General features: G+C 37.5%; 9 protein-coding genes and 1 long non-coding RNA gene across 12 annotated transcripts in view; 4 read left to right on the top strand and 6 right to left on the bottom strand.

The window, feature by feature from the left end:
- Positions 1-13,152, top strand: part of LOC136258168 (tripartite motif-containing protein 2-like) — a 14,218-nt gene extending 1,066 nt beyond the window's left edge. Inside the window, exon 2 of the mRNA XM_066051486.1 lies at positions 11,220-13,152. Within this exon, the coding sequence (XP_065907558.1) occupies positions 11,235-12,998 (1,764 nt within the window). The 5' untranslated portion in view covers positions 11,220-11,234 and the 3' untranslated portion in view covers positions 12,999-13,152. The remainder of the gene's footprint in view (positions 1-11,219) is intronic.
- Positions 13,153-19,309: 6,157 nt separating this feature from the next.
- On the bottom strand, positions 19,310-28,870 carry LOC136259169 (multidrug and toxin extrusion protein 1-like). Its single transcript, XM_066052612.1, has 16 exons — positions 28,688-28,870; positions 25,969-26,068; positions 25,901-25,914; positions 25,781-25,849; positions 24,966-25,114; positions 24,459-24,501; positions 24,047-24,091; positions 23,900-23,997; positions 23,714-23,811; positions 23,109-23,290; positions 22,629-22,737; positions 21,999-22,071; positions 21,388-21,457; positions 20,944-21,114; positions 20,832-20,888; positions 19,310-19,763 (listed from the first exon to the last, which is right to left on the bottom strand). Exons 1-16 carry the CDS (start codon positions 28,766-28,768, stop codon positions 19,374-19,376), a joined length of 1,749 nt encoding a protein of 582 aa, XP_065908684.1. The 5' UTR covers positions 28,769-28,870; the 3' UTR covers positions 19,310-19,373.
- Positions 28,871-33,575: 4,705 nt separating this feature from the next.
- Positions 33,576-41,838, bottom strand: LOC136259171 (long-chain-fatty-acid--CoA ligase ACSBG2-like). 3 transcript variants are annotated; one of them, XM_066052614.1, is made up of 16 exons: positions 41,426-41,838; positions 40,531-40,619; positions 40,354-40,477; positions 40,002-40,082; positions 39,843-39,944; positions 39,742-39,789; positions 39,596-39,688; positions 39,476-39,544; positions 38,134-38,192; positions 37,411-37,702; positions 36,467-36,583; positions 36,361-36,394; positions 36,165-36,304; positions 35,915-36,109; positions 35,808-35,862; positions 33,576-33,714 (listed from the first exon to the last, which is right to left on the bottom strand). In XM_066052614.1, the coding sequence occupies exons 1-16, from the start codon at positions 41,714-41,716 to the stop codon at positions 33,617-33,619; spliced, it is 1,887 nt and encodes a 628-aa protein (XP_065908686.1). In that variant the 5' UTR covers positions 41,717-41,838; the 3' UTR covers positions 33,576-33,616. The 3 variants fall into 3 exon arrangements, with proteins under 3 accessions (XP_065908686.1, XP_065908688.1, XP_065908687.1); XM_066052616.1 differs by having other exon boundaries at positions 41,386-41,524; XM_066052615.1 differs by lacking the exons at positions 33,576-33,714; positions 35,808-35,862 and having other exon boundaries at positions 35,921-36,099.
- A 13,632-nt stretch (positions 41,839-55,470) lies between these two features.
- Positions 55,471-69,416, bottom strand: LOC136257479 (uncharacterized). Its single transcript, XM_066050700.1, has 7 exons — positions 69,259-69,416; positions 65,848-65,966; positions 64,803-64,872; positions 58,891-58,990; positions 55,779-55,823; positions 55,665-55,724; positions 55,471-55,611 (listed from the first exon to the last, which is right to left on the bottom strand). Exons 1-7 carry the CDS (start codon positions 69,301-69,303, stop codon positions 55,559-55,561), a joined length of 492 nt encoding a protein of 163 aa, XP_065906772.1. The 5' UTR covers positions 69,304-69,416; the 3' UTR covers positions 55,471-55,558.
- LOC136257478 (E3 SUMO-protein ligase ZBED1-like) lies at positions 61,189-63,441 on the bottom strand. The gene is made up of 2 exons (XM_066050699.1): positions 63,231-63,441; positions 61,189-63,178 (listed from the first exon to the last, which is right to left on the bottom strand). Exon 2 carries the CDS (start codon positions 63,017-63,019, stop codon positions 61,370-61,372), a length of 1,650 nt encoding a protein of 549 aa, XP_065906771.1. The 5' UTR covers positions 63,020-63,178; positions 63,231-63,441; the 3' UTR covers positions 61,189-61,369.
- Positions 69,415-78,089, top strand: LOC136257477 (NACHT, LRR and PYD domains-containing protein 3-like). The gene is made up of 7 exons (XM_066050698.1): positions 69,415-69,794; positions 74,520-74,855; positions 74,905-76,380; positions 76,433-76,570; positions 76,669-76,836; positions 77,516-77,896; positions 77,955-78,089. Exons 1-6 carry the CDS (start codon positions 69,491-69,493, stop codon positions 77,878-77,880), a joined length of 2,787 nt encoding a protein of 928 aa, XP_065906770.1. The 5' UTR covers positions 69,415-69,490; the 3' UTR covers positions 77,881-77,896; positions 77,955-78,089.
- A 3,317-nt stretch (positions 78,090-81,406) lies between these two features.
- LOC136257573 (cysteine and histidine-rich domain-containing protein 1-like) lies at positions 81,407-97,012 on the top strand. The gene is made up of 12 exons (XM_066050804.1): positions 81,407-81,569; positions 85,002-85,051; positions 86,044-86,100; positions 86,995-87,075; positions 88,128-88,195; positions 89,200-89,321; positions 90,464-90,525; positions 90,892-90,956; positions 93,246-93,380; positions 93,758-93,854; positions 94,506-94,571; positions 96,667-97,012. The coding sequence occupies exons 1-12, from the start codon at positions 81,491-81,493 to the stop codon at positions 96,886-96,888; spliced, it is 1,104 nt and encodes a 367-aa protein (XP_065906876.1). The 5' UTR covers positions 81,407-81,490; the 3' UTR covers positions 96,889-97,012.
- Positions 97,013-99,435: 2,423 nt separating this feature from the next.
- Positions 99,436-101,954, bottom strand: LOC136257862 (macrophage-expressed gene 1 protein-like). The gene has a single exon (XM_066051180.1). The coding sequence runs from the start codon at positions 101,869-101,871 to the stop codon at positions 99,601-99,603; it is 2,271 nt and encodes a 756-aa protein (XP_065907252.1). The 5' UTR covers positions 101,872-101,954; the 3' UTR covers positions 99,436-99,600.
- Positions 101,955-105,039: 3,085 nt separating this feature from the next.
- Positions 105,040-106,456, top strand: LOC136257468 (uncharacterized). Its single transcript, XR_010702021.1, has 3 exons — positions 105,040-105,229; positions 105,659-105,770; positions 105,956-106,456. It is a non-coding gene; the product is annotated as an uncharacterized lncRNA (long non-coding RNA).
- A 1,870-nt stretch (positions 106,457-108,326) lies between these two features.
- LOC136258448 (putative defense protein) lies at positions 108,327-115,452 on the bottom strand. Its single transcript, XM_066051758.1, has 8 exons — positions 115,339-115,452; positions 110,660-110,870; positions 110,476-110,609; positions 110,328-110,419; positions 109,920-109,984; positions 108,980-109,192; positions 108,657-108,680; positions 108,327-108,592 (listed from the first exon to the last, which is right to left on the bottom strand). Exons 1-8 carry the CDS (start codon positions 115,342-115,344, stop codon positions 108,528-108,530), a joined length of 810 nt encoding a protein of 269 aa, XP_065907830.1. The 5' UTR covers positions 115,345-115,452; the 3' UTR covers positions 108,327-108,527.
- Between the last annotated feature and the right edge of the window lie 3,331 nt (positions 115,453-118,783).

Below are 118,783 nucleotides of genomic sequence, written 5' to 3' on the forward strand. Positions count from 1 at the left end.
GACGATGACCAGCCTGATTGAAGATAAAAGGAAAGACAAGGCACAGAGAGTACACACGCATTGAAACCCCAAAAGGCAGATGCCACTGGTAGGTTTGTTATTGTAGCATAAAATGGTAGCCGTATGCTGCTTCGTTTTGGCCTCCAGCCTTGCAACTATATATGCACAGGTTGGCTGGCAGACCAAGTTTTGGCGATTTTAAAAAATATATATCCAGCTGCTTGTGTTTTGATCTTAAATGGACTAATATTATTCCATAAAGGTGACTTTCTTTGCGTAAGATGTCTCTAGGATGATTTTCAAAGTCATTATTCTAGGTGGCACTCGTCACTTTAGGGGAATCCCCTACTTTTGATTTACCACAGTTTTATGTTCTCTTTGCAGGAACATTTAGTACACCAAGATGAACATTTTTGTCCATGTGTATAGTTTTCAATGTTAGTGTAAGTCAGTCGATTTGCAACATAGTAGCTTATTCATCTGGGCCCTGTGGGCTTGTTTCATCCCATTTTTAGAAGGTAACCAGGTAACCAGATGTGTGACAATGTTTGTAGGCAGGTGCTGATGTAGTCAGCTAACCAAACTATGTAAACAAGATTGTTTGTGGTAATTTGTACCTGAGGTTTGCTGAGCTACCATGGGTATTTGGTGCTTTTGTTGAGGTAAATGGCAGTTACTTAATACTAATGGCTTTTACATTAATACCATGATATTTAGTAATTCCATGATACTTATTTTTATGGAAGGTATACCGTTTGCTATTTTTCAATACCGCCCAGCACTAGTAGCAATCAAGGAGCTGTACATAAAGAGTAAAAATTTAAATCACCAGTACAGCTCCTTGTTTTGCATGCATGTTATATTGTGGAGATGACTGGTACAGAGTGTTTGCACTCAACCTTGTGTATTCTGTTTTGCCATCTGTAAGATGCTTAATGGATGCAACTATTAATTTTTAGTGGCCTTCTACAGAGGTGACCTTTATTCAGATGGTCTTCCAAGTATGGTTGCACTGTGGTCCATGTACTAAGCTTTTGCGAAGGTGGGTTATAAGCATTTGTTCAATTGTGCTGCTTTTCGAATTTTTACCTTTTTAATAGAACTTTGTGTGGGCGAGATCAAAGGAAAAAGTGTACTTTAAATTTCATAAAGTACAGTCTCAACTGGCCAACAGTGTTTTATCAACCACAAAGAGTGCTTTATTCATTCAATAAAGCACTCTTTGTGGTACAATAAAGCACTCTTTGTGGGCAATAAAGCACAGTTGCTCACATGCCTTAATGCAGGCTAATAGCTTGTGGGGCTCACGCCAGTACGACTAATCACCCATGCTGGTGAAGGCTGATAGCCTCGCCGTGCTGAGTGATCATTCACCCCAGCCAATACAAGTTATACCACTGGATTGCTTTTATAGACATACCTAAATGCTTCGATGATAGATTTTAGAAGGTAGCATTGCTGTTACGTTTGTTAATGTAAATGGACAAGTCCTGGAGATATCACGGAAATACCTCACCATGTGACTCACAATAGAATCGATTGTGGGTTGCGAGCAAAACCTGCCAAAATACGTGATGAACGTCTACCATACCAAACTATGGTGAACTACGTGTGAGTTACTTTGTTAAACTTGTTTGTGTGCGTTCAGGCTGCTAATAATTTGTGCAACACATGTTAATTACGAGTCCTAGTGTATGGTGAAGCTAGACAACTAGAAAGTTCCATAAATCATTTAAAGCATAGCCTTGCTCGTGCTATATGAAAAATAAAACACGAGGCGTGCGGCTGAGAAGCTAATAAAGCATGCGGCAGAACCGAGTGCTTTATTAGCATTGAGGCAAAGTGCCTCATGCTTTATTTTTCATATAGCACTCGCGGCTATGCTTTAACATATATGTAAAGAGCAAAATTGCTTATAACGCCAACACCCTTTAACAGATTTTTTTTAAAACTAAGTGTTTATGAGATATCCTCAGAGAGTACTACACAAATTTATGTGCTAAATAAAAATCATTTCCATTAATTTTATAATTCTCCGGGGATTGCTACTTCTGAACTTAATTAATATATTATATCCATCCAAAAATTGGATGGTTCTGGTCATGCAATTTTGGAAGGCTAGTTTGATTTTTAAACCAGGCATGCGCCCAAAGCTGGCTGGATGCGTGCCTGGTTTACTGAACTGAAATTGTTTTTGTAATTGTGTGTGTGCGTACGTGCATGTGTGTGTGTGTGTACCTACTTACCTACCTAAGTTTGTTTGTCTGTATGCACCCACATGAGCAGAAACGTTAAAAATGGTAAAAAGCAGCCAGGACATAAGAATTGAAAGCTAATTTATAAACGTCCACACACATAAACTTTGCTCTGAGGTGCTTTCTTTTTGGTAGTCTGAAGTACGGGTGTGGCAACTCTTTTCAGACTTTGTGAATTGCCTTTCCTTTGGGTTTTACAAGCATTTAGCAACTGAAAAACAACGGTGCAGGCCTCGTAGTCTACCAGGAATAGCCTATCCCTTCCAAGTTGTTGAAAGGAGGTGTATTCCTTATTTACGCAAACAAAAATGAAGAGCATCTTTGAGGTTTTGTCGAGTGGGAAAAAACACGATAGTCAAACAAACAGTTTAGAAGATACTTCTGTGCATTAATTATGTTGTTAAAAGTGGTTTGTTGAACAAGCACTTCCTTGGCAGTGCATAGCAATGTAATTGAAGAATTATGAATGATTCATGAATTATGAAATCAGCAATTACAGTAAATTGTAAAACCAAAAAACCTATTGGCTAAAATAGTAATACCTAGTTGATTAATCCCAGATTAGTTGCATGGGTACCTGGTTTTTAGAAGTAGCACAACATCAACTGAATTGTTTCAACCCAGTCTCGACACCTACACGGTAGGGCTACTATGCCATAGTGGAGAAAGAAATGAGTCACAACAGTAAGTGCATGATGTATGCATTGTAGCACATCTCAGGCTGAACCCACGTCAAACAGCAAGGGAATAAGACTGGTAACCTTAACCATAGTCAAGTTAATGCTTGGCTGGAAATTAAAATAGATGACTACTGTATTAGAGTATCTTATTGTATTTTTATGCTCTAAATCTGTTTCACAATGCTGGAATAATTCTCTGCCCATTATTATTCCCAAATTATAATTTCTACATCCCTACCCAAAACACATATGGCACGGATAAATTAGATGTAGTGCTTAAATGAATGCTACTGTATAATTGAGAATTCAAATATTTCAATGATTAATCAGTACATTTATGGCAATTGAAATTAGGGCTGAGCGATACTGCCATTTTAGTATCACGATCGATACTAAAGCCACTCTTCACAAACTGAATAGTTCACGATACTTACAAATAAGTCAATCATAGCTGGTACCACATAATGTATTGCTTAGCATTCCTGCAGGAAGTCCTTATAGGTGATAGCAAACTAGCCACTATCATCCTTGTTTACAGTAACAGTTATTGTAACACATGCTTTGAGGTTGGGGAGTTTGTAAAAGACGGAATAAGGAATAGCGGAATAACTCGCATCACAACGAACGGGCATTTATATGGCTTATGCAATGTTAGGGTGATTGTACTTGTGGTATTACGTAATGAACAGACTTCTTATAGTGATGTAACGTAGAGTATAAATAGTCGCGTGATTGTAATTATCATGAGTTGTTGTAATCTTGAGTGTGCTGGTGATTGTTGTATTGATTAACAGAATTATTAACAATTGTTTGACTTGTTAGTGAACGCACCGCAACAACCGCCACATGGTGACAGGAGTGGGATGGCTGGCATTCAGTTGAAAACGCCGGAACCTTTCGACTTCAATAATCCAGACAGCTGGTCCAAATGGAAAAGAAGATTCGAACAGTTTAGAGAAACGTCTGGTTTATCGGGAGAATCTGAAACTCGACAAGTGAGCACACTGTTGTATACGATGGGAGAAAATGCGGACAACGTTCTAACTTCCATGCGAATTACTAGTGAAGAACGAAAGAAATATGACACTGTCCTGGCCAAACTTGACGGGTTCTTCAAAGTTAGAAGGAACGTAATTTTTGAAAGAGCCAAATTTAATCGTCGCAACCAATTACCTGGTGAAACAGTGGAGCAGTACATCTCCGAGCTTTATGCCTTAGTAGAGACTTGTGAGTACGGAAACTTAACAGAAGAGATGCCCCGTGACAGAATTGTTGTTGGAATAAGAGATGAAGCCATTTCCAAACGCCTTCAGCTCGACCCGGAACTAACGCTCGACAAAGCTAAGAAGGCAGTACGTTTGAACGAAGCTGTACAAGATCAGCAACGTCAGTTAAAAGGTGAAGGGACTATGCAAGATCCTGTAGTAGTGGATGCTGTATCCAAGTATTCCAACAAGAGAGCCATTGGTGGAAAAACCACACCCCACCCACAACAACTCAGAGGAGGCATGTTGCCAGACAGACAACAATCTGCACAAGCATGCAGTAGGTGTGGTCACAGTAGACATCCAGAAGGTGTTAAGTGTCCAGCTATCAGTGCCACATGCCACAGATGTAACAGAAGAGGGCATTACAGCTCACTTTGTTTTTCCAAGATTAAGAAACAAGCATTTTCAGTCGACACTTCACCCACTGATGAATTATCTGTAGATACCACACCCAGTGAGAAACTACCTCCTGTTGAAGAACTGTCCCTTGATACTGCATTCCTAGATGCCATGGCAACCAGTTCAGAATCGTCTTGGTATGTTACAGTGACTCTGGATACCAAAGTTGTTCAGTTCAAACTAGACACTGGTGCTGCAGTAACAGCCATATCAAAGGAAACATACCGTGCACTTCCAAAAACAGAGTTGAAGAAGCCCTCTAAGATATTGTCAGGACCTGCCAACCAAAAGTTGACTGTACTGGGACAATTTACAGGTGCTCTGTCTAACAAAGAGATTTCATCTAGACAGGAAATCTTCGTAGTACAGGGCTTGAGATACAACCCCTTAGGTTTACCAGCCATCACAGCACTGCAGCTCATTTGCAGAATTCATACTATGGTTGCTGAGGACATTTACAGCCAGTTTCCCACAGTTTTCCGAGGTTTAGGCACTTTAAGGGATGAATATTTGATTAAACTCAAGGATGATACACAGCCACATTCTCTTCATACCCCTCGTAACATACCACTACCGCTTCGTAAGAAAGTCCAAGAAGAATTAACTCGAATGGAGTCTGGTGGTATTATTTCTAAGGTTGACGAGCCCACACCATGGTGTGCTGGGATGGTGGTGGTTCCAAAAAAATCTGGGGCCATCAGAATTTGTGTCGATTTGAAGAAATTGAATGAAGGTGTTCTCAGAGAAGTACACCCGATGCCCAAAGTAGATGAAACTTTAGCCTTGTTAGCTGGTGCCACTATATTTTCCAAACTCGATGCCAATAGTGGGTTTTGGCAAATTCCTCTTGCCAAAGATTCTCGCCACCTTACAACATTCATAACCCCATTTGGGCGGTATTGTTTTAACAAATTGCCTTTTGGCATCACAAGTGCCCCAGAACTATTTCAGAAACGAATGAAGAGAATTCTTGAGGGTCTGCAAGGGGTAGTATGCCGGATGGATGATATCCTTGTGTTTGGTTCCACCCCACAAGAACACAACTCTAGATTGTTGGCAGTACTTCAGCAACTACAGTCAGCTAATGTCACCCTGAACCGTACTAAGTGTGAATTCAACCAAAAATCTGTGAAATTCCTGGGACACCTTGTTGATAGCCAAGGAATCAGAGCAGACCCAGAGAAGATTGCAGCAGTATCTAATATGAAACCCCCTACTAGTGTTACTGAGCTACGCAGGTTCCTGGGAATGGCTAACCAGTTAGGGAAATTTTCTCCCCGGCTATCCCAAATTAGTCAGCCATTACGTGAGTTACTGAGTCCGTCACATGCTTGGGTGTGGGGCCCAACACAGGAAGATTCATTCATAGCAATTAAAGCTGAATTGACACAACCAACAGTCCTGGCACTTTATGACCCTGAAGCCAGCAGCAAAGTATCTGCTGATGCATCCTCCTACGGGTTGGGTGCAGTTCTCCTCCAACAGTCAGGCCAAGTCTGGAAGCCAGTGGCGTACGCATCCCGCTCCATGACGGAGACTGAACGACGCTACGCCCAGATAGAAAAAGAGGCCCTGGCAGTTACATGGGCATGTGACAAATTTGCAAACTACATACTGGGTACTCACTTTCTAATAGAATCAGATCACAAGCCACTCATCCCATTGTTGAATGCCAAAAACCTTGACCATTTACCTCCTAGAATTCTTCGCTTTAGACTCAGAATGGCCAGGTTTAATTACACTGTGTCACATGTACCTGGAAAGCTACTGACTACAGCTGATGCCTTATCAAGAGCACCATCCCCACTTTGTGACAATCAACTTCAAGAAGAAGTAGAATGGTTTGTTGATACTGTAGTAGCAGCTCTACCAGCTGGGGAGCATCGCTTGAAACAGTACAAAGATGCTCAGGATGATGACTCGACGTGCATGACAGTGAAAAGATGGTGCCTAGAGGGTTGGCCTGCCAAATCTCCTACAGATGTTGACCTGAGTGCATTTTGGAAGGTGAGAAGTTTCTTTTCGCTTCATAATAATTTGCTATTATATAACCAGCGTATTGTTATTCCTTCTTCTTTAAGAAAGGAGACCTTGGCAAAGATTCACGAGGGGCACCAAGGGATCGAACGCTGTAGAGCCAGAGTGAGGTGCTCCGTTTGGTGGCCTGAGATTACCAAGGATACTGCTGAGATAGTTCGTCAGTGTCCCACATGTGCTAGAGAAGCCCAACAAAGGAGAGAACCCCTGATCAAGTCGACACTCCCAGATTATCCATGGCAAATTATAGGGACAGATTTGTTTGAACTGGAAGGTACCAAGTACTTGTTAACAGTAGACTATTTTTCAAGGTACCCTGAAGTAACCAAGTTGACTACAACTACCTCAGCAGCTGTCATTAGCCACCTCAAAAATGTGTTCTCACATCATGGAATCCCGGAAGTAGTTCGCAGCGATAATGGTCCACAATTCTCAGCTCTAGAGTTTACTCAGTTTGCAAATGAATATGGATTCTGTCACATCACAAGCAGCCCCAAGTATCCCCAAAGTAATGGGCAAGCTGAACGCATGGTTCAAACTGTTAAACATTTACTGAAAAACAGTAAAGATCCATACATGGCGATGCTTACTTATAGGTCAACACCTCTTCCCTGGTGTGGAAGGAGCCCAGCTGAATTGAGTATGGGGAGACAGATCCGAACTTGTGTTCCTACTGCAGACTGTAAGCTGATTCCTCAATGGACCTATTTGGAAGAATTTCAGAAGTCTGATGCCACATACAAGCTGAAACAGAAGGACAATTTTGACAAACGTCATAGAACCAAGGATTTACCTATGATCCCCGATGACACTCCCGTTTGGATAGACTCTGATAATGGTCCAGTTTCGGGCAGAGTAGTTACTTCAGCAGAAACCCCCAGATCCTATCTTGTAGAGACTCCTTCAGGTCAACTTCAGAGGAACAGAATCCAATTAAGAGTTGTTCCTCAAGAATCTAATGCTGGGTTTCATGAAGAACTGTCAGAACCAGAAGAGCCTCACCGAATGATGACTAGAAGTCAAACTGGGACTGAGATTCGTCCCCCCCGCCGTTTCTCTTAAGGGGGAGATGTGGTATTACGTAATGAACAGACTTCTTATAGTGATGTAACGTAGAGTATAAATAGTCACGTGATTGTAATTATCATGAGTTGTTGTAATCTTGAGTGTGCTGGTGATTGTTGTATTGATTAACAGAATTATTAACAATTGTTTGACTTGTTAGTGAACACACCGCAACAACCGCCACAGTACTGTTACAGCTGTGAACTCATCCCTCGTAGATATCCTTACAATGTAGGGTGATTGCGTGTACTGTTACAGCTGTGAACTACACTGCTTCGTCACTCATAGATGTCCTAGCGAAATGATTACTATATGCTCTTACTATACTACTGTATGTAGCTAAGCTAGAATATACAGTAGTTAGCTATTAGTTTCGTTTTCGAGTCTTCATCCTTCCATTAGAGGGATGAAACAAAACGACTGCCACGCCCCCTTTGCTCATGACGTTGGTACCATACTTAACATACAGTACCCGCTTACGAAGTGCAAAATTACATTTGATTATAGCTCTTACTAGCTACTATTGTATGTAAAGTATGGTACCAATGTCGCAAGCAAAAGGGGGTGTGACGGCCGTTTCGTTTCATCCCTCCACTGGAAGGATGAAGACTTAAAACGAAACTAATAGCTAACTATACTGTATATTCTAGCTGTGCTAGCGCAATGATACTTAGCTACATACAGTAGTAGTAGTAAGAGCATATAGTAATCACTTCGCTAGGACGGCTATGAACGACGAAGCAGTGTAGTTCACAACTGTAACAGTACACGCAATCGCCCTAACATTGCAAGGATATCTACGACGGATGAGTTCACAGCTGTAACAGTACAATCACCCTAACATTGCATAAGCCATATAAATGCCCGTTCGTTGTGATGCGAGTTATTCCGTTATTCCGCTATTCCTTATTCCGTCTTTTACAAACTCCCTTGAGGTTGTTATGGTGTTCACACCTCTCTGCAGGGGAAACCAGATGGGTGGTCTTTATCATTTACAAGGATTCTTAGCCTAGTACTGCATAACAAATGGATTTTTAATGACAATAATGTACAGGCATGGTATCATGATAGTTAATAACAAAATATCGCAATATCGATACTTTCAAAATATCGCGATATATCGCTAAAACGGTAGTATCGCTCAGCCCTAATTGAAATGTACAATTGAATTCTAATATGTGACTGGGTCTGCGAAAATAGGGCATGTGGGCACATAAAAATTTTCTACTTTTTCACACTTTGTTGTATCACAATTTTGTATTCCATGACTCTGTAGCCATGACATTTTCAGTACGTATTAAACATTTAGTTGGCTTTATAATACAAGTTACAGACTGGAGATGTTCTATTCCAGTGCTGAGATATGACATGTTACAGTGTATGTGATGAGGTATCTTTTGTGCCCACATTCCCAATTTTCGCAGGCTCGGTCACATATATGGAATAGTTAGAGAATGAAAGACCATCATTTTATTGATGAAAATTGAGTGTTACAACAACAATAATGTGAGGTAAGACACACACTGCTACTTGTAATAGGTGGCTTCGAGGATTTAAAAACCATTCGGTGACATCAGTAATTACTTCGGCTGCACCTTGGTAATTACTGACATCACCTAAAGCTCAAGGACACCTATTACAACTGTCTATAAGTGTTTTAGACAACGGCGCTGAAGCAGTATAGAAAGTTCCTATTGTAAACACAAGGACTTTTCAGCTAGCGAAAGATTTGGCAATTGATGGAGGTTTGTAAAGTTGATAAAATAGTTGTATTTGAGACTTTAGAGGTGTATGAGAATGGCAGTGAACATGAATAGCCAGTGCCAATATAGCTGTCTAGGTGTACAGGCCATAGTGTATGTAATATGGCATAGGCCGCAACTACGGTACTGCCCAAGCGCAATGTCACACTCATTCGCACACGCAAGTTTGCTCGAGATTTAAATAATCGCTAATTAAGGGGCATGGAAACTGTTATGCTCACGAGACAATGTGGCAGCTGTTTCGTTCTCGAGAATCATTAGTGAAACAGTGGCCACGCCCTTTAATTAGCAATTTTTAAAATCTCGAGTAAAGTTGCGAGTGCGACGTTGCATTTGGGCAGTACCGTAGGTTAGTGCTTTTTCAAGTATTAACCAGCTACCACGATGGTTTAATCCCTTGCTAGCTACAGAAATGGGATTGCCTGAATGCCATTCTTTACAATCAACATCTTTTTTTCCCTTAGTGTTTATTGATGTGTAATTATCCACAAGAGGCTAATTGCATTACTGTGGTTGCACACAGTAAAGTATAATAGTGTATCTGTACATGTGCATGGAGCATGTTGTGTATGTAGGGTAGGTATAAATAATGGACCCAGGGACCCACGAAGATCCAACTATTTTTGGAATTTTATACACTTTACAATATTCTATACTTATGCTAGATACCTTAGCATGTAATAGCATGCCCAATCCACTTTTCCTCGTCACGGTGTTTCACACGATGTTTATACCAATTAGAAATAAATTATAAGCACCTCTGAAAAAGTATCTAAAGCTGACAGCATTTATTGGCCCCTCGCCAGGTGCTCAATGAGCATACTAGTCTATTATGTCACCCAGCGTTGTGCAAACAATTATGCCAGGGAATAACATTTACTAGCTAACCCTCGTATTCAGCAGGTTTCAGCCCGGAGCAAACTCTACAACCGGACCTCATACAAAATAGTGAATTTTCACAATGTTTCTGAACACTAGTAGTTAGGCGACATAATAGACTAGCATGCTTATTGTGCAGCAGGCAAGTGTCCTACTGGCCTTGCAAGTGGCCTATAAATGCAGTCAGCTTCAGACACTTCTTCAGAGGCACCTATATTTTCTAATTGGTATAAACATTGTGTGAGAGACCATGATGGGGAATTCACATAAAAGACTACTTGCAGAGGTACCTAGTACAAGTATAGAATATTGTGAACTGTATAAATTCCAAAAAGAGGATCTTTGTGGGTCCCCGGGTACATTGTTTATACCTACCATTTATGTAGTGCCACTGCATAGCTTCATCTACTACATGTAGCACTGCCAGCTGCATGTGTACCTGATTATAGACCTAGTATGCTACTATCAGCATTTGAATGTTTTGAGTATACATTCAAATTCTTTTGAAGAGTGAGCCTTTTGATTTCATCATATTTGTTTATGCATTAATTTGTTGTATAATTTTGGCTCTGTGTGTGTGCTGTGTAGTCTGGGCTTGTGACCGTGTTTGAGCAGGCAGGTATACTAACTGAATGGGTTGTACAGGTTGTAAAATTTCCCTTTTTCACTGTGTCACTTAATTACACCTGTATGTAAAAGTTGCTTTTGAATAGCCAATAGATTAGCTGTAAGTGAAATTCTTCTTGTCTTATTGAAAGTATATGTACCTTGAATATATTTTTTATGTACCTTCACTGTTACCACTTAGTTGGGTATTCAAAGATACATCTCCATAAAGCTTCAGTGTAAGTGATTTATTGTACAATATTGCAGGTATTTATTGGAAATATGTCTACCAATGATGTCTATATTTGCAAGGAACATGACAACTGTGAGTGCAAACACTACTGCAAGAATTGTGAAAAGAACATCTGCCTTGTTTGTACACTGATTGGGGAACACTCTAAACATGATCACTGCACAATTCCACAAGCCGTCACCCAGTGCCAAGAAGGAGTGGAGAAGACCAGTAATGCAATAGATGAAATGATCAAGAGTCTTGATGATCGGTATGAAAGGATTAAAGCAATGAAGACTAAAGTACAAGAGCAAGGTGAAGGTGTGAGAAACAAGATTTATGAACATTATAATGAGCTAGATCTAATGCTAAGAGAACAAAGAGAACAAGTGAAACAGCAAGCAAGTGATGTAGTGGTAAGGAAGGAGAAAGTATTAGCAGTTCAGCTGACAGTGGTTGAACAAGCAAAAAGTGAAGTTTTGAGCTTAAAAGAAGTGAAAGGCACTTACAAAAAGAATTCTGATCAAGACATTTTGTCCATCAATGCAGCAAAACAGAAACAAATAATCGATCACTGCCTACAGAAATTAAAATCTAGGCATGACAAAATCAGCTTTGAACCTGAAGAAAAGGATGATATTGAGTTGCTATGTCCTTTGAAGTCCTTTTTCCCTCTGTTTTGCCATCTTTCTGTAGGCTCAGAGGGTTTGTGTGTTCCTACCAACTCAGAGCTGTTGTTGCCAGCTAAAATTTATGTAAAGAAGCAAGTTACAGTTACTCTCCTTACAAGGGATGTTAAGAGTCAGTATTGTTCTCAAGGAGGTAATCATGTGTCTATGCAGCTGGAAACTTGCACAGGGAAAATTACTACCTTAGAAGTGAAAGATAATTGCGATGGTAGCTATTTGGCTTCTTTTGTAGCTGATCAAGCTGGAGTATTAAAGCTTTTAGTGTCGGTAAATGGTTTGCAAGTTAGGGAAACTCCCTATAGCATTGTTGTGTATAGAAATTACAAAGCACTTAACCAACCCGATAAGGTATTGAATGATGATGGTAGCCTGGGCTATCCCTGTGGCATTGCAGTTGGTAGATATGGAGTATGGGCAGTAACTGACAATTCCTGTGGTTGTGTGTATATAATTGATGGTGAAAATCAGGTAGTTAGCAAGGTTGGTGGCCGTGGTCTACTCAGTAGTCCCCAAGGTGTTGCATTTGACAATGAAAATCACTTGTATGTGGTTAATAGTAGTAACCACAGGGTACAGAAGTTTGGATTTAATGGTAACTACTTGCTGCAATTTGGGAGCCATGGTTCAGGTGATGGTCAACTAAACCAACCACGTGGTATCACAACACATGATAGTAGAGTGTATGTCACTGATAAAGGTAACCATCGTATATCAGTGTTCCAGTCTGATGGTCAGTTTTGCATCTCTTTTGGTTCTGGTCAGTTGGGTGATCCCTACGATGTAGCAGCTAATGGGATTAATCAGCTGCTTGTTGCTGACCCTAGTCAGAAATGTATCATCACCTTTACACTTGACGGTAATTATGTAGCAGGCAAGTTGCACACTGAAGGATCTAGTAAAGATTATCTAAACAAACCATGTAGTCTTGCTACAGATGCAAATGGTTTCATCTTAGTAGCTGATGACAATCGTCTGTTTGTCTTTGATCAGGCTGGTAGCTTCATTCATTGTTTTGGAACTGGGAAGTTCAGCGCTCTTAGTAGTGTAGCCCTTAATAGTAGCAATGGTAACATCTATGTCTGTGACTCCAGCAACAAAAAGATTCAGATATTTACCAATTACTGACCTCTATTTACACTCTGATAATCACCGTCATGTAACTATTTTGTATGTTATCACTGTTACTATTTTGTATGTTAGGTGTATTTTCTAGTTTTGCACCACTACTGATATTGTAGTACAGTATATAGTCTATTAGTGCTGCCATGATATCATCAAGGTTTATGTCATGAACAAATGTAATAATATTACCACGGGCACGAGTGCTTTGCCTGGCATATATGCACTTGCCTGAGGCCTGCAGGCCCGAGGGCAACTACATTTATTCCAGGCAAAGCATGAGTGCCTGTGGCATGACTAATGTATGCCACATAGGTTAATCACCTACCCATGTTGGAAACTGTGCTGGCTTGCTTCATGAGTGTACTTACATTGGGCCATGTGAATTCAATAATGGACACCGGAAACACAAGTAAGACGACAACAAGACATCGCTGTATAAAGAGTTCAAACATACACATAATGACACAAGCATACAAAAATTGACAGTGACCCAAGGGACACAGTACATTGAAATGCGATTTCATAGTAGTAACTATAAATTAAAGTCATGAATAAAATTACAGTCATTAATGAATGCCACTTAACTTCTAATGGCTCAGTCACGTTACATCACATCAAGACATTTGTCTAGCTAGATCAAAACAATATTGTAGTAGTCTTGATCACCTGTATTAAAAACAGCTTCATTTCAGTCAAAAGGACTCCTCAAAATGCTTTCACAATAGCACCAAGAAATTACAGCCTATACCTTATACTATTCTGTTTTCTAGCTCAGTAGCTCAGTAGTTTCAATAAACATTTTGGACTTTCAGTGAAAACTACCACCAAATTTGACCTCGGTAGTTTAATGTTTTTAAAATTTGTTTTGAAGAGTATGGCTTAAATACCTAAATATTATATGTAGTGCAAATTCCATTTCAGCATAGTAGCATTCATTGTCTGGTGTTGAATTTTAATAATTATTTACAAATTTTAATGTGATAAGTTAATTTCTTCAATTTTTTTCACATGTAGTTACATCAGTTGCCATATATTAATTTTCAAAAAATGTTGAACTGCAAAATTTGTATACATACATCCTAATGTCATGGGGTGCATCATCATACACTTGGTCCTCTTTTATTTCTTGTTTTGTAAAAGACATCCCAGTTATTATATTATTAAACACTCAGCGTTGTTTCTCTTTGCAGATACAAGAAGATTTAAACAATGTTAATTTCTGAAGTACTGTCTGGAATCCTCTATTTGGCATTTCAAAAAATTTTATGAAAACTTTATGACACCTTACTGTATTGGAACATCTCCGTTTTCCAGATACAGACTACAGGGGCAGATTTGGGGGGGAGGGGGGGGGGGCTGGATCTGCCCTTGTAGTCTGTATCTGGAAAATCCCCCCCCCCCCTCCCAGTGATACTTTTAGGCGTATCACTAATAATACAAATACTCATAGACCCATCTTATGAACATCTTTCCAAGTGGGTTTATTCTAAAGGTTATGCAACAAGGACCCAGGTCAGCATTGGAGGTGTACAACATTGAGATACTCTAATAGAGCAGTCATCTAACTACTCTAATAGAACACTCAGTGTAAGCATAAAAGTTGGTTCTGTTATGGAATTTTTCCAAATCTGTCTGCGCCTATACATACAATGAAGTGCATTGGTTTGTTTAAAAGGTTTGATTCATCTACTTGTGTATATAGTTATTATCGGTACCGGTATACTTAATTTAGGTACAGAATTTCCATTGAAAATGCTCTCAGATTCAATATTAAATTTCACAATTTTCCAGTTTCAACATTATTATTCTATCATGCACGCAATTAGAGGGTGCATCTTGTGCTTGGTTGTCTGAACCTACCCAAACATTTCCATTAACAAATGCTGCAGAGAGCCATACCAAAATCTAAAGGTAGTATATAAAAATAATATCCACAGGCAGAAATATGCATTTTATGTGGAAATGTCTCCAAATTGTGATCTATTTCCAAAATTTTCCTTGCATCCCCAGACCCCCCTAGTTCCAGCATGCATGCTGGGAAAACCTCCACCCAAGAGATTAGTACCTTGAGCCAGCCCCCCTTATGAATCCTAGATTCGCCCCTGGACCACAGCAGATCCCCAACTCACACTAGTCCAGGATTTCTACCATTAAACTACCACTGCCAGCTACCCACTCTCCTACCTTGTTAAATGTGAGTTGAAATGTATGCTGTATTGATCGAGAAGAAGGAATCATGCCCGGTGAAGAAGAAATCAAAGCTGAATCCCAATCCTAACACTAACTGAGGTTTGCCTGTAAGAATAACATCTTTCACTAACTGTCAGTGTATGAAGGTAAGTTCTAATGAGTTTGAGGCAGGCCCAGCTTTGCCAGGATGATCACTTTGCACCCTAGAACTCATTAAAAACTTACTGTACCTTCATAGTGGAGGCTAATATTATATCCACGATGTGGTGTGCTGACTTTCTTGGCCACACAAGACACTGCTGTGAGTCTTGATATAGTCTCACATGGCCAGACAGCTTGTTGAACAAGGTATCTACTGAGACTCCACTAGACTCTTTCCCCTAAACAAATAAGAAAACAATGTGAAGCTATGTACATTATGTAGCTAGGAATTAGCTAGCTAACATCATGAAGTAAAATGGTCCCAAAAAGCTATTATGGTGTACCTCATGATCAATACATGTAAATTGGTATCATACATGTATGGTATGTTCGTCTACAATGTACTATACTGTTCATCAATTCATTAAATTAAGGGACTTAATCACAGGTCATGAATAATGAGGGCTAATTATTGAGATATTTATTATGAGATCATCCATAATTTTCAGATGCCTACAAGACTACTCTTTACTTACCCCACTCCCTATCACCTATTAGATATGTTGATGCTATATACTGCATATGAAATAATCTTCAGTGTTGGTTTTCCTGTTTGCTTCATCATCCAATCTGGCAATAATTTTAATATTCTAACTGATAGCTACTGATATTCCCCGCACTCTTGTGAAAGAGCTGAAAAATGAATGATCCTAAGGATGCTCATTTTTTATTTCATGTTTCAGATCCCCCACCGGCACTGTTATGTCTCACCACCAAAATGTGACATGCAAGTTTTTACATCATCTCTGTTTAATGGTTGTATGGGAGTAATAAACTAACTTTCTTACATAGCTAGGCATAGAGCTGAAAGATAGGCTAGAAGACCCATACACCTCAATGTCAGGAAGGGGGCTTAACCTTTCTCAACATAGCAGAATAGTGATCAATATTGAAATACTCTAATAGAGCATTCAGTTAACTAATAAAACAACAACCAAATACCTGTGCAATTGTAATGAGTAATGAGCCTCCCGCCTGCCTTTATATCCTAATCTGAAGCATAAATTAAAATTAATAAGGTCATTAAGTATAGATATACTTGGCATACTTGACTTGCCCCAAGAATGGTCTTGGTCAAGCAAGTCATGCCGCAAAAGTTTGAAACTGAAGGCATCAAACAAAAACAGATGGTACCATAGGGAGAGGTATCACAATGTAAAATTGGAAGTATGAATGTCATACAAAATTGCCACAGGAGTCATACAAAATGGCTCATACTTCTGAATTTACAGTGCAGTAGTGATATTTATAACTATTAATTTGGGACCATGCATGTGTGCATCATTGCACATGATGTTAATTATTGTTGTAGTAAAAATGTAAAAAAAATAGCTGGTAATTGAAATAAATACAATGGTTGCAGTGATTAAAATGCTGTACTCACAATAAGACAAACATACATATCTGCACTACAGTGGAACCTCAGTTTTGGGACCAGGGGTGGTCCATAAGTCTGAAAAGTCCGTATCTCTGAAACTATATAAATAACCTTAAAATAGCATGAAGAAAATTTTTTTAAATATCAGTATTTTCAACTACTCTAATAGAACAATCACTACTCTAATAGAGCAGTCATTTCCGTGGTTCGGTTAACTGAGTATCCGGGGTCCGGATAACTGAGGTTCCACTGTACTCGCAAGATATACAGTTGCAGGCTAGTGTAGCTGATATTATGCTACCATGGAACCTCTCTTATCTGGCAGTCTGGCACATAATTATACTACTGTCCGTATCCCAGAAATACTGATATGCTGAAGTAACTGGCATTAATACATATTGTCTTGTTATTTATTGTATGTAGTTCAGTGGAGGGACAAGTCACTACCAAGCATTCATGGTCAGTGTTGGTCACTCTCCCGGGTTTTAAAAATGCATAATCACTTTGATATTAAAATAGAATACACAACAGATAAACAGCAACCTCTAGGTTCCCTCCTCATGCCTTTATCTAACCCAACCTTCAATAGACTAATTTGGCTAATTCTGGCTGTCCAGACAATTTCAATAACCCAACCTGACTTGACGTTTTATCTCAATAACTCAACCTTTTGTCTAACCCAACCTTCAATTGTCTCACCCAGCCTTCAATAACTCAACCTTTTATCTAACCTAACCTTTCATAGACTAATTTGACTAGTTTGGGCAGTCCATGTGACCAAATTGGGCTGTCCAGACAATGGAGGCTCCCAGATAATAAAAATGAGGTAACTGAAGTTCCGTTGTATTTTGAAACATACATATGTTGTAGATACTAGGCCTAAGTCAAATTTGCTCAAAAATGCTTTCAGGAATTTCCCACAATTTTCACCCATTATTCTCATCAGTGTTACCATTATGCTTGAAGTATGACATTTTTTAAAAATTATCTTAATCTGTGAATGCTCTATTAGAGTATTTCACTACACAATGAACTGTTCTATGAGAGAGTATTGATCTAACGGCTACTAACTGCTATCAGGGCTATAAGGGACTACTGACAATTTACTTTCTCTGTTTCCATTGATTGCTATGTTAGGGAGTACGGATCTATTTTCATGGAATTAATCTCCATAGTTTGAAATGTTCACCTAATATGCTAGCATTATGCTGGCATAACACTCCAGCTTATTGTTGCTGGTATATCACAGGCCTAGATACCTTAGAAAATCAAAATAATATTTAAAATTCAAGTATTATTTATATATTCATCCCTTTCTCTAGCACATACGTGCTCCCTACCATGCAGACTGCTTGCCAGTAAATGCAGAAACGGCCATGATAGTAATTTCTAACATTCTTCCAGTTGTACGTAGCTACTATCCACCGGTATATAGCAGGTTCTGCACAACCATATCAGTGTCAACAGTGTCAAGTGATTCAGTGGACATTGTCATTCACTCATTCCTGCCTTCAGACAAGTGTAATTCATTAAAATACTTAATACTATCTTTCTTGACACATTGGTCAATTTTCTCTTTTAATGCTAAAATGAGGTGCTGGGTGCTAATCTGTCTTGTGTTAAAATTTCAGCTTGATATATATCTTGCCAGAGATAATACATTACAAACTAACTTATAGTAATGCATTGAGCATGTGAGAAAATTAATGTCCCACTCATTGTGAAACCACTACATGGTCTGATATAATCATCCATATGATATCTCCAATGCAAGCAGAAAGAAACTTTAGGTGTGAAACTTCAATTCATAGCAAGAAGGTTAAATGGTTGCTTTACCCAATATGCAAAAAAAAAAGATGCTGAAATTTTTAATAAGAGTTTTCCTGCAACTTTATGATGGTTTTCCAAAATTGAGTCACTATTTACAGCTAAGGTATACATAATAAGCTATATAGATTTTACTGTTCTATAACATTGCTTCAGCTCAACAGGTGCCTTTTGACATACCACAATACACACAATGCAAACATCATTGACTTGCTCACCGGTACAGTGACAGCTCAAAGTGTAGGTCGGCTTTAACTATTGATGGATGATGGCAACAGTGTTATTTTTTGTGAAGCTAACAGGTAAAATTGCAAAACTATTCTCCATGTTGGGCTTTTCCTTGCATGGACCATCCTTTATACAAAGTCAGTTTTTATTGTTTATAATATTAGGCCTGTGTCAAACAATTATGCCAGCATAATTAAAAACATAACAGGCTAGAGTGCTATTACAGCACAAATTATATAGAAAGTTTCAAACTATGGAACTTAATTCAATCCTTAATAGATCAAAACTCCCTAATAAAGCAGTCAGTGGAAATTGCAAGAGCCCTCAAATATTGATTGGCCTGATGCAAGGATGTAACACTAAGACAGGTTATTCAAAGCATACAATATAATTATTCATAAAGACATTCCATAGATATAGGAGAGTGTACAACATCACAGCATATGTAATCTGAAAATGTTATATACAATAAAATAGATCATTCTGGAAATTACATAAAATATTAAATCTGAATAAATAATAACATATAATTATAATCATAAAATATCGAGTGATTATAATTGATAAGACAGATAATCCATAGTTAAATTAGTATTATTAGTCAAATTGTTACTATGTACATCATCACATTGAGCCTGGTATGGTACATGTATAGTATATTGACTGAGGACTACTCCTGTTATTAGTATTACTAGTCCAATAATATACCATGGAGTTCTGATCAGTAATAGTTTAATAGGAGATGTTGTCTCATCTTCTTCTTCATCACTTGTGTTGTTCTCTTCTTCAGTAACAAGAGCTCTCATTTCAATATCTTCATCGTCATCATTTAATTCAGTATTACTTGTGTTGACTCCTTCATCTTCCATGTCATCATGTTGGAGAGAGTCTGATTCAGTAGTAATTGGTGTTTTGATGTGCTCAGCTTCAGCATTAATTTGCGCCTAAAATCAAACACAAAATGAATGGTACACTCTATAACGTCTAATGATAGCTTAGGTTTACCCTATGACATAAGTATGGGGCCAAAAGTCGTCATCAAACAGTAATTCAACCACTCATACCATTACATATGTACCTTCAGAAAATGATACACAATTCCTTCCCAGTTTACTGCATGTATCAAGCTAAAATCAACACTAGTAGCATCCATTAATTTGTGAACCACACAACCAGGCCAAATACATTTATAATGGTTGCTACACCATACACTATTAGGTGTCCTAAATTTTATAAGAGCTACAATACAGTACATACTTTGGGACCTTAGCTACAAGTGTGTGTATGTGTGTGTATGTGTGTGTACGTGTGTGTGTGTTAGTGCTGTGAACCAGTATGCAAAAAACCAGTTATTAACTGGGGTCAGCCAATTACTGGTTAAGAAGCCTTTAAACTGGTTTTGCCCACCCACTTGGTAAACCATAAATTACCCCTGCAGACAAGTGTTAACATCATAACATAACCTCAAAGCATGTGTAAATATGTGATTGTAATAACTGTTATTGTAAGAAAGGATGTTGATGGTCACTTTGGTACCACCCTAAAGCTTCCAGCAGACTTGTTGAGTATCATTATGTCTGCCAATACCACTGTATTACACAGAAACCAGTTATTCAGTTAACCGACAGTTATTCAGTTAACCGACAGTTATTCAGTTAACCGACAGTTATTCAGTTAACCGACAGTTATTGGTTACCAGTTGACTGGTTTTGAATTTGTTATCAGGTTCTAGTGTGTGTGTGCGTGTGTGTGTACATGTGTGTGTGTGTGTGTGTGTGTGTGTGTGTGTGTGTGTGTGTGTGTGTGTGTGTGTGTGTGTGTGTGTGTGTACGTGTGTGTGTGTTGTGTGTGTGTGTGTGTGTGTGTGTGTGTGTGTGTGTGTGTGTGTGTGTGTGTGTGTGTGTGTGTGTGTGTGTGTGTGTGTGTGTGTGTGTGTGTGTGTGTATGCATGCATATGTGTATTACACAGGTGTCCTAAATCTTCACAGCATATTAAAGATTAAAGATCATACCTTGTGGGATTCCAGCTTGAAGTCTATGCGTAGCGTCAAAATAGACACCAGTATCAACTACAGTCAAAATAACAACAGTTTCAGTATATGATCGCTTCACACATTTCTTTACCTGAGCAACACTTCCTACAGCACATCCCACCCAGAAGCCTAGAGCTCCCATATCAGCAGCATACACCAGTGTTAGTGATACTGGTAGTCCCAACAGGTAGAAGCTACCAATGTTACTGACAGCAACTAAAAGCTGTTTACCACATCCTCTCAGTACACCACCCAGCACAGCCTGTATTGATGTAAAAGCAATTACAGTATAGATACAAGTGTAAATAACACAAGTTGATAATTCTGTATAGAGCACAAAACATCGTAATATGTAAAACAACCAGGGGTACATGATAAATACTTCTATTCAAAAAGTGACTATGTAATTGGCATAACTTTAGTATGGGCCAATCAAAAGCACTACTAGTAAAATCACACTTGTGAGAGATGCTTAGAAATAAAGTTCTATTATAGATATTTATGATGTTAGTAAACAATAACATCAAATGCTCACCTGAGTATTATCAGTGAACACAAATACTGCAAGAAGATATGTCACTTTGCCAATAGTTTCTATCACATCTCTAGATGGCAATAAAAATAAGAAAGTTTTTTTTTATAGTCAGTGAAAATCACGCAAACACATGTCATGAAATACAGTGGTGACTCCAACATCCAAACACCTACTGTATGTGCTAAAGTGTTTACATAAGTGATTTTAGTCAGATAAGTGTAGCCCACTCGATTGCACACAGAACTATACTCATTCACTCTAATAGAGCACACATTTGATAGCAAAATACTCCAAATTAACAGCCACTATTATCATTAGGAGACTTGGTAATAGCGTATAGTGGGTTTGCACTTTTCGTGGATTGGCTCCAAGAAATAAAATTTTCCCTCTCAAAATATGTAGCTTGGCATTGTGTAATGCACAAAATACCTTGTAGAAGCAAAAACTTTCCTCTCTCAAAATTTTGAACAATTGCCATCCTTTGCAAATATATCCCCCCCACCCCCCCTCCCCCTCGAAAGTATCCTGTTATACGGTATAATAGAGGACCTAACTTTGATGGAACCTGTAGCTACAGTGTGTTCTAACTTTAAGGTGCAATACATACTTACCTATCACTAGTGAACAGCTCCCCAATGTTACGGAAGCTAAACAACAAGACCATCTCCATGATGCCAAACAATACTATAGAACAAAGTGACAAATCACATGACCTGGTATACTATATATATACATGCAATATATGATGGAACCTATTATACATGTATCTGTAATTTCATTGGTCAAAACAATTGTTTTATTAGAGTATAGTAAGAACTCAAATAGAGTACTGGTGTCCCAATAGAATACCATTGGTCATAAAACTTATACAAGTGTTACAGAATTTTCATCCCCATGGAATCTGAGTACCTATAAGGCTACACTATAGTAATAGGTTCCTAAATATTCTGTACTGTACTTTATACCCGTACTTCCTTTACTGAGACATATAAGGTACGGCTAATGTATGTATACATACTACCATTTGTTTAGTGTCTACTTCAAGGAGGTACAATGTACTTGTAGCTAATGCGGGTGTGTACTCATAGCAAGGACAACATTATACACCTGTAATTGTAATGCTTGGTGATCAATCCTACCACCCTGAAAGTTATACACTAATACAACACAGTCTGAAACACTCTTACCCTAACTATGGAATTATACTGTATACTGTATACTGGCATATGCAAACCACTCACTTGCAAACAACACAGCCACGGCAGCTGATTTCTTTGCCTTTCCAGGCTCTCCAGCCCCAAGCAAGTTACCCACTCTTATTCCAGCAGCTGTCCCTATGCCATATGGTATCTGTGGAGAGGACAGGATAGAGTATGTACCACAAGGATTCATTGCATAGTCAGCACATTATTATACAATAGAGCTGGGGGACCACTAAAACGAACTAAATTTTAAGTCAGAATCTATGTATGTAATCATTGCACACTACAGTACGCACAGTATGTCAGTATATCACTATACAGCTATGTTATATGAACAAGTACCTGAGCTTCATCTCATTTTCCCAAAACAAATATATAGAACATGCTGATCTCACTTCTTGTATCCACTTCATTATTAAAGACCATTTATTTAATTTTTAGATCTCATACGTAGGTATGTAAGTGGTTCTATAAATAAGGTCACTACTAACTACTGTATAACTAACATGGATCCCTTACCACAAATCCTGATGATGCTAAGTTGAGGGTGATAGTGTAAGCTGCCAGTTGTACCCCATCCACACTGCCAGTAACAAATCCTCCAATTTCAAATGTCCACCATTCACCACACACCATAAACACCCCGGGTATAGCCAACCACAGATATGGTTTCCATTCTTTCAGACAGTTCCAGTTCAAACCTACAATGTGTAACATAATCGGTAAGTACAGCAGTGATAGGGACAGGAGCTCAATGAAGACTGCAACAACAATTTTAAAAAGAAGTTGTGCATCTGTGAGACTTGCGTCTTGACATGGTAGAGCCTCCTACAGCAAACTCCAGGAGGATTTGACCTATAGTACTAATCCAGGTGATCCAGTGTACATGTGTAAACATGACCATGCACATACATCCCCTGTAATAGCTAAGAGTTTTGCCTTTTTATTTTTGCTGTCCATGTGCGTGCGTGCGTGTGTACATACGTATGTATGTGTACATGTGTGTGATGTAGTATGCGGAGGTGTGTACGTGCATGCATGGCTGTGTGTTGTAGAATTTGTGCAGCTACAGATGTCTAGACTAGAATACCAGCACACTACAAACTGTAGTACTGCCAACACACCTTGCCATGTCTTGTTGGTTGGCTTTCTGAAGAACATGTAGATCACAATTGATATAAACAGAGAGAATGATCCAAGAGCAGTTGCAATTGCAGCCCCTCTAGAGATAAGCAATATAAAAGAAACAATGGGCATGCACAAAAATGTTCACACACCGCAAATGCACACGTACGCACACGCACACTTACTCTATTTCCAGTCCAGCTACAAATAATAGTAATGTTAGACTAATAATATTCACGACATTGCTGATGATGCCTGTTACTATGGCTGGTTTAACTATTCCCTAATATGGTTGAAAGATCATGTGATGCCATGACACACCCACCACCCACCTGAGACTGTAAATACTTCACAAATATCACTTCTAAATATAGCACCTGTGAGAAAATATTACTAGGTATTCATTACATCATTAAATAGTCAAATGACAGGAAATGGCTTCTTAATTACATTTCTAACTGGAAATGACACAGCATTTGTGGGATTACTTTCAGCTGATGGTGTAACATGAAGCAGGTGAAATACAGTACACATACCCACAGTCATCAATTTTTTACTGTCACATGCTACACTGCGCAACACACCACCAAACTGTACCACAGGGGCTACTACAATTCAAAAGTTTTAGACTTACACAACATACTGCAAAACTACTGGGAGCTCACAGTGCCACAAGGGATACAAGTACAATATATATGACTTCGTTTGTGTGTATACAGTTCACAGAATACACAGCACACTTACCGGTAAGGCAATCACTAAAATTTTACAGAACTTTCCAGTTAACCTGCAGTAATAGAAGAGAAAAAAAAGTGTATTACACATTATACCACAAGTATTACACACTACACAGATGAACACACGACATGCCATTTCATGTTGCACAATATCACCACCACCAAACAACACACCACCCACTCCCAAGCACATACCCTTGGGGGATGTAATTTATTATACCAGACTACACTCAAAAGGTTAGTCAGATTTACACCTGTTTCAACTGGAGCAATACTGTAGTGTGCTGCTCAAGCAAATGACAATAGTCACGTATGGCAGTAACAAACATGAGCACACCACATTTACACTGCACACACAAACTGTGAGTACTGCATATACAAGTACATAGTACAAAGTTTACAAAATACAGTCACACGTACATACGTATGTTACACATGGTGACACCATATCACCACCGCACCATACAAAGTACATTTGTACACACATACAACACATTACTTTTATTGTACACACCTTGCCACACAAGGAGACTGGTGAAGGATTAACAATATCGACTCGGCATTAAGAAAAACAACAGCAATAGGAAACAATGACAAAGAACACACTAGAACACTTCTCTGCAGAATGACACCAACTCTTTTATAGTTACCAGCTCCATAAGCCTGTAATGGTGGATTATTACATACATTACATGCACAATACCTCAATGAAGCCATGTTAAAGGTTCTGTAGATACATGTGTGTTTGGGACATGACATGGTCACTATAATGAGGTGGTCTTATTAATGAGGTTATGAAGAACACCTTAGCTATGTTTGGGACCTACATGACATGGTCACTATATCATGAAGAACACCTTGCAACCAACTTGCTATACGATGTGGTCATAATAAAGACGTGGAAGTTTCACACCATGCAACAAACTATACCACAGTTTTAAGGACATGAAGGAGATCGAACTCTAACGTGCAGGTATGGTTATAAGATAACTGAATGAATAACAGTCTAGCGTTAGTTTGAAAACCATTCATAAACCGCTTCTACATATTTATTGTAATGAGTCATGGTTTATCACATTACTAAAATTCCACATACAATACACCCTTGAGCAGCTATCCAACCATCTTGTATCTGTGCCCTTGTTTATCCAAAATTTAAAATTACTGTTTGTTTGAATAAAGTCTGTTTTATTAGAGCTAGTATTTCAACAGATAAGGGCTCTGTATATGAATGCACGGGCTAAGCAATTCATTTATCTGAACACTTATACCATTGCCTGAGACCACTGGGGTTCAGATATTCAAGTGAGCGTCCACAACAAATCTTACCTGTGAACTGAGTGTATCGATGGCAGTAGACAAGCCAAAAATGATGGCATATCCAGTAACATTGATGAACTAGACATACCACATGATACACATGTTACACAACAAGGAGTGGTGACTTACTGAAATCCCAAGAGCTGAAATTAGAAACACAAAGTGAACACATCTACAAATATGAGGCTATTACTCACATGTGGCATCAATGAGTAGTTTAGACTTGTGTTTGCTGACATGTCCAACAAATATCAAAGCTGTCAGTGGTAACAGAGTGTGCAAGAAGAACGTCAAACTCTGTAACAAAAAATATACACATGAAATGAATCAGTATGGTATGCTACAGAATAAGAACAGCAGGAAGGGTAAAAAGAAATTGGTACCCATGGACTTTAAATCACTTGTTAATAATTTCCAATGAACTACAATATATGTACATGGCTCACACTGTGAGCTAACAAAATACATATACAATGCTGTACAAAGATGCACAGTGCTCACAGCAGTACAATATACACCTGTATAGTGTGTCCAGCCCTATGAAATAGTGTACAACAAGGAAAAACATTTTGGAGGCAAGCTTGTTGCAATATATTTCCAAGTATGTACTGGGAGCGCTGACTGCTATTTTCAAGGATCAAAATTTGTGAGGATTTTGTATGTCAAAAAAGCATCATTGCTTGAAAATTTGTACCCAATATGTGGTAGCTAAGAGAACAGCTAGTAATATTACATGTTTAGCATGTAGACTGAGGCATTGCTATACAATGAGCTCCGTTATCTTTGCATGGTACTTACAAGTTCCTGATAACACTGAATCATTTTATAATTGTAAGTTGCTAAACACATTAGGGCTCATAGCGATACTTTATCGGTATTGGTACCAATATCACGAGTATCAGTATCAATCAATTACAAAGTGCATATCACTGATATTCCACTTCTGTAGTATAAGTGGTGTTATAAGCCACAGAACTGCAGAAGTGACCTGCTGGTGTAATAACAACGTAGATTGTGCGGGTGGGAAATTCAGCGTGGCTGGTAAGCACACGGGTTTGGATCTGAAAGTAGTGAACTGTTTTCTTTCACTGTACATTTTTGGCATCGCCTTTTGTGGTTTGACTGATGTATGCTAACAAATCATTTCAGTTTCTTATTAAAACACTTTGCAAACAGTCATTAGTAACTAGCTACAGCATTGGATTATTGGAAAGCATAGTAAATCACATGTTAACTACAAAACATAAAGTATCACTGTTTCTGAAAATATCAGTATTGTTTAGCCCTTATTTGGTTTAGAAAGCTTCATATATACTGTCACTGTTCAAATAACTACATTATTGTAACATATGTCAGCTATGTACATCACAGCCTAAGAGATTTTCAAATGGTAACAACTGGTTCAACGTGGTAGGTATACAGTATGAAGGCTTTGGCAAATATTACTAACATCTGTACACATTCATACAACTTCATGTTTAAACATAATTCAGGGAAAGTTCGCTTGATTATAGTCTGTTCAAGCCCTAGTTTCTAGTTAATAACTGTTACATGGGCCAGCTACCCAAACAATTAGTAGTGTTGTGTAGCCTGAGGTGTAGCCCTTTAAATTGGGTGTAACTAATCACTGGACTGGACTACTGGACTGGAACACTGGATTAGACTACTGGACTGACATATTTTTAGTTTTTACACATTCTGAGGTCGGTTTTATTGAGTCTTGCTAGCTAAGGGCCTTCAAAGAACTTGCAGTCTGCTACTAAAATGGTGAGTGTGAGGAGTGGAGTAAGCAAAAACTGACCTCTAGTGATTTCACTACTTGTTAGGTTCTTCTACAGTACTTATACCTGTACTCCTTATCAGTATGCTGCAGGGAATGTGCTAGTTATGGTTAACCAACGATAAAGTCTTGGAGATATTAGCAAGCTTGTAAAGTACTAATAAATTTGGTCACATAAAATAGTACACCAACCAGCACATGTAAGAACTAATCATGATAGCAGAAAAATCCTACAGTTGTGTAATGAGTTTGTATGCATGTAGGAATGAATTTAGCTACAACAGATTGTCCTAGGAAGGGTAGGTTGTGTCCCAGTGATCTGAGCTATAGTATTTAGTTCAAGGATACAAATAGGTAACACAAATATAGTAAAATGATTTTCAGTTAGCTGTTGCCATGTATTACATCAAAATACAATACACTAAAAAGTGTATTATAAGTGTTGTAGAGCATAACAAGTAGTGAAATCACTAGAGGTCAGTTTTTGCTTACTCCACTCCTCACACTCATCAATTTAGAAGCAGACGGCAAGTTTTTTGAAGGCCCTTCACTAGAAAGACTCAATAAACCAACCTCAGAATGCATAAAAACCAAAAATATGTCAGTACAGTGCAGATTAGTACAAAACTATTGGGAGTGAACACATGTTCACCTCTTTGATATTAATTATTTGGTGGGGGCTCAGGTGAACGCATACTGACAATAGTTTTTGAGCTGATATTAAGCTACAGGTGGTTTTTCTCATTTCCCCTATTAAAGCAGTCGCCATGTGAATAAATAAATGTGCCATGAAAACAGCAGCCAGTGTGTTGGATGTTGAGCTGTACAATAACATACATGGAGGATCACCTTGCTTGCTAGGCTGCAGATAATACATGCAGGTACACAAGGTGCATGCACTCATGTACCCTATTATAGATGCGGTTCTTTCTACATGACTGACTCAAACAGTACAAATTACAATCAAGCTAACCAGTGAAACAGTAAAAATATCACTCATACTTGTAAATTGCCACCGCCTACGGTGCATGGTAGTGTGTGACGTTTGGTATGTAAAACATTTAGGTCCCTGTCGTAAATTTAAATGCACTAGTAGAACACAATAGACATGCACAGCACAATCTGCTTCAGCTTACCACCGGCCACGACAAACTGAACAGCACGTAACCTTCTTCTTTGAGCCAATACGTCCAGAAATATCTTAGCTTTGTCAACATGACGAATTTTCAGTCTGGAAAATACGGGAGCAGTGGCGTCTTTTCATCATATTTAAATGGAGTGCCATAGCGATTACGAAATGTGGCGCGTTAATTAGAGAAATGGTGCAATATCCGGTAATTATTATTTATGATCAAAGCTTTACAGTGGCCAGCACTGAAGGTCTGACAGCAACATGTGCTGCAGCCTTTGGATTAACCTAACCTAACTAACTGGAACTGAAGACTTAAGAAGAATACTTGACCTAGCTAACAATAATGCACTTGTCAATTTCATGCCCAACCCCCGGGGGGTGCAGGGGATTTGACAAATCGTGGTGTCAAATTCCCCACTACTGGGGCAAAATCGGCTGTCAAATCCCACCCCCATAGTAGGGGATTTGACAACACCTCAAGGATGACTAAGCGCATATTTCATGCATGCGACTGGTGCCCTGTACTGAGCTAGTAAAATTATAGCATGCAAGTGCGATTTTATTGTTTAGAAATGCAACTACCGAAAATCAGTCAGTGAATTGTGCAACTGTCAATTGCCCCAGGGGTGGGGACAAGAAGCAATTTCAAATCCCTACCTGGGGTGTGAGGACGCCCGGGGGTGTGAGGACGCCCGGGGGTGGGAGGGTGGGGCATGAAATTGACAAGTGCATAAGGTGAAACAGAAAAGGGCCAAAGAAAGGAAAAAAATTCCTCCTACCCCAGGATTCGAACTACAGACCACCCAATGTCTAGTAAGATCTAGTACCCAGCTGGATCCAGAATCAGCACAGAGCTTGAGTACATAGATGGAGCTAGCAACCTGGGTGCATATTGACTTTCTGATTTCAGCCGTTGGGCACTGAAAAATCTAGCTGGCAGCCAGCTATCATCAGCAGAGATGCCAACCTCTCCACAATTTTAGGAGTGAGACTACTAGCAATGTGGACTAGACTCAAGTGCACCTCCAGGATGTTTGGTAGTGAAGACAGGGCTCAGTAGAACAGTCTGAGGACAGTCCACAGTTGTTCTCAGTAGCTAGCTGCATACCAGTATTACCCATCTGAAGGAGTCAGCTATATAATATTGTCATGTAATTTTTAAGCCGTAGAACGGTCATTTGATCCACTGATTGTGAGAGCCGACTATGTCCACCATTCTGTTGTAGCCGGCGGCCAACAGTCCTGGAGATATCTCACACCGTCTTTGATTTTCTATGTGCTGTGGCTAAGGCTTCAGTTGCCAACATTCGCTCTGCAACTTTTAAGAACCAGTGCTGGTTGTGATACTCTTCCAACTCTTTAAACCTGTCCGGGTGGAATATAATTACTAATACCAGGTGTGTTCTTTGTCAAACTCCCCAAACTACCATGAATCATATCCTAACCGGATATTCTGTTGCTCTCGTTCAGGGTAGGTGGTATACCTGGAGGCATGATCCAGTCTTGCAGGTTTTTGTCGACGGGCTTCAAAATCATTTTAACAGAATTTTTAAAACTTTCTGCTGACCTTCCAGGTTATCTTGCCAGTGTCAGCCCTCCTAGCACTATCCCCACCAAACTTCCTACCTCCCTTAGTAGACCTGACTTGGTCTTGGTTTCTAAGGATTCCATCTACCTGTTTAAGCTGATCGTTCCCACCAATTCCAATACCCAGCAACACTTATTGGCTGCAAGAGCTCGGTAGGAAGATACTGTAGATATGGCTCTTTATTGTATGACCTTCAATGTACTGGTTTAAACTAGTTGTTGATGTATATCATTTCTACTGAGATGGGATGTCTGGATCACTTTATGCTTACCCAAGTGGCTGCTGCTTGTTGTGTGTCAAAGAAAACTGCACAGCCACTGCTTGAGCAGGCTGCTCGTATTGCCATCTCCTGCTCTTACTGAATTTCCAAGTCTAGAACTTTCGGTACCCTGAGTGAGATCTATTGGACCTCTTGACATGAACTTTGTTACTGTGTAGTTAATTTTGTACTGTAAGTTCAGTAATGCAAGTCTTGTCAGGGCTCCTGCACTGATCACTCTTTGGCTATCAGTGTATGGTAACCCTGAGTCTAGGCCCCTGTTTGTATATTATCATGTCTTAATAATCAATAAGACGTTTATCATCATCACGCTAGCTATTTCATGCTCTAAATAATAATTGGACCAGTGAACTTTATTTTACTGTAATTGTGTTTTTTTTGTATTTTAATTTTCCTGCTTTGGCTTGTTCAGCCTTAGCGGTGTAGCTAGCATGTGCCAGACTGAGCTGGACTTGTCGTTCTCACATCATTACGTTGATAGGGCGGTTTCAAAAAAAGAAATTGCCACCATAATCTCAAGACTAAAATTTCCGAGCAGGCCCCCAGAGAGATCATACTTCACATACCAAGTGTGCTTTACACACTGCTGTACCTATATATAACTTGAGAACAAAGTTCCCTATCTAACTTGCATCCACCTTGCTATACCAATGCATGGAATAGGTAGAAAGTCATGCAGTATATAGCTAGCACAAAATTATTGCTTTCATGTTGGCACATGCAGTGAAAATATGCCTAGCAGGTATATTGCTAGCTATACACTATTATGCATGCAGTTTTAAATAATGTAGGTCACAACCTATTATGCAGTGCCATGCAGCTCAAAATAATATTCATATAATGCTCAAAACTAGCTATAAGCTACATAAGCTATTGCAATATTAATGCCTTTTACTTGCGTATTGCTTTAAAAATAAAATAAATGGTTAAGGCTAGGCATCAGCCTACAATTTTGAGCATATATAAATAGTGCACTAAAGCATCAAGCATAATCATAAAATGCTAGTATATATAGGCAGAATAAAGTAGTATTATATTGCTTGTGAAAATCCCTGTAAAATTAAAATCTTTTAATTATTATAACATGTACAGTTGCATGATGACATATTATTATGATGGCAGAGTATTTTCTAGATTGATTTGTGAAACAATGTTGATATACTCTCAGTATTGCTGACAGTGATAAATATACACAAAGTAAGGATTTTGTCAAGCAGCTGAGGTTTTTTGGATAAGCTAGTATGTGATCCGGTCTGCAGAAAAGGGGTCTTATAGCCTTTTCAATTGCATTTACTTGGCAACCTGTAATTGACTTGTGAATGTGGTATCACCCTGAAATGTGGTCCCCTTATACCCCTAACGTAGCACTATGGCTTGGTGTAATATCAAGGTGATAGGTTAAAAGCAAAAGGAGTTATGATTAGTCAAACTTGGTAATTTGGAAAGGCTATAAGATCCCTTTTTTGCAGACCGGGTCACATATATAGCTATATTATACGGGCTGCTCTTAACTCATTTGTGCCTGTTAGCAACACGATAGAAATAACACCATAGTGTAGCATCATTGCCATGCACGAACATAGAAAGTATTCATGCAATTACACTACATGTACTGTGCATGCATGCCCCCTCCCTCCTATAATTAGCTAAAGTTGGCCCCACTCTTTGCCTTACTCCACTGTTCCAGACTCCATCCTATAGTTAACAATTAATTATTGCAAGTTGACTTTTGGGATTCAACAATCATGCAATGTACATGCATGCAGGTATAAATCATACAAGTAACAATTTGTTGGCTTTACACAACCACATATCATGCAGCAATTATACTATGTATAGTTGTGCTTGAAGTATAGTAGGTGGGTCACTCTGTGAAAGGAATTCAGAGGACCATGCCAGCATTGTTAGCTGTTGTGGTATACCACATGATATCAAACTTACTAAACTAGCTAGTTTACAATAATAATATTCAATAATGACCGACGGTATGCAGTTTAATTGGCAGTTTTGGGAAGTTACTTTGTCAATGTAATATATTACATATTACTCTTTACTTTTGGGCAGTGTAATAAGTTACAGTTACATATTACTCCAAATGAAAAGTAACTTAATATATTACATTAAGTTACTTTCGCTCTGACCATACACCTTTCTATACCCGGCCGCTTGTATGTTAGTTACTGAACTAGCATATAGTAAACACTCCTGTAAATATAACTACTGGATTCTTGCACCTGTGTAGAGATGTTCATTATTTTTACCACTTCAGCGAGGTGCGAACTAGTATGAATAATTTTATTATAGGGATCGAGACAGTAGATTATTACAGCCACTAAGCTGTTGAGTAACACTAATTGGTTAGTAATGGACCTGGTGATGTGTTATGAATATCGTTACACATCGCTAACGAACTGTAATAGTAACGCGTTACGTAATAACACGTTACTGAACGAACAATGGGTTCCTTGAAAGTAACTTAAGTTATATTACTAGACTATGAATAGTAGCACGTTATATTACTTGAAATCACAAAATGTAATAACCATTACATAACGCGCTACTTTTGCAATACGTTATTCCCAACACTGTTAATTGGACTGACATCAGGATCACATGTATACTTAGTTCATTTACAGCATGTGTAGCTGTAGTTTTGTGTTGTATCCAAAACAGTCAAGCTGTGATAAAGGGGTGCAGCCTTTCAAAAACAGAAAAAGATTTGATATAAAAGGTGATATATAAAAGTGGTGACAGTGGAAATTCTAGACCTGACCTACATGGGAGGGGGCAAGTAGGGCACAGCATGACTATATAGGGGGTCTGAAGGATTTTTGTAATTTGAAGGCCTGACACCAGCCTAAAAATTATGCTAAAAACATGAAAAAAAAAGCTAAAACTAACAATGCCAAACTACATATATTGCAACTTTTTCCCAAAAAATTTCAAAGCTTTTTTCAGCACCCCTGGGAGGCCATGGCTCCCCCCCCCCCCCCCCCCCCCTTAGAATCGTCTATGAGTGGTGACACACCAAGTACTGTATGTTCACTTAATTGTGACATTGTAAATCACATCACAGGTAAGTTTATTGATTGTGCATAAAGTTCTTCTATCTCATCAGAATATTTCTCCATCACAACTGATCTCTTTACCTTCATTGTTGGACCTGAAAGACATGTAACACTGTACCATAGAATATTGTAGTACTGTATAGTAGAAGTCATAAAGGTTTTCACTTTCTGCCTAAAAACCAATCTTACTCTTCAGCTTAGCAATATTGGTTAGGCTGAAAAATGTACTCAGAGCAACCCTAAACACTTCTTTCAACAAGTTTTCATTTTTTATATTTAACAGAATTTTTTTGCTAAATTAACTGATGTCTTCAGCCAACTATTATGACTGGATTTCACCAGACAGACCACAGACTTGCCCTATCACCTACCACATCAGGTATAATACATGCATCATGGACTTACCTTTGCCTCCTTTGTGTTCCCTACAACCACATAGGTGTTGATTTGGAGGTAGGATATCTCTGGCTTTAGGCATGTGCTCAGCATAACACAAGAAGGTATTATGAACTGTTCTATTACTTTATTGTCGCATATTCTGCAGTGGCTGGATTGATTGTAGAGGTGCCAACGCTGAAACTGGACAAGTACTGCTGACCTGTGTAACCCACAGACCCAGAGAACAGACCCAGATGTGACGTGAATTAATTAAATCCGAACTGTGTGCCAAGAGCTACATTTCAGGTGCACCACAAGGATATTATTATAAGTTAAGTAAATGGGTAGCTCTAAACAGGTAAGTTTTATAAGTGACTATGTATCACTCAGTAGGTTAAATAGAAGAAAACAAAAGTGGTTTCATGGAAACTACATAATTCAACACACCATACTAACAAACTAGCATGAATTTATATATCCCTTACAAACAGTAATACATTCTCGATATGTAGACGTAGCTCATGAAAGAGCTGGCCTGCCGAAAGATCAGACTATGACTCATACAATAATTATCAATTTGTGGGGATGGCTCATGGTTGCAGACTGGACTTTGAACATCGTCAAACTAATAAGGTTATTATACATGTGATTCAATACGGGTTGAACCAGGGTATTGGTCAGACCCAAATGAGCTAGATAGAATGTGACCAACACAGTTTCAATGTTGAGAGGTGCTTCTCGTACCATTGTAGGTTCATATATAACACTGTGAAACAGGTAAATCATAGCTGAAAAGAAGTCAAATGACTACATTAATATTCAACAGTTGACAATCAGGCGTGAAATTAAACAATAAAATGAAAAGTCCAGCACTATTCTTTCTTCTGGTAACAACATGTGTCTGTTAATTCATACACAAAAGGAAAGACTAGAAATTTTAAATTCGAGTGGGGATTATACTTAAGCAATGAACCAAAGGACTGAATGTGCGCTAGTATAGCTGCAGGTGTTGGCATTACTCCTTGTTTCATTACTTTTATCATCGCTATGATCCCTACTCTAGGCCCGGCCTATTAAGCTCAAAGTTTTAACAATAAATTATGTCTTTGAGCAACACTCCAAAATCAAGCCTACTATGCTCACAATTATGCTTTCAAGATTAAGCTCTAGAGCACTGACTGTTTTATTAAAGTATATCAGTATTCCTGACTGTTGTATCAGAGTAAGTGACCGCTCTATTAGAGTATTTGAGTGTATTATAACCAGCCAAGAAGAAACAACATAATGTGTTATGAAATGCAGTAATAATGTTCATTATTTGCTTTCTTTCTGGCACACACACTGCACATTTTAAATAAAATTTTCATAACTTGTATCTAATATAATAATATTAGCTTGATGCTTTTGGTTAGGTTAACGTACCTATATAATGCTTTAAATTATGCAAGCATAGTTGGCTAGGGCCTACCCTACTCCAATTTCCTTGTATTTGTTATATTTGTTTAATTTACGTAGATGTGAAATAGTTTGAAATTTTAAGTTGCTCTGCAAAAATCAGTTGAATATATATGATCTCCAACAGACCAATAGTCGATTAAACATTTAGATACTATGGTTGAAGAAAAATTGAAGGAGGACAGACGACAGTAGTTGATAATTTTTGTAGTAACAACTATGTATTGCTAGTCTACATAAATGTGGAGAAATCAGTGAAATATGGCTCTCCTATCATTAGCATAAAATGGTAAGTTTTAAAATTTTTGGCCTATAGTGTGCGTACATAGATATGTATGAATGCATAAAAACAAACCAATTTCTCCACTAGCAATGGTGAAATCAGTACTGAGCAATCTCCATGCTCTTATCTATAAAAATGACTACTATACCATCCAATGAAGTTGTATATCTATTGGGTACCTTGTACCAGTCAGAGATGCTGTGTTGTGTGTTGTAGTGATTAATACCATCCTGGATGGCCTTGAATACTATCTTGTCCTTACTATTGATCACTTGTGACGCTGTTGTACAGTTGGTACCTAACTCCTCAAACATCTTGATCACTTGTGGGAGAAGATTATCCGTGGCCATTCCACTATGAGGATCTGTAACACACTATACAGTGTGGTATAAATGAACTAGTATATATCATTGTGGTAAATTAGTTCACCTTTTGTGTTAATAAACAAGTCAGGTATTTTCTCCCTTCGCCTATCAACACCACATTACTTAAGAAGGGGATTTCATTCTTGATATGACCCTCAACATAATCCGGAGAAATCTTCTCCGTATTGTTCAACAGAACTAGTTCTATTTTCATACACATGTTGCTACTTTACTGATGAATTTTTTATACAGTAGTATACCTTTGATACGCCCAACAACATAGAGAGATCCTTCCTACAGTATATGGATTTACATATGAGATAAACAGCTGTAAAATTTATAAATTGCCTATATAGTTTAACGCACCTCATCCATACGACCAAGATCTCCAGTGTGTAACCACCCTTCATCATCAATTGTTTCCTTTGTCTTTTGTTCCATGCCAAGGTAGCCCATGAAAACCTTTCTGCCTCGAGTGCATATCTGTTCACCATTAAAAAAAATAAGCCTTAACACACAGGCTGTTGCTGTATCATTAGGCGATACCACCCTTGTTTCAAATCCTTTTATTTCTATGATCCCTAATTCCTACACTTGTAATAATTGCCCTCAGTATTACACAGGCTTGCATCGAATCATATGGACGAGAGATTGTGCAACTTTATACAGTACTGAGTTTGCAAGTAAAATTCAAACATGGTGTCTGATTGTTTCAGTAATATGTACAGTACTGCAATCACATAACTCTTACGTGGCAATCACTACAGAATTTTGGGTGATTGTTGTGATAGCCAGCTCCACTAAAGCCACCATGCATTACCATTAATAATGAACGCCATGTAGTGATGAAGAAATTGAACATGCACAAAAGACTAAGGTAAGTCCATGATGCACACACACAGTTTGGAGGGAAACATCGGCCAGCTAGTCAGTTAATCACCGGAAATTCAGTTAATATTTTTTCAAAAACTTGTTGGAAGGGTTTGGGATCCCTCTGAGATATTTTAGACTCGGTTATACCAAACCAATGTTGTCAAGCTATGAGGAAGGGAATGAGGCTGGTTTTATATTTTTTGGCCAGAAAAACCCAAACCTTCATAATCCTTACTATACTGTACCGTATGATTGCCAATTAATCTACATGGTTGATCATGTGAATATCAAATTTCCTTAATTTTTTATCCTTATAGGTACAAAAAGTGAGCTGTTTACTTCATATACATGATAAAACTTGTATCCCTTTTTTTGTTGTCAAATATTCAATAAAAATTTTATCTATGACCATGAAGGTTTCTTAATTATGTGCTAACCTCTCCAATGCCATGTTGGTCAGGATTAGAAATTTTAATCTCCATGCCACTATTAGTGGTACCACAAGATCCATGTCTAGCCTTTGGAGATCTGGTCCTTGTTACTGCACCAGTTGATTCACTCATTCCATATAAATTTATAATTGGCATGCCCAAAGTCATAAAATACTCCACAGTATCACGGTGCATTGGAGCACCACCTGTTAACATGATATCACAGCTTCCAAATCCATGTGCTTCTTTGTTCTTATTGTCACTAGCTTGTATTTTCTTCTTTATTTCCTCCCATAAACTAAGCAATTCAACAAATACAATAATATTGTGACTGACTGAGCAAAAACCAGCTGTTGTCGTAAATTCAATTTTACTATTATGTTTTAACTGATTCGATAGAAACAAAGCTCAAACCAATAAAAGCTATAAACCATCGGGTTTGTATGTTCGTGTAGTAAGAAAATCTTAGTTTAGCATTCGTACAACATAAGACAAGTGAGTTTTGGGTATTTATTGAATTACTTGCCATATTGTTGCTGTACAACAAAATTCTTGCTGTTTCAAATGTCTAAAGCTATAACTCCAAGACTATAATTGATCATAAAAGACTGAAATTTGGCAGAACACTTATTTGGTACTACTATGCATAACAAAAAATGAATTTTGAGGAATTTATGAAAACGACCAGTTTTTGCTCAGCCAGTAATAACACTTCAAATTTCAGTGTACCGTGGTGCTGATTGAAAAAATGTCGGCTGGACTTCAACCAGAGTTTGAAATAGAGAACCCTATAAAGAGATGTATATATGGTTCATATGTATGCAGCATATCAAACAGTACAGTAGTACTGTGTAAGTAGGAATCCTCCCAAAAGTGATGCATGATCCTCCCAAAAGTGATGCATGCCACCTAAAATGCTGCCTTTAAACACTATCCTAGAAAGACACCTTATGCAACAAAAGTCATCTTTACAGAATAATATTAGTCCATCTGACATCAAATACAGTATTAAAAACGAGAAAACACTTACAGGTGGCCAGATACAAAATTGTAAAAAAAAAACACACACACCAAAACTTGAATTTTGCCTGCCTGCCTGCTTGACCACAGTTGCAAGGCTGGAAGCCAAACAAGGCATCACACAGCTACCATTTTACGCCACAATAACAAACTCACCAGTGGCATGTGCCTTTAGGGGTCCTGACGAGTGTGTGCCTCATCTTTCCTTTTATCTTCAATCAGGCTGGTCATCTTCTCCTTGATGCAATGAAACCATTAATTTTCCATATCAACACCTTCCTTGAGCAGCATATTAGATGCCACAAAGTATTTAAAGCGCATAAGCTCAGTAGCTTCATCAAGACAACACCCATTAATGACTTTGGTTGAATAATAACAAATCATACCACTTAATAATCTATTCACTCAATCACGATGATCACACTCCCTTATTATTGGTCTAGCTGGTGAAAAAAGAGATCAATGATGGTAATACAGCATAGCTTGGTGGGAAAATCCCAACAACGGCATGTTATAACAAATCATTTTATTCAATGCCAAAGTAGGGATTTTCCCACCAAACTATGTTTAATACTATCATGCTTCACTACTTTTATCGCTTGGACCCCTACTTCAATTTTAAAACTAGTTTGTTTGTTTTTTTGTTTTTTTTTTGCTATAGCTTAGTTATACAATATGACTGTTCTATTAGGGTGACTGCTGTATTAGAGAGTATCTCAGCAGTTAGCTTTCACCTACCAGGAGGGCATGTCACTATTTCATATTTTTATTGTGCTAGCATTATGAATGCATACTTTTTATCGCTTGGATCCCTACTTCACTTTCAAATTAAATATAGTCTACTGTACATAATTGTGCTAAACTTGAACTGCGTTATTCTGAAAATTTTGTTGAACCAACCATGCTCTATTGCACGAGAGTAAGGAAAACTTTGGAATTATATAAGTTAGTAGCAAGAGTATAGTCTCGTTAGTAGGCTGAATTGTAAATTGTAATAACTGAACAGTGATTGATACATTAGCATATTCAAGGTAGAATATAAGATTGATACCTTTAAAGCATCTGGTTGAGCAAGGTACACAGTGCCACCAACAGATATTGGAAGAATCATGTCTAATACCTGTGGACTATAACAATAAACTACATAATAATTAAACTAACACTTAATTACCTTTACTCCAATGTAACACAGTGGTAAATAACTAACACCGCAGTGCCATACTTCTTCTGGAAATTCACTCGCATATTCTACAGTCCAAGTCAGCTAATCATTAAAATATATCTAACAATTTTTAGATATATACAAAAGTCACTAACATTATCATGACTCAACATAACACCTTTAGGGACACCAGTAGTTCCAGACTGAAAATATGACACATTATTATACTGCACTAAATTATTAGAATATCACACACAGTATACACCAACATGGCACACTGGTTTGGTTGTTGTTTACTGATGATGTCATCAATGACTGAATTTTCCGTGTCCTTACCAAGTGCCAAAAACTGTGTCCACTATGAAACCACATGAGAATCGGGATATGACATGATTTTTAACGAGTACCAACGTACATTGTAAATATCAGGATAATCTTCGATGACTTCTCCTTTATACTGAACTATTGCTTTCAAATGAGGAAGCTTATCACGAATCTGCACGTGTTTGAAAATAAGCAACACAAAAAAATCTTTGTTATACAAAACTCATTACTGTGTTATTATACTAAACTATATATTACTGCAGAACACCTGAGCAAGCAAAGACAAATGTCACAAGATATCTATTAATTGTGTTCAGTCATGTACACAATTCTGTATGCCAAATATAGCATTATTTACATTGATCCTTCCACCGTAAGTAAGTTCTTCATGCATTATACATACACAAAAGGAAGAATCAAATCTAATCAATCCACCACGATACCTTAGCTATCTTGTGTATGTTCTCTCCTTGGTCATCCACCATTATTACATCAGCTTTACTGTTGTCCAGAATATATTGACAGATGTCAACACTCCCTGTGGTATATACACCAGTTGATATACCACTATAACAAAGGTCAACAGTAGATACACTGAGTGAAGACACATGCATTCATACCCAGCATATACTGTACCAATACTACATGCAAATGATTCCACAGAGTTACATCCCATAGTAGCTACGGTATGGAAAGGCTCCAGTCCAAGCTGTGCGTGAAAACAACAACTATACATGATACAGTATATGTAAACAGTGTAATTGCAATCTGTACATACACAGAAATATAGCACAAGAAGGTGTGTTAAGAGAAAAATACAGTATGAAGTGGAGCTGCAGCTGAGTAGTCTTGAGTATGTTATTTTCATTCACAAAAGCATATAGGGGCACTTTCTATTCATCTTCTTTATCCAAGTACTCATTTCAGCCATCAGACTATCATTAAGTGTTCATAAGATCTATTTCTGGTCATAGGACAAACAACTAGTCAGGTTAAATGAGTGATTGACAATGTCACACCATGCTGTCAGAGGGATTATTCACGCATAAAAAATAGATTTAATTATTGTACTATATATATTCCACAAAAATACACTGTATCTGCCTATGCAGGCACAGTATGGAAAACATAGCACAACACACTTTGATCTTCCCATACAAAGCACAACAATAGACAGGATAAGGGTTTTAACAAGCTTCTTAGCTCCAGTACTCAGGAATTTGACACTAGAATTTGAGTATCTTCCTACGCTACCCGGGGGTGGGGAAAAAGATACTTTTTTTTTACTGTCATCATGGTGCTCCAGGTCACCATGAACTGTATTTCTTCATGAATGCAACTCCAGATTCATACAATAAACGAGTAAAAGCAGCTCATCCATGTACCACCTCGCCTTGTGCTATATTTAATTGCCCCTTGACCACACCCTCATGCTATACATGTACAATACATATTATTTTCCCTAGTGCCCTCACCTTGGTGCTTTAGCTAATACAATATAGTGTATGCACAAACCTTCAACAAGGACTTGGCAACACTGAAGATCAGCTTCTTGTATTCTCCATATGTCAAGCTCTCCCATGGACCATCCTTGTTGTCTTTCCAACACAAAGCTTTTTTGTGTGGCATCTTATCAAAAGTTGACTGATAATATTCTGGGATAGTAACAGGCTTTATAGCTGCAACACCAGATTCTCCCATTGTGATGTCTACTGTATCAGAAGGATCGAAACAACGCAGCTTTCTAGGCAGCTGATCATGAGAATGAGATTCCGTTGTCGAGTCAACGTTATCACCCAAATCCATGACAATACAGTTACTACACTGAGACTTTCCCTAATCACTAAACAAAAGCTACAGTATAAGACTAATCCTGGAATAATTTTAAAGTCACTGCAACGGACCGCGGCTGACTCATTACGGTAAAGCCCAGGCGCCACGAAAATTAATTCATGGAGGCGTACGCGAGTGCCATTGCGTATGCCATTGTGCACTATTCACCTAAACTTGCTGCTTGATTCCTTCTTCATGGAGTTCCTACAGGCTGCAGCTGCTACTAGTACTGCTGGGCATGAAATATATAACTGTATGCATGCAGTTGGCTTTGCACCATTTACCTAGCTAATTTTTGTGCTGTAAGTGAGAATCTTCAAAACTGAGGCTTTTATGCTGCAAGAGATCTATAGCTACATAAAAGTTGGCTTACTTCACTCATAGTAAGCTTTGGTTTGCTTCACTTGTGGTTTGCTTATGTATAGCTATTATTATGCTGTATTCTAAAGGCAAATGGGAGCAAAAGCTACAGCTATAGCAGGGAGTTGATATCAGTCTCCTTGACTGACATCTTATATTTTATATATTTAATTCAGCTATATAGTTATCAAGGTCAGTTATTTTAAAACATGTACAATTTCAAGCTATGATACTTTGCAATTGAAGTTTGGTGCAACAGCTTCATTTCCATGCATGTTACTTGATGACAGAAGTAGTAGAGCAGCTTAGCTAGCAAAAATGAGCAAATTGTGCACTTTGTGCAGAAAGTATGAACTTTGCACATAGTACCTGCCTACCATGAAGTGTACTTTGAGATGTGGAGCTATCGCAGATTTGACCTTTGGTATTCTCTACAATTCATTTAATGCTCAAAAATTGTGACCTTTGTCTATATATCACCCATACAACGCTCAATTTGTTCAAACTAGGTGCCAAATTGAAGATCTTTATCCAAGAAACAAGTTGATACTAGTTGCAAGTTCATAGCACATTCCACTTCAAAGTTATGGTAGCAGCAAATTCATACAAATCCAACCGCCCACACAATTACACTCTTTATCTACATTCTTGTTTGCCACTCAATTTTTGTATATTTTTTAGCTGATCATCAGCACTGCAGGTTGCATATACAACCAAAAAGGGGAGAGATATCCAGGGGTGGGGCATGTACCCTCCTCTCTTGTGGTAGTTAAATAAAAGCTCATAATTATATGTATGTTGCTCTATCAACAGTTTTAACTACAATGTGGGTTTCTGTCTGTAATAGATCATTTTTGGGGGAGGGGGGTGCTTTTTCACCCCCTTTGACAAATGAACTCCTTAGTCTATAAATCAAAATCTCAGTGAATACGTCAACAACAACTGTAATATTGAATGAAATGCATGACATGTGTATTTTGCCTGGTACAACAGCCCAGAACTGTTCCTGAGAATGCAAGCATGAGATTACTTTTTGTCATTCTCAGGTACTGTAGGTCATTCTCAGGTATTTTAGAGGTTGTAGCTGAGAATGCACCTGAGGGATTCTAAAATATCCTGGGTGCATGGCATGCCCCTTTAGACGCCATGTGTGTAAACTAGCTATGAACACAAACATCTTTATACCATCGTCCCCCATTACTCTCATTGTGACTCCCCTTTAATCATTTCCTAGATGAAGGTCTGACTGACAGTACTGTTTCTAAAACCTGTATGCTAAATTTTTACAGCTGTAAAGCTTTGGAAAATACTTTTTTTGAAGTTGTTAGCTTTTTAGCTATACTTACAAACATGGTACATATTTTGTTATATAGAACCAAATTGTGAAACACAAATTGTCTAGTTGGTTATGCCCTCAGACTCCACCACATCTTGGATGTGTGTCTCTCTAAAGGCAAATATATATATTTAAGGAGATACAAGATGTAGGTATACTGGTATAGTTCAGGACCATGATCTACCTATAGTCAGTTCACAAAGTTAGTTATCAATTAATACGGTATGTTAGATACTTATAAGGCTTTTAAGGGTTTTCAGAACACGTGACTGATAGTAGCATGTATAGCCTTAAGAGTTTGTTATATATACAGAAGCAAATTATAGCCATAAACAACCTCAAATTTGAGCTTAATCTGATGACAAAACTACATGCATTATGATATTTGTTGATTTATCTCACATGCAGGAGTATTGTACATAACCCTTATGTCTCACTCCTGGATATCTCCCCATGTTTTGGTTGTATGTGTAACCTGCAGTGCTCATGGTTAGATTGAAAATGAATAATTGAATGGCAAACAAAGAATGTAGATTAAGGGTGTAATTGCGTGGGCGGTTGACTTTATATAAATTTGCTGCTGGTAAAAATTACCATAACTGTGAAATGGAATATGCTATGAAATTGCAATAAGTATCAACTTGTTTTTTGGATACAGATCTTCAATTTGGCACCTAGTTTGAACAAATTGAGTGTTGTATGGGTGATATATAGACAAAGGTCACTATTTTTGAGCATAAAATGAACTATAGAGCCATAATAGAGGACACCAAAGGTTAAATCTGCGATGGCTCCATATCTCAAAATACACTTCATAGTAGGTAGGTACTATATGCAAAGTTTCATACTTTCTGGACAAAGTGCACATTTCGCTAAGCCGCTCTACTAAAGTATTAACAAAATTTAATATCATTCATTATAATTGTACACATGGACTGTCCATGCCCCATTGTGTGGTGTAATACGTTTAACGTGTAGCTATAGCTAAGGCATTATGTGGGGACCAAGCCCTGGCTGTATATGCAGAGTTAAATAAAAGGTGTGAATTAATTTTGATATATTAGCAGTGATAAACTAGCTGCTACTTGATTTACAGTACCTGCAACAACATTTTGAAAAGTAGTTTAAAATACTGTATAGCCACATGCATTTCAGCTCAGTTATCTGAAAACTTTTACTTTGCATCCATTAATTTTGTCTTCACATCATGCCATGTATTATAATATAAATGTTATAAAGGTTGCCCCCACTCTTTGACCTGCTACAGATTCCATGCACCTATTATGCTCATTGTGCTGATGTATGTTATAATACGAAAAGTAGTCTTAATTGCTTTGAGTCATAGAGCTAGAGAGCTCCAGCTTAACATTTGAATACAAATTGCTTTAAAGGGCAGCAATGTCAGTTAAAGTTGCTAGCTACTATCTAATATAAGTTTAAAACTGTGTCTGATTGCTCTATTAGAATAATTGACTATTCTATTAGAGTGTACTAGGAAATCCAGTCAAAATCACATAAGTGTACACAGACCAAGTTTCTTGCAAAGCTGAGATTATTCTGCATGCATTATGCTAACATTATATATGCTCTGGTACCTATTAATAATGCTAGTATAATATGCTGGTCCCTACATGCATGGTTACCCATTACGGTGCACTACATGATCTAAAAAATAATTGTTTAACTAGCTTGTTTACAACATTGTTTTATGCTATGATTCATCTGACATCCAGATCACTGTACTTATATGGTATACGTACTGTAGCTATAGCTACATGTTATAGAAACACAACAAGTATGTTCAGTGACACTTTATTCTGACATGATAAATTACATTAAAGGTAAGTTTATTGATTGTGCATAAAGTTCTGCAATCTCATCGGAATGTTTCTCCGTCACAGCCGATCTCTTTACCTTCATAGTTGGACCTAAAAGATCATATTCCTGTATTATAATCAAGTTGAGTAGATGTGAAAATTTACATTGCTCTGCAAGATTGTAGATACGTTCATGCAAATCAGTTGCACATTCATAGTGAAAACTTAAAATATTTACAAATAAATAATTGTTCAGAAGTCTGTATTGCAATGGATGTAGATGAAAGAACAAAGATGGACACTCAGTCAGGTGTCAATTGAGTAACAATATGAATTGCTATAGCCTATTATAGAAGTGTAAGCAAATATGTGGCTCTGCTATCCATGCTATATACTAAATGTACATGTACAAGAGCGTAACAGTGCATACTACATTATGAACAAACCTAATTCTCCACTAGCAATGGTGAAATCAGAATTGAGCAACGTCCATGCTCTTATCTATAAAAACAACCACTATACCATCCAATGAAGTTGTATATCTATTGGGTACCTTGTACCAGTCAGAGATGCTGTGTTGTGTGTTGTAGTGATCAATACCATCCTGGATGGTCTTGAATACTATCTTGTCCTTACTATTGATCACTTGTGACACTGTTGTACAGTTGGTACCTAACTTCTCAAACATCTTGATCACTAGTGGGAGAAGATTATCTGTGGCCATTCCACTATAAGAATCTATAGCACACTATAGTATATATAATTTACTGTATTGCTGTTGTGTTATTAAACAAGATAGTTCACCTTTAGTGTTAATAAACAAGTCAAGTACTTTCTCCCTTCACCTACCAACACCACATTACTTAAGAAGGGGATTTCATTCTTGATATGACCCTCAACATAATCCGGAGGAATCTTCTCCGTATTGTTCAACAGAACTAGTTCTAAACATGCAGTTATATTATGATGAATTGACTGATCTTATTATGTGCATTTCCCATACATTATCCATGTGATTACCCAGAAGGGGAAATCCTCCCATAGATGATGTATGGGAAATCTGCAAACTTTAAAATGTCATATCTCATGACCTATATGTATGTAATAGGACGGATGGCTGTGGTATTCGGGATTAATAGTGCGAGCATTGTAAACAGGAAGGAGTAAAATAGTGCGAGGCGAAGCCGAGCACTATTTCCTTCCTGTTTACAATGCAAGAACTATTAATCCCGAATACCACAGCCATCTGTCCTATTGCAAATTAATCCGACAACCATAGCAACTGTTACTAGGCAGCAGAAATTCAAAAATGACCACTGCAAAAGACCAATCACACTTAGCAACCGTTGCCTGGCAACCGTTGCTATGGTCTCAAAATGAGTTTTGCCTTAGCAACCGTTGCTAAGCAACCATATTGTGTTATACCTTGGGGCATCTATCACTATGGTAACAATAGTTGTCAAGTCAGACATTTACTTCTAATAGAAACACACCACACTATTCTAGCCAATCAAATTAGTATTATAGATTTTTGTCAAGGGACCTTGACAAACAAGTGTAATATTAGTTCTATTGGCTAATCGCTTGACGTATATCAATATAATACATCAAGCTGCTATTGAGAGTATTATACAGTAACACATTCAGTTGTTGGATTAATATATATATACTATCCTTTTAAAAATTGGAGACATTACTTTTGACATTAACACCTACAAAGTAATGTAAAATTCAGGTTGCTAGGGGAAATGGTTCAAAATTCCTTATTATGAAATTCATCTATTCTGAGGTGCTGCAGTAGGCATGGTTGCTGTATACTTTAGTGAATAGCTATCATTCATCATTATTGATCATGAATCTAACACAAACCAGCTGCACAACTATCATAAGCAATCAATTATCGACATGCTTATTACCACAGGATGTACCTTTGTGTTCAGTCGTCCTTTACGCATCCTTTTCGGCTGGATTATTTGACCTGTCATCGTCTTCAAGTATCCCAAATCTGCTGTCCATAATCACCTTCCTTGAGCAGTAATGGCTGAATAGAGTCTCAGCCAAAATAATCAGTTACCAACACCACATCTCGATTAACGGAAACTCATAAGGCTTGCGTGTTTCATTTACTGGAACCTGGTATTGCAACGGCTATTATGCTTTATCCGAACCCACAAAAAATCCCACATAATTTTAAAGGCATAACCGACATTCAAACAAAAATTTGAGTCTGGACATTACATAACACACGAGTTATGATTTATTAAAAATACGCACGCAAAAAAATGATTATTAAATGACTTAGTAAATCAATATAATCTGTGTTAAACAAGTCAGTTGGATGATCTACAGTGAGCAATGTGGACAGAAGAGCTCTCTGCCATATTTATCATACAGAATATCATTCATACAAACTTCATGTAGCCACCTGTTACAAGCACATTGTACCCAATCTTCTACTTCATCATCACCTTGAAATGGTTCAAAACACACAGAGCATGTGTTATGACTTTCATTTGTCGCAACATCATAGGAGCTCTCAGACACTGAAAGGGTAGAGGAGGCTGCTTCATCAGCAGCACTTACTCTTGGAAACTTCGCTGCAAGTGGAGGTGGTTCATTCTCACTGTTCTTTTTTTGCCTCGCTGTTGACTGATTCGTCCTGTAGCATTCCTCTCTGCCTTCTTAGCAGCTGCTAGGGCCTTCTTTTCTGCAACCAGAATCTTCTTTTTTCTCTGTTCTTCTTCTTTAGCCTTTTTCCTTTATTCTCTTTCTATTTTCTTCTTTTCTTTTTCCTCCTCTTGCTGCTTTCGTTTCTCTTCATGCTCTTTAAGGATAGAAACGCACTTTTCACTTGTCAAGACCCTAGCTCCTGAAATTCTTACAGAAGTCTCTGTTTTCTGTGGTTTAGCATCTGGAACAAACTGCACTAAATACTTTGATATATACCTCAAGTTGTGAGATTGGTCTCCAGTGGCGTTTTTGTCATCTCTCTCTACTACAGTGTTCTCTATTCTGTCTGCTGCTGTTAACGTAGCTCTCAGCTCACTTTCTACTTCGGTGTTCTCTGCCTCATGTGCTGTTAACATGGCTCTTAAATCACCTTCTCCTCCATTGTTCTCTGTTACATCTGCTGATACTGTGGCTCTTATTTCACCTTCTCCTCTATTGTTCTCTGTTACATCTACACTCCCTGCAATGTACCGTACTTCTTTTCTGGTCTTTCCATACCCAGCCTGTGCTACCTCCACCAAAAAGTTTGCAAACTCGCCCTCTTCAACTGCTGACAGCAATGGCTTGGGTCCTGGTTTGTCACCATGGCTTACTTTCCCTGAAATTCTGTCATGCAAAGTGGATTTTGGGACACCATGCTTCTTACTGAGCAGCTCGTAAAATAGGGGTGTTCTCATCAGTCACTGCCTTCATTGCAGCCTCCATATCCTTATCTGTCCATTGTTTACGCTTTTTACCACAAATCTCAGTGTTAACAGCTGGGGGTGCTGATTTCGTTCGTGGTCTGCCTCGTCTTCTCTTATTATTCTTTGGCAGCAAAGGTTGGAACGGCGTTCGAGATCTAAATGATACTGTTTCTGGTGATGCTCCGACAACAGTTGCCACGGCCCGACAACAGCTTTTTCAAACACTACAATAAGGCAGTTACACTTACTGACTCGCTTACTGACTAGTCTGTTGTTTTCTCTAGTAAAACACCCATCCGACTCCTATTTGAAATACCCGTTTCCGTTTATTGAGTCAATCCGATAATTGATTGCTTACGATATAACTAAACACAGAGTCAACATACTTTGTTAATAAAACATTGAAGAAGATGCACTTTATTATGGTATTGTGTGTAACCTACAAGTTCATAAATACAACATGTAATTGTGCAAATCAGTCTTCATGTGTTAAGATACATTGCTTAGTAAATAGTGCATGAAGTATAACTAGCTATAGCTGTTTTAGCAAGAGTATGGTTCATCACAAGAAAACCCAATTGGTAAAATGCATCTGTGGTGGAGATAACCTTTCATTCCACAGCACACATCATGACCATAGCAACCAAGATGGTAGCAGCAATCTCGACCCTGTCAAAGCCACGAGTGCATGGAGGTTTGGCACCATGGAGAGAGCAAACTTGACTTCTGGATTCCATTCGTCTTCTTACTCCATTTTGTACTCCTATAATGTACACATAGCAGTCAAGCAATATAGTAAACAAACCATATTACCACACCATATATACATGCATGCAATGATGTTTACTAGGTTAAAGCCAATGGAATGTAGGGAAACAACCTTGCTGTATTATATGGATATGCCATTTAAGTCTTCGGGTGGAAGACCCATAATATAGCATTGTGCAATGTGGTGGTACAATCCTAGACAATAAGTTTGCCATTTACATACACAACAACTTAGCTGTACATGTGCAGCAAGTGGCAAACATGACTTGTACTACTTTGGCATGTGTGCACCCTTCTCAAATATGACTGCATTGAAATAAAGCAGAACTTACGGCTTAAGGTGGCACTACAGACTGTTACATACACTGTGTATATCACACTGTAGTGAGACTATATCACTCTGTGTATTGCACTATTCTAACTGTATTACAGAGCAATATAGCCACTACAGAGTGATATATGTCATGCATACAGTCTGCACAATAATTATAATATGTGACCGGATTTTAGGTCAGTAACCCAGTTTCCACGCACACAAAATCACTTGCTGCACATGTACAGTTAAGTTGTTGTGTATGCAAATGTTGAACTTATTGTCTAGACCAACTTGCATGGATTGTACCACCACATTGTAGCTACAATGCAATATTATAGGTCTTCCACCCGAAGACTTAAAATTAATGACATATCCATACAATACAGCAAGGTTGTTTCCCTACATTCCATTGGCTTTAACCTAGTAAGGCTTTAATCTAGTAAACATCATTGCATGCATGTAGTGTGGTCAGTGGTGGATTTAGGGGGGACCTTAACCCCCATGTCAATTGTGCTCTTTATGTCATGAAAATCTCATTCAGTGATATATTTTCTTCCTATTTGTGACTCTTACGTAGCTGCCACCAGTCTCTGTCATATAAATGCTGTACTCCCAATGGCCAGCCTGCATGCTAATTAAAACACACAATTAAATATATTTGAGTGTTGCATGAAAGTACGAGTGGCACTATGTATAATCAAACAAAATTTCTTTAACACAAAGGTATCATGATCGAGATACCCTAATAGAGCTGTCGCCTCCAATACAACAGTCGAATAAAACTTGTGATGAACCCATGCTGAAATTGCTCTCAGATTCCATTCAGAGGGTATAATTTTCAAACATTTCCTGGGTAGCATGCCTGCATGCAGACTCCCCTAGGTTGGCATGCTTCACATGCTAGAGTGCTTACACACTAAGGTGTGTCTTCCCTGTAGTGTCATTTCATTTTGACCCCCTTCCAAAAGTCTAGATCTACCCCTGAGTGTGGTAATATGGTTTATTTGCTATTATTGCTTGATTGCTATGTGTGTATATATATATATTATAGGAGTATAAAGTGGAGTAAGAAGACAGATGGAATCCAGAAGTCAAGGGGGGAAGACAGGATCAATGCAAAGACAACAGTGGAGGTCACTCTACCTCCTAGTATATGATTACATATGTAACTAATACTTCCTTCACCATCTATACGACCTATGATATGGTGTTGTTGGGGTGGAAAGGGTTACTCTCGCAATAGATTATATCAATACATGAATCTCCCAAGTAGCCCAGTTCACATACACAAGATACTTGGCTGGGATGGTCAATCAAGCAAATTGCATTTTCATGGCATGAATAGTTGTGTTGCCACAGATCGACTGGTAGATATAACAAAATGTTGCATTGTTGTTAGACCACCCATTTCAGTAGCAATTATACCTAACAACAAGTCATACAATTGTTATTATTATTAGAACTTTACAGTGATCAGCACTGAAGGTCTGACAGCAACATGTACTGCAGCCTTGGATTACCTAACCTAACAGAAATTGGAGACTTTAAATGATTATTTAACCTAGAGTAGTGACAATAGGGTGAGACAGAAAATGGGCTAAAGAAAGGAAAAAATCCCTCCTACCCCAGGATTCAAACTGATGTCTAGACGAGCGCCACCCTCAGTCTCCTCCAGGAGGGATGGATTTCCTTCCTTTAAACCTATGTTAGCTGTTTAGACGTGTAAGGTTGTGATCAGATATTTCAAAGTAGCAATCAGCAGGACCACCAATCATTTCAAATGTATGATAGTCATTTACATCTTCATCAGATACAGTGAAGCCTTCTACCTGGTGTGTTCTGGTAGCTAAAGCAATATAAGTATAGCCTCCAAGGAATGTCAGATTTGCTGGTGGTTCATTGATATCTTGCAAGAATCCTTCAACATTACGTGTATATGAATAATGTCCTTCTTGGTGAATTTCCTGTACCAGAATACTAAGATTAATTGAGGGAAACACTGTATCTCATAATTTCGCGTACTTACAGATAGATACAACTGAATAGGGTTATGGGATATCACAAATATAATATGAACTTTTGAAATTAATGTCAAGATACACACTGACTGCAATGTAGCGCTAATAGTATCATCAGGGTCTAAACCACCAACAGGTGATCCTAGTGGAGCATTTTCAGGAGCAATATTAGGAACCAAATTGATACTGCTACAGGCTCATTTACATTGAGTATGCCAACCTCTTATGATTTTGTGATTGTTTCTAAGCCATCTGAGCAACTGAACTCTAGGTACGTATACTCCCTCATATATACAGTGCTTGTTAGAATGCTGTGACTGAAATAGGATAAACTGAATGCAATAATTTATTAGAGTGACTGCACTATAAGAGTATTTCGAATGCACATATTTTTGGTTTGTGGATTATAACTCTAGTACTGTAACAGTTCTTCTAATTTATCTCAAAGCTCTTCTAAAGTTATTGATCCTTGGCCATGTCATATACACACCAATTTTAAGCTGCTCCCTTTTGTGGTTTACCTATTAAATACTTGTAATTGCTCTACAGTGTACAGTGTATCTGGCTATGCATACAAGCAAGAAAGCTAAGAAGCAACAATGGAAAGTTATGTACACTAAAGTATACAGCAACATAAACAAATACATGAAATTGATGTCACCTCAATGGTACATAGTCTTACTCTCCATGAAATAGCACGTATGATGGTATAAGGTTTATTAATTTGAGTCTTTTTTCGTAGTGATAAATATGTACAATTCTGTGTACGGATATGGAGGTCCCACTTTGTTCATGGCTCTTACCTCTGAGAATTGGTGCTACTTATAAGTGCTACACTACAGTGCTACAGTACCTACATCAGAATCCATTTACCTGACCCAGTTTTAAAGCCTCATATTATACATACATAGATATTACTGTTACAGTAGCAATTCAAATGCACAAAGCTTGTCATTTGCTATCAACTTCTGTAGTTTAGTAGACGGAGTTATCAGTATAACTATGTTACATGAATATTGCACTCTTTGGTATGAATGTCCTTAACTGGTTCAAAGTGCTATAGATTTCTTTAGATTTGTGAAAGAAGTTTTACTACAACACTGTATGCTAGAAAATGTCTTATAAAAATTGGCTGATTTAAATAGGCAGGAGTCTATTATGCTTTTTGAACTTCCAATTGTTTTCTCTGGCTATCCTTTTTAAATTTACCCATTATTATTCCTGCAAAAACAAGCATATTAGTGAGAGTTTTTCCAAAACATGACTGCTATATTAGAATTATGCACTGGAAATTGACTGCTCGGTCTATTAGAGTAAGTGACTGCTCTATTAGAGCATATCAATCTTTTCAACCATTTTTATGCTTGCACTGTTTCAGTGTTGTATCCAAAAGATTTTGCATTATGTTACAAAGAAAACTTCTAATTTTGCACTAATTATTCTTAGAACTCATCCGATTATTCCCCATTCTTTGACTACCTATTATTCCTGAAATTGTTCCGGCATAATAGACACATCCCTAGATATAAATCATCATTATTTTAAATATATAGACAATGTTTTGTTTCATTTCAATCCTATGTAGATTCGTGACAAACTTCCTCATTTAAAAGCAATAGTTCAATACAAAGGAGAAGTTAGCAAGGATTATCCTGATGTTTACAATGTGAGTTGGTGGCTAACATATAATATAACCTACATTACATATTCCATTTGTAGTGGACACAGTTTTTGTCACTTGGTAAGGACATAGAAGATTCTATCATTGATGACATCATCAGTAAACAGCAACCAAACCAGTGTGCCATGTTGGTGTATACTGTGAGTAATATTCTAATAATTTAGTGCAGTATAATAATGTATCATATTTTTCAGTCTGGAACTACTGGTGTCCCTAAAGGTGTTATGTTAAGTCATGATAATGTGAGTGATTTTTTGTTTGTAATATTATTATTACACATAAAACAATATAATATTATGATATTTTGTATTTAGCTGGTATGGACTGTGGAAACTGGGCATGATTTTTCTGATGTAGTAACCCATAACAGCAATAATACTGAAGTGCGCATTGTCAGTTATTTACCACTCTGTTACATTGGTGTAAAAGTGAGCATATATGTACATACATTAGGTCAGTAGTTTACTGTTATAATCCACAGATATTTGACATGATGTATCCAATGTCTGTTGGTGGCACTGTGTACTTTGCTCAACCGGATGCTTTAAAGGTATTAGTATGTCAGTTCTTTAGGTTTAAGTTATCACTTTCAAGAAATATGTGGCTCAACCTGCAAAGCTGGGCATGTGGCACAAAAACAGTTTTGGACTTTATAACTATTGGCATTGTATCTCATTATACTATGTCCATTCAATTTTGGCCTTAATAATTATACATTTAACTGTTTCAATGAATTAAATCTACTGCAGACATGCTAGCATGGTGCATCAGATATATGTAAGATTTCTACAAGAGCAATCACAAATGCAGTAAAATACCTACAGTAAAGCAAACAGGCATAACACGGAATGTGATCAAAGGAATCAAATGAAACTTGATGTATGACTTCGACTCATGTGCCAATTTTGAAGAAATTTGAAGAGTGGGTTAACATTTTAATTTCTTTGGTAATTTAACATGGGATGACTAAAATACTAGAATTTCCTGAGTTATATCCCAATTTTCCCAATGCTGACAGAGGTCCAGCAGGTGGTTTGGAGTAGCCCATAGTATGGAGAAATATTTTGTGACATAAAATAAACTATAGATCGACCATATATTGCAAGTAAAAAAAGCCACTTACCGGTATTCTGCTCACAGCGAAAGCGAATCAAAAACACAGACGGTTTTGTCGACAGTGTATCAACCGCTCACCTCGCTGATCCTGAGTCTGACTGCCATCAGTTTCGTCAGCAAAACTATCACCGTTTATCTCCAGTAGTGGGACAGAGTAGATAACCATCATTAACAATTGTGATGAAAAGATGTACAACAAAACAAAAGGCATGTGAAACCTCGGACAACATGCGAACACAAAACGTAGAGGACTACACTGTGGGCATGGCAAGGCAAAAACAACAACAACAAAAAAGACTAATTACTGTAATTACAAAAATAAAACTGTCTAATTTGTGCACCACTCTGTACAGTTTCGTGCTAGAAAAATTCTCTGAGAGGCAGAGATACTGGCAGAGGCAGCAGCATCTAACCATTCCTTAATAATGTGCTTCGAAATCCTTATATCAACTTGAACAAAGTTTAACAAACTAGATAAATTCTTGATGGAAGACACTTGAAAATGACCAAGTACCGTGATTTCAATGGTGTCATAATAGTTAGCAATATTTAGGCGATCAAATTCAGCCAACAGCTGCAGATACTCAGTTTTGCTCTGCTTCCTATTGCGAGCAGACTGGATGTGATGGATGGAGTCCAGAGGGCATGTTAGTTCCAACAGAGTGATGGAAGAACTCTGGGAATTATATATTACAATGTCTGGACGGTAAGATGTAATAAGGAGACAGTTACACTGACCAGCAGTTTTGCCGGCAGTCTTTTCCCGCCTTCTTGAAGTTCATCCTCAGTTTCACCGGACACAGTACTCAGTTTTCTCGTCGATTGATCGATAGTATCCGGCTCCTCTAAGCCTCCGTATCTAGCAATGTGCTCTTCCGTATTTTGAAATAGCGATCGTAATTCAGTTAAATTTTAAAATACTGATCATAATTCATTTAAATTGTATTTAATGAAAATCACACTATTAGCAGTAGCTGATATGGTCGATTAATAAGTCATCATTATCAATCCATTGCAAAAGCTGAGATGAGCTGATCTGACTAAAAAATAAGAGTACATAATGTGTAAATACTACAGTAGAACAGCGAAATACCTGTGATTCCTATTAGTAGCTGGGTCTCTCCTGCTGCGGGACTCATGCAACAACAATTCACTACAATGTGAAAAAGCTTGAACAGCAGTTTATTACAACAAACACAATACTTACCGTTGTAGTGTCTCCCTGTCGTCATTTGATCTTGCAGGCAAATCACTAAAGAACAAAAAAAACAAAAGGTAACAGTCTAATGAACTACTTAAGGCGTAACTAGCACACAATAATTTAACTATCATATAGAGAGTGAGAAACTTTAGCAGAGTTAAACTTAGTTGGCAAATTTCTATTTAGTGAAATATGAATTTCTGTTATACAGTTACTCTGCTGCATACAATTTTGCGTACAATGATTGCATGCTCTAGCTGTTCAGTCAGTTTGCAGTTTGACTGAGTACATCCGTCCTTCTTTCTCTAGATTTTTAATTGATTCCAGGTCATAAAGTAAGGAGTGTTATATTTGATGTCTACTTCTAAAAACCAGGTGCCGCGCAGCTCTACTTGGACTTAATCGCCAATACATAAATATTACATACATTGTACTTTGGTTTTATTGAGTCCAGGGGTTTAGGGGCTTGTGGTTAAAGTCCTGCTAGCTTAGGGTCACTACAGGGGGTTTAGGGGCAAGAGGTTTATGGGGCTGCAATGATGATTTTGGTGGTTTAGGGGCACCCCTCACTACAGCCAGATGTTTTGTCATTAATTTTGATCTATCTGGGCATATCTTACATGTGCACAAGGACCACTTGAAATATACAAAAAGTTGATTTCCAAACCACAATGCATGCATGTAACTATAACTACTGTAGCTGGCTGCAAAAGCAATTCACAACTTAAAGGGAGATTCCAAAAAAACAAAAGGATTCCAGTTTGTGTGCTTTCATTAGCTCAGACCATATTGTCCACTACAACAGGGTTTCTTGCTGCAGCAAAGGCATAACTGTGACTTAGCTACCCTATAATAAAGCCATTATAATAGCTACGTAACTAATTAAAATGCCTTCACTATTTGTTAGACATAGCCATGCACTTGATAATTGCTATGCCGTACCAAATATTTCAAACATATGTATACTTCATATATATATATATAGCATCTTTAAACAGACTGTATAGGACCAGGTGTCTTACAGACTTGTGTACTGTAAAGTCTTTATAAATAACTTATTAAATACTCAACATTTTATCCATGTCTCAAACCCATCAACAATTTTTGTACAGCCTATGAAATGTTAAATGTTAGTAGAGCAGCATAGTGTAAAAGTTGCATCGTATCATCTGTGAGAAAAGCATGAAACTTCCGTATCAATAGTACTCATAATGACATTCATTTTTAGTAATGCCTCAGGGAGATAAAGCCAAAAATGACAAATTCACAGTACAATATGGTTGCAAAGGTCACCAAAATTCAAGTCTGCAAAGTGTTTATTTTAATCTAAGAAGCAACTTGACTTGTTTTTGAAGTCAATAGCTAGCTCATCCATTTCATCATTATGATCATTTTAATTAGTCATAACTATGAATTTATCTGCCCCTTGTCACCAACAAGCAGGTAATTAGAATTTCATGACTAATACAAGCAATTACACCAGTAATTCTGGAATGAAATTATCTATGGGTCATGACTTCAAATAAAAACCGAATTGTTTCCTTCAACAAGACCTTTAATTTGAAACCATATTTTAATGGTGAAAAATAACACCACAGGGAGATTAAGCCATAAATGATGAAGTTTCAGTGGTAAAAATGGGCATAAAGGTCACCAAAGGTTAATATGCAATGACACTATATCAAAAAATAAATATCACTGGGAGCACAGTTGGTATGTGCATTTCTCACAAAGTGCACAAAATGACCATATTTACGTGTTATTCCACTCTACTAGTGGCCCCAATGATTTATTTTCATATAATACCTGTATAACATTTTCATACAATGACAACCTATTAGAAAATCTGAATTTCCTTTTCATTGCAATTGGTAACTATTTGTTGGACCTTAAAGACATACATGTTAAGTGTACACTTTCTTACTTGTTTTTGGACGAGCCTTCCACTCACTCACCCAAAAACTTATTGCTCGCCACAACTTCACACCAATAGTTAAGCATACTTAATCCCAAAAATGCTTTCAGAGTGTCTCTGAACACTTTCAGCAAGTACAGAATTTCTCTGCTAACTAGCTTGACCAATAAGATCTAGGCTATAAACACTTGAAGAATATTAAAATTTCCTGATCAGGAAATCTGCAGTACAGAGCAGAATTTCTTATAGACTTTCCTAAAAAGTTACTTGTTTATCAGGAACTCCTCAGGAAATTCTGTTCTGTATTGCAACATTTTCTGTTCAGGATATGCTCTCCAAGGAAATTTGAAAAATCAACTTTCTGAGATTGAATTTGGTGGCAATTTTGACTAAACTTTGTAAATGTTTACAAAATTCAATGCTGGAAGCATGATGCTACTGAGCTGGTAAATAAGGAAATTTTGAAACATAAATTGACCTTTTGAGAATGATTTTGGTGACTATTTTGGCTGAGATAATTTTATTGAATGCTCAAAATTAATATTACCAAGCTACAAAACAGAATTAGCATAGGGTCTAGGCTATATGCAAGCATTACAAAATATTGATATTGCTGGCATGTGGCGACGATGGCATGCAGGTACAGATTTTTCTTCTCCAGAAAGTTTCTAGTTACAACTACTAGGGTGTGGATAGTAATTTGTTAGTGACAGATTTAGTATATTATACACAGTCACAAATATGTTTGAATTATGTCTAAGATTCTTATAACTACGTTAAATGAGAAAAATTTCTGAAGGCGAGGCACTGGGTCTCTGCCCCCTCAATCCACCATTGAGGTTTGATGTCTTAATCTGTTGTAGTATGGCAAAATGGCTGATTATATAGATGAAATATTCTGGTTGCTTATTCTTTCAAGTTTTTGATAGTTCAAATAAAATCAAAATGATTGTGTTCAAGATATGACCATTTTGGTATTACAGTATGACTGCTGTATTCGAGTGACTGTGCATGCTCTTTTATAATCTCTCAATGATTATAATTTGGGGGTATTACACTTATAAATAAGAATGTTATATTATAATCATAAACAGAGAACTTAAATGTAAGGCCAACAGCTCATTTTCACATATTGATTTTAATTTTAATTTATATTGGTAATTCTGTATAGTTTGTTTCGTCTTAATGTGAAATGGAATCCACCCTTGTTGGTTTTCTCTCCAATTTCTAAAATTTCCACACGTCCTCGGACAATCTGATCATTCCTATGATCATCAACTTCAACAACATCACCGGTTGTAACCTGTGGAGAAAAAGGAGAAAAATCATAAAATAATTAACTATAATAATTATGACAGTTGATTGCCCTTAACATTTAAACCACCCAAGGTTTAACAACTTAATATTGCTACTGAATACAAGAAGAACACAAGCAAAGTTTGCATAGCAATCTGTACTGGCTACAAGCTAATTGCTATATCAACTAACTAAATACATCATCTACATATTGTAATCTCATATCATGTCCTCTGAGCACAGGACATACAATGACATAATGTGCAACTTTATTGTTAAAAGGTTAGTTAGATTGTATGGCTAATTCTCTAACTGCTCTATTAGAACATATGAGTACTCTGTGACAGCTCAGGTAAAATGTTTTAACTGTAGTAGTGAAATGTATCAGCAAAACTGTCAGAAGCACTCTGATATGAAACCTAACCTATCTCAATTCTACTACTACTTTTCATTAAAAGAATTACATGTACACACAATTGTACAGAGAAAGAACAGAATCATGTACAAGTACATAAGATAATGTTCATTAAATCACATTTGTACACCGTAAGACATGAACAGTTCCAATTACGGCTGCCTTTTGAATGGTACAAAATAAACTGTTAGAAAAGTCTGGGATATGACGAAGGTGAGTAATACAGTTAGAAGATACAACACCTGTACATCCAACCACCACAGGGATAATTATCACCGGCATTCTGTACATCATGTGATAATCATGTGCCAATGATTGATACTTCTGTAACTTTTCTTGCTCCTTAGAGGGCACATTTACATCAGCTGGACAAGAAACTTCAATGAAGTAGATCTTCTTAAGGTTATAGTCAAATAAAACAATATCTGGACGATTACTCAGGTGGTGACTGGCAGACTGTAAGCTAAAATCCCACAGGATCTTCACTGCCGATGATTCAACCACAGCAGGGGGTCTATGAGTGAACCAACACGAGGAACCAGGTAAAAATCCATGCAGCCTACTACTACTACTACTACTACTACTACTACTACTACTACTACTACTACTACTACTACTACTACTACTACTACTACTACTACTACTACTACTACTACTACTACTACTACTACTACTACTACTACTACTACTACTACTACTACTACTACTACTACTACTACTACTACTACTACTACTACTACTACTACTACTACTACTACTACTACTACTACTACTACTACTACTACTACTACTACTACTACTACTACTACTACTACTACTACTACTACTACTACTACTACTACTACTACTACTACTACTACTACTACTACTACTACTACTACTACTACTACTACTACTACTACTACTACTACTACTACTACTACTACTACTACTACTACTACTACTACTACTACTACTACTACTACTACTACTACTACTACTACTACTACTACTACTACTACTACTACTACTACTACTACTACTACTACTACTACTACTACTACTACTACTACTACTACTACTACTACTACTACTACTACTACTACTACTACTACTACTACTACTACTACTACTACTACTACTACTACTACTACTACTACTACTACTACTACTACTACTACTACTACTACTACTACTACTACTACTACTACTACTACTACTACTACTACTACTACTACTACTACTACTACTACTACTACTACTACTACTACTACTACTACTACTACTACTACTACTACTACTACTACTACTACTACTACTACTACTACTACTACTACTACTACTACTACTACTACTACTACTACTACTACTACTACTACTACTACTACTACTACTACTACTACTACTACTACTACTACTACTACTACTACTACTACTACTACTACTACTACTACTACTACTACTACTACTACTACTACTACTACTACTACTACTACTAGGACTGCATCACATGAAACCAAGTGCATGTACCAATGGGACGGTTCACCTAACAATAAGGCAAGGCATAGCCAGCACACTGGGTTCAAGAGAACAATACTACTCTCAAAGGTCCAACATATTAAACAGTGTTAAAAAGCACTATGCAACTACATTGCTTCTTGTTCAGTAAGATAACCGCAGATGTGACGGTTACAACAGAACCAAGAATTTGACACTGATCACTACATGTATATCAGGGTAAGTATTACTGCTCTATTAGGGCATAATATTGATCTGGCCACTTCTGCAGGATGGATGCACAGGATTTATATAGCTTCATATGCCTAACAGGCTTGTTGTAATTACACACCAAAAGTAATCAGTACAATTACAATTACTTTTTGAAGACAATCTAATGATTACAATTACAATTACTTCAGAATGCAAAATAATGATTAGTAATTACAATTATTTTTCAATTACTGTACAAAGTACATTGGGGACAACAATAACTTACAATTCACCAGCATTCATTTTTAGGTATATCAACTGTTCAAAATTTTTTGGTAATAGTCTACATCTATTTGGTCTGAGAATATTGCCGCTATGGCTAAATACGCGTTCAATTGGTGCAGATGTTGCTGGGACTCCCAGCATATTCTTTGCTATTGTACTTAAAATGGGATATTTCTTTGCTTTCATCTTCCAAAATTTTAAAGGGTTTTCATCTTGTGTAAAATCTGTGTCATCTAGATACATTTTAAATTCTTTCTCTACTATTGAACCTTCTAAACTATCCTCTGTGTTTGAGGTATCAGTATCCATAAAGCTAAACAATTTTCTTTTCTTAGATGGTGGCTCTGCTGATTCTACTTCTTTTCCACTTGTTTCTACTGTAGGCATATGATGAGCATTGTCACTATCTAAATTTTTTCTCATTTCTCTTAAAACCATTTCTTCAGTGAGTACCTTTTCACCTGATCCTGTACACCATTTCAATTTAAAAGAAGGGTCCAGCGTGGCTGCAATGCAATAAAAGGAATTTCTTTCCATATGTCCTAGGCGCTTCTCTAGACTCTGGAGCAAAGTGGTTATTATTTGTTGATTGTATCGACTGGTATCTTGAACTTTCTTTACATTTTGAATTATGCCATAGTAAGATGGAAGGGCCATGCTAACTGATGAATATTTCTCTCCCTGTAATAGATCTGTGGCTATTTCAAATGGCTCAAAGATTGCTACAAAGCTTTTTAGAATTGCTTTTTCATGTGAAGATAACTGTAATTCTTTCTTGTCTGTGACACCTTCAAGGTTTAATTCCAATATTCTTCTTACCATTTTAAGTTGAGAATTCCATCGGGTGTCATTTTTAGGAATAACTCCCTTTTTATTCTGCATCTCTACTCTTTCCATGGCAATGGTGGACTTCTTAATATGATTAACTAACTTGCTTAGTTTGTTAAGAAGTGAACTCATTTGTTTTGAATTGTTAAGGCCGTCTTTAACTACTAACTGTAGTGTATGTGCAAAGCAACTAAGTCGGTCACCACGATGAACTGGGATTGAATCAAATGCATTGGTCACAAAAGTGCTGTCCTCATCTTCATCTCCACTGTTATCATTTTCATCAGTGTCATCATCCTCACTGCTACTTGAATACTCATTTGTCTCTTCAGATTTATCCTCATCATCATCATCATTAACAATTGTCAGCTCATGAATCATTGGACCAAATGCCTTAATCATGTTAGAGGCATTGTCAGTTATAACTTTGAAAACTTTTGTTGTGATGCCATATTCTTCAGTAACGCTTTCATACTCCAAAGATATACTGTCACCAGTATGCCTACCTTTTATTTGCTTACAACACAATAAAAAAGATTTTATTTGCCAATTACTGGATACGAAATGACAAGTAATTCCCAAGTACCCATGCATTCTTCTGCTACTCCAAATGTCCAATGTTACAGAGCAAGATTTAACATCTTCAAGCTGGTCTTTTATAGATTGTTGCACAATTTGTACCTTTTCTGGAACAGGAGTATACTGTAGACATTGTCGGCTGACCATGGTATACTTGGGCTCAAGAAGTAGAATCAAATTCCTAAATCCTGGCTTTTCAACAATATGCGTGGGAATTATATCTCTTATAATTATTTCCATAATTTTATTAGTTATATTTTTCTGCCTTGGGTGGTTTCTATTGTATTTGTCATCATCTGATGAAGTCTGATAATCCGTAATAAGGGTTTGGGGCTGTTTATCATCTGCCTGTACTTTTTTTTTCTTTTCTTGAAAACATTCATATACCTTTGGATGTTTCTAAACAATTTTTATCTAATAACATACTAGCTTTCACTATATTGCTACCTACCTTTAAATGCTTTATGAAGTTAGAGGTTACACTGACTTGTCCTTTGATTTCTTTCTTACACTCTTTACAAAATGCACTGACATTTCTAGTTCTTGAATCTTCAGAGTAGTTTTCGTAAAACTAAAATACGCTTGATTTATTTTTACTCATAATTCTATTCTGTTTACAGTTTAAACTGAAGATCTGTGTAAGAACTCACAGTTATGTACCCCATGGGCATCCCATATTGTACATGTTGACATGTTCATTACAAGTGACCATGGTCAACAACTATATACATGCCAATAATTTCAATAATGTACTGTAGCTACATGGGCAACATGACATAAACATGGGATTGTATACATAGTCACTAGTCAAGTTATGGGGTAGTACTTTTGTTTAGCATAACTTTGATTCCTTACATTTAATTACATAATGATTACTGACTAAACAGCTAATTACAATTACAATTACCATTACTTTTATGCTCAGTGAGCAATTACAATTACAATTACAATTACTTGAAAATCACTAATGATTAGTAATTAATTACAATTACAATTACAACAAGCCTGATGCCTAAGTCATTTTACTTATACTTATAATAACTTCATGAACTATAGGATGGCTAACCAAAGATGGCACTGTGGGTAATTAAAAGTTTGTGTTTAAATGACTGCTCTATTAGAGTATCTCTATAGAACAGTAGTGGGGCACTTACTGCGCACTCTCTGAAGGTTATACAGTTCGTCATGGTGGCACAAAATACGTAGCATTACAAAGCAAAAATGTGTGGAATAAAATAAACACAAAATTAATTACCACGGCTAGCCACTGTTTGTGAAAATAAAGTCTTCGCAATAAAATCCAGCCATACGGTATGTGTACTGTGCACACGTGCATGTACACACTACACAGACAGACACACACTTTATATACACACGCACACACACACACACACACACATTACACACACACATTACACACACACATTACACACACACACACACACACACACACACACACACACACACACACACACACACACACACACACACACACACACACACACACACACACACACACACACACACACACACACACACACACAAAGCTTTCAGCTGCCATGCTAGCATGGTCACGTACCAGCCTGGGAAACCTGTGCATTACTAAGGTGTTAGGAGTCAGCGCAAGCAAATTCTCCTGGCAGAACTAGTGACCTGCAGGGGGCTGTACCATGTTCCATAGGTGCCGAAGTCCCACCTGGGCTCTGGACTTTCATTCACTGTGTGAAACATATACAGTTGGCATTTGCTTCCCCAGCCAATACCAGGTCCCATTTAAACAACCAGGTAGACTGGAGCAATGTGAGTAAGTTTCTTGCTCAAGGAAACAACAACAATATTACAACACCAATTTGGCATAACCAAGCATCAAACCTGGAACCTTTTGATTACCAGGTCAATGCTCTAGCCACTTGGCTATGCTGCTTCAAACATACGCACACACTCACGCACGCACGCACATACGCACACACATGCACAAACAAACCAATTACACAGTACATAGTTAAGTTCAATGAAAACGTACCAGTTTACTCTTTTTAACAGCAACTCCATTCAGATATAGACGATTATCCAAACTGATTTCCCATATATCACTACACAATACATCATCACAGTACATGTTATATGAGCAAAAACCAACCATGTTTGTGTCAGAATACAAACCTAGGATGTAACAGTAAAACCTGCAGGATGCACTGTACCATACTTACATGTATTTCTACAGTTTGCTATAGCTACAGGTTGTTTAAGGATTTTAGGATCTGTAGTGCTAATTTACTTGGGCCATTTTTCCCCAGGCCCCAGCCTGAAAGGGGCCCCAGGAGGCCCCATGAAGAGCCCGTTGAATACCTGTTTAAAAGATCGATATACTCTAATAGAGCAGTCAGATCTAGATACTCTAATAGAGCAGTCACAGTATTCTTTAGAGGAGCAGTGTAGCAAGCTTATAAGCAAGGAGATAAATTAGCATGTAATGACCATTTTTTTGGTCTTCAACTTACAACTTGGGTGAAGTTGTGATTCAGAATGGAAACCTCCTTGCCCCTGGGGCCCCACTTTAACTCTTTTGCCCTGGGCCCCTTAATCTCTCTGGGCGGCTCTGCTAATTTAGACTCTTGTAATTGCTATGAATGGATCTAATGAGGTGGTTAGGAAGGAAACTCTGTGACCATTAAGTAGCATAGCACTTTTAATTCATAATTTCATAAGGTGAATATTAGGCTTCCTTTTTCATATTGTTGTGCTATTAGTTGCCCACCAAATCACTCTTTCCACCTTTGAACTAAGAGAAAGTTTGTGGTACCACAATGGTACAATTTTCATGCATGTCCACAATACCAGGAGACTATGCAGAAGCTCCACATTTCTTATAATACATTTTCCATACAAGCAAGAAGCAATACATAGCACTGTACTAAAAATATACTTTTCTGCAAACTACAAAATCAAATATTTTGAGTTTCTTTCTGTGGGTTACATAAGCATGTTTATATAAACATATATAAAACTGTGCATTGGTAGCTGCGTATTGATCTACACATGTCATTGTATTAACAACTGCAACATACTTTCTTGACATGCTCAGTCCTTTGGCAGCAATGGCATCTAACCTCAACGACGAAATAACTAACTCCATTTGCTTCCACTTTCCTGGAGACTGGCTTGAACAATACCATCTGAGACAGTTCTAAATGGGCACAACAATGACAAAATGTTTATTCCAACCACAGAAAAACTTAAATTTAAAAAAACTATACACACGGCTAAACTTGCTACTGTATACAGCATATCACATACTGTTGTACACACTATGTACATGTTAATATCACGTATAATGATAAGTCAAAACTATTAAGTACTGCCTCTACAATTGCAACAAACACATATAAATACCTACACTTTTTGATGTCGTAAAATGTACTCTGTATTATAGGGAGCAACAATTGAATTGAAAAACTTGATTCTCTGTATTGAGTTATGGGCAGTTTCTTATATATGGTATTGTCATAATAACATGCATGCTAGCAGTGGAACCTTGGTCTATTAATCAACACCACTACTGGATTGTTCTATAAGAGAAGACAGAATGAGCCGTAATACATGTTAATCATATTCATAAAACAGTCCATGACCACCCAATATGATAAGTATGTTGATCTGATAACCACCTCTAGTTGTTCATTACATACAGTACATACAGGATATTTTATCACTTAATGGCTGTGTTTAGCTGCCATTGGTACAAATAAAATGTTCACTGCAGTACAGCAGAAAATGGTAATAAAGGCAGGCAGTAATAAGAAATTAATTTATGTGGCTTTATAGGGTTCTCAGTAACTGATTAGAAAAAATGGGGAAACCAGTGTGTGTGATGGCAAGGAAATATAAAGTACAAGAAAAAATATACCAATTATTAGAACACTATCTAGTTTGTGGAGCACTTTAGTCTCCTGTCAGACAAATTGTTTTAGAAGCAGAAACACTGGCAGAGGCAGCACATCATCTTGATACAAAAGACTTTGATATATTCTCAACACAAAGTGATCAAAATTAACTAATTTCCACATGATAGTGCTGATTAGAACAAGTATTTAATTTGTCTTGTTTATTTTTGTGTGTTGTACTGTATAGTAGCTTTATTATAGCTTCCTTCCCATGCCTGTACTGTGCTTTAGCAGTCACATGAGTCCAAGGTATATGTAATTGTATTTGAGCATCTTAATGATGGTTTGCTCTCTCTGCACATGTTGAGCTGAGATATCAGACCTAGAATTTAACGCTTAAAGATCTATTGAAATAAAAAAAAATCATTTGCCATTTCATTGAATAAATAGGTTGTATCATGCAATGCACAAAACACCTTTTAAATAATTCAATTATGTTACTATACTGAGAATATCAAGTCACAAAGTGTAGTTACGTCACGTTGCGATGTCAGAAAAACGACTGGAAGTACTTTTATTAAACACTTTACAATGGGAAAGGAGTAGATAAACAGTGAAAGTCTAATGTGCAGGTGGCAATACCAAGCTCTCCTTTTCAACTTTGTAGTGTTCCAAGATTACTTGAATGTTCTGATGGAAAGCAATAGTGGAGTTGTTCCCAGAATTGTCCTGTAGTTGCCTGTGGCTCAGCTTGTAGTGCTTCGCACTATCGAACCTCACACTCCACTGAAGTAAGATTAGTTTGGTTTGTTTACAAAGCTGGGTTATTAGTACCATGAAACAAATCTTCTATGTTACACTTTCCTGAGTCGCTTCTCCGCCTGGTTGGGATAGTATATCATGCATCATCTTGCCAGTGGCGCCATCACAATCGTTTTTCCTCGTGTTTCTCTACTTCCATCTGCTCTACTGGACCCTTAAACATATTCAAAACACCCAAGAAATAAACTTAGACATGCTTCCTTAACAGGCGTTTTGAGCATTCTTCACCACAAGACTAGCATAAATTCACTAACTATCTCCCGTAGGCTTTTAGCTGGCTGCAGTACAAGTTATTACCATGTTTGAAGTTGTTATGGTAGATATGACATAAAACTAAATCGTACATGGACACTTCTGTCGCTTTAATGGCACCTCACGCGTACTAAAGTTTCTTTGTCTGATGCATTATGACATACTATAATTGAATAACCACAATACATACTTAAATGCATTATATCTACTAAACAAAACTAAATCACATGTGTCAACCTATCCCTCTAGTAGCAAGGACTGATAATAGCCAAAGTGTGTTTTAGGCCACTATTTGGTGATTTTCTGTTTTTCATCAGAAAATTCCAAATGCAGAGTGCGGGTGGGCGGATGGGTCATTACCATTATCCATAGTACTTGCCAGCTGGACTTATTTTCATACCTCTATACCTTCCAGGGCCTGATACTCTCTGTATACCATATACCAGACAATTTGCTAACTTGAGTTAATTCATACTAGCTAGTTTGGCAACTCTCCTCTTAGATGTAGTTGTCCTTCATCACGTGATCACATTCACTCAAGGATCAACTTATTACATGTAACTTCATTGCACCCATCTTTCATATTCTCTTGGCTACAGTGCATAAGATAGCAGCTACTGTACGAGTGCAGCAATTTGAAAACTGAACTGCACACCCTCAATATTTGGAGTCAGATGAAATAATGGTTAAATCTTTAATAATGGGGAAATACGTGCGGCAGTAAAAATACCTGCAGGCACTGATGCATATAGTGGCCTTACCATTTCAGTGGACCTTTATTAATAATATTTGTTTGTTATTGTTTTTTTGCGTTATGTAAATATTTTGTAGTTTGTGTTATGTTGTTATATTTGTTTGGGGGTGTTCTTATAGGCTCTTTAACCTTTTACTCTCCCCTGTGAATTTTCACAAATTAATAAAAATCAATCAATCAATCAAATCAATAACTCATGACATACACAAGTTACTGAAAGTGACTCATTTGCAGTACTGCTTGACCTACTAAAAATATTTCAGTTTGTTTCCATTTAAATGTCTGACGGTATTTTCACCATGCATTTCTCGTGCCGGGAAAGCCACAAAAGTGTACGTCTGTTAGGCCACTCCAACTAAATTCTCTGTTTCCCGTCCACCGCCCGCATCTGGTTACTAAATATTCCATTATTCCGTATTCTTCCATTATTTTCTGGTTATTCTTGCATACTGATAGGCTCAGTAAAAGCTATCTTGAAACATTGTCAGCTCACGTGTCAGGCAGTGCTATGAAGTCAGCACAAACTTCACGTTTGAGTTATTTTTGCAACTTACAAAGGAAGGAACAAGCTTAAGCATGCTTTTATGCAGCCTTTCTGGCTGTGCTAGGCAAATAATGGCTTGAAGAGCTAGCTAATCTTATAATGAAAATGGACCGCCCGCCCGCATGCAAATATGCCTGAAACCAGGACGGGAAACAGAGAATTTATTTGGAGTGGCCTTACACATACACCACACACCCCATATTCCCAACCTCCTGAAACATACCTTCGCATATCTCGCAGATCTCAATGAACAATATAATGCGCTCATCTATAACTCGCTGTTTGCAGTGATTTATAGGTGCTCCTAAGGCAGGAACGATCGAGAATCTTTTCTAATAAATGCTCCACGTAAACAAATATTGATCACGTGCGCCATTTGTTATAAAAAGGCCCGCACTAATTGATCCCGAGCGCAATGTTGTGATGCGGCTGAATGCGAGGCTGAATGTACGTACATGGAGGAAGCAGTGAAGAGACAAAGCCGAATTTTAAATGACAATCGTTCCTTTCTAGTCCAGTTCTTAGATCCCGATGACGTGATTGACGAGTTGATCCAGTCACACCTGATAGGGCAAGCAGCCCAACAGCGACTGCAACTACGTTACACAAGTACACAAGAAAAAAACCAAATAATAGTTGATCAGCTGTCCAATTGTGGACCAGGCGCACTGAAGCAGTTTTGCAGAATCTTGAAGAGCAGGACAAGACAAGAATACATCGCAGTTAAATTGGAACGAGCGGCGGAATGTGAGGCCCGAGGTAAGGCAGGACTGGAGTGCACATGCATGATGTAGCTACATAGGGAATGCTTGGGTCACAAAAGCTGGCAAGTATATATATATATATATATACGAGATGTCAGCAGGCAATTATGGCTGGGTTAAACCGGCGATCTGTAAAGCAGCCGCATCAAGTTCAGCTGGCCGGCCAGTTCAGCTCGACTTTTAAAGTCAGTGCTGACCGAGTCAGTGTTGACTGCCGCTGAGTCTCGTGTATATTGCCAGCCAGACTATTTTCTTCGGTTTTTACTCTTTTCACCACCTTTCATAACCCTTACGTAATATTAAGCTCAAAAGAATCCAGACTTCCTACTGTAGTTGTTGCTCTCTCTCTTCGACTTTAGGGCACGCATCTAGTAGTTGCCGCGAGTAGTCGACTTTAGGGGATACGTCCAGTAGTTGCCGCGAGTAGTAGACTTTAGGGGAAGCGTCCAGTAGTTGCCACGAGTAGTAGACTTTAGGGGAAGCGTCTAGTAGTGTTAGCGTTAGGGTTAGGGTTAGAGTTCAGCTTTGGTTTCTTCTTCACCTTTAGGGTTAGGTTCTTCTTACTATATACAGCTTATTTCGTTAGTCACATTTATAAGATACAAAAGAAGGGAATCAAGGGAGCTAGCAGCGGTAGCATAATCGGTAGCATAATCGGTAGAACACTGGACCATCACACTGGGATCCTGGGTTCGATTCCCCTTCAATATTGCACTTTTTTTTTCGCTTTTTTGGTTCACCGTTTTTTGTCTAAGTTCTGTAGGGTTATGAAATAGGGTGAAAAGAGTGATACCCATTTTCTTCAGGCCGGCCCCTTCCCGACCCAAAAGAAAGAAAGGCGAAAGGATCCGGATAGCTACGGTGCTGAGTTTTTTGTGAACATACAACCTGTATAATGACGTAGCTATAATACTGAGTACAGCTTGCATAGCCCTCCGCAAGAAATCATAGCTACGTAAACAAAAGTTAAAATCCAATTTCCACTCATTGTACCACTTCACAAGTTCAAAAGGCAAAAGCGCAAAATGGCACAATTGTTATCTGATCATAACTTAATTGCCTGTACTTACGTATTGTTTCACTGAAATTTGGAGATCATGTTCCTGAAATCTCTCCAGCAACCTATAGCTACTATAAAGCAAAGCTCTTTCATTGTTCTTTCTAATGTCACCCAAATTATTTTGGTAGTGTTATCATGGTGACAGTAATTAGCCGTTTATTACACACCAGTTGTGTATGGTACAATGGTCTATTAATAAATTTGCTTAGCTATACCACTACTGGAAAAGCATAATTTTGTAGACATAATAACTACTCTGTGCTTAGTATCAATTGAATGTATCCACTAATGTGTCAGGTATAATGATCCACCCGAAAGTCGAAATTTCAATTTCTAATAAAGTATTAAAAATTTTTATGCTTTTTTTGTAGGCAGCTATATGTAATAATATACATAAAGTAATACAATGTATTAAAATTGATGTATGGTGGTTAACTTGGAATTTTTTTTTGCATGCTATTGTACATCAAATGCTTGTGTTTAGCAGTGTGCTAGAAATAATTATGCATAGTATATTAATTTTGCTACTGAGACTAAAATAGCAATGTCAGTTATTGGGTCACTTCAACTTCTTTAGTTATTTCATGGTGAAAATCTAGGGTACATAGCTAGCTATATGTTCAGTGGCACATAAATTAAAAAATAACACAAACAGTACAGTGAACAAAATCCAAGTAAAAGAGTGTGTGGTCTCAATGAAACAGAATATAGCTTGTTTGTATACATATACAGTGAGTTTTGAAAAGATTTTTAGAGATGAACAATTAGTTAGCAGCCAGTTGCTACATGCATTGTTCAAATGAAGCAATTGATTTTTAGAGTTGTGCCAGTATGAAACTTGTTTTTCAGTCCACATGTACTAAAAGAGCATAGACAGTATGTATGGATATAAGTGTTTTATTTTCATGGAACAACAAGTGGTTTTGTGATATCAGTTACACCTTTAAAATTATATAGTAACAGATGGTGTTATTGCTAAATAACAATATCCAAGTAAACCACAACAATCTTAGGTACTTTTTTGGGATTTTCATAATAGTAATCATAACATCATCTAATTCCTGGTGAAGTTTATATAGACAGGTGTCCTTAATGGTCCATAACTAAGTTAGAAACCCTACTGTAATAATGCTTATTGTGAATTTTGAAATACCAGAGCTACAGGTGAGCCATGACCTAAGGGTCAAGCATAGCCCAACACACTAAGATTTCATTGGCATATCAAGTAACGTGTGATCTCCCTTGTTTCACCTTTTATTGTACAGTGAAATCCCAATATAGGGTTGTCTATCAGATTCAAAATGAATGGTGCAAATAGTGCAGTGGGCCTATCACTGAAAACTTCAGCTGTAAAAGGTTTGATATGCTGAGGCACAATAGGCCGGATTAAAGCACTACGTTATTAAAAATGGACACTGATTAGCAGCAACTTTGCTGGTTTTGTATGACAAAATAGAGATGGTCTAATAAAACAGCCACTGATGGTACAACCAAATGTACGTAGCTACTCAGCTCGTCACTTTATTGAGGGAATATTGTCTGAGGTACTGTAGTTTGGTTATATGTTGTATGTGGTCACTGGTCTTATTAATAAGGTGGCCTAAATATTTAGCAGTAATTAAATCCATCTAATAGTAATGAGAATACACATGGACTTGCTGCTTCTGGTTGCTATATTGAGTTGGCTCTAATAATAATAATAATAAGAATGAGATTGTTAAATTCCACATTTTCCCTTACATTATGATAGGCAGATTATTGTTTTGTGGTCCACCATTCAGGGCTTCCATTTACATGCTTTCAAAATTTAACACTAATAATACAACTGGCTTATACAGTGTTTCAAGACAGATAGTAGAGCTAAGAAAAACACCATGCCATGTATGGGTATTTTGACGGATTTTCATGCATTCGTAACTTTGTACTCCATTAATTCTCCAAATGGACATTTTTAACACTGCAAATGCCTACCACCATCAGTAAGCACTTCACGTAGCTACCTAATTTGTGCAAGATCACCTTATGTGTTCGTAAAATACGAGCCCTCATAGTTCGGCTTAATTTCTTAGGTTTTTTTTGGGAGGAGGGGGCTTAGATTTATCTTCTGTTTGGCACACTTTCTCAAAAACCATTGCAAAGTGGATGTTTAGTTGATCACCAGCTACTGGTCTGAAAGTTATTTTGCCATTCACTGTAATGGTTGTAAAGACATTAATTATGCTTAAATAGGGTTGTGTTCATGCAGCTTGCATGGGTTACTTCTTCACCAGATCTTTCAAAACTAGTTATACCAAAAAAAACTTAAGGTTTAAATAGTACAAAGACAATAGAAGTTGGTAGCTGTCAGCATGTGGCAGTACAGCCTAGTACTCAAGAACTGGCCACCCATGACAATGTTTTTCTAATACTTTATGTATTTTGTTTGCAAAAATATCAACAGTCCTTGAAGCAGAGTATTACAAAATGATAATTTTCACTGATATAAGGTGAATTCACATATGCCTTTATGAAGTTTCGTAAATTACAAGCTCTACATACAGCATTAGCAAGCTTAAATAGTTCTATAGCTAGCTATATAGCTGATTGCAGATCACTACAGGTGACAGTAAAAGAGATAATATACGCGGTGTCTAATTCCCTGGGTACGCTGTCCACAATCAAGGTGCGTTATTCCTGTGTAAAGGATGTGATAGGAAAGGTGAACTTTGAAGGTGACCAAATTGGTCTATTGGATAATGTGGATTTCTCTGTTGGACAGGAAGTAAACTGATTGACACAGTTAATTTGATTGACAGAACAAATTGATTGAACTAGGTTTGGATCTGATAACCATTCACAGAGTTATACGGGCGAATGTTTGCAATTATTTTTTCAAATGTCATGCTTACAGTGTAAACCACATAAGAGAATAACTTCAAAAATTGATCTGCATATAGGTTAACCATCATAGCTATGTATAATAATCTTTCACAATAACAATGACAGCTATAGAGTTACAAGCACCTTTGAACAGGCTGGCTTTTTGGTGCATTTGAATGATGAGTAAAAACCAACCTGGTGTATAATCACAACCAACCTGGTGTATAATCACAACCAACCTGGTGTATAATCACTGGTTAGAAATACTCTAATAGTACATGCAGTCACTGAGAATTTTTGTGTAAAAGCTCACATTAAAAAAATGTCCAGGATTCAAACCTGAGACTTCCCAAATGAACCACTGCTGTCTCAGCTCATGAATTACCAATGGAAAACCTTGAACATTGAAAAATATGCACTCTATTAATTTTAATAACTATATATATATAATAATATAAAGTCTGATATACATTGTAACTTGTGTCTTCCTATTATTGTATTTGTATAGAAGAATAAATTGAGTGATAACAAACCCAAAAGTTAGATTTAAATTATACACAATCCAAGCAAAATAGGAAAGCTGTAAAAGAGAGTGCGGCCTTTAAAAGCCTTAGTGAAAAGTTGTGAAGCCAAAAATGCTGCAGTGATGTTGTTAATGGTATGTGCATTGTGATATTTATTAACATCATTGCAGCCATTGCTTAGCTGCCATCTTTATTTTGCAAGTTTTTTACCCATGCATGCAGGCCTCGTTTACAGCTTGACTGTTTTGAATGCAAAGTTAGTTGTCATTTTGTCTAGATAATGCAGATGAAGAAGGTGGTGGACCTCCTTTAAAATTGCGAAAGATAAATTCTTCATTAAGTACTACAATCACAATGCTGCAAAGGAGATATCTAAATGACTTAGAAAATGATGAAGAGTGTTGGTCAGAAAATTACACTGAGTTAGCTCTAGTAAAAGATGAGAAGGTGAAAAAGGAAGATATTAAAAATTTGGAGGAGTTTACAAAGCTTACATTGCAAGGTCAAGTTGATAAATTACTGCGAAGTAAAGAGCAACTTAATGATTTGAGGGACATATTTCATTACAAGGGAAAGCCTTGCCCTCAACTGATACTAATCATGGGATGCCCAGGTTAGATAGTTTTGTGTATGTATGCAGTTTTATGTATTGAATATGACAGGAATAGGCAAGACCACCCTAGCCAATCACATATGTGTCAAGTGGGCCAGAGATGGTTTTTTGTCTGAAGATTTTAATATTGTGGTTTTGATACCATTACGGACAGTTCAACAACAGTCCTTGGAACAAACTATCATAGAACATATTGGAAAAGAAGGATATCAACAATTGAAAGATAATTTGGGTGAAAAATGTTTAATAATTTTGGAAGGGCTTGATGAAATGACAGCTGAACAGCGTCATCATGACCCACTGCTACTTGGCTTGATCAATAAGCAAACTTTGGTTGAGGCTAAGTTGTTGATAACATCCAGACCTCATGCATGTCAACATTTGATTCAGAAGACCAGTACAAGAATAGAAGTTGTTGGATTTAGTGAAGAACACCTTAAAAATTACATTAAAAATATGTTTTTTAAATACAACAATGACATGCAATCTGCTCAAAAATTTCTACAACAGCTAAAAGAAAATCCTAGCATTAAAAGTCTTTGTTATACCCCATTGTCAGTTGATCTGATCATGCAAATTTTCTTGGAACAAGAGGGAACACTTCCATCAACATCAACAGAACTGTATCAGACCTTCATTGTGATGTGCCTTCAGAGACACCAAGAAAGATTTATGCACCAACCAACATCAGTTGCAGTTATGAATGGTACTGAAAGTTCACTGTGTCAAATGTTACCAAATGTTCCTGACGAAGCACTAGGGGTAGTACGATCATTGAGCAAGTTGTCTTACCATGCTTTTTTTGAGTGGTCCACTGATAAAGAGAAAGAAGGTCAATACCACCGAAAAGTTCTGTGCAAAGACCCAAAGATAATTTTTAAAGAAGATGATCTCTTGACGGCTGGCATTACATTACCAAAAGATTCTGATGGGTTTAGCCTTCTAAAGTGTGCAACCGTACACCAGTTATTTAAAAAGTATAAAGTATTTGGTTTTACACATTTATCGGTCCAAGAATTTCTTTGTGCACTACACATTGCTGTGACTCTGTCAAAAGAAGAACAGTCCAGGATACTACAAACACATTTTGTTAAACTTCCTAACATCATGATTCTGCTCTGTGGTATAACAAAATTGAGGATACCAGGTTCTCTTAAATTCCTGCTTGAGCAGATAAAAAGTACCAACAACGAGAGTGTTGTAACTGCAGCTAAGTGCTTATACGAGAGTAAGAAAAAGTGTCCTCAAGAAATTTCACCTCTCACATTGAACATATCTGGTGTTGTTCTTTGCCCTTATGACTTAATGTCCATATCCTACTTGGTTTACCACTACCCTATTACAACACTAAAGATGAGGGAGTGCAATTTAGAAAATAAAGAACTAAAGCTACTAGCTCACTGGAGTGAGCAGAAGCTACTAGCTCACAAGAGTGAGGCTAGGAATGCCCAACTAGAAGAGCTGGACATTAGTGTAAACAACATCACTACAGCTGGGTTGGTACATGTGATAGGGATCATGAAAAGTGAATCAAATGTGGTTATGATGTTTATGTATAGTATGCTGTTGTCCAACAGGTAGTGATGTATTAAAAATATTGGATATCGGTGGAAGCAAAATAGGAGATATTGGAATGGAAATCCTGTTAGAAGCGCTCCAGTATAAAAACAGTCTCACTGATCTGAGGATGTGGAACTGTGGCCTATCAGTAAAAGGTAATAATTTTCGAATGTCATCACACTATTGCATGTGTCTCAATTATTGATTACATCTACAGTACTGACGCTATAACATAATTGCAATTTTACTACAGGTACTGCATATATAAAACAGCTCTTGACAGAGAGTGTGACACTAAAAGGTCTTATTCTCAGTGATAATCCTATTGGGGACAAAGGATTGGAAAAATTAGCTGAAGGACTACAAGATAATGCTACCCTTACTGATCTCAAAGTGTGGCGTTGCAGTTTATCAAATGAAGGTGTAATGTCAGGCAATTATGTATATTCATAGTTTCTGGTTAAGCCTGCATCAAATATACCAGCACAATAAAGAACATTATAGGCTGAAATGCTATACCAGCATAATGCTAGCATATAGGTGTATATTTCAAACTATGGAACTTAATTCCTTTTTAAAAATGAAAACAGATACTCTCTAATAGAACAGTCACTTGTAGTGAAATACTCTAATAGAGCATTCACAGGTAAAAATGTTACAAGATATTTGTAAGAAGTGTTGGTAACCCAGGAGCATAATGCAAGCATAATGGGAACACTGAAGAGCATAATAGGTGAAAATTTTGGGAAATTCCTGAAAGCATTCTGGGCAAAGTTTTTGAGCATATTTGACTCGGGCCTAACTACTTCTAGTTCAAATCAATACCTTGAAATTCAATAAACATCACAAAGTGTATTTTGCACTTAATGCCCTCTACTTATATTATTGATCATGTGCAAGCAAATATGGTACCAAGTGGGTCTCCCTGAAATGTGGGAATCGACATTCGTTATAGTTACATGAGTTGCACATGCAATTAAAAAGTATAGTATATGAGGGCCAAGCTACTTTGTTTTAGGTCTTCAATGAGTAGAATTATATAATTACTTACATGGTAGTGTTCATAAACACATGCTGCTATACTTGCACATTTATCATAGGTGCTAAAATTATTGGGAAAATCTTACAAACAAACAGCGCACTGAAAGTCCTCAGCATCGGTGGAAATGCCATTGGTGATGACGGTATCAAAAATATCATAAAATTTATAAACAACAGTCAAATAAGAGAACTGCGTGCTTGGAAATGTGGCATCACTGATGATGGTGCTAAGTCACTTGCAGAATCATTGCAGTACAACTGCACTGTGCAAAAAATTGATTTGACACAAAACAAGATCACAGAGAATGTAGTCCATGCAATCTTGAAGGCAGCTGTGGACAATGGAGTATGCAAAGAAGTAAATATAGATAATATTAATAGGAGCAATAATGCTGATGTGAAGAGTTTAATAAGCATCTTGTAGGGAAGGAGGACTACAGGTATGGTAGCTTCAAGTGCAAGATAGCTGAAATGTGTGGCATTTTCTTTGTTATATAGATTAAAGGATTGATTAGAAGCACAAAGAATTTATTAAAGTTCAACAATAACAGAAACACACACACACACACACACATGAATATTTGTGTTCATGATCAGTTTTGTTGGATTCATTGCTTCATGATGGGATAATAATGTACATGCATGTACTGTAGGTGTATACAATTATATACACATATTTTCGATGGGCTATATGGATTTCATGAACCCCTTTGGTGATCAGTTATTGAAAAGTGCATGCATAACTCAGAAGTTGTGTGTTAAATCGCCCTAAACCAATGTACTATATTTGAAACATTTTGATTGTGAAAATAGTATTGACTATAATAGAACAATCATTACAGCAAAACATGAGTACCATTTGTTTAGTATTATACTAGCTCCTTACATGGGTATACAATTAAAAGTTAAGTAAAGTTCGTACACATTCATTGATCGTAGTCCATACAAAATTAAAGCTACATACTTTATAAGAAAGCCATCATGTACAAAACACTTCAGTTTAAAAAAAAAGGAAGAAAAAAAACGGATTCATGTAATACCATAATGTTGTTTCAAGCTGCTGTCTCTTCAGCTAATGCTAATCAGTGTTGTCTGTAGCTAAACTACTAACTATAATATAAAGCGTTACTTACACTTTGCTGGCATTCAATGATTGCCAGCTGGCAAGAATTTTGTCCAACTGTGATCCTAAAGTAAATTCTGTACTCATAAACTCAGCTACTTCCTTTTTTACAGTTTCATATTCAGCTAGATGTCTGCTAGGGTACAACTGGAGTGTTGCTATACACCACTTCTCATTAGGAATGGGAAGGAGAAGTGCCAATAGCACAGTACTGAATGGCTCTTGCTTTTCTGTGTATGCCATTAGCAGGATAAACTTATCACCTTCTTTACACAATTGTAGTGCACAACTGACCTCATCCGAGCCAAGCAAAGTAACTTCATTGCACACAGAAAATGGTGGATAAACAGTAAACTGTTGCTCCAAGAAGTTGAACTGAACAATGCATGGTGCAAGGATCCAAAACGGTGGCCTGTTGACCCATTTCTTGACAGCTTCATGCACAGAAGATGATGACTTGGGCTTAACTGTAAGATTTGTCCCAGCATAAGATGCTACCACTTCTCTATCATATGTCTCCTTTAAGAAATATTTAATTTCATTGGGAAGCTCAGCATAAGAAATGGAATGCATTGTACCACTAGTACCAAGACGAAATGGTTCCCACACTGCCGGGGCTGCTGGCTCTTCAGTTACAGGAAACAAGAAAAGAATTTCCATAAGATGTACAAAAAGAAAATCTGTTTTACCAACATGTTCTAAAGTGGGACCACCACAAGCCAAGTGGACAGTGTGGTTGATCAATGGCCCTCCAAGGTGTACCGGTATATCCTCGAATTTTACCATGAACATCCACGGCAATTCCAATGTGTCAACTGGGTATTTATATCCTTCTAGTGGGTGCTCCAGAAAACTTGCTAGAACTACTTTAACATTATTGTACCAATCAGGATGTTGGTAGTCCTCAGATTTAACATTTGCATTAGCAAGTAGGAGAAGCCTCCAGGCTACGGAATATGCAAACAAAGGAAGCCACTCTTTGTATTCAAATGCATATGGGTCACTCCCTTTGGACTGTAAATCAGCATATACTTTAGAAAACTTCATCTCCCATTCTCCAAACAATGCCTCGCAGTTCAGTTGCTTTTTACTTTTAAGACCACACAAAGCATATTTCTTAACATCATCCTGCAAGGCACAGAGATTTCTATGATGGAAGCACATCGGCTTTGGCACTTTACGAAGAAAAAAGTGTGGTACGATGTGACTAGCAGCAAGTGCAGTATATTCATCACATAATTGACAATGTCCGTTACGCTGGGAAACTAACATCAAAGAAAGAGCTCGACAATATCCATGAATATACATGAGTAGACGACGCAAAGAATAGTCATCTTCAGCAACCACCTTTACAGCTTCCTCAATAGCTAACAAAGCAGGTTTATAGTTTTCATCCCACCATCTTCTATTATGGTAACTTTTCCGATCTGCAAATCTTCCCTTGTCAGCAATTTGGAGGTTAACTAAAGCAGAATACAGATTAAACAATGGACCAGCAGTGCTTGCTGATTCCAGCTTTGGTCCACTAGCATGAGTAGCTACAGTTGTCTTCATCTCCAAGCTAGCACGTGTCATGGTGCATTGCTGTGGCAATAGATCACATATGTGACCGGATCTTGGAAAACCTACCTTTTGGGCACAAGCAAACTTTTTGGGAAAACTCAATTGAAAATTTCAACATTTTTTTCAATATTAATTTTTTTTGCACATTTGGATAAAGCAACTATTAAACCTTCTTGCTGTGAAGTTTCACACCCATAGCTTCTTTTTCTTAGGAGATATGGATGATTATATCTGACCATGTAGTAATTTCACATGCGTGGGACAACAATTAACTTACAAATTAGGTGATTTGTTCAGGTGCTGGAATGGCTAAAACTTAGTCTTAGACAATAATACATGGCATTTAATTGCATAAATGTACCAAGAATACTTCATTAAACTATCAGAAATGTCTTTTAAAGTATTCTAGATAGTAAAAACGGAATTATTGGTAAACAAAGTGATTTGTCACCATTTGTCACCCTTAATCACTCACAGAACTCAATACATTACCATAAAAGTTAGTTTGTAATGTATAGGAGAGAAAATTGGCCATATCTCAGGAATGCTTAAAGATATTAAGTTGAAATTTTGACACAAGAAAGATAAGCACCCAGTACCTTATTTAAGCTATAAAACAGAAAATTGACCAATGTGCCAAAAAGGTAGGTTTTCCAAGATCAGGTCACATATTTTCTTCCACAGTTCAAAGTTACCTTGTGCAGAAGGGCTGTATTCGAGGCACCTAAACAAACAGAAGTCAAGGGAGTGGCTCCTGAGGGGATAATATAAGCTTGATGTATACATCATAATCGTTACAATGTGTGGCAGTGCAGGAGAGCAATTAGGATCTTTGCTGGCCTTCCACATGTTGAAAACTTGGTCAAGTTTTGCTTTCTCATGAGAGTCTGCTACTTCTAGCCCGGGATTGCTGGTGGAACTTGTCCGCGCAGCTTCTCCAGCTGGTCTTCGTTCCTGTACATGTGTGTGCGCTTTTTGTGAATGAGTTGACTCTTTTACTTCCAACGCGCTACTGAAAACGCTTGTTAACTGTCGCAACATATCTTGAGCTTCTTCCTGGCTTAAGGTCGTCTTTTCACTTGCATTACTTTCCTGCTGTTGATTCTTCTCCGATTCATCATTTGATGATAAGGCTGGTGGATCACTCGTGTCAGACAGTGGCAATTCTTTACACTTTTGTTGCGTCGGTTCTTGCAAAGTTCTGCTGTTTTTGAGGCTTTCTTTCCCGAGTTCTTTCCTAGGTTCTTTCCCTTCTTCCATTCTATTTCCGCGCAAGCGTTTATCATAAGCGCCCACAAAAGAAAGTTCTCGAAGTTTGTGGAGCTACAGTGTAAAGAAATAGGGAGAAATGGCGGAGGAGGAGGTGTTGCTACAGTGTTACAACAAGGGATGCGGTCAAAAATTCAAACCGGACAGCAACGCTGATGGTGAGATGCCGTTACTAATTTAGTGCGCGTTTATTAGCATACATACTAACCGAAACTAACTTCTCTGGTGGTCTAATGTGCGGTAGCCAAAGTATCATAGTTGCTATGGCGAGAAAGCTTCTGAGCACATGTTAGGCCACAAAGTTAATTATTAGTTTCTCATCCTGTCCTGTAGAACCAATTGCAACGTGGGATCAAGATATTTGATCAACAAAAATATACCTGGCTACCCCTTGCTGTGTCATGTTAGGTTCATTCATGTCTAGATGGTCATTTACACGTGTCAGGAGATTAAAAGTTGACAGCTATGACTTGTACTGACAGGTTATGGTACAGTAATTCCTTTGGTGCATGCAGTACACTGAAGTTTGGTTTTTATTAATTTGTTTACTTTGGTTAGTGAAACTGTTTGTGTCCTGATACTTTATTATGCTGCCAGACGTTCCAAACTTGTAATCAGAATCGAACAACCAAATTGGGTGTTACTATTCAGTGGACTGGACTGGTGGTTTTTTGCACATTCTATAGACCCTTTTCAGGTGAGCTGCTGCCATAGCAACATCTGCCATCTTGGAGTACAACCCGTTTTGCAACCCTGGTAGTGTTGCTTTCTATAAGCGTAAAACAATACCCAGGAAGTAGAGCTTCTTCTGCATTCCACAGCAAAGGTTGACCAGGTTAAACATACGCCCTCCCCTCGGTTTCAAAATGGGTTGTACTCCAAAATGGCGGATATTGCTATGGCAGCAGCTTACCTGAAAAGGATTTATAGTTGGATTTATAGAGTCTTACTAGTAAGCACCCTTAGGGTACCTGAAAACAAACAATGGAATATCCAAAAACTGTCTCTTAATAATTTTGCTACTGTTCATTATGCCACTATACAGCACTTATTCCTTGTCCTGGTGTGTAGTTATGCTGCAGACAGTGCAGAGAATGTGACGGCAATATTTAGTGAGAAATCAACTTGCCAGTAGACAGTATCCTTCAAGATATCCTTAGAGCATAAGCTAGTCTTGTGTGACCATACCTCTAGTGCAGTGCAGGGTTTACCAATTAAAGACTTTTCAGCATGGGCGCTTATAATCCGTAATTGGTAACCCTTACCATAAAACATTACTGTCCTGTAAATGGCCTGGCACAGGCCTGTAAAGTAGAGGTACTTATATTAAGATAACATGCCAGTCACAGGCTTGTGAATAGCCTACCTGCTAATATTTAGGAGTGAAGTAAGCCTGTGACAGTATTGTCAGACAGGCCTGCAGCAAGGCTAATCACATACTGTCACAATAATATTATAGTATTTGTCAGGCATGTAACATGACTGCATTGTTAGATGTATGATAAATCCATCCTGCAAAACAATTTCTTACAGGACTGGTATATACATGTACTCTGGTTGCTATAGTGACTACTGTTACCACTGGTTACTGTATTATGGTGTCACTAATGGCCCACTTAGCATGTTTCCAATATCTCTGTACAGTACATAGCAGTTAATACATACATCATGCTGACTCACGCACTACACCAGCTTCCTATTTAATAAGGGTTTCATTTTGTATTTATAACGTTATGGACAAGTGTTATGTTTCATTGTGGGATTGAGATGCTACAGGCCTGTATCAGTCCTGAACCCATTTTCCACGTGCCTGCCACAGCTCTTGAGGCATGTGTTTAAACACTTTTTTTTTAAAGACATGAAATTGATATATTTTGTGCATAAAATAAAGGACGCATATTTACAAGCACATGAAACAAATATAAAGTTAGTCAGGTGAAGCTGAGTCCAGCCTGCCTTCTGCATAAGCAAGGTCAATGACAGCTGTCTCGCCCGATCCACAGCGGTGGTAAGAGGACCTTGAACCTCTTAAACATTGAACAGCTGAACGGAGCAATGAAAATCCCAGCCTACATCGTAACCAGTACAATGTTTTGCTATATGATTGTCCATGCTTCTCAGCGAGTAGTGTTGCAATTCGTTTGTAAACAACGGTGGCCAAAGGTCCCATACCTCCAGTACATGAAAAAATCAATGGCGAAAATGACCCATGCTCAACTTCCCGGATTCTCTCCTCATATTTTCTCTTCTTCTCTAGCTCCGCATGCCTGTAGCACTGTGATAAAGAAATTGAACAGTGCGTAGGAGCAAAAGGATTGAAGACTTTAACATCAAAATAAGCATTCTGCCCGCGTTCCCAGAAGCCATTAGCAACAACATCAAGATGTGCCCCATCTTCAGTATTGGCCGATCGCAACCAAAATGATTCCCCCGAAAGTGGTTGCAGGGATGGTTCAACTTCAACACCATGACACAGTTCGGTCAGCAATCCAGCAGTAATATCCCGAAGCTCATTATGACGGATAGTTGGGAGGCCGCCACACGGACAGCTGAAAGCATGTTCAACCGAAAACTGTTTTCCGCACACACAACTGGAAGGCAGCAGCGGTGGTCGCCATCCATATCTTAAACATAAGGAGTCACGAAAAGCACCCTTGTGCAAGCAAAAGCCATGGTCTAAAATAGGTAGAGCAGTCAACCAACCTGAGGAACCCTTTTCAGAAGACAACACAACCGATCTATGCAATGATGGTGATAATGTAGGCATCAAAGCATCACGATAGTCAATAACAGCTCTTGAACACTTCACAGACTCATTACCAGTTTACAATACACACATGTTACAGGCCTGCTAACATACAATTATATTACTTATTATAAGAGATTCATGATATTGGATAGTCACACAGGACTGACATTTTTGTTCATGAGAAAAAAGGACTGTTACAGGCTAGTAGCCTATTTTATTAAATGTGTAACAGGCTTGTGGCACATTTAGGTGGTCCATACAGGCCTGTAATCATATTAGAATAACAGCTTTAGCAGGCCTGTAACCATCTTACTGCCTGTACCAGGCAGTTTTTAGCAGCACATACATGCCTGTATTAGGCCTGCAGCAATATAAAGCTTTTGTAAGGGAAGCCCCTGTACTGAAACAGAAGTCTGATAGCGAGACTATCTTGCTCCTCTAGCTTGCTCTAAGGATATCTTGAAGGATATTGTCTATGCAGCATTACTACATACCAGGGAAGGAATAAGTGCCGTATAATGAACGGTAGTGAAATTCAACTTTCACACATTTCACTGTTCATCTTCAGCATTTAGAAGTGAGCTGCAGGTGCCCTAAGGGTGCTTACTAGCAAGACTCCGTAAATTCAACTATAGAATGTGCAAAAACCAAAAATATGTCAGTCCATTAGTCCAGTCCACTGAATAGTAACACTCCAACCAAGTTACTGTAGTGTTCTTTTGTTGCTGAGAGTCCACTTCATCCAACGTGTGTTTTATGTCAATCACAAAATTATGCAAACAAGTCGAGCATTTGCTCAGTGGGTCATGTATGTGCTTATTGTTTGGTTTTTGTTCAATAGATGTGTGTCATTATCATCCTGGAGAACCAGTTTTTCATGATGCCATGAAGGTATGCTACAGTGTGTTCCAGCAGTTTTGTAGTCCTCCACTTTTTTTTGCTATTTATCTGGTTACCATGTTGTACTACAGGTGTAGTAAATCTCATGCGTATGTGAATAAATATTTTTCCCATGGCTTGTAACATTGAATGTTCTTTTCTGTGGTGCCTTGCCTACTAATAATAATCCCAAACATTTATCTTTGGAAATGAATCTCCTGTGTATACACAGTACACATCTCAGTGGTTTGCCATCGGTAATGACAGTGAGCACCATCTAATGCCCCAACAAATTAAACTAGCCACCATAACATGCTTAGGTGCAGTATATATGTACATTGTATGTATGTACATTGTATGTATGTACGTATGTTGTGAACCGGTATGGAAAAACCAGTTATTAACCGGTATTGTCTAGGTCAAGCCAATTATTGGCTAAGAAGCCTTTTAACCAGTTTTGCCCACCCACTTGGTAAACCATAAATTACTCCTGCTGACAAGTGTTAACATCGCAACATAACCTGAAAGCATGTGTAAATATGTACTTGTAATAGCTGTTATTGTAAGGCAGGATGTTGATGGTCACTTTGGTACCACCCTAAGGCTCCAAAAGGCATGTTTAGTGCCATAATGTCTGCTAATTTACAATCAGACAATAACTGGTCAGTATCCAATTATTCACCTTCCAATAACCGGTTTTAGTAAACTCTGCAGGTTCACAGCACTAACGTACATATGTATGTATGTATATATGTTATATAATATGTATGTATGTATGTATGTATGTATGTATGTAATGTACATCATACTGATCTTGTGCAACTTGTACAGGCCACATACTGATTAGTTTATGATCTAAAACTCACAGTACACTAATACATATGTAATTAGTACATGCAAACATATCCTTATATGAAGTGGTCCTGATGTGTGTATTGTTGATGGCTGTATTATTGACGTGTGTATTGTTCATGGCTATGTTACTGCGTTTTGTCTATCTGCAGGGCTGGTCATGCTGTAAGAAAAGGAGTACGGATTTCACTGAATTTTTAAACTTTCCTGTAAGTTGTAATTTCATGTTCAGATATCAGAATGGTTTAAAATATGCATGTGTCAACATATGTGTGTGTGGTGACACATGCGGCCATACAAAATGAATGTTTGGCTTGCTACAAAACTTAACAATCCATACATGTAAAATATATTTTTGTAATTGCCACTTTGTGGTTTGCACAACTATTCATCAGCAGCAGAGAAGGCTTTTAGGAAGGTTATGAATTAAGTACACCTTATCTTTGTGATCTACTGATTTCTTCTTACTGTAGTATGTTTTGCATAATATAAAATTTCTCTTGAGGTTGATCAATACAAGCTCATTTGTTGGAAGCTACTGAGTGGCCTTTCCTAGCCCACGGCCACAGAAGGAACTTGTCATATTGTGCAGTTAAAAGCTCCATCAAGGGCCAATAAAATTAGTATGCTATACAAATTGTACAAACCACATTCACAGTGAAACACAGCTATTTCTGGTGCATGGCACTATTTCCAATCCTTATTAAGAGTTGCAATAATGAGGTCATGGTTGAGAAGTACACCTTCGACATACTGTACCCGTAGAGTCTGGTTGTTAAGTGTACACTTTAATATATCATTTACTTATTCATGGTTGATACACCTGTTGACTGCAAATCACACCAACCCAAGAGAATGAATCGATAATATTCATGACAAGAGTTTTATTCACTTGACAAATCATGAAATGTATTAGTTTTTGTGAAGAGATGTACTTAACAGCCAGACTCAACAGTGTTTGACATGGTTACTATAACGAGGTGGTCTTATTAATGAGGATATGAAGTACACCTGAGCTATGTTTGGGACCTACTTGACATGGTCACTACAATGAGGTGGTCTGTACCAAAAAGAGATAACCGCTGAGTTATGTCTTCCCACAGGGATGCACAACTGGTAGACACAATGGTGTGAAGCCTCCAGAGCCAGAGAAGAAGGTGGAAAAGCCACTGGGTACTGATGAGGTTGGTCATGTGATATTTGTACAGTTTGTTAGTTTGTGTTGATTAGTTCTTACCACATATCAGGTAGGTTAATCTTGACTAGCAAGTAAACTATACAATTATTTAATACTGAGTATACCTGATGTATGTACATGCTTCCAAAATGTGTTGAATTTCATCTCACTGGGAGTTTCTGCTGTTAAGTATGTACCTGTCTGTTAAGTGTGGTGAATAGTTAGTATTGTGTGTACAGTATGTTAGGACCTGGATCCTCAATTACAGTGAAATGACTGTTTTATTAGAGTATTTCATCAGTTCTATGATCGTACCTCTCTTAACAACTCCCTGAATCAAGGACACAATAGATCACCTCGAGCTGTGTAATAATATTTTGGTCCCAACAGATCTGGCTCCATATATTCCCTATAAAAGGTAAACTAATCAATAAGCTCCAAGGTAGGTACATTCTGCATTAAGTTGGAGACTTACTAGGGCTGCCAGACTAGCTCCTCCTGATCCATATGGCTCTCACAGTGTCTTAAATGCAGCGTGTTGGGGATGGGCAGTATTGACATTTCTGGTATATGATTATTGTCATGAGCCATTATCACAATTATCATGAATTTATTGCCTGCTTGTCCACCATACCAAAAAACACTTAAACATTCACAAAATATTTAATATAAATGATTAAAATTCTTTGATATTGCACGATACAGTAATTTCCAATTTCGATTATCACTAGTTGATGAAAATTAGACGATGTCGACTATTGTCAACAAAATAATTATGATTATCACGATAACTGAATAATTGCCCATCCCTGCAGTTTGTGTGTGCGTGTGTGTGTGTGTGATCTATTAGAGTAGTTGAGTGGAGCTCTCTAAAGTAACTGGGTTACTATGGAACAAATTCTCTTACCTGAATGTCTGTTAAACTGTTAGTTTTCACCGTATCACATGTACAGTACATGTACCACCATGTATGTACGTATGTATGTAATGTGCAGTATGCATGTATGTGTGTATGTATGTACGTACATGTTATGGTTTTGTTGTTATTCATCCATGTAGGTAATAACTGTGGGCAAGCCAAAGACACCAAAGCCTATTAAACCTCCTGCACCAGTTGAACGACCACCGTAAGTGTCATGTAGCAGATAAGACTACATCTACAATACAATGTATTACCTTTACAATAGGTTGCAATTATGAGTGTATAATAATATGGCCGGTCACTTTGTACCTGCTTGAGATCGTTGCAATATATGGATGATTTTATTATACAGTGACCTGAATAGAGCAAGTTTTTACTGGGTGGATGTAATGTTCTGAAATATACCACACCACAGTATGTATGGAATGGACTTGATAATGAGAATATATGCTTTTAATTGCATATGTGATATAGTAAAATATTATACATGAAATCGGTCCCAAACACAGCTAAGGTGTACTTTATGACCTCATTACAGGTTTTTGCAATTGGAATTCGTCATGGAATTTATTACCTTTGCGATTGACTTCGTCCCGTTTGCAATAGAGTTCGTCACTTTTGCAGTAGAATTTGTACCGTTTGCAATTGAATTCCTCCCGTTTGCACAAGAATTCATCTGTAACAAGATTGGTAGCTGCAGTAAACACAAAACCAAGATGTAACAGCTACTCCATGATCTTGTTGAAGTACAGCTGTTGTAAACAACTATTTATAAGGTAGTAAGTCTTCTCTTCAGCAACATTCACAGTTGTGCTGTGCCATTGGTGATGGGTGTGACCACTCACCAACAAGCTAATCAACTTGAATGGTTTCGTGTATAATTACCCTCTAGTGTTTCAAGTGATATTCTACATGGCGAAAATGATCCATCTTGTGATGAGCGGCTGGTTTATTGCAGTCAATATAATTATGACAAATTCTTGTGTAAACACGACGAATTCAATTGCAAAAGCGACAAATTCAATTTGCAAACAGGACGAATTCTACCGCAAAAGCGACGAACTCCACTACAAATGGGATGAAGTCCAATTGCAAAGGTGATGAATCCAATTGCAAAAATTTGTAATAAGACGACTCCGTTATAGTCACCATAACAGAGTGATCAGTAATTCATATTGTTGCTGGTATCACTGTTGTATATGGTTACAGAGATGATGCTCCATACTCAAAGCTTAAAGTCATAGTGGCAGGTAGCCTAAAGACTTCGCTGGCAAGGCAGCAAAAAGAAAGAGATGAGCAAAAATCGAAAGCTACAGAAGCACCACAAGAAGGTGTGTATTGTTGTTGTTTGTGTGTGTACAATGCGTGTGTGCATGTGTTTGTGTGTGTACAATGCGTGTGTGCATGTGTGTGTGCGTGCGTGCATGCGTGTATGGTCACTACAGTGAAGACTCAGGTGGGACTTCAGTTCAGAGGCCCACCTAGACATGGTACAGTCTGCGGGTTATTATTCCTTCCCCAGAAGGATGTTCCTGTGCTAACTCATAGCACCCAAGAAGCACATCCAGTGCTGGTTCACTGGGTAGGCGTGATCGTGCTAGCAGTGTCTGAAGACTTTGCTTACACTTTGTGTTTACGTGTAGTAGTGTGTGTAGTAGTAGTGCGTGCATGCTTGTGTGCAAATTGTATACAAATTGTGTGTGCGTGCTGCATACGTACATGCATGCATGTGAATGTTTTAATAGCCTGTCTGTTTAGTGTGACTACATGCATGCTTATAACTTAACAATATTTGTGACCATCTCAGTGAAAACCCATCTAGTTCGCACAACTTCCAAATTCTTTTTATTTTTCAGCATTATCTGCATAGTCCAAGGAATGGTTCACCAAAATTTCAGTCGATTATGAGAGTAGTTTTGGAATCACAGTGATAGAAAGTAGGAGGAGCAAGGAAATTAATTTGTACAGTGACTATACTAAAAATATACTACAGATGTTTACATTAGCAGCCATAACTTCCGTTTGGATTAGTCTACAAAGTTGGTATTTGGCTTACAGTGTTCACCATGGATTGGTAGATCAACCAAGGTATAGTTTTAGCCCTGCAGTCACTTGCGCATAGGTGTATGAGCACGGTTTTATTGAAGAAATGGCAACCATTTTGTTTACTTCTACCACATTGTAAACAAATGCATGTGACACGCAAACCATTGGGACTATAGAAATGAAACAAAGATTTTCAAACTCCCCATGAGTAGGTGAATAAGATGGTATATAAGTTTAATCGATTTAACGCTTCCTTTCCTGAGCAATCGCTTGGTTAAAACTTGCATAACATTTTTTTGTTACACATGTAATTTCACCAATTTTTAAAATTTCGTTTTTCTCAATACGCATACTTGTGTGAACTAGATGGATTTTTGCCGAGACAGTCACATTTTTACTTGCACATTGATGATTGTGCATTACACAGCGGAAACCTCAGAGGACACTATCAAAATAGGAACAGCGTGTAGAAATAAAGGTTGTTCTGTGGTAAGTAGCAGCATGTGTGTGTATTGTATACATGCATACATGTGCGTACTGTGTACACGCACTCACACACGCATACACACGCACACACGCACGCACGCATGCACACACCTACACATAACACATGCACACGCACGCACCTACACACAACACAAACACACACACATGCACTCACCCACACGCACCTACACACAACACAAACACACACATACAAACATTACAAAATTTTCAACAGATCGCTTTGTGTAATGTACTCAAGTCATACATACTGGGGGGGTTTGTGACATTATTATACAATGACATTATTTCTCACCTGTTGCATAGTTTATCAAATGTTACTCTGATGTCTTTATAAAATGTATCCCTCAGACTTACACTGGTGGTGACCTCCCAGCTTGTAAACACCACGCTGGAGTTCCAATCTTTCATGAAGGGTATGTTTAGGTATAACACAAACTAAGGCTGGGAATTATCTTAAAACTTAATAATCTATGGTGTAATGCATTGTCCAAATTTCAGTGAAACAAGAACTATGTTATTTGGTAACAAATAATTTATTCAACAGCTGCTGTTACATATATTCTTGTAGTGTATATGACGTGATGCCATTAAAACATTGTAGTCTAACAGAGCAGTCAAACACTCTAATATAACAGTCAGGTATTGTTTAAAGTGATACTTTGTCAACCATCTGAAAATATCATGGTATTTGGTAACACTAACATTTTCCACGATACATTGGACTATTTTCAAGAGATTTTGTTTGCGCACAAACGAATGGTTGCTAATACAAGGAATAGCTACAATGGTTTACTGATTTTACTAGCTAACAACAATTCAAGAGTAAAGTTTTTACAAACAGAACATCAACGACAAAAGTCATGGAAAAATATTCTTCTTCAAAAATATACAAAATATCTAATACCCACTACTGTATAAGTTTCAATTTTGCCCAGCCCTAGTCCAAATCATGTGTGTACGCGCGCGCGTGTGTGTGTACTGTTTATTTGTAAGTGAATACTACTATACCATAATCGCTAAGTTGTGATAAAGGATGCTGCAGCCTTCATTGTTAAAAGGTTGTGAAAATCAAAAGTAGTAGCCATGAAATGGCTGCAGTGATGTTACACTTTTAATAATGGAATTGATTAGCATTAACATCATTGTAGGCCACCACTTTTATTATCAACCACATTAGTAGGTTGATCACAGTGAAATTTCCACAAATCCCTAATAGAGCAGTCACCCAAAAACACCTTAGAAAGCAGGCCTTCTCATGAAACAACTCTCAAAGACTTATTGTTAATCACCGAACCCAGAGGTGGTGTTGCAGGAAAGATGGTCCAGGTGAATTTTATGACTTTCAAAAATTTTAGACTACTTGTTCATCGTCATAATTATGTGACCGTCTCAGCAAAAATCTGACTTGTTCACCCAAACATGCATTGGAACAAAAAAAAAATTAAAATCGTAAAATTATGCATGCTACATTTTTAAAAAAGTGCGTTTTTATTGTCAGAAAAGGAAGATTCAAATTGATTAAAGCTATACATCATTTTATTCGCCTGCTCATAGAGAGTTCGAAAATCTTTGTTCCGCTTTGTAGTCCCAACAGTATTCGTGTCATTTATAACATGTGTGTGATAGTATAAGCCGGGAATATGTAGGAGATCCATACTGTGCCCCAGCAGCTCACCCAGCCAGCAGGGTGAGTTTTGTTTTGTAAGGAAGAGAAATGTGTACTGCCAGATGAATGAATTAGGACAAGTTTTAAAACTGGTTAAAAGGAGATAAACTTTTAAAGCACAGGTCTTTATCCCAAGTTCCAACATTGCACAACCATACATCCACATCCAGCCATTCCCAGGTTCCATCAAGACCCCATAGTGGCTCACAGATACAGTATTATCAAGAGTTAATAATAAGAGAGGAGAGTGTCTAACGCAGTATAGCCCTGTAATAGATGATTGCGCAGAAGTTGAACAGCTTCTTTTCTGTGTAATGTATAGGCTTCTAGTATTTGTTCGTTTCGTTACCGCAATTAGTTTAGCCGCACTGTGATGAATCCTTGAAAATATTCGAAGACTGAACTAAAGACTGAGCTGGTATGTACAGGGAACAGTGCTCCTTCAATTGAATAATGCTCAAAGGTAGGGTAACATGGCGACGTAGTGAAAATTCCAAGCGATACTCTGCCTTCGGTTCAGTGTTATTGGTTTCTCAGACGCGCTCCCCCAGAGTTATCTTCGAGGTTAACAGCCACAGTTCTTTACACAACAGAGCAACGCTCTTTGTGGCGAACTTGAACATTGAGTTGAATGCACGCCATCTTGTCTGGGATGGTCTTTGTGGTTAAATGCAAAAATATACTAGCCAGTCTGTACGTTACGCGGAAAGGGAGCCATTTAACTTCTGCGCAATCATCTATTACAAGATTATGATGAGGTTCAAAGTTTCGGTTTCTTCTAAGATGTCATCGTCGGTTAACAAGATATTGAAGACTGCTTGTGTCATTCCGGCAAGGAATGTGATGAAATATGGTCCACTAAATGTGTTAGACACTCTCATCTCTTATTATTAACTCTTGGTATATCATTGCTATTATGAGTAATGTATGCCCACAGTCATTTGAGCTAGACACTATAGTCGTACATGTGTGTGCATGCATACTAATGCATGTGTGTATGTGTGTGTTATACATATGTAATTTTCTGCTGTTGCAGGTGTAAGTTCTGGTCATGTTGTCAGCGTAAAAAATTCACAGAGTTCACTGAATTCCTAAAGCACCCAGGTTGTACTACTGGTGAACATGTTTGGAAGCCAACGGGAGAGGAGACTGCAGCCACTCAGCTTTGCAGGTAAATAGCCCCTCCTATTGCATCCTATAATTTGTATACACGAGGGTGGATCTCACCTACAATGTAACAGCCACCTTGTTAATAAAACCACCTCATTGTAGTGACCATGTCAATCAAGTAGGTCCCAAACATACATAGCTAAGGTGTACTTCATGACCTCATTAATAAGACCACCTCATTATAGTGACCATGTCAAGTGAGTCCCAAGCATAGCTAAGGTGTACTTGATGACCTCATTGGTAAAACTACCTCATTGATGAGGTCACAAATATTTTCTCCCCTAGTATATGGCTCTTTTAGTGAGATATGAAGATGTAATGGCCTCTCAGGTATACAGTACCACAAAAATGTCAAGTTATGCCATGCAATTATTACAGATATGACTGGCATCAAACTGGTAACTCAGTTATCATTTCAGTATATGCTAAAGGATGTTTACCTGAGAAGTGTTCGATTGAAGCCAATCCAACTAACGTGAGTTCAGTTTATACTAAGGTATTGGTCCCAACAGATCTGGTTATGTATAGGTTATTGCACAAATCCAGGTATCTTCGCTAGTTTAGAGACCTGAGTAATAGCACCAAGGGCAAAGCCCAAGGTGATAATGTGCCATTATGAAGGTCTCTAAAATAGCGAGATACCATGGATTTGGGCAATAACCGATTTAGACTATGGCTCGTATGGTTCTGGTCACTGCCAGTAATGGTAGCTTCCTGATCGAATAAGTACTAAAATAACTCACTGGTAGGCTTCCTGGATGAATACAATCATCTTTATTATCCAGCGATGCTTTGTTTACACTGTAGCGATGATTACTGATGGCTGTTGTGACTGGAATCCAGCTAAACATGTGACACACGTGACAAAACTTTTGTCACTGGTATCTAACCAGTTTAGATACCTACCCGCGGGTATCTATTGGATTTTAAATACCTCATTAATGACTAAACTTTGAAGCGTACTATGCGTGCCATAGTCTAAACACAGTATCTCTGAAAGAGGAACCAGGTAATGTAGCAAATGTAGGCGTAAAAATTTGAGCCCAAAAGTGTCCATTATATAGAGCGTTTCCACTATACTTGAAGTAGTTGTGTTTATGTGGTGATATCCATTTTATGTGATCAGGTATCATTATCACTGGTGTACAATCAAGGAGAAAGTCAACATGACATGAAGCTATCATTATATGGGGTATGTTATTGTGTTAGTGTCACTAACATTATGTCTCTTGGTGAATTATTGTGGTTTCTGTTCATTGTGTACTGTATGTATGTACTTATAGAGGCTTGGTGATTAGTATTGCCATGTGTAGCCTAAAACCTGGACTAGTGTGTTTTAACCCTTAAACCCGCATAATCCAGAAAACTGGATTTAAACTTAATAAATGCACATGCCTTGCTCAAAGCACTAACTTTTGAAGTGTCCATCCTATGGCTACGCAATTTACGTCATTCTACTTGTGATGTAACAAGAATTAAAATGATACCTAGCGTTTTACCCTAACGCTAAATGGTTAAGTAAAAACTAGCCATAAAATAACTTTTTGGTAAGGAAACATGCAAACCCTTTACATACTTTTATAAAATGGTCGATAACTCAATGTTAGTTGCTCCTATCACCTTGCAATCGATTCGTCGTGAAATTTTCTATCAGGCCATATATTACTCACATGGATAAACCCACAATCAAAATTAAACACGTGGCAGAATTTTGAAACATGGAGACAAGACTCGTTGTTGTTCATTGTTTCATAACAAGGAAGGCACTGTAGTTACAGTATTCATTTAACCTTCTCCAAGTAGCCCAGTGAACACACTTTTAATCCATGTGTATTTGTAGGCTATAAGAATTAAGTTATCCCACCTAGTGTTGCCATGTGTGCCCATATTGTGTAGACACGTGTTTCCAAAAATTCTCTGCAGGTTTAAGGGTTAAAAATTATTAGTTTAAAACTAAAGATACATATGGGGATGATGGTATTATAGCATACCTCGGTGAGGTAATCCCTACTTGTATTGCATAGATCCCTGCTTCATTTTTAATTAATGATCTTCAAATTTGCTACCATATAGCAAATTTTTGTCTATAATTTATCATGAATCTTAAAGTGCTACACAAAGTTCAATGAATGCAGCTCTCCGCAAAATATAATCCACTGAAATTGTCATTCCAATTACTAGATACACGTTGGAAGAGGAGTGGGAACACTTGTATACATGGCTATCATGTTTTTATAGACATTTTTGGGCTCCTGTAACTCATTTGCATTGTAAGAAAGTAGGAAACGTGCGACTCAACAGTAGTGGGACACTTACTGCACTCTCTCTCAAGGATATACAGTTTGCTCTCATTTCATGGTGGAACATTAATACGTTGAGTTTCAGGGCAAGAAGACACGAAAACACGTGAGATAAATAAGTACAAATTTAATTACTGCGGCTAGCCACTGTTCATGAAAATGTAGTCTAAAAACCTGCTGTGTGGTATAGCATATAGTGTAACTTCTACACATGTGCAACTGTATTGTACATGGTTGTTGTATTAGGGTGACTGTTTTATTAGAGTATCTTAATCTCTCTCCGGTAGAGGTATCTTGAGTGATTGATCAATACAGGATATGCCTTGTTTTCTGTGATGAAACCTCTCTGTAGTCCAGAATACCTATATAAGTTAACGTATGCAGCTGCAAGGAATGTGTCAATACATGAAGAAAGGTGACAACTAGTTACTAAGATTGGAGAAAAAAGGTAAAGGCAAGGCACAGACTCATCGGTACACTAAAAAGCACATGTCACATGCAAGTTTGTTATTGTGGAGTAGAATGGTTATACTAGTACCGTATAGAGGAAAACTTTGGTGGGGGGGAATTTTGGCAAATTTGGCGATCCGCTACAAGTTCGCCAAAGTTTAACACGCCAATTACTCGTAGAGCCTGAGAATAGCATCTGTATAGCTATATATTGAGCTTGAATTCGCCAAAGTTTATTTCACCAAATGCAATTTAGCTTGCTATTCGCCAAAGTTTCCCTCTATACGGTATGATGTATTGTTTATCTTTCAGCCTTTCAATTGTGGTCTCACTTCAGAGAATGTTTCTATGATGATTTTTAGTGACAGTGTTTTGACAGGCACCCTTAATTTTTTTTTTTGGGGGGGGGGGGGGGGAGGGGTCACTTTTATATAGTGGGACCTTCAAATTAAAAACAACTTTTTTTTTACTGTTCAAATTTTTAGTTTATCCAATGAAGATTTTAATGCAGTTATTTGTATATGTATTACATGTCAGGTTATTGCTCCAGCAAGGAGTTCTATGGAATTATTGAGCACAAAGGCAGAGATCAAACTAAGGAAGGCTGACCCAGCCTCATGGTCCTCTTTAGAGTTTGTCAAGAAAAAGCCGGTTACTGATGATACCACTGCTACTAAAGATGGCGATGCTTCAAAGGATGAGGCAACAGGAAATGCTAATGATACACAAGCAAAAGAAGAGACAACTCACACAGACTAGTGAAATTGTTGTATGCTTAAATTTTGCTGATGCTGGTTGGCTCAATATAATGAATTAGATATTTGTACAATTTGTTAGGTGCTATTGTTGTATATTTATCATATTTACTGCATGAATTCACACATTCTGTTAAAGAATTATACGTACATACATGTTGACAGTCACAATGGTGTCATCTAACAATCTAGGATATCTAAGACACAACTAGATTATATAGCATATGATATGTGTTTATGTGTCCAATGCAGGCCATTGTAGCACATCATCTGTTCAAGTCCCTGTCAGTTGCATTGTGATATCATAATACAGCTACCTGCATAATGAACCATGCATGATGGTAGATATGTATTTGTGTGAAACATTTCAAAAGTGAAACCTGAGTAATAAGGCCATGTGGAGAACTACAATGTAATGGTATGGTATCTGCTTTTTATGATGATCAGGTGTCATTACTGGTGTACGATCAAGGGGAAAGCCAACATGATATGAAGCTCTCACTATGTGAGGTATGTTTCTGTGTTATGTCTTGTGGTCTCTGTTCATTGTGTGTACAGACAGACTTTTGGTGTAATGTTTCTGATTGATAACTACTTGCACACATTTCTTCACCTATGCTAGCAAACTTTGTGGCAAAGTAGGCTGGAAATAATTCTGAGCTTAATTCTACCATATGAGGTGTGAATTGTTTACAGCAGCTTTTGCATGAAGCAAGATCAAGATACCGTGAATATCCTAATAGAACAGTCACACATAGCAAGCAGACTTGGAAGAAGGTGCGTATGTACTTCATTGTACTAACAAAAACAGCAGTATAATATCATGAAAAATTATATATGGTGTCTGTCTGTATCAGTGAAATTCACTGTTGAATATTGTTAGACTAGCACTTTGCTGTGTCAGTTGAGCACTGACTCTGGTGTTGCACAGACATTGGCACTGTCTGAGGTTTTTGGATATTAATTCCTAAAACAATGAAATTAAATGCAACTTTTTTGCTGTTCAATTTCTGAGTTTATCCAATGATAATTCAGCTATGCATAAATGTCTTGGTAGGTTAAGTTATTGCTCCTGCAAAGAGTTCCTGAGCATAGAGATCTAGCTACAGTAGGCTGACTCGGCCTCATGGTCCTCTTTAGAGTTTGTCAAAAAACATCTGGCCGCCGTTAATAGTACTGCTACTAAAGATAAAGATGGGAGGTTTAACTTGTGTTACATTTCAGTAACGCTTGCTTGATAGGAATAGTTATTTACATAACTTGTGTATATTCTCCAAGCTGTGCATGCGTAATCCAAAATTGGCTGTACTATGGTAACTGAGGTAAAAATTCTTGAAGTACTGTACAAGAGTTGAGATTTCTTTTGAAAAAACCAATATAGTTGCATTTGCTTGTACTATACTACTCTATCAACATGATTGGTTCAAATGTTCATTGATATTATTACTCCAAGGTATGTTGCGTGAGATGACTGCTCAATTTGGTGATGGCCAATGTATTATTTGGTAGCTGATAGGGAATTGAATGTCTGTTTGATATCTTTAAATGAACATGTTTAGCTAGATGGGTTGAATGACATCAGCTAGTGGTTTGACCACTCAATAAATGCTATTAAATCATCCTGCTGTAATGCCAGATGGTTGTCATTTGTATAAATTGTCCTATACACAGTAGTATTTCATTTGCTTATAGCCTGACTTTGGATTTAATTGTTGATAGTATTCATTCGCATAGAAGAAGAAGGGAACTAAGACAGCGACGCCTAAAAATACTTCACTTGAATCACTATTACTACTGAGATTTTCTTCCAAAAGTCTGATCTAATTTAAGCACAAACCATAGCTGACATTGACTAACTTGAGGAGTAGTGACCCTTTTGAAAGGGCATTGATCTATTATCCTTTGTTTAATGGTGTGCAAAGTCATTAGTGATATAATTATATGAGCTGACATTCACAAGATTTACTTATTCACAAATAACATTGTGAGTCTTCCGGTGTGTTGATATAGTACATCAAGAGGTCTTCATAATGTGTGAACTGCTCAATAACACGAGCTGTTAGATACAGGGAGTTAAAGGACATGATAAATGGAAGAATTATACAAGTAAAAGTAGGATTGCGGCATGGATACTGCAGTGATCTTAGCTACACGATAGACATAATTATGTGTTAAAGACACAAATACTGCCGGCAGCTTATGGCTACGTACATCATCAGTGTAAATCAAATAAGCTACTGCATTGCATGTTTAGATTGAGATTGAATACAATGATCATCACCTATGACTGGTCCTGCCTATATATTTCACCAACCAAATACTGTAATGAGTTGTGTGTGTGTGTGTGTGTGCGTGCATGCGTGTACATTGTTAGTCACATGGCTGACAGCAAGTCAGCTTATAAAAAATTATTGGTCATGACCATAATTAGAAATCAGACCACCACAGATCATACCAGGCCATCAACCATAATAATAATCCCCTCATGTATATAAGAGACCATGTGACAGTGAGTGACACAATACCACTGAACCATAATAACTGCTATCTGTCAATAAACAATAGGACGCATGTACAGATTTTTTCAAAAGCATTATTGTGTTGGATAAGTGACATAAAAATCTACAGTGCATGGTGTATAGGGTACATATACACACAAAATTAAATTATAGTGTTTTCAATAGAATAGCATCTTTGTATATGTTCAATGCAAAAGTCAAACATCTGCCGTTGGTTCCATCTGAACATTGACAGTTGAAGCAGCAGCAGTTTGGTCAAGGTTTTCATAGCTGCCAACATGCTTGCGAGTCTTTTTTCCACCTTTACACCGGTACAGTCCGTACACGGCCACCACAATGACCAGACCTAATAATGCAGTGGAGCTGATGATCAAAGCAACTGTAGTAGGGGAGTTGGAGCTATCATCAACATTATTATCTTTACTTTGAATTGGAGTAGCACTGGTTAGTATACTGGCATTAATAATCTGTGATGATTGGCTTGTGTTGCTCATTGGTACATATATATCTTCCATTTCTGCTGTTTTTGCAATTCGCCATTCATTGGTAGAATTATTTTTCTTCCATAGATCTCCAGTTGATGACATTATGGAGACCACATTGTATGCATCTTGGTTGGTGTTAGGGTACTTGCGATATGGTGGCAATTTGATGGGAGGAAGACCTTTCTCACCAAGTGTTCCAGCCTTCACACAGTAATTGATTTCACAGGATTGTTCCATACTAGCCAAATGTTGTGTGTATCCAGTGGGGCATTGGTGGGGCCAAGTGTTAGGGTCAACCTCCAGTAGACCAAATCGCATTCTTAAACCACCGCTAGAGGATTTGGTAGCTAGTGGATTTCCTGCCATGCAACTATCAAATCCAGCAAATGGAACAGATAAAGCATAACCAAGTTCATAATCATCACTTACACAAACATGCGTATCTTCTCCAAACCTTAAAGGATAGAAGTAGTTAGGGCATGAAGCAGTTTGGGTTAATGGGTTAATTGCAGTTGAACTATACAAGCCTCCAAACATGTAGCCTGAATTTTTGTGAATTAGTCCAGTAGCTACACACCAATAGAGATTATAATTACCTGTAACAGGATTATTGACATTGTAGCATTCAGAATGGCAATTATACTTCACGATAAAATGATGGCATTTGTCCTCACAATGTGGGGTAGAGTAAGAACCACTCTTTGTTCCAGTATGTAGTAAGACAGACTCATAACCAAGTGGGCAGGAATAATCACCAGTCAGAGGATTCTTTTGCACAAGGTGTGGACATATTATATCATTTTTATCAACAGGTGTGTGATCACAGGTTTGATAGACACCTCCAAATGTGAAGTTATCAGCAGGAGCATGGCAAGATTTATCATCAACGTTAGCTGCAAAATTAAAGTTCAAAGCATCTGGATTAGTGCATCCCTTTACAGTATTGTGTTTGTAGTAAGAATAGATGGCTTTTTCAACATAGTGAGCTAACTCTAGTGTCTGTGTTGGTGGAAGTTCAGTAAGGACTTCAGGAATGATGGCAAAATGGAGAGGAACTCCTTCCCTGTCTATAGCTACAAGAGTATCAGCTAATCCATCTTCCCAGTCATTGATAGTAAAATTCACCCTATATGGTGGACCACCATATGTCTGAACATGAGAATAAGTCCGATTATTCAAGTATAGTTCTGAGAAATTTGTATCAGTCACATGAATATATGATGCACTAAAGCCAATCTTTCCAAAGAAATTAGCACTAGCAGATGCTGTTATTTTATGCATGGTATCTTCAGATTCTTTTGCAAGCTCAGAATTTAGGTAATCTTCTTGCACCAGAATAGCTCCAGCATGCACTGCTGATAAGTAATGGGTGCCATAGTCACGAATTAGCAGCTCTGATAGGTACCGAGCAATATCAGGATTGTTGTTGATAATATGGGAAGCAATATCTAACAGTCTCTTTTTAAACATTGAGTTCAATTTGGTGCCTGATTGCAGGCGTATAACATACAGTTTGTGCCTGATCTGAACGCGAGCAATGATTGACTTCTGGTTGTACATGGTCTCCTTCACCTGTGTGTATTCTTTTGAGAACTTTCCACCAAGTGAAGCAAAGAAGGTATGTCCTTCAACGTTAATGGAGCTTGATGTCAAGCTGCTGTGGTTCACCCAATGTGTGATCAATTCAGAATACGTTTGTACGTCACTTTGTTGCACGGGGATAGCAAAAACTCCATCAGGGAGTAGAAACTTCCTATCATTTGTTACTTGACACTGTGTGTACTCATATTCAAATACCAAACCCATGTCCTTGTTGCGAAGGTTGTCCCAGCCAATTCCAGGTAACACTTCCATCCAGTTCCATGACTGCTCGTCGCTGCTTAATCTAGCTTCACAAGAATCAGGTTTGCTCACGGTGCCACCCTGCACCAGCACAGCTGATGAGAATGACAAGACACCCAGTAATACACGTATCGATGCCATCAGCTTGCAGAGCGAACAGAACCTCTGACAAACTGCAGATTGAAGGTACAATGCTTGTTTAGAAATACTTGATAATAATAAAATAATAATAAATAAGTTTGCTTATTACCACATGACGTACAGGGAAATAACATCGAAAATCCCCTAGTTGGTCACTGAGTGATTAACTCTATATATGGGCTTTCCCACTCGGCAAATTCTGTGCAACGAGAAGCACACCGCGAAAATAAGATTATTATTACGTGCGCATGCGTACACGTGATTTGATTTGCCAGCCGACACGCAGAAAGTCAATGGAGGTGATGAACAGTATTCTGAAGTGGGCATACTTGGTAGTATATAAGGCCACTCCAGTTTGTAATTAGGCCACACCAAGTCAAACCTTAGTTTCTGGTCACCCGCCCGCATGGAAAACTGGAACCCCAGTTTATGAGGACTATTATTAATATTACAGGCGCTTAAGTGTACGTGACCAAGGACAGTGATTTTTAAACACTGCAAAAGATCGAGATACTCTAATAGAGCAGTCACACTACCCTTAACATTAATACTAGAATAGACAGATACTACTATAACGTTTTTGACTTGTCCTTGATTAGCTATATAGCTATTAGTAAATGCTTCTGTTGCCAGTAAGTAACTTCAGTACAGTATGTATGTAGCATTGATCACTAGCCTAATGATCAGATATACCATAGCTTAAACTTTCCTAACAATTCAGATGTGGTCCTCTAATGATTAATCTAGTAACTCTTCTAGTGGATCTAAACTTGGACTTCCTTATTACTGATCACTGATATACTGACTAGAAATCCGGTAACATTTGGTGAGCTCAAACTTCAACTTTTCCATGATTAAATAATTGCAAGTATGGTCCTAAATTAACAAGTGCATGGCATCCCTTAGTTAAAACATTAACTTAGCTTTCCCACATGATCACTGAAAAACACTAGCCTGGAGCACTCAACAACTCAACTCAAAACTTTGACAGCTACTTTACTGAAGGTTTACTGTATAGAAGGCTGGAAACACATGCATATATAGTTGACTAAGACTTCACATTTGAAAGAGTTTCTGATGTGTTAATATAGTTTTGGATTATTATTAGCTAGCTAATAAATAATAATTTCCTGACATAGCTAATGAAACATTTCATTTGTAAAGCAAAAGTAGCTACATGAGCAGACCTTTCCTTAGTGTTAGCTACACATTGTTGTGCTCAGCAGTGTAGCTAGCCATCAACAATTTTCCTGGTGCACTTTGCAGAAGCATAATTAACTACTTATGCTATAAGAATGTTGGTTAAGCTTGGTTGTAAACTCAATATGAAATGGGTAAATTGAGCAAAATTAATAACATAACAGTATTGCTTGTGTATATGTAAGAGTCTATGATAGTCCTGAAGTCCTGATCATCCGCCTGCCCGCATCCTTTTGTTGGCTAGGGAGTGACCAGAAACTAAGGTATGACTTGGAGTGGCCTTATGTTTCTGGTCCTTTGATCAGTTTTAGATGCGAGCGGGCGGAATTCAGCAACAAAGCAACAATGAAGTGACTGCTCAATTAGAGTATTTTTGTGATTTCTGACTGTTCTATTAGAGTATATATCGATCCGTGCTATGCACTCTGCCCATTTCTTGCAGGTTTTCACTGATAAAATACATAAATTTAGCATACTTGTTGCAGCCCAATATTTGTTTCTGAAATCCAGGTTTTTCAAAAAGGTGATGCTGGCATTTTACCTATGTATTTCTGAAATTTCACATTCTCCAAAAAAGGATGCGGGCGGTGGACCAGAAACTGAGAAACATAATTACCAATTGGAGTGGCCTAAGTTATAACAGCAATCACTAATTTGTCTTGCAAGTTGCATTGCTTATTGACATCGTGCTCTCAGTGCTTTCTTTTGCCGCCTCCACTGAATCACTGGTGGTGTAGCCACACTACGTCTTCTGTAACTACCGTTTTATCTGTTAACTATGAGCTTACATAGACCTATGTATAGCTAATTATTAACTTGCTGGAACTTAGGGAGACTGTAAAGGTATGGTTTAAGCCTGTTCCTGGGTTTATTCATGATCACACTGTGGTCTGGGGTTTGTTTTTCTTACCGTAACATTCTTCTCTATGTTATTGTTGTTGTTGTTGCTGTTATTATCTACTTTACCAGTTATGCTTCATGTTTTAGTTACATGCTTCTGACTCCCTATCATAGGCGGTGGAGACGGGGGGCCACGGGGGCCACGGCCCCCCCCCCCACTTTTTGGGACACTGTTTGCAAGAAAAGATCGAGATACTCTAATAGAACAGTCAGGATCTGGATACTCTAATAGAGCAGTCACAGTATTCAGAGAAGTAGTGTAGCAAATTACTTAGCTACGTATGTGTAGTTATAAATAAGGAGATATAATTGGTGGAGAGCAGCTATTGTCAGTAGGCTGTGACCTTTTTTTTTTTTTAGTCTTCAACATACAGCTGGCCTGGCCCCCTCACTCTTTGGCCTTCTCCAACGCCTCTGCTCCCTATATTCACAGGCTTTAAGCCTTCTCACTGGTCCCTAGTAGGATAGCATTTACAGAATGATACAGTGGTGGATCCAGGGGGGGGGGGGGGGGGGTTGAAAGGGTTCCATGTAACCCCCCTTTTGAAAGAGCCTCTCTTACTCGAGATACTCTAATAGAGCAGTCACAGTAGTCTTTTGAGGAGCAGTGTAGCCAGCTATGTATCTAGTTATAAATAAGTAAATATAGTTGGTGAGGGCATCTGTGGTGAGGGGCAGTTATTGTCAGCAGGTGATGACCTTTTTTTTTTTTTGGTCTTCAACTTACAGCTAGGCTGAAGTTGCAATTCCAAAGTGGAACCCCCCTTTTTAAAAGGCTGGATCCGCCCCTGTGATAGGTGGTAAAGTAGTGTACTGCAGAGCTCAAGCCATACATTTAGAGAGGTTGTGTAACAAGCACTTGCTGTACATTTGCACAGTTTACAGTTGTCAAGAACAGATGTGCACACAGTTTCCTTGACTGAGCACTATTGTTTGCAAGGGCTTGTCTGCAATGTGGATGAGAATCTCAGTGAATATCAGAATGGCACTTAGATTATACACCACATACAATGATTGAGTATCCACTTTGTTCTTTATGCATGCTAGGTGAAACATGTCTGTACCGTCTGTACTAGATCATACAGCAGAAGGTACCTTAATTTTTAAATAAGCATCTCAAGGAAGCTCATGGAGTTCAGGGTGACAAGATCACTAGGAACTTTGCCCTTTCAAGTGTGGTGTAAGGCCATACAGAACCAACACAGAGTTGCTGCATCACTGCTGGTGAAGAAGTTCATCATGATTCATGATTCTCTAGGTAGCTACTATACATAGTACCAAGAGTTCATAATATATACACAGAGTATATATATATGTGACCGAAGTTTGGAAAATCACCCATATGGGTGCATTTGACACCTAAAATATTTAATGATCAAATCAGAAACTTTATAGTGCAAATCTACTTGTTGATGGTTTTAAGCCATTCTCAATACCTTAACTTACAGGAAAATTATTGAAATATTTTTAAAACTGTGCCCTACTCTTATTAGCAACCCACTAAACATGAAACGTCTAATTATTTCATGCGCACCCATACGGGTGATTTCCAAAATTCATGATCAGTCACATTATGAACTCTTGGTAGCACAATAAAGCAAAATTATTATTATGTCAGCTTCAACACATGTTTAGTGTGGTAACACATTTGTTATTGTACTGAAAAAAGTTTATGCAATTGTTGCAGGGAAGAAAGAATTTAACTTCTCTACTATATGGCAGAATTTGCCACCTGGAACAATGAAGAGGAGACATCTACCAAGTTAGAACACAACTGACGTATCATCCCGTACCTGAAGGTATTGTAAAATTGTTATGTAATCAACTTGAGGGGTAGTCAACCCCTACGCAAAAACTCAACATGGTGTACGAGAGTCCCAATATTTGAGTATTTCAAAAATATTTCTGTATTTAATTTTTTATAATTCTAATTTCAATTTTTATTGTGATTTTTTACCTTGCGTTTTTGCTAATACATGTGCAGGAAGCATTTAAGAGAGTAGCTGAGAGGGGATCAGAAGAACTTCAGAAGAGACACAGGTGTACTTTGCACTTTCGATTTGAATCATTGTACAGAGTGGTGGAAGTAACTTAACTCATAAATGGATGGAAACAAGAATGACCTATTTTGTACGTGGTTCAGGATTTGGGATTTCTAAATATTTAATGGAATTCTCTAATTGGATTTCTCAGATAGTGTACAAGAATCCCAAGACATTAGCTACCCCTTGAATTAGCTATTAGACATATACATGATAACAAATAGTTCCTGATGTATCATGTTATGTTTGCTACTTCTATACTATAATGAAGTCTCGGACAACTCAGTGAACATGTTAAGTGACTGTTCTGTTCTTACAGAAATTAAAGAACGACTATTTTACATATGTTCTCATAGTGGACACTACCAAGAGAACACAGCTAGTAAGGCTAGCAAGGTACAATTTTTTTTACCTTACGAATATCACACATCTAATAAAACAATATCGATGACATACATGTATAACTTTTTGGCACAATTAATAATTACATTGTGCTGCTATAGAGAGTTGTGTAACATATATGTTGAAATTCAAGTGGAGATTCACAACAAAAATAGTGCTCCAATACTATATACTTATTCTTTAATTAGTCAGCATTGAGACATCCAGCTAATTCAAAGAACTCCCTATATACCAAGACAAAACAGACCACAAATGTATAAATGACTTCAATGCAATTCTGATTCAGTGTTGGGGTTGTGGTCTGTTTTGTCTGAGTCTACGTCTAGCTACTAGGTAAATTTTTTGGACTTGTAGTTCCAACACTGAGACATAGATGGGATAAATACAGGCAGTATTTGTATATAAATTAATGCTGTGCCGGATTGTATTGGCAATATGCAAAGTTGAGTAATTGCATACACTTGTACGCTACTCTAAAGAGAGCAACTTTAAAATTGTTTGTTTGCTTAAAATCAATTTATTTTGTACCATAAGGTGGAACCTTTATTTAACATAAACACTTTGGGACAGTGACTATTCTAGGATTTCAGGGGAGATAAAAGTTTGTTGGTGACAAGCCTTAGGTATAAGTCTGTGCTATAGCTATAATTATACACTTGTAGTCCATGCATGCTCACAGACAGTTAATATTGTTGCTGGACTATAGCTAGTAATAGTCAAGGCTGTGCCACGTTGATTTTGATTTTTGTAATTGAGTGAATTGAAGCCAGATCCTATGGTTGGTAGAAAACACTATACATACCCAAGTTTGATAACTTTTAATGAATCCATTTTAAACTTTGTTACATAATAATTATTGTGAAACAGCTAGGCACAAGTGACCAAATCAAATAGTTTCAGTACTATGTAGAAAAACCTCCATACCGCACACAACCCACTAACTGAGCTTATTGGTTACATGGCTAGCTACTAGTAGCTAGTTCATTCATAAGAGGCACAAGGCGTACAATTATTTACCTTGGTATAACACTTAATTATACACCTCAAACAATATCATTGACATACATGTGAATCATGTTGGCATATTATGTTATGCTTGTGGCATGGCTTGTGCAACAAGTTGAAATTCATGTGGGGATGTAATGGAAATACGCATGCACAGTTGACTGCACACTATAGCAACTTTAAAATTATTTGTTTTCTCAAAAAAATCAACTTGTTTTGTAACCAGGGGAGCATACTCCCAGACCCCCTACATTTAAATGTGCATGCTATAGAAAATTTAAATCTGTCACCAAATACCATGCAGAATCCACCCTTGCTTAAGCTCTTTTGCAAGTGTTTCAAACACTTGACCTAAGTGCTTGACCCATGCATGTCTGTGTGCAACAGCTTTTAATTAACAAGTTGCTATTATACCAAATTAACAAGTTGCTATACCGAATTCAAGTTATGTTTGTAAAACTGTGCCAATGGGAAAGACTATATAGTGACAAAAGGGATCTTATGGCCTTTCCAATTGCATGTACTTGGCAATACATAACTTGACCTGTGAGTATGGTACCAGTCAAACTTGGAAATTTAGAAAGGCTATAAGACCCTTTTCACAGATCTAGTCAGCAGTTACATATAAGACTGACTGTGTTTAGCATACTCAGCTTGAAAAGTTGGTTTGTGACATTCATAGCTTGAGTGCTCATCTATCTATTTATTATATATTGTACAACAACACAAGTTCTTGCACTAACAGATATCATAAGTATATAGAGCAATTGTTTGTACTTTTCCATTAGAAAGTTAAAGGCTACGCTGTATATAGCCATTTAGTGACCCAAGCTATACGTGTATGTAATCACTGCTATATACATACACTATAATGTTCCTCTCATATACATAATTGGTATAAAAGACAGTACTATTAAATAATTATGTGAGTAGTTATTATGTAAGTAATTATGTAACCAAGAAACTTAGCAACAGAAAACACACGCATATTTGAAGTTTTACATTAATAAAATTAGTATAATAGAGAAATTACAGTGTATAGCTATCTTTATTTTTTAAGTTGTCAATATACTAGAATCATATCATTATTCAAAGAGGCTAATGTTGTCAGTTGTTGATAATCGTCAGTAGTACAGTCAGGAGTAATGTCAACACTGTACTAGCCATCAGACCTGTTAACAGATAAAGAGAACATTAAGGTATGTGCTATGAGCAACATAACATTCACAAACTCACCTACAGATCCATTATCACTGTTTCCTAATAAACAAACAAAATTCAAAAGTTATAATCAAGTACACATTTACCATCCAAGGAAAAATCATATACTTATTATGTCTTTGAGTGTTAACAACAGAATATTTGATTGAGCCAGGTCTTGTACAGTGAACTTATATAATTCATGGAGCTTGCATGGCTTAGAAATAAGATAAACACGTAGGTACATGCAATTGCAATAATATCAAGCCATCATCATTTATAAACATACAGCATATAATATAAAAGATCTTATGCATGTACATTATATTTATTATGTATTTAGAGTTTCTATCAATTACCTGTGTTGCCAATGTTAGACGGTAAGGGTGAAGCTGTTGAAGGCATGGCGGTAGGAGAAACTGCTGTTGTAGACATTTCACCTGGAGATATTGATGCTGTACTAGCAGGCATAGGTGTAACCATTGCACTAGCAGATATTGTACCAGTAACCCGCATCATAGAGATGGAGGTAGTTATTGCACTTTCTGAAGGACTAATGCCTAGTGCTTGTGCTGTAAGAAACAATTCATGATCATGCACTTTGAACTACTAGCTGAATATGTTATAATGTTATACGTATAGATCATATAATATTTATACAGAATTACTTTGTAGGGTAAAAATTAGATTGATAGTATTCTTGATACTACATGGAACCCTTAGCAAATCACGGACACAGTAGAAAAAAAAAACAACCCAAAATAAGGATAAAAACTTTGGTACCAGCAGGTCTGGTACTTTTCTACTTCTGATAAAGGTAAACCTCTATGTAGCAGCAAAAATAGGTTAAAACTTTAGTCATGCATGATGTACTGTTATAAAAAGGTTACACTATAAATTAGTGGTGTGCGATATAGGATATTTTCCTATCATGATTATTGCACACAACATAATTATCACGATACTATATATATCATGATATACAACTCATTACTCAACTAATGTGTTTACACTGATGACACTTGTAGCAGTGATGTACAAGAAGTATATAGCCACAATACAACATGGTACATGACTAGCATACAACATTGCAAGCTCTTTTATCAAAAAAGTACAGTGTACAATGACATCTTGGGTACATTTCTCTCTAATTATAACTAAAATCTATACTTCGGCTTATATCATGACATAAAGATTCTATATCATATCACGATATAAAAACAATTATCATGATGTTTTGCTATATATCACATATCGCACATCACTACTGTAAGTCTCATAATTATGTATAGTACATACCTTCAGAAACAACTTCAGTCATAATATTATCCCAGTAAATAGTGTAGTCATCCACGAATGCAAATCTGCAATGTATAATATTATACTCATAAAACAAGCCATGTGGTCAATGTAACATTACAATCAGTGAAGTGGTTTATCTACTGATAAACTCATGCATGTACACTGTAGATTAGCAATATACTTTGTATTGGGCCTATATAATATAAGTGTAAAATATGTGGAATATATCTGAACAGTACAGTATACACAGTTTCTAAAAAGCTGCAGAAGACTCTCACAGCATGTGTCCCTATACACGACATGTACAACATTTCTGTACTGAATTTTTTTTGTTTCATTTGTTAAGGATTTTAGCTATATACAGATATATAGATAGATTATGCAGAATTTAATTAGCGGTTATACCTAAATGAGATGGCACCAGTTCCCGCAGGTGGTGCAGTCCATGATAAAGCAACCAACGTCTTCTCATTGTTATCAGTGTGTGTAGCAGCTGTCTGTAGAAATAATGTGCCGTACAACCAATAAATTTATAACAATTATATTGGCTTACATCATCAATGCATTGTGCTTGATAGTTAAGACCAGAAGAAGCAAATTTCCCAACTGGTGAGTTATCAGCAACTAGCCATGCTTGTATCATAAACCCAATGAATTTAGGGTTGGTAGCACCACCACGAAGTGTGACTGTAATAATAGCAATATACCAAACAGACACAAAGTGTTACACTCCTTACTAATGTAGGTTTGTCCTGGAGTATAACTGGTACTAGTGTTTCCAGTGAAAGCACTGAGGTCTACAGAAAATGGAACAGGACTTGTCTGTGGACTGCTAGGGTGCTGTGGTTGAATAAGTGCACAAGCTTCAGGTGGAGCACCAGTACTCCTGCCTTCAACTGCCATGAACCCCATCACACCACCAAAGAAGATGATATAACCAAGTGTTACCTATATACATAATAACAAAGTGAACCAGTGATGTGTAGCTGATGTTACATACTGCCTATGAAACACTAGTGAAAATAATAATGTTGATTCAACTTCATAATAACACAAGTTATGCATAATATTATCTGCACAGTAAGGTTGTACAATGACTGTAGTTTAATTATATGGATCAGTAGTAATCGAAATGCATATGGAAAACGTTGGTAGCTATTCATGTCACAGAACAATCCCCTACTAGAACATTTAATAGCTCTAACAGAACAGTCATGTATACACCTCTTTTATGTCACTGCTTATTATTGGAGTATAATATCTACAAGCTACATAAGCACAATGTTCCATTACTAATGCTTATCACAGTATAAGTGAAATTATGCATGGATACATTGATGTGCCTATTGCTATAGAAATACGTGACATCATTAAAGTCATTTAATTCCTGGCAGACTTTTGTAAGTATTCAAACAAAATCAGATGGCTGCAGGATCAAGGCTGCCCAGGTCCAGTCATGTTTTTTTTTCTCCTTTCTGCAACTTCTCAAATCATTGTATATCATCTTTAACCAGGCTGTAGAACCAGGTGTCCTACAGACTTGTCAGCTACTCAGATCGATATCCATGCAAGCTTTCATTAAATTCATGCATTGCTCAACTACTTAATTGAATTCGAATGTAACAACAATAGTTTGGTCTACACTTCAATTCAAATGTCTTTATCACATTTTAAATGCCACCCATGACCCTTCAGTTCAATTCTTTGGGTAATACCAAGAGTCCATAATATATTATGGACTCTTGGTAATACTCATTACTAATTTTATTGTACACAAATGTGTGAAGCTCTGCATGTACATGTTGCATGTAGCTTCAAAAGCTGTGGAGGACAATCTTTAGTTATCACCTGGTTATGCACATGACAGCGGTATTAAGCAAGTAGGATGTATACAGTGTGATTGAGATGATTCTAAATGTATATTCAAAAACTTACAAACAGAAACAGCCAGACTACAATGATTGCAGAAAACAAATCTCATTAACACAGAACTCTGGTGCATAGACAAGTTCACATCAATAATGTAACCTATTTAATCCCAACAGCAAGCCAAACACGAAGTCACGATCAACGATTTTTGCAGCCACACTCCAGAATTGACTCTTACCTTTATTCTTATTACCCCTCTACAATTAAATCATGGAATAACCTATCTAGCAGTACTGTGGAATCACCTACCTTAAGCATATTTAAACAATGTATTAATTATAGCTAAGTACAATCACTACAATTTATTCTTAATTTAATCTGTTGTACTATATACTCCATATGGAGGTTTCTGTACAGTAAACAAATAATAATAACTTTTTGGAATGGCAATACTATACTGTCAGCATGCATGCTGGTAGTCATAGCTTTATTGAAATATAGGCCATATTGGATGAGCAATAGGCCAGGGGAAGCCTCTCTATTAACCACGCAAGGATGACAATAAATTAATGTTAACTGGTGTTAAGAATAAGAATGATCATACTGGGCTCTGTCATCAAAGTGTAGATATCTATAACTATTTGGTTGTTAGGTAGTAATGTACATGTAATAATGGGATATACATACAGCTCATGGCACTTACAATAAGCATGTGCCAAGCGAATGTAATGATCTGTATAGAAGTGTAGGAGTTCATTGTAAAATCAGATGTACCGACAAAGAGTACAAATTGCATATGTAGCTATTATTATAATAATAGAGAATCTTTTATTGTCAAATCACATTATTATGGAGAGTGAATGATATAGCCATATAAGTACACAATACAGTATTCATGCATGTGACAATACATATATAGCATCATAAGTCATTCAGTGTATACTAGTATACCCTGTATGGTGAGCTTTGAGGTGGTATAATGTTCTAGGAAATGTCTTGATCATGCCTTAGTCTTGCCAGCCAACCTGTATTTTTCTTATGTCATTTGGTTGGGAAATTGATGGTACTATTTATTTATTATGACAGAAGACAACCACAGGTTAGTATGCGCTAGAAACATATTAAGCACAGCCTGTTGTTTGTATGTGTAGCTAGATATTAACATTATAAGTGTTTATATCTCTAGTTGATCGTATTTGTGACCAGATTTGGGTCTTCCACACACATCCAATTTACCTACTATGACAATTCATAACTTCAGAGACTTGAAAGTTGGTCAGAAGTGAGCATCAACATAGCTGAATAGATGGTGAAACTTTCAGGTTAAAAATATTATGTTACTTGAACACTTAGTTATGGTCTCCAAAGTTCACACAATTGCAATGTATGTGGAAGATCCCTTTTTGCAAATCCGATCACATTTTACAAAACTTTGTCAAGACAAAGGTAAGTATACCCGTCAGTATTAGGTATATCTGTGGTAAAGCACATCATTTGCAATTGATTTGTAGTTTGCTGGTGACGCAGGGAAGCACTTTACTGAAATTATTCTTGTCATGTCATTCATGGGAAATTAGGAAACAAAATAACAAATTTTAAGATATGCATGCATTAAGTGACGTAAGTGACATAACCATATATAGATATACAATTAATTTTGTTATATGCTTACAAAGAATTACAGGTTTGTAATGCCTGTTTGCTTACAAAGCATTACAGGCATTACTAACAGTAATTTACATTAGGCCATGCAGGAAAATTTTTATTGCTTGTTCTCATCCACACACCAAAATTGGGATTTGCCGGGGAGAGGTCATTTTTCATTGTTATTATTAAGAAGAATGCTCCAAACAGCAATTGCATGCTAACTGTTATATAAAGTCTTCTAATAATATAATAGTATATACCTCTTTGAGGTGAGAGATGTTTACTTGCACTGTAAAAAATTAATGATAGTATGGCCAGCCTTCTCTCACCATCAAAGGTATACACACATAACATAACAGCTTTTAGGCAATAAGATAAAAAGTGATATGGGCAGGGATGAGAAACAATTGATCAACTTTGCCTGGCCTTAGTGATTTATACCAACGGATTGCCTTACTTGTAGTCCTTTACGTGGATTCATATAGCTAGCCTATTAAGCAATGTCAGTACAAGAATCAATATCAACTGTAATTGTGCATCCATACTTAAAGTACACAATGTAGAAACAATTAACTGAACAACATGATTTTTTCAAAGAAATGAGTATTGGATGGCATCAAGCCATATAGGCTACAATAGTATTTAATTGTACAACAATTAAACCATACAAATGTGCTATAGGGTATATGGGCCATGCATGCCTACTCTTGTATGGTCTCTATCACTAGTATCCTCTGATTATATGGGCAATACAATACCTGTGTGTGCTCTATATAAGGTTTATGGATTACATAGGCCATTTGTGACAATGGTAATTCCATGAATCCAACTGCCTTGTGCATGTACACACAAGGAAGCATACACAACTCTTGTATTTATGCTTATGCTTATACAGCAAAACCTGTTAATGTGGACACTTGAAAATGACAACACCTGCATAATCTGGACACTTGGTAATGGTCCCAAAGTACAGTAGCTGTTATCATGTGCATAAACTGTCAGGACATCCTTCACAAATCAGGACACTTTTGGTTGGTCACGAGGTGTCCACAATACTAGGTTCCACTGTATGATACATGCAGACTCACACAGGTACTGTTGTAATAGTCAGAGTGCATTATATACTTGGTTATTGTCCTGGTGGCATACAGATCAAGTCCTGCAAGAGCTGATTGTGCACTTAATTTTTATTACTTGCCAAGCCTTTTATTCTTCTGACTTTTAACAAGCATGCATGGAAACAGGCTCAATCATCTACATATTCCCTCAGAAGTCTGTGCCAATGCCTATACGACTCCTAATGTATTAGAGAAGGACTTTAAGTCTACAAAACCCAGTACATGGTGCTATAGTTATGCATTTATGACTTTAGACCTTATCAACCTCTAATTGGCTTTGTGCGTAGCTATAAAGAGTGTACATGTACTGGTACCAAGACATGACCTGTTAGTGTTATAAAGTGATGGGGTGTAATTTGTGGCCTCATGCTCAGTCTGATCACATGACTATGTTATAGCATGTACACCAGATGGGGTTTGCTGATTCTTAGCATGTGAGTAGCCAACACTTGGCTGTTTGTCTTTCCTTGAGGTTACATAGCTACACACATTGTGATGTTGACCGGCAACAAATCCACAAAGGATTCTGCAACTCCAGCAATAGGTAGTAATATTCACATACACACAATAACTGCATGGGGTTATAGATATTACCTGAGCACTGATAACAAAGGGAAGTTGGCATTATGGTAGTAGTATTACAGTTCTTTCAATTCAATTACAGTATAGCTATATAGCTAGCTACTATTAAGATTTTCACATGCACATACAATCTAGTTATGCATGTGTATGCAGCTAGTCATTTACCCATGTATAACAATATACACTATAATATGACGTACCTTCATGTTGCCGTCAGACTATATATCACTTAGCTAGCTATTTTCAAACTGTTTTGCTAAACCCCGGGAGCTTCACCCACTAGAACTGAGTAGCTAATATAGTGGCTATTCTCGGTTCATAGCTGCTTTTTAAAGATGTGAAATGATCTTCATGATGTCATTGGTAATCACGTGGGAACTAAATCAAGTTTGATGGGGCGTGCGTTTATAGGTCGTTAGTGACCATTATACTGGTCGAGCAGAGTACAAAATCCGGGCTAGCTGTCTACAACGGTAGTATTTCTGGTGAGTCTACGTACTGGTGACTCTAATAATGCATTGGGTGGGTCTGGGCGCGAGGCTAGGACCGCTCCTTCATAGTTCAAGTTGTCAGCCATTCTCAGTGACTCGTGAAGGGCCGACGTAGGCTCTAATATCTATGATAAAAAAAAGAAACAGGCACACAGCACGAATTACTGCTTACTTTCAGTATGAACCCATATTGAGCCAATATAGAACGTAGCTAGGCACCCGCTTAGACGTAATTCAGTGGTGCAATTTACGACTGTGTATGATATAATAAATCTGTCTCTAGCAAATTACTACCTAGTGCAAGGCTAGGGGAACATGGAAAACTACACTGTAAAAACAGAAAATTTGATGGGAAGAGTATTGGGCAAATGAAACAACAACATGACTGTTTGACAAATTAAATTTGACAGTTCTTCATACTCGCAGGGGCCTGCGCTAATTGTGCTCTCTTTTTTTCCGCTAATTGTGCATGGACCCGAGGGGTCCGAAACCTTGTACGACATTTCAAATCTTCAACGTTTTTCAAGATTTCAAAGATTTTTGAGCAAGATTTCAGATTTCACAGCAAAACAAAACCGTAAAATCCGGCATATACTGATCACGTGATCATTAGTATCCGGAGAAATACGGAAATTTTCGCACGGAGTTTTTCGTCTCTAGAAGCCATACAAAAGTTGTAATCCATTATGGTGTACCACTTATGATCATACATATACGGCAGTATACGGAATTTTACAGCTATTTTTCAAGATTTCAGATTTCAAAATGAGCTGAGATTTCAGATTTCAACTAGATTTCAAAGAGGCTGTACGAGATTTCAAGGGAGTTTCGGACCCCTTTCATGGACCACTTTCAAGAATTTCAGATGATGTGTGTCATGAAAGCCCAAACAATATAGTTGAGCAATTGTATCCAAGGCCAAGGTTACCACAAGTATAATAATACTCTTGTGTGTAAAACTGGGCATGGCACCAAGTGGCTTCAATAGTGCATTGTTTCGAATATTTAATTCGATAACAGCTGCAATAAACACAGTGACATAATATAGATTTGGCTATTAGAATCTAAATAGCCAGTGATAACAACAGCTATGAAAATCATGTAAATGTGTAGTGCCATAGACTTTGTACTAGTGTTGGGCAGTATTTTGCTCCCAGTGTTTGGTACTGATAAAATACCTCGGTATATGGTATTTTATGCTATCCTGGTAATGCACATGTTGGTATTGTTTACTTGTGATAAAACAGTTAACTGTTAATCTGTAGTTACTATCAAAAGTTGGATATACCTCAAGTCAAAGTTATACCGGTTACAAAATAATATCATGCTCTCGCCCACTCTTTTTGTGCTATATTCTTTTCATATAGCACTCGCGGCAATGCTTTAACCAATACACATAGCAAAATACATGAAGTGAAGCTGAGTATTGTATTTCCCTTCTGCACGAAACTATTCAAGACTCACCAAGCAAGCCTTTGGTGAAACAATCGACTTCACTCTGGATATAGTTATACCTTGAAGACCTTCTGGAGTGCTTTTTCCTCTGTGTGCTTTCTTCTCCAGTTAATTGTCCTTGCTGTCTCAATTTTAGGGTCGGGCACTGCATAACTAATCATCTCAAGCCCATGCACAGTACTATCACCAATATAGCACTGTGGTCGTGTGTATAGCACTGTAATTGCGTAAACTGTTCTGTATGGCAAATATAGCACTATTTTTTGCTTTGATCTTTCACTCCAAAATTCTTTAAAACTAGTTATACAGCTGGTACAAGTATGCTGGTACTAAACCTCACAGTGTACTGCACCACCCAACACTACTTTATATTACCAAAATTATGTGATGCATTATATAATTATGCCACACTCAATTACATCAGTCAAATATACCACAAGTTTTCATGCAGTATTAAGGCTCCCCAATTCAAAGTTGCATGAAATAATAAATATGGTTTTTACTTGGCTCCATCCACCAAAAAGTCAAATACCCTAATTGTACAGTCAACACTCTAATAGAGCAGTCACATGAACCCTGTGCTCATTAGAATAACATTTCTCTCTAGCAACGATTCATTTATGAATGTCTCATATAGGGAACTATACTTCCATTTTCTCCATCTACTAACACACCATAATCAAACCATGTGACCCAACGCATAATCCACTGGACATTATATAATCCACTAGTCTAGTCCACAGGATGGTGACGCTTATAATCTTGTTTTGTAAGTCTTACTGTAGTTAATGAATAACATTGTTACTTTTTACACTGCAGTTAACAATGTCAGCAGTGGAGGTAAAGAAAGTGCCTAACATGTCCAGTATGTTACCAGTTGTTCAAGAACCCCAAGTATCTGCCTTGTTATCATTCCTACTGTGAAGGATGTCTGGAGAAGATGCAGGTACAATCCAAGATCACCTGTCCTGAGTGTAGGAAGGAAACTAATGTTCCTGCAGGAGGAGTGACGGAATTTGCCACAAATTTCTTCATCAACCAACTAGTTAATAATTTGATCCTAAAGAAGATAGTGGCTGGTGAAGAGAAAATCAGCTGTGATAATTGCAATGAAGATGATCCTGTAGTGTCATTTTGTCCTGACTGCAATTCTTTCCTGTGTAATCTTTCCAATGACTATCACAAATGTAGCAAGCAGTTTGGCAGCCATGATGTTGTACCACTAACTGAATTGAGATCTCAGACTGACAAGCCAATACAAGCCAAGCCTAAGGTTCTAGAGTGCAGAAATCATGACAAAAAGTTAAAGTACTTTTGTGAGAAATGCAATGAACTGGTATGTGTGTACTGTACAGTGAAAGAACACAGCGGCTATGATCATGACACTGACACCGTAAAAAAGATGGCCAGTAAGCATCGGCTTCAATTGAAGAAGGTCCCCACTCCAATAGAAGAAATGATCTGTGATTTATCTGATGACATTGAGAAAACAATGAAAAGATAAGAAACCAAGGTGAAAAAGTGAACAAGGAAATTGATCAACATTATGATGACTTGATTGAAAAGTTGATGAAGTAGAAAGATCAAGTGAAGCAACAACAAGTACATTACACAGTGTCACAGAAAGAGAAGGCACTTACAACACAACTTGAAGTGTATTCAACACAAGCTAAACTTGTGAGCGTGAAGGAACTGAAAG

Source organism: Dysidea avara, chromosome 6, assembly GCF_963678975.1.
Source record: "Dysidea avara chromosome 6, odDysAvar1.4, whole genome shotgun sequence".
NCBI lineage: Eukaryota > Metazoa > Porifera > Demospongiae > Dictyoceratida > Dysideidae > Dysidea > Dysidea avara.

Bases quoted from the DNA above. Each gene is read 5' to 3' on its own strand.
- LOC136259169 (XM_066052612.1), bottom strand. From the start codon at position 28,768: ATGTTGACAAAGCTAAGATATTTCTGGACGTATTGGCTCAAAGAAGAA. The intron at 23,291-23,713 runs GTGTGTTGGCAG...TACACATTGTAG, and splicing joins AACCAACAAGACATGGCAAG to GTTTGAACTGGAACTGTCTG. The intron at 21,458-21,998 runs GTAAGTATGTAT...ATTGCCATCTAG, and splicing joins GAGCTGTTCACTAGTGATAG to AGATGTGATAGAAACTATTG.
- LOC136259171 (XM_066052614.1), bottom strand. From the start codon at position 41,716: ATGGATTTGGGTGATAACGTTGACTCGACAACGGAATCTCATTCTCAT. The intron at 39,545-39,595 runs GTAATTAAGTGT...TATAGTCCACAG, and splicing joins TGTGTTACATTGGAGTAAAG to GTATTAGACATGATTCTTCC. The intron at 33,715-35,807 runs GTTTGTTTTTAT...CATGTCTTTCAG, and splicing joins CATTGCTAGTGGAGAAATTG to GTCCAACAATGAAGGTAAAG.
- LOC136257478 (XM_066050699.1), bottom strand. From the start codon at position 63,019: ATGGAAATAATTATAAGAGATATAATTCCCACGCATATTGTTGAAAAG.
- LOC136257479 (XM_066050700.1), bottom strand. From the start codon at position 69,303: ATGAGCGCATTATATTGTTCATTGAGATCTGCGAGATATGCGAAG. The intron at 55,824-58,890 runs GTGGATTCCATT...TTTGTTCTTTAG, and splicing joins TGGAGAGAAAACCAACAAGG to TGATTTGCCTGCAAGATCAA. The intron at 55,612-55,664 runs GTATTTCGCTGT...CTTATTTTTTAG, and splicing joins GCTACTAATAGGAATCACAG to TCAGATCAGCTCATCTCAGC.
- LOC136257477 (XM_066050698.1), top strand. From the start codon at position 69,491: ATGGAGGAAGCAGTGAAGAGACAAAGCCGAATTTTAAATGACAATCGT. The intron at 69,795-74,519 runs GTAAGGCAGGAC...CATTTTGTCTAG, and splicing joins GGCGGAATGTGAGGCCCGAG to ATAATGCAGATGAAGAAGGT. The intron at 76,571-76,668 runs GTAATAATTTTC...ATTTTACTACAG, and splicing joins CTGTGGCCTATCAGTAAAAG to GTACTGCATATATAAAACAG.
- LOC136257573 (XM_066050804.1), top strand. From the start codon at position 81,491: ATGGCGGAGGAGGAGGTGTTGCTACAGTGTTACAACAAGGGATGCGGT. The intron at 81,570-85,001 runs GTGAGATGCCGT...TTTGTTCAATAG, and splicing joins ACCGGACAGCAACGCTGATG to ATGTGTGTCATTATCATCCT. The intron at 85,052-86,043 runs GTATGCTACAGT...GTCTATCTGCAG, and splicing joins TTTTTCATGATGCCATGAAG to GGCTGGTCATGCTGTAAGAA.
- LOC136257862 (XM_066051180.1), bottom strand. From the start codon at position 101,871: ATGGCATCGATACGTGTATTACTGGGTGTCTTGTCATTCTCATCAGCT.
- LOC136258448 (XM_066051758.1), bottom strand. The intron at 110,420-110,475 runs GTAAGCCAATAT...TTATTTCTACAG, and splicing joins AAGCACAATGCATTGATGAT to ACAGCTGCTACACACACTGA. The intron at 109,985-110,327 runs GTATAACCGCTA...TATACATTGCAG, and splicing joins ACTGGTGCCATCTCATTTAG to ATTTGCATTCGTGGATGACT.